The 144,179-nt window shown below is 31.5% G+C and overlaps 2 protein-coding genes across 6 annotated transcripts in view; both read left to right on the top strand.

Moving 5' to 3' along the window:
* Positions 1–21,453, top strand: part of LOC143245097 (cytosolic carboxypeptidase 6-like) — a 367,230-nt gene extending 345,777 nt beyond the window's left edge. The window contains exons 10-11 of the mRNA XM_076490975.1: positions 6,998–7,113; positions 19,950–21,453. Of these exons, the coding sequence (XP_076347090.1) occupies positions 6,998–7,113; positions 19,950–20,218 (385 nt within the window). The 3' untranslated portion in view covers positions 20,219–21,453. The remainder of the gene's footprint in view (positions 1–6,997; positions 7,114–19,949) is intronic.
* Positions 21,454–54,165: 32,712 nt separating this feature from the next.
* On the top strand, positions 54,166–141,166 carry LOC143245095 (uncharacterized). Of its 5 annotated transcripts, XM_076490973.1 has the most exons (25): positions 54,166–54,264; positions 58,810–58,854; positions 63,068–63,157; positions 68,741–68,884; positions 69,147–69,200; positions 70,750–70,833; positions 78,372–78,413; positions 79,064–79,123; positions 80,852–81,049; positions 83,711–83,880; positions 85,363–85,534; positions 89,189–89,277; positions 93,591–93,762; positions 98,551–98,613; positions 103,220–103,267; positions 104,479–104,628; positions 108,256–108,426; positions 111,612–111,677; positions 116,027–116,117; positions 118,328–118,467; positions 120,606–120,669; positions 122,978–123,039; positions 127,329–127,799; positions 137,238–137,269; positions 139,934–140,049. In XM_076490973.1, exons 1-24 carry the CDS (start codon positions 54,238–54,240, stop codon positions 137,247–137,249), a joined length of 2,685 nt encoding a protein of 894 aa, XP_076347088.1. In that variant the 5' UTR covers positions 54,166–54,237; the 3' UTR covers positions 137,250–137,269; positions 139,934–140,049. The 5 variants fall into 5 exon arrangements, with proteins under 5 accessions (XP_076347088.1, XP_076347086.1, XP_076347085.1 ...); XM_076490971.1 differs by lacking the exon at positions 137,238–137,269 and having other exon boundaries at positions 120,609–120,669; positions 139,934–141,166; XM_076490970.1 differs by lacking the exon at positions 137,238–137,269 and having other exon boundaries at positions 139,934–141,166.
* Positions 141,167–144,179: the final 3,013 nt, after the last annotated feature.

Here is a 144,179-nt window from a genome sequence, read left to right as displayed (position 1 = left end):
GTCTGGAATACAAATCCTTCTGGTTTTTTATTAGATACTGTAAACATATAATTGCAGCAACAATTCTGAATGCTTCCAGAAAGTAGTAGTTTGATAGTAAACAGGAAATATAGAGAAAACCAGTAGTTTCATTGAATTGGTTAAGAAGAGACATTGTGGTATATAATACGGTTTGAACTAAAATAGTTTTCCTTTCCACAATGTCAGTATTTCAGAAATCGTAGGTCTAAATTTGACGGGAACAACCTAATTACTAAGATTCAATACGACAAATTCAGATAACATATACTGATTCACTCATCAATAACCGATGTGAGAAATTTACTTCTGTAAATTATAAATGCTGGAAGACAGGTTTCATCGGAAAATCAAAGAAGAAAGGAAGGCTGAGATGGTGTAACTTTATACCGTGTACGACTTCATGGCTTAGACGTTTTCACTTGCAATTTTAGTTAAAATAATTCAACTTAGAGTTTTGCCCTCAGGTTTGCACAGCTAGGCTAGTGTAATACTATTGTCTTTAACTGCATCAAAATGTCTCAAATACTCGATGTTTGTTTTTGAATTTCGCGCAAAGCTACACAAGAGCTATGTGAGCTAACTGTCCCTAATTTAGCAGTGTAAGATTAGAGGGAAGGCAACTCGTCATCACCACCCACCGCCAACTCTTGAGCTACTCTTTCACCAAAGAATAGTGTGATTGATCGTAACATTATAACGACCCCACGACTGAAAGGGCGAGCATGTTTGGTGCGACCGGGATTCGAACCTACGACCCTCAGATTACGAGTCGAACGCCTTAACACATGCCAGACCCGACTACTCATTCACGTAGTAATGAAAGTAATATTGGTACTTGTTATTATGAGAAAACCATTCTATATAACCATGTTAATAAAGTAGTTGGATTTTATTCTTTTAAATTAAACTGATGGTTTTAAGAATGTATGTGTGTTTTTCTTATGGCAAAGCCGCATCGGGCTATCTGCTGAGTCTACCGCGGGGAATCGAACCTCTGATTTTAGCGTTATAAATTCGTAAACTTACCGCTGTACCAGCGGGGGACGGTTTTAAGAAATTTGAATGAATTGAATATTGTGTAGCAACGCAGATATACCAAATTTAACAAAGAAAAAAATTATATTGTATTATTGTAAAATAAATGTTTCACTTTCCACGTCTATCAATATTTGAACATCAATAATTATATATTAGTCTCACTGTTTTATAACATTGCTGGTGAAAAATGTTACATTTTCAGAGCTGAAAGACGGCGAAACACTTAAAGTGGACAAGAACCACAAGAATCTGAGCTGGACAAATTAAGAGAAACGTGAAAACAAATACGTGGTCAAACGTGATTTTTTTATTATAAAAATTAGTTCTAATGGCTTAAAATGCTTCACAAGCACTCGGCGTTTATGACCGCATCTTTGAAGTTTCTATTTTACACACATTTCTGTTCGTATATCGTTAAGCCAAAAGCTACACAATGGGTTATCACTGCTGTATCTGGTATCAAAACTCAGATTTTGGCGTTGTAAACCTCAAGGCTCACCGCTGTGACAGTGGGGAGTTCTACATCTACAAATAATGTTTCAAGTAAATATTTCTGTCATCGTTTAGCCAAGGTGGCGAGAGTTTGGTATTGAACGATGGAATGATCTGTAAGAAACAATAAACAGAAATAAAAGTACAAGGAGGAGAAACATGTAAACTAATAATTACGGTTTAACTTAATATTTATCTGTTCACTAGATCTGATTAATTATTCAACTAATTTTTTAAATCTTTATGAAGCGTATGGCTGAAAACTTACTGCACTTAATACTAGGGGTAAAAATATCTAAAAATATCATACTCGTCGATGTTCTGATTCTTCCTGTTTTTCTTTGTATTCGTCAAATATAAATAATTTGTTTACATTCCACCACTTCATGAAACCTACGACCCTACTACATGAGGCCTATCAGCCACAGCATAATACCTTTTAACAACTACATGAGGCCTATCCACCACTGCATGAGGCTTATCAGCCACAGCATAATACCTTTTAACAACTACATGAGGCCTATCAGCCACAGCATAATACCTTTTAACAACTACATAAGGCCTATCAGCCACAGCATAATACCTTTTAACAACTACATGAGGCCTATCAGCCACAGCATAATACCTTTTAACAACTACATAAGGCCTATCAGCCACAGCATAATACCTTTTAACGACTACATGAGGCCTATCAGCCACAGCATAATACCTTTTAACAGCTACATAAGGCCTATCAGCCACAGCATAATACCTTTTAACAACTACATAAGGCCTATCAGCCACAGCATAATACCTTTAACAACTACATGAGGCCTATCAGCCACAGCATAATACCTTTTAACAACTACATAAGGCCTATCAGCCACAGCATAATACCTTTTAACAACTACATGAGGCCTATCAGCCACAGCATAATACCTTTTAACAACTACATGAGGCCTATCAGCCACAGCATAATACCTTTTAACAACTACATGAGGCCTATTAGCCACAGCATAATACCTTTTAACAACTACATGAGGCCTATCAGCCACAGCATAATACCTTTTAACAACTACATGAGGCCTATCAGCCACAGCATAATACCTTTTAACAACTACATGAGGCCTATCAGCCACAGCATAATACCTTTTAACAACTACATGAGGCCTATCAGCCACAGCATAATACCTTTTAACAACTACATAAGGCCTATCCACCACAGCATAATACCTTTTAACAACTACATGAGGCCTATCAGCCACAGCATAATACCTTTTAACAACTACATAAGGCTTATCCACCACTGCATGAGGCTTATCAACTACTACATGAAGCCTATCAAACACTACCTGAGACCTATCCACCACTTCACGAGACCTATTAATCACTACATGAGGCCTAGCCACCACTGTATTAACCTTGTCAACAACTACATGAAGCCTATCAAACACTACCTGAGACCTATCCACCACTTCACGAGACCTATTAATCACTGCATGAGGCCTAGCCACCACTGTATTAACCTTGTCAACAACTACATGAAGCCTATCAAACACTACCTGAGACCTATCCACCACTTTACGAGACCTATTAATCACTGCATGAGGCCTAGCCACCACTGTATTAGCCTTGTCAACAACTACATGAAGCCTATCAAACACTACCTGAGACCTATCCACCACTTCACGAGACCTATTAATCACTGCATGAGGCCTAGCCACCACTGTATTAGCCTTGTCAACAACTACATGAAGCCTATCAAACACTACCTGAGACCTATCCACCACTTCAAGAGACCTGTTAATCACTACATGAGGCTTATCAAACACTACATAATGCCTATCAACCTCTACATAAAACCTACTTTATCTGTTTTCTTCGTGCTTCCATGGAGTTGTGAATTTAAAGAAACTAGTCTGCTGAAGAGGAATTAGCAAATCAGACAACAGATCAGGTTTTTATCCTACTTTGTTCATTCACTGAACTGTAATGTTTTGGTGAAGAAAATAAATTAACACATGAATGCCACGTTATTTATTGATCCAACAGAAGCTTCATTTATGTATTTGATGTACAATACAATTCATCTTGTACCTTGTTAGTGGCGCCCACTAGGTGTTTAGTTGCAAAATCAGGGCCTAGATAACGTTATTCATGCACAGTCTTAGTTGAACTATGAAGTCTTAACGTGAAGAAAGCCTTATTTGGCGAACCGTGTCATTTAGTAGTAACACGTGTGTGACATTACATCACAATAGCACTGTTAATATTTTAAGACGTACTTCGCTTTGACTGAAAACACGTTTTGCAGTAATTATAGTCACACATGGTTCATGTTTTAATACTTACTTATGAGTAAAACCAGATACGTACCACAGTAACATCATCCGTCTAAAACTTCATTCTACACAAGATATGTATTTCTACGTACAATATGTAAACCCCTTAAATGAAATTTATTAAGGAAATATAGTAGTTATAGTCATCTAAATTATTCTATAATTGTGTTACCATGTAAAATAGAATACAGGCTTGATACAGAGCTCGCGCAAATTAGAAAGAAGCATAGGGGTAGGAAACATATTTATAATCACGTGTCTGCCCAACAACAAATTTGGAAACAAATAATCGTTCCTGTAATAATCCAACACAGTTTATGATCTTTTAGAAAACTTTGTTTTGAATTTCGTGTAGAGCTGCACGAAGGGCTAACTGCGATAGCCTAATTTAGCAATATAAGATTAGAGAGAAGACAGATAGGCATCACTACCTACCGCCAACTCTTGGGCTACTCTCCTACCAACGAATAGTGGGATTGGTCGGCATATAATAACGTCACCACAGCTGAAAGGGCGAGCATATTTGGGGTGACACGACCCTCAGATTACGAATCGAGACCTCTTTCCACCTGGCTATGCGGCGTACCTTTAGAAAAAAAAATTGCCAGTAGGCAAGTATTAAATTATATTTTTAATTAACCAGTTGATGTGTTTCAGAAAAATAATTAGGTTGACGTACTGAACTCAAAACAACCGAAAACCTGTGATAGATAACATATTGATGATTCAGTGCATGTATCTATGTTCAAAGTAAACACACCCTGAACTGTACATGCTTTCTTTTACGTAGTTGATACAACTTTGAAACATATGCTCATAGAAATCGAACGACTCAATTTAGCTTGCGGCATCAATCTATGGGAGAATAATAGCAATGTACTATTCTAGGAATTACATCAACTACGAAAGACATATCTAAATTTATATTTGACTTCGCATATCCGCACGCAATATAGACATCAAATATGAAGCTTGTTATTGAATGAATATCTCGTGTGATAACAGCAGCACAAATAGTAGAACTCTTCCCTTTTGTGTATTGTTCAGTAATTGAAGATTGGAAGCCACGATAACTGGACAACGACAAGTGCACGACGTTTATCTTTCATTCAAGCTCGTGTGAATTGTTTCCTCAATCTTTGATCGGCCCACAATAAATCAAAGCAATATTCAGTGCATATTCTGGAGATAATTAGAGCAAATTTAGATTTGAGATAACACGAGGTTAATTACATACGTATATAATTATTCGTATCAGTATATTCAACTGTTAATTATTAATCACAAGGAATTTTTAACTTTGACAGAAATTTCTTTCTTACCAGCGTAATTGCTGCTTCGTTATATTCAAATGTCAGTGATTATTTAACGATTTGAATTCAACAACATTAGCTGACCTTATGTCTCGAAACGTTTCATAACATTAACCAGTTCCTGCATTAAAACCAAAACTTCGAGCATGAAAGTTATTTTTCGTCATTTTTTTCTATACTACAAATTGAGGTTCGATACCCGTGGTGGGCACAGCACAGATAACCTATTATGTTGCTTTGTGCTTGACAGCAAACGCAACTTTCTCGAATAAGCCCTGTGATTCTGAGTGTTGATTGTTTGGAATTTAGCAGAAAGATACACAAAGGGCTGCCTGTGCTCTGCCCATATCGGGTATCGTAGCCCCGTTTCTAGAGGTGTGAGTCCAATGAAAAACAACATTAATTTTAGACACGTGATTTTATTTGTAATCATTCTGTATTAGTCTTTTGAAACTTCTCATGGACGCCCGTAAGAAACTGTGTGTTGTAGGGACGGACATAAGGAACAAATTAAAACAGAACCACACCTGCTACAATGAATGATAGACATCTATCGGCAATTATTTTAATTATCAGACATTCTGTGTGCTCTACAATTGGGAAATAATACACTGATATTACAACCCCTTGAAAGAAAGATCCCTAACTCCAAGGAAACGTAACAATGATACATTTATCACAAGTAATTGTTGTTCCTCTCATTATTTACGAATACTGGCAAGTTGTACCAACAAGTAAAATAAACGTTCGCCATAACAAAACCACAGAAAGATAGCGAATAGCCATAACTTCAACCAAAGAAGAATTGGTATTTTTAGGTAAAGATCGGACGTTTGTCAGCATTTAAGGGCAATAGGTGATTGGACGAGAACGTTCCACAACAACAGCCTATTGGATGAGAGAAACTGACCAGTTTTGTTTTGTCACTCCTTTTGTACTTTATCTTATGTAATCCTTTCTATTGTAGCAGAGTTGAGTTATATCTGTCTGTTCTGACGTTTTCTTCTTTATGTAGACGGAGATGTCGAAGTAAAGTAGATAAACCTTATTTAAAGTTCAAGAAGAAGCAACATGATCGTAGAAAATTTACTTCAACAAGATACTGTTCCTTCCTATTAGGGAACGTAGACCTTCCTATGATTTCAAATCTTAGCAATAAGTTTCTATAGCAAATCTGGTCAAATTTTCTTTAGCGTAACAGCCTGTCACTTATCGTCTAATGAACTATTTATTTCATCCAAAAATTCTACACATTCACCCAAATAAATGTTTACACTTTATAATTATTACATGGTATGTGTGAATCAAAATAATTCAGATAAATATTTTTGTTTATATTTAAAAAAGAGGAGAAGCCCTATGTTTGATAGTTTTCCTCTAGTCACTGAAAAATTTAATAAAGTGTGATGTTTGTCACCTGGGGCAATAGATGTGTACCCTAGAACCAGTGCTTATTTTGTCGCCGAATTCACCGTACAAAGTTCAGTTTAGTTTCGTATTTATGCTTTTTTTTTTAGTTTATAATACATCAGTAGTAACACGAATTATTTTTTTACTGTGAATTGTGACAATGCCCTTTAAATTAGTATATAACTATCGATACATCATTGGTAACTTTCACTAGAAGAGAAATCAATCGTCTGAATTCAAACAGTTTGAGTCCGCTGTACCATTAAATATTTAAGATAGAAATGTTGGACTCCGTATAATGCAAACTGGTCAACAACATGAATGTCTTAGCGTAACAAACTAGCCGATAAGTCCTGTCGAAATTTCTCATGGTAGTATCTTGTTTTCTGGTTTTGTTCCAAGGTCCCTGACATCTCTTCTTCCTGACAAAGTCAACTGCTACACGTTAGAAGTTAGCTTCTACGGATATCCGAAGAACGGAAGTGCTAAGCACATTATACCATACTTAGAAGAAGATTGTATCCTTTTCTGAAGGTCCTATTAAACTAAAAATTGAAATAAAAACATCTCATAAACATTTCTTTGCAAAAACATAAGTGAGTTGAAACACTGCTGAAACTTAAAGAGATTAAGTACTTGGCTTTATTCAATATATATTAATGTCAATAAATGTGACCATAAAAACAACGAAGATTTGTTAGTGAATTATTTTTATGTATTTTAGATTTGTCATACTTTGTACAAATAGAAACAAGACTGAGATTATTATATTAATGTTCTGTCAAAACAAGTACTAATAGATTCCAGAGGTCACGTGTAATTTCTTTGTATGATAAAAATTCGGTAAAATACATTGTCCAACAGTCAGGGTGTGAAGGTGCACATTAGAAGGTTCAAGACGTAATTCTATTAAAGGTGTTTTACATCTGTGAGTATATTATAAAAAATAATAACCAATCCCGGTGTCGGTTTCAGCAGCCTGACAAATCTTTTCTAACAACGAGTACTTCTGACCGCCTTCGTTCACTCCGGTCAATATTCAAAATTAGGGTTATTTGTAATTCGATCCTATGGGTCTCTAATTTGGTTATTTTGCATATGTGCATCTAAGGTGTTGTTTCGGTTGAACAAATAATAATGTCAATAAAACATTAGCTGCTAAAATGCTTTATGAGTGAGAGATATTTGGTTACAATTTGATAACCTAAGACTAGTGAAAAAACTCAAATGGAAGTATCCTTTGAGTGTTCATAATTCTTCATTGTTTTCAAACAGTATTTTACTGTTAAAGTGGGAAAAAATAACAATGGAATTAGATAAAGCTGTTTCAAATACGAGAAAACATTTGGAGCTCGCATTGAGTAAAATTTAACTGAAGCAGAAGTTCCAAGTCCTGAACGGTGCGGACCGAAAAGGAGGCACAGCCACTGTGGGAATGACATAGAAACGTGAGAAGTGTCCCTCAGGACTCACGTGAGATAAGGTCATGCGACCTTCTCATTTTTCTGTGTATTATCTTCGATCGTTTCAGATCATTTTCTTGGGCGTCTACCGGGTTAGATTTAATTCGAAAAAACATTTGAAGAGACAAGATTTTTTATATTATTACTTGTAATGTCTAGCTGAACTAATGAGTTTAGTTTTCTGTGATATACTCAACACTATTCTTCACTGCAAGCCCTCTGGTGCACACAATACGAAACTTTGCTTCTCAGGACTCTGAGAAGTATAATCTGATCACTTAGTCGCGGGTTCGAATCTCCGTCCCACCACCAAATATGCCCGCCCTTTCAGCCGTTGGAGCGTTATAATGTGAAGTTCAATCTCTATTCGTTGGTAAAAGAGTAGCCAAAAGTTGGTGGTGAGTGGTGATGACTAGCTGCCTTCCCTCTAGTCTTACACTGTTAAATTAGATACAGCTTTGCGCGATAGTAAAAAAAAAATATCTACCTTACGATGCTAGGTAAACTTAGCGAAAGGTAGCGTGTGTGTGTGTTTTTTTAAGAATAAAATAAATTTATAAATATTTATATTTACTACTTGTTTTGTCGATAAACAAAATTTTAGTTTTCGCGTTACAAGTACTTTCTTTAATTTAATCTAAGACTTTACGTTTTGGACGAAAAGTAAACCGACCTAGTTTTAGTTTGTCTTTCACCTTTTTAAACTAGTTTTTAATCTTGTATTTTCAAAACTTTGCAGATATAATTGCTCGTTAGTTAGGTGTGTGTATAATTCCATTTCCCCTTTCATGTTTTTTTTATACATTTTAACAATTTTTCCTTTCACATATTTCAATTACACTACGGCTGTAATTATTTCTTATTTAGTTTGCTTTCTAGTTATTAGGTCCAACGCCTATTTTTAGGATTCTGAGGTCTGCTTCCTTAAAATTAGACATGTTCAAAACTAGTAGAGAAAACTAAGGCGTTTCAAAATATTGAGCAATAAGCTTACCTATTCCCTCACGATCCATTACTTTCAGAATATTTCTCGAAACACTGAATCATTGAAAGTTATATTAGGGGCGCTCTTTCTGACTGGTATGAATTTCTAATTATAACATTTATAAACTATCAAGAAAAGATAAACACAACCTTAGAGAGAGATATATTTTATGTAAGGAGCAAGTTTATAATACCTTTAAGTAGAAACGTAAGAACAATATACTTAATTAGCTGTACTCATTTGTTGGTTGCTTTTTAGTTCTAATATGTGCAGGTAATATCAGAAGTTAATACTATAGATTCACCACCTGGTGAAGAAAGAGTTCACTATTCTACCTTGAAGAGAATCTCTTTATGGAAAGGATAACCAGTTGCGTTGTTGTCGCTTGGTAGTGTAGCGTACAGTTTATAAGATAATGGGATGACCTTTTGTTTAAAATAGTGCGAATATATTCACGGTCTCTCCACTTGAAACAAACAACCAATACTTTAAGTTTATTAAGATCAAACAAAAACAATACATTAAGTTTATTAAGATGGAACAAAACCCACTACTTTAAGTTTGTTAAGATATAACAAACAACCAATACGTTAAGTTTGTTAAGATGTAACAAACAACCAATACTTTAAGTTTATTAACATGTAACTCATTTGTAGACATTTAAGCTTCAATGAGCTTCAACTTCAATCATAAACCAGTTTTTTATAAGGTTTTCAGGTTCACATGGAGCTAATAAAATGCTTAGTACAATATTAACAGGGCGTGGCATGGCCAGGTGGTTAAGGCACTCGCCTCGTAACCGAGGGTCGCGGGTTCGAATCCGCGTCACACCAAACATGCTCGCCCTTTCAGCGGTGGGATGGTAATAACGTGATGGTCAATTCAACTATTTGTTGGTAAAAGAGTAGCCCAAGAGTTGACAGTGAGTGGTGATGACTAGCTGCCTTCCCTCTAGTCTTACACTGCTAAATTGGGGACGGCTAGCGCAGGTAGCCCTCGTGTAGCTATGCGCGAAATTTAAAACAAACCAATATTAACAAAATTAATAACGGCCTAACGCATGACAAATTATTCATATTCACAAGTACTCTACAGAAAAGCATAGTAATTATAAAAAAAGTTTGAATGCTTTAGTTTATAGATTTTCTGTCTAAGCATGTCATATATATCTATACTTATAATGCACATTGATGTAAGTTGCAGTCTATATAAAAGTTTCCTTTTCATAAAGCGAAAACATGAAAGTGTTTTTCCGTTAACTGTTTATATTATGTAAACAGATAGTAAGAAAGGTAGGAAATAAATGGATTACGAGGTGACATGAGATGGACTGACGCACTTGAAAGAAAAACTGGACAAATGTCAACCATTCTTTCACAATGAATGAAATGAAATACAGACGAGTGAGAAAAATAATAGACACTTTTGCCTTTCTTTGTAGCCATCAACTGAGTTGATCTCATAAGTTCTATGTTCTGAGTTTCAGATCCAGACTGTTATACACAAAGGTTAACGCCCGTGCAAGAGGTTCTACCTCGGAAAGTTTGCTCGGGTTTTGGAAGCGTTGATTGACATTTAATTCATCAACTAAAACGTTAAACGAAAGAACTAAACAATCTGTTCTCACAATTTATGGGGTTGTGGTTTAGGGGAATATTAAGTAACAATAACTTTTTAAACCAGGGTTTTAGCCAGGGCTCATGAAAAGTATTTCATCAAAAATTAAAAATAAATATTCCAAAATTAAATAAAAGTATCAACAATCTATAGTGAGATTCGTAGGGTTGTGATTTTGGGTAACATTAACAAAATTACTTTTAGAAACAGGATTATGAGAAACCCTCATAATCCGAGGGTCGCGGGGACGAGTCCCCGTCACACCAAACATGCTCGCCTTTTCAGCCGTGGAGGCGTTATAATGTTACGATCAATCACACTATTCGTTGGTAAAAGAGTAGCCCAAGGCTGTGGGTGGTGATGACTAGCTGCCTTCCCCCTAGTCTCGCACTGCTAAATTAGGGACGGCTAGCGCAGATAGCCCTCATGTATCTTTGCGCGATATTCAAAACAAATCATACTTACGCTCGTGCATGCTCCTTATAATCCAATCTAAATGGAAATTCAAAACAAACCAAACTTCCTTCTAATGTATTTAACAGGGATGTGCACAGATAATTCATTGTGTAGCTTAGCTCAAAATATTAAAATAAACATTTGTTTTAAAATCAATACACATTCAACGTGTTTCAGCTACGTACGTACTATGTTTATATAGAGAAGTATGAACCTTAAGCAAACTTTTTACGTCCAAGTGTTTCTAAATAAACATGTGACGTAACATTTCCATTCTATCGAAAGTTGTTAAACGTAGATCCCTCCCTAGCAGCTCAACATTAAAAACCGAGTTACCATAACTGGAATGATCGCAGAATTGATTGCTTATTATGTAGCTTTAGGCTTAATAACAAATAAACACAAAGTTAAATGTAACCCGATGAGTTTCGTTATTATTTTAACTTTCATAGGACATTTAGTTTCATAACAAATTATTTTCAGAACTTCTAATTGTTCATATGTCTAATAACATAAGTTTAAAATATATTTTCTAGGAAATATTATTGACAAAACCGTCAAGTTTAATTAATTTTATATGATTGTTTACACTAATATGTATATATGTGTATGTGTAAATACATGATTCATTTAAATTCTCTTTCAGTCTCAATGGATTTGCACTGTTGTTTTTAAACATCTTTAATTGGCCAAGACCTATGACGGCAATGAGGGGGGGGGGGGGGCTTGCTATGCCTAAAGCTACCTTAAAATGCGTCTTTCAGGAACACACATTCATGCATTTGAAAATAATGAGACCATTTTTACATTTCGACATACAAAACACCACTGTTACAGCGATACAAAGCATATTTTTCGTTACACTTTCATTAGTGACCATTACACTCACATGACACACTATCTATAAGCAATTATTATGTACTTAATTATTTTAAAATGGACAGTAAATAAGTTTCTTAGAAAACAAATCCACGGTATTTTTTATCCATAATCAGTAACCTAAGACCAATAATGATAAATAAATGTTTAGATAGTTCTGTGTTGAAACAGTCACACTATCTATTATTTTACTAGATTTATCCAGGTCAACATTATGGTAATTCACATGTACAATACATGATATAATAATCAAATTTACAAAATCAAATAACTTAAAAGCTCACAATATACATATAATAAATTCATTCTGAAGGCGGAAAGTTTATAATGGAGAACCACTTTAGAAAACCACCGTCCTTCCTAACTCCAGTCTTTTGTTGTTTAACCTATATATATTGCAATATAATTCGTGATTTCAGCCTATTAAAGACAACTGGAACTGAAGGTGCAATAGAATTAGTGATATATCACATAACATAAATAATTTACAATTATTTTTATTCGAATATAAATACCAATAATCATACGACGTACATGAAGACACTTGGTTTTTGCAGGAAATGTTTAATATATTTTTCAAGTGCTGTTGTAGGTGTCTCATTTCTAATACAATCTAACCAGTAACAAGAGTATTATGCGATAAAAAGGTGTTAGGGATATCTTGCTTTAAAATTATCTAAACACGCACGTATGTATGTATATATAAAACTGTACCTCAGAGTTTAAGGGGAAAAAAAGGCGACATCTGGAGACTAATAGATAAAGAGATGTTAAGCTAATCAGTTTATACAACCAGGTGAAACATACGATTTACGTATTATTCTTAACATGCTTGAAAATAATTTTAAAACCGTGTTTAATAAACATTTATTTGCAATACAACTAAAATAAATATTCTAGTTATTGGCCACCATTGTAATGCAATATAGACATAATTCATGGCATAACCATATGATTAGGGTACTTGAATCGCAATCTGAGGGTCACCGGCTTAAATCCCTGTCACACCAAACGTGCTCATCCTTTCAGCCGTGGGGGCGCTATAATGTAACGGTCAATCCCACTATTCGTTAGCAAAACAGTAGCCCAATAGTTGGCATTTGATGGAGATGTGTAGTTCTTTATCCACTGATAAATTAGAGACGGCTAGCGCAGATAGCCTTCGTGTAGCTTTGTGAGAAACAAACAAACTCTTTACCTTAGTTTACTCACTTGGGCTACAGTTTCTTCCAAATGCCATTTATATACAGTAAGGTGACAGTAAGGGATAGCCCTCGTGTAGCTTTTCGCGAAATTCAAAACAAACCAAACCTCTAGTGTGGTTTTAAAAATCTTCAACTTTAGTTCGTGTTAGCGAACAAGTCGGTTTCCATAATGCGCGTTTGAAAAACCGAATCCTAAAAATAGTTCATCATTCAAAGATATAAGATAAAATACACCTTTTCAAAGAAAGCATGCATGGTAAAGAACTGAAGGGGAGAAATCATAGACTATAGTACGTTTCACAAGTACTTATTAACAGTCCTTGTAAAAGCATCAACATGGTAATAAATGAAATAGCTGTGAAACGTATAGCTGTCTTTAGTTTGTTTTTCTTAATTATATGGTTTCCAAACAATTATATAAATATAAGATTTTTTTATTTTCCCTCTGAACCTTTGTTTAAAAAGTTGTACAAAAATATATTGAAAACAATCTATCTCCAATACTTGAAATCTATGTTACATATTGCTACCAAAAATTTGATTAAGAATTGATCTTTTTTTCTTTAGTCATGAAAAGAAAAGATTGAAATCATCCGAAACTGTAATAACAGGCTTACCACATTTATTTTTAATCTCATTCCAATTTCTTCGAATCGTATTACAGAATTTCATAAACTCTCTTCAAACACTGTTATTCTGAGATTCAATAGCGTATAACCTAGTTTATTTTCTATGCGTGTTCTCTAAAAACCAGGCCACAAACTTATGTTTCTTTTTGTTATCATTAAACTTCTTTCCAGAATATAACTCAAATGTGTATCGTGTTTTCAATAACGTTATATTCTCTTTCTCTTCTGCTAATTCCTATATTTATATCGTCATCATAATAAAATGAAATAAGTCTACGATAAACCCAAAGAAGCAGATTTTCTTTTTTTAATTGTAAAAGGAATTTAAAATAAATAAAACAATATTATAGTATCTTTATGGCATTGAAAGAAAGCGCTGGTGATACATAGATATTTTATTATAAAGAATAAAAAATAGAACAACTTTTTTTTAATTTTAACTCTAAAACCAATAAAAACCTTGGTCACGTTGATAATTCCTCCTCATCTGCAAATGAAGTTTCTTGGCCTTAAGAAAGAAACTGTGGATAATTGTACTTTTGTTCTCTACGACGGTATTATGCAGATTAATAAATATTAATTGATAGAATAGAATAGCTTCCTCAATTTCGTGAAAGCATATAAGAATGTTCTTCACTTTCCCAGAAGTGTATGCGAATTTGCAATACAATTTAAAACAGTACAACAGTTAAAAACTGTTCATGAAGTCTATTCAGAGCACAACTAGAAGTGCGGTAGCAGTAATGAAGCATAGAAGAAAATATAAACGTTGTTTAGACTGTGATATAGACTGACAGTTGCAGTTTACTCCGTGCTTGCTCCACGTGCTTACCCTAGTCCTTCTATTCTAAGACTGAATCTTACGTTCATTGTGCACACACAGTGATGTTTCTTTGAATTCAGTTTTTAAAGACTAACTTGATTGAATTACAATAAATAAAGACTTTCATGTAAGTGTTAAAAAAGTACGTCGTTTAAATATAAAACACACACGAGGTAAATTTGAAAACTCAAAATAAAAATAGAATGTAAAATGTATGGTGTTAAGAAAGACGAGACCAGCAGATAAATATTAATAAATGACGTTACTATAAAATAAGCCACAAAACAAGACTTCAAAAGCTAAACATTGGTAATGTAGTAATAAAAATAAACGACCTTATAACACCAAATTTGTTGTTTTTTCCTTAACTGGACTCTCAATGTTTTGCTCTACAGTTTCATCAGGAGGATTCTACTATGATACAGCAAAAATGATTACTGACGGACCGTACAAAGCTCCAAGTAGTCTAAAAAATTTTCATCAGGAGGGTTCTACTGTGATACAACAAAACATTGTTACTGACGGACAATGCAAAGCTCCAAGTAGTCTAAATAATTTTCATCAGGAGGGTTTTACTGTGATACAACAAAAAATATTACTGACGGACAGTACAAAGCTCCAAATAGTCAAAATAATTTTCATCAGGAGGGTTCTACTGTGATACAACAAAAAATATAACTGACTGACAGCAGAAATCTCCAAATAGTTTAAATAATAAAGTAGATTATATCAGAATTTATCATTTTAACCGTCTGAAGATTGGTACTGTTAGTTGGTGTTTGTTTTACTGGAACGTTTCTGGGTGTTCAACTAAAGAAAAATAAAGAATTTGGCGTTATAAGATATTTTATTTCTAGTATTAAAATGTCTTTCATATACTAATATTCAGTATAGAAATTAAATAATTGGTAATTTATTGCTGTAAGATAATATAAAACCAGGTAAATGTCCAGCTAGTTAACTTTTAAATTAGCACCTTAATGGTTTAGATTTTTTTTGTGTGAAACATGGAAAAGAGTATTTGTAATCACTGACCCCCGTAAAATGGTTACACATGCCTGTTACTGTGTATATCAGGTCCAACCACAGGACCATCTGAGAACAAGCACATTTATGCCAGCTGGCTCTTCATCCATGATAAAGATTCAAAAATATTAATACGTCATATAAAAAGAGCAAAAATCATCCTATTGAAAGAAGCATTAAACGTGAACCACAGACAATCGGTTGTGGAAAGATGAATCATGCCACAATAAAATATACAGAGGAAGAAAAACATTACTTTAAACTCAAAACCAAAACCATGAAACTACGTACAAATATTAAATAAGAGTGAATAATGTCAACTTGTTTAAAGATACAAAATTATCGATAAATTCCGTTTCGTTCCCAGTAGAGTGATTTCTGAATTCCAATTGATAAAATAATTCACTTTTTCTACGTAACACCTGTAGTTGTATCACTGACTCAAACGGTTAAAGAATTAAACATTTGCAAAAGCAAAACACGATCTTACAACACAGTTGAGATTGAAATAATTTTAATAAGCATGATGTGGTTAATTATATTCTTTACAATATTAATCTATCGAAACCGTGGATTTGGTTTGGTTTGTTTTGAATTTCGCGCAAAGCTACTCAAGGGCTATCTGCGCTAGCCATCCCTAATTTAGCAGTGTCAATTCTTGGGTTACTCTTTTACCAACCAGTAGTGGAATTGATCGTTACATTATAACGCTTCCACAGCCGAAAGAGCAAGGATGTTTGGTGTGACGAAACAGTGGAAAGAAATAAAAATAATTCATCTATGCGAGAAGTAACTGTTTAGTAGATCTTAATAATTATCATTAATGTATTGTTGGTGCCATTAAAACATTTTTCATGAAACTAATTATCCATTTTAAAGCAATTCTTTATCTTCATTAATAATAAGTGAACAAACATATATTTTTTACAATTTTCATAGAAAGGGTTTAAACTGAAATTTATGCTTTTCAATTATAAATAGTGTATTCAATTCTGTGTTTTGCAAATGGTTTCAAAATAAGGTTCAAAATTTTCGATTTTTTTAAATGATGCCTTTTGCTAATGATTATCTCTTCAATTACTGCCCCTCATGACATCTGTTTTATATCATAATACATCTGTTTTTAGTTTAAACATATTTTCTGTTCTATTTAAAATTTACAATGTATTTTAAGATATATTCTATAGTATAGTTAAAATATTAACTTATGTTATTTGTATTATATAAACAAAGTTAAAAACGATATATTCATGAAATACGTAATGTGATCACATAGGAAAACAGATATTGGCTTTAGCATTTAGTAAGTTTGTATAATTTTACTATAAATATGAATAAAACGTATCAAAGAAACTCTGTTGAAAACTAAAATAAGAGCTATAGTTATATGTTTTTCATTATGAAAGTTAATAAAGAAACAAGTATAGATTTTTCATTAAAAGTTTTAGTTAAGAAACGTGGATAAAATATAGAAACACTTTTTAATGTAAATAATCTAAAAAGAAATAAGAATATATTTAAATTAAAAACTTGAATAAAACAACTGCATGAGAAGTTTTTAAAAAATTAAACAAAAACCTAAATAGAACATACATATATGATCTGGCATTAGTAAGTCAGAAAGAAATAAAACTATATTTTAATTAAAACTCTTAAAGAAATATATATATATATTTGTAATTTTTCTGAACATTACGGCCCTCATGGCCAGATGGGTAGGGTGTTCGACTCACCATGTGAAGGTCGCGGTTCGAATCCCCTTCCCACCAAATAGTCATCACCAACCACCGCCAACTCTCGGGTTACGCTTTACCAACAAATAGTAGGATTGATAGTCACATTATAACGCCCCCACGGCTGAACGGGCAAACATGTTTGGTCCGATTTGAACCCGCGACCCTCAGATTACGAGTCGAACGCCTTAACTCACCTGGCGTTCCGGGCCCCAACGAAAGCGTGTGTGTGTGTTTTCTAAAAGCAAAGCCACAGCAGGTTATCTGATGAGTCCATTGAGGTGGACTGAACCCCTGATTTTAGCATTGTAAATCCGTAGACTTTCCACTGTACCAGCGGGGGACCCAACGAAGGCATACAGGTGTCTAAGATAAGTACTTATAATCCACTTACTATGTGAATGATAATTTTTAATATTGATTTTATTAGTAAAGTCACAAGTGATATCACATCTTGACATTTATTTCAAACGGCGGTTCTTAGAGCAGAATTGCCAATACTTATTGAGGATATGGGCAAACTTGAGCTTGATTCCTAAGCTGAGAAATAACTTTAAAAACAAGTTTAGCTATAAAACGAAAAAGACATCACACTCGATTCAGTAATTAAACAAGAAAACTGCAATTCCAATAATAATCGTAAGTCACGAGCAATAGTAAATTCTCCACGTAACTCATTCTCTCGAAAATGTTTCCTTGTTCGATCAAATCTACAAGATCCCTACCACACTGGCTTGGCTTTGTTGTTTCATTGTTGTTGTTTTTGCGCGCGCATAACAATAAGCTGATTAGAGGTGCTGATTTTCACCTTAAGTGCTGCAAAAGCAATAAGGCTGTTCTAAACCAAATAAGTGGTTCTTCTCACGTTCATGTTGAAGGTCGTTAATAATTGATTTGAAAGTCTTTAAGTCATTGATACGAAACATTAATGTCATCATGAAATAATAATGTGTATCAGTGTATTTATCCTACGATTATATTTAACAAGTTACTGTGCACTCTACTGCAGTAATGCATGGATATGAATTACAAGAGAATATATGAAGTCAAACTAGGAGCAGTAATACTATAATGGTATGAATTAAAAGAGAATATATGAAGTCAAACTAGGACCAGTAATACTATAATGGTATGAATTAAAAGAGAATATATGAAGTCAAACTAGGACCAGTAATACTATAATGGTATGAATTAAAAGAGAATATATGAAGTCAAACTAGGACCAGTAATACTATAATGAGTTTTGAACTGGACATAAAATTGAATTGTTGCACCGTTATCTACATTCAAAATGTGATGAACGTTTCTTTGAATTCTAATATAATCGTTACAGTTCTAAGAAAAATGCTATTTATATTACACCAAACTGTAACCGTTTCTTGGGATCCCTCGTTCTTTACTTATAATAGAATTAACCGATGTAGTCTAGTTTTGTTATAGATCTACGTAACAATATTGATGTGGCCAGTGAAGTCTTCTTTAATTGTTTTTTTTTATTTTTAATCAGGACAGAAAAGTATTGGATTACTATAAACTTGTCACGTGTTCATCTTTAACGACATATATTTATATAAATTACTGCTTCATCGCAAGACATTTCATTATATAAATATAATAAACCTACCGAAGGGAATGTTTACATGTTCTACAATAATTTCTGTACGCTGAATCCGTAAACGTTATCCATTTTTCTCCATTACGCATAGATTGTTCACAAGACACCATAATGCAATACAGAAAAAAAAAGACCTCAACACGGAGTTTTGAGACAAAAGGACGTAGATTTTAAACAAAAAAAAACAAGTTGAGTGAGGACACATATTTGTTTGGTATCAGTGTTCTTCCATTTTGTTCAGTTCGTTTGTATTTTTGTCAACAAACTTAATAATAAAAAATATTCATTATGTTAAATGAAATACTAATTTGATCTAAGTAAGAGTTTTTCTTCTCAATTTATAAAAAGTCTTTAAGTGATAGAAAAATTATTATTTTTGAAATCTACGTAGCTGAATTACAGAATATACGATATTAAAACTAAAACATCTTTTATGAATTTGAAATTCATAGCTGTGTTATTAAAACGTACTTTCTCGTATTATTTTTGAAAACATAGAAATGATCACGAAGCAACATTTACTGATAACTGTTACAGGCTGTTAACTCATTAGTGTTAGAACTGGTACATTGTTTAGATTGAAAGTGATTCAGAACAGTTTAAATATGTTTTCAGAAAGAAACCTCAAACATGTCAACAACATGTGACCTATGACATTTCATGGATCAGAAATAAAACAAGAATCATTGGTTGAATGTGGAATAGATAAAGTCATGGTTTATATGTGTCTTTTGAATATTTTGTTTGTTATTTACTCTGTACTGGTCCGTCATTTTAAACAGAAAAATGAATGTGCACATTCTATATCTGTTGCTGTTTTCCTTTCCCGGTTATTTGTCCTCGGCAAGGTTATTCTGCTAAATAATCGACTTTCATAATTCTTTATCGACATAAAAATTTCTTCCTTATCAAGTATAATACAGATTTGCGTCTAGGCGAGAGCATTTGTCGTGCTATATTAGATTATTATCACGCCACAGGATTCATCCCTTCTTCTGCAATGCCTGCCGGAACAGCAGCAGCAGCGTCATCTCGTGGTGAGAAAAACAAAGGGAAACATGAGAGCAGGTTCGTAACAAGAGCGCCAACTGGAAGTCATTTGTCAAGCAAGAGACTATCCCAAGGAAGAACTAGAATGCCTTTATCGTCTACATCTTCAAGAAGTACCGCGAGAGCAAATTCAAATAATTAATAGACACATTTGTGTTTCTTTTCTTGTTTTTAAAAAAATAGCTTTGATGAATTTCTTTTACATATTTACTGTAAAAATACACACTTTAGCACAACGAAATCTAGGACGAAATTTAAGATATTTTATTATACACTTCTGTATTTGATGTAATTGCTATATTAGGAAATGATACCAGAATCATTAATAATTTTCACATGTTTGTGCATTTTATTTTAAGAAATATAACGATTAGGTTTTACATTGCAATCTTCTGTCTATATTTCACAAGAAGCATCTTGATTCGTACGTGTTAATAAAATATTCAGAATTTGTTTTAACTGTCAGTATATGATAAAAACCAATAAGAATATTGTTCTAAACAATTGAGACGAGCTATTCAATAGGTATTATGTTAGTAAAAAGTATAAAAATACAACGCTCATTAGAAGCCGCAAACTTATTTCGTTAATGTTTTCACATGTACAATTTACATAATAAATAGAGTTGCCACCTCATAGCCAACATTGACATATTGATACAAGAAATTATGAAACGGCATTTCTGTCTTTAACGTTCCTATCTTATATTGATTAATTTTTTAAGCTCCACAATTTCATCAAATAAAAAAAATTGAGTTGTTCTGTAATTTCTCTTTAATCAAATATTAGAATGTTGTTTGTTTGTGTTTGAATTTCGCGCAAAGCTACAGGAGGGCTATCTGCGCTAGCCATCCCTAATTTAGCAATATAAGACTAGAGGAAAAGTAGGTAGTTATCACCACCCAGCACGAACTCTTGGGCTACTCTTTTACCAACGAATAGTTAGATTGACCGTCACGTTATAACGCCCCCACGGCTAAAAGGGCGAGCATGTTTGATGCTCATATTACCCTCATATTACAAGTCGAGCGCTGTAACCATCTGGCCAATTCCTTTACTCTTACACTGCTAAATTAGGGACGACTAGCACAAATTGCCCTCGTGTAGCTTTACGCGAAATTCAAAAATAAACAATCAATCTGTTTAGAGACGACACTATTAAAATTATTTCTAAGTTAATAACTTATTATTGTTCTCTGTGCTTATAAAATATTTTACAAAAAAAATCATGCCAGATTAAATCGTACATTTTCTTCTGTGGTTTGTCTTTGTAGTTACAGATTACGTAAATCAATCTTTCTAAGCAAATTTGTGTTCTTGTTTTGAATTTACAGTTACTGATTGTGGAATAAAATGTACTTGTATGGCAAATTTCTCGCTCATAAATATTAATATATATATATATATATTTATGAAAACTTTATTTCGTCCAAAGCCGGTAATACCTATGTATCACTATTAAATAAAATCATCAAGTTGAAAATGTCTTTCTTTTCTTTATTTTCTTCTCAAATTTGTTGGTGTAAAACACCTAAAGCCTGAACATAATTTGAATATTTTATTTGCCACATTTCTCTTTCTTTTGACGATTTTGAGAAACGATATTGTATGTTTGTTTCTTTTTCTTACAGTAAAGCCACGTTGGACTATCCGCTGAGTCCAACGAGAAACGGTATAACAGCTCTGTTTGTTTAGTTTGTTTGTTATTAATCACAAAACTACGTGATGAGCTATTTATGTTATGTTCATCGGGTTGTCAAAACCCGAATTTTAGTGTTATAAATAAACTGTGAGACTTGGATTTGTTTATAATTGAATTTCAACTCAAACTTCTAAACTTACCATTCTAATGACAAATCCATAATTTTCTTTTCATTAAGAAACGAAAAATATTAGGGAAAACTAATACCTCGTGATTTGTATCTGGTGTCATTCTTTCCGCGTGCTAGTTGGTTTGTGCTATTTAATAAATTTATGTTTGAAAGAACACGGCATATTTTACCGTGCCCACTTCCATTTTGAAAGGTTTAGATACAGAAGCTTATTTCTATGATCTTTGCTAAGCTTCTGACTAATTAAGACGAAGCGAATATTACTTTTTTAATCACTTCTGCATAATTAATTAGTAGGGCGGGTTTGAAAAGCGTGAAAATCGTTTATGTTGTGTTTCCTCTGTACTCATTACGCTGTAGTCTGGATATTGTGCTGGTCTTCAAATGATTTCGAAAAGGGAATTCTGAAAATTACGTAAGTTTGTGTAATTATAATTGCTGCCAGTAGGGTTTATTAACACTTGAACAACTTTCAAAAATTGGGCGTTCTCAAAAATTTTGCGAATTGAAGCTTTACAAACACAAAACAATTTACTACGTAATTCTTATAAATATGTTACTAAAACTGTTATGACATAAGTAATTTAAAATATTTGCCAAGTTACACTAATTTAAACTTCTCCTGCACGAGATTCTTTTGCTCTAATAGTTTGTACCAGGGCTTTAGATAAATTTGTACCAAAGTTTTAGATATTTTTATTGCTTCTGCTACCAGAGATGGAAGGAGGCCATGTTTTCAGTCCTGTGTGTGTTTTTCGGCATGATTTCTCCCGAACGACTAAATGAATTTATAAAAAAGTTGGTATACATTTGAATTACGCCCCATCTTAAAAGTGGTTAATTTTGGATGGTCAAGGTCACAAAAAATCTCTATCTGTTAACATAGGAACCGACTTTCACACTACTTCTGCTCTATAATTCAGTCAAAAGTGATCAGACTTGGTAGACGTATGTAGAATGCTATTCCTCATTGTCCTGCTAAAAATAGTCCGTATGCGTTCATAACGACGAACATATTAACATTTATAATCACTATTGTGTGCAGATATGAGATCTTTAATGAATGCCTCTCTAGTTTTGATATGCGATTGAATTCCATTCACCTGCTTTATAATATTAATGAAGATTCATCAAATACATATATATGTATATGATAATGCATATACATATATATGTATAGATGCTGCTGGCATTGAAAGACTTCCCAGACCCTAAACGCGATCAATTTTTTTTTGTCTGTAATTTTTATTTTATTTTCTGCTTGATTTAGACCATTTAAAAAGTAGCCCTTTCATGTTTGTATATTATAACTTATGTTAGTAAACATAAAACTAGCAAGACGTTTCATATCAATAAATTAGATTCCTTGTATGTTAGATCTGTTATGTATAAATATAAGCGTTAACCAAGATTGCTTGTTTTGAATTTTCGCGCAAAGCTACTCGAGGGCTATCTGCGCTAGCCGTCCCTAATTGAGCAGTGTAAGACTAGAGGAAAGGCAACTAGTCATCACCACCCACCACTAACTCTTGGGCTACCCTTTTACCAACGAATAGTGGGATTGACCATCACATTATAACACCCGCATGACTGAAAGGGCGAGCATGTTTGGCGCGACGGGGATGTGAACCCGCGACCCTCTGATTACGAGTCGCACGCTTTAACACACTTGGCCATGCCGGGCCATACCAAGATTGCATAACTTCAAGTTCGTAGTATTTTGAAAGCGAAAAAAAAAACTCTGAGCTATTTTTTTTAAATTGTGTCAACTTAAACAATGGATGGCCGAAGTTAGTTTACTTGTATTTTTATGGATTTTTTCTATTTTGGTTCTTTGACTTTTCTGCCTTCTAATATCTCTTTCACTTGATATTTTATTGGTGTTATTCAGGGGCCCAAGGCCAGTTTATAAGTTAAAACTGACCCTTTAGTCACTGTACATTAACTTCGCTTACAAATACACCACACGAAGATTATAGGAAAATTGGAAAGTTTGTAACTGTATACATAGTAGCAAATTCTTGGCAAAGTGATGGAAGAGCATGTTTTATTGTCCACAAACAATGTAAAGCTCTCTCTTATGGCTCTAGAAAAGCAAGATAACAAAGCTGTATTCATACGATGCATTCTGCTGGAAGTGACTTTACAATTATCACAGAACTCACCAAGCCAGCAAGGAAACGGTCCTCTTCAATATACTCTACATTTGCTCCCATTAACAACAAAACTACACGTGTTACTGAAACCAAGATCACTTCAGCGTAGGTCTATGGGTGGACCATGGAAGAAGGTAATCTACTTCCAATAATCATGATAACCTCCATGATCTCAAACCATAGCAGAAGATATCTTCTGCACCTGAAAAACAGAATGCAACTGTACTGACCAAGTAACATGTTGTTTTGGCTGCAAAATTCCAAGCTATCCTGCTAAGTACGGTTAAGTTAAATATGTAGTACGGCTTTCTGGTGCTAATGGCTGCAACGGTGACGAAAACGACCGTGTAAAGTTGCCTATGATTAACATACACGGTTTAACTTTAATAAGTAACTTTGATCTAATTATGTGTTGATGTCATGCACTGGTTACTAAGCATGTGTTTCCCCATGTTTGACACGTAACTATAGTAAATTTGCAAGTTACGGTTTCAAGTTACTTACACTTTCTTAATTTATATGTAGAAGCGTATTTGTGAAGATTTCTGCACTGCTTTTACAGGCATAGTGAGGTACAATGGATGTGTTACATCATTTAAAGCCCTAAATACAACAAGAATTTAATTAATCATTAAGTTCTTGTAGCATATGTTTAAGGCTGCACTCCAAAAGCTACTTCATGTAACCCAAACCTATGAATAACAATGCTCAACCTTTAATAGTCTGCTAGGGCAGGTATCTCTACTTGATCCATTTTTTTTTTTTTTTTTACATTTTATTAGTTTGTTTTTTGTTGTGTTTTTTTTTCGTCTACATTTCAAATGTCTGTCGTTTGGTTATTTTTCAATTATTATTGTATAACGTGTTCTTTCAGTTTCTTCTTTCCTATTAAATTATGTTGTGTACCGTTCTACTAACCACACAGGGAAATGCAAGTAATTACGAGAACATGTTTATCAATAAGTGTCGTTTTTTAGCTGGTCAAATGTTTGTATCAAAATACTTAATTTAAAAGCTGATGACCCAAAGTCTTGAAGCAACATCTAGTCGTATTCTTGAAGGCAAATTAAACGTTGTGCCCACTGTTGACAAATTTCTCAATCCTCGTTCCTAAAATCATAAGTAAATAAATGTCATCAGTCTTGGGTGTAATTAGATATGACATTAAAATATATGGGTGCAAACTTTTCTCAGCACTGTGCTTCTCAGACTTCACACATAAGGTTTTCTTATTTTTGTTTCAATAAAATATCTGTAATGTCATGTATCTCTGACGTTGTTCTATTTATAAAACTATCCACGTAACGTTGAATGATGTTTAATACGGAAGATAGCAATTTTACACAATCTATCAGACTAATCCCATTACGTTTAAGTCTTGGCAAATCATTCTGAGAATGTAAATGCATAGGACGCAGTACCTAGCTAAGCCTTGCTGCTCTGCAGGGGGAATGATCCAGCATCGTTATACTAAGGAGATCACTAAAAGCCAAGGCTTAATGCAGATAAGTTGTTAAGTTAAAATGTATTTGTCCATAAGAATGACAGGACGCATTGTTAGTTGTCGTCAACGCTGTCAATCTAAACGATTCAAAACATAACAGGAATATTAGTATGGACAGCACGTGTAGTCTGATCACTAATACGACAATGTCCAGGCTCTAGGTGGCATTATCTTTATCATATTTGATATAAAAAATAGGACTTCTTGACATATGTCAGTATTTGTTACCTTGGTAACTGCATGTATTTCCACTGCTATTCCGGTCACGTAAAACTTTTAGCTTGCGTTTTCTTTTGTTTTCGTTCTAAGTTTCTTCACTTCTAGACGTTCTGCGGCACGGCGTAGCCAAGTGTGTTAAGACGTTTGACTCCCCCGTCCGAGGGTCGCGGGTTCGAAGCTCGGTCGCACCAAGCATGTTCGCCCTTTTAATCGTGGGGACGTTATAATGTTACGGTCAACTCCACTATTTGTTGGCTAAAGAGTAGCCCCCAAGTTAGGGATGATAACGACGCTGCCTTCCTACTAGTCTTACAATGTTAAATGAGGGACGACTAATAGAGATAACCCTGAAGTAGCTTTGCGCGAAATTCGTAAACAAACAAACAAATCAATACCTTCTTATTTATTGTTTTTTTTAAACCTATATCACTGGAAACTTTCGGGGTAATTTATCAGAACAATGAAATTAAGTCTTTTTGAAATTAATCGTTACAACATCTTATCCGAATACATTTTCATTTCACTGCAATGAATTTAATTCGTATATAATTTGAGACAAATGAGTACAGGGTAAATTTGAAATGTTAAGACTATAATAATAAAGTATGAAAATGTGATAGATATGATGTCATTTAATATACGGTAATTTACAGTAATATTATCTTATGATAATAAAGTATGAAAATGTGATAGATGTGATGTCATTTAATATATGGTAATTTACAATAATATTTTCTTATGATAATGAAGTATGAAACTGTGATAAATGTAACGTCATTAAAAATATGATAAATGTCATAGAGTTAAAAATATGACAAATATTATAACGTTAAAAATACAAAGTGACCGAAAAGTTTGAATCTATAGGTGAATAGCAGCTTTCTCTCAGTTTCACATGCATGACTAATTACGCCAGGTTAGATTCAACCTACAAAGACGTCATGTGGAATATACTCTGCAGAATCTCAGATATTTTTAAACACCTGATATGATAAATATGATAACGTTAAAAATATGAATTATGATAAATAAACACCTTCGAGTAAAACAATTTCGCCCATTTCTGAAAAAAAACACAACACTTTCGATAAATGTTGTGTAAAAATCCCAAAATTAGAATCTAGATGCTACTAAAATCTAAATTATATATCCATGAAAACAACTGGTACTACAGAGTTCAGAATGACTTCTGAAGCAACAATTGTCAAGTCAGATCAAAATCCATTTCGTGGAAAGAAATCTCAAACACTTACAGGGATCAGTAGCACATTTTGCAAAACAGACATTGGTTACTACAGAATCGAAATCGTTTCTGAAATATCAAAAGTTAGATACGTTTCGAGGAACTACAAAAGTCAAAATCATCTTTGGGGAAAACGAGTGTTAAGTACTACAGAGATTATCGTTATCTCTGAAGAAACAAGTGTTAGTCTGTGCAGTTTCAGCTTTGACAGTTCATAACCGAGACACAGTTCCGTGATTCCCTAAAAATAAAATAACCTGTCAAAGTTGAAATGAACAGACAACATTTGTTTCTTCAGAGATAACGATAATCTCTGTAGTACTTAACACTCGTTTTCCCCAAAGATGATTTTGACTTTTGTAGTTCCTCGAAACGTATCTAACTTCTGCTAGTCTGTGCAGTTTCTACTTTGACAGTTCATTTCCGAGACACAGTTCTGTGATTCCATACAAATTAAATTAACCTGTCGTAAATTTCAGGCTGAATTGTTTAGGCAGTTTCTGACTAATTTTCTCAAAATTAACAAGGAAATATTCAAATACCTGGAAATTTGAATTTAGAAGTTAATTGATTGTTGATGTACATCAAACGTGTTTTATTTGCCAACAACATTGATATACACAATTTTCTTTCTTAACACAAATATGTTTTAATGCAAAAACAATAATACAATTTATAATAAGGCAAATAGTTGTTACAAATAATGATTTATGTACAAAAGTTTTACAAATTTACAAAGAATACTGAGTCTTCTATCTGACATGACACTGAATATTTTATTGACTGTTAACGATGAGCGAATTAATTAAGAGTTGATATTGTTACACTTCGCTTAAGCTAGCTAGCTCTGTATTCTTGGCTGACTTTACATTGTTTACAAGCTGTCATTTTTTTCTGACTAAGATATCTAATGTTTTTGTAGAAATAATAGTGTTTAAAGTTAATTCTCTGAAGTTAAAAGGTTTGTAATGTTCGAAATCTATAAACGTTTCTGGTCAAATATCTGTAGTTTTCCGATTAATAAGCGCTTATCACAGTTATAGCTTCCGAAGTTTATAGTATATAAAATGTAGCAAACCAACAATATATAAAATTCTCACTCGGCGCGTCAATTTATAACCTTTTGGCGAGATTCTCGAAATTTCAGTTGCAAACAATATTCTACCCACGCACATAGTCATTGTTGATTCTTACACTCGAGAATCTTCTACGAATTTAGAGAATAGGCTGGAATTTCGCAACTCATATTTAATACCATAAGTTACATGCATTTCTAAATATATACTTAACCAAAACAAACATCGATATTACAATAAAAATTTAACAGTGCATCGTAAAGGAAATTTATGATAAGTATTTTCAATCTCTCTTGTTTAACTCAAAGGTCAATCACTTTAAGACATACAGAAACTCTAACCTTATCTTTCAGTTAAAAATATAGTTTCGAGGCTGTAACCCTAAAATGAAAACCAAACACTCCGTCTTAGAAATCCAGTAAGTTCAAGTCTTCACGATCTAAAAAGAAAAGCGTAATTGGTAAAAAAATCTTAAACACTTAATAATAATAAAAACTGCCTTTTGAGACTCAAGCCGAAAATATCTTACAAAGAAGTTTTTCATGTTTTCTACTCTTAATATATTTCAGGTTTTCTCAAAGCACTTTTTTTCTACGTGATCGTTTAATAAAATAAAAAAATCGTTTCAGCTTTTTACAGCAAATTCAGAACTTTCTAGTTGATAACACCACTAAATCCTGATTGAACCAAAATAAAAAATGAAGGACAAAGGATTCTCCAGACATAATCCATCAACAAACGGAAGTTTCTGTTCGCTTCTTGTTGAACGGATATAACAAAGAAGGAAGGGCTTGCGTCGTCAAATCCATAAAACGTCATGAGCTTAAGAAATGAGGTTCATGAAGGATTATCAATCAGTAAAATTGTTGTAACAAAAGATGATGGCAGAACACTACCTGTCCAAGAGCTGTGAAAAGTTTAATTTCGGATCAAAAAGTGTGTTAGCAAGTTATCCTTTTGTTTTAGCTATATTAACGTTTTGTAATTTTTTGTAAAATAAAATATAGACCTAATGAAAGCAGTAAATAGATTCAGTTTCTTATTATGAGAATTTAACTTTTTATTAAATATATAAAATATGTATATTTACACTAAAGAGAAGTGACAATACTTCTACTTCATTCTTCCTTCAAAACTATTTCCAAAGGTATTATTTAAAATGTTTTTTACGTTCCTTGTATTACTTTAAAAATTGGCTCAGGATTTGTAATTACTTTTAAGTCAGGTTACTGGATATCCTGTTTTTTGAATGTCTTCAAACATACCTCTCATTGTAACGTACATCAACTCTTTGTATAAATCTTAAGGGTATAACGTGACGTATGAGACAGCATAAACAATGGTTTGTTTCATCTCCCAGAGTTCTAAGATGACATAACATTAAAAAGACTCAGCTATTCATTGTACTACGTTTACAAAAGAAACAAAATATGTTTACTACATTAATCTGTCTGAATAACACAAAATAGAAACCTTAAATAACAAAGAATAAAGTATCTATTGTAACAGGTATTTGATATGGTACTGTTTTTTCCACAGAATAATGAGATTAACTTTATGTTGTAATATCATATTTTGTACGTAAGAGGCTAATGGTGGAAAAAATGCTTTGTCGAGGAGAAAAATACGTTAAATGTTTATTGTATGTGCTATATGTTCATCCTCTCATAGAAGCCCTGCGTAAATACAAAGTTAATACGTTATAGCTCTTCAAATGTAGGAAACAAACACTTAATATTCATTTCTATATAATACAACAAGCCACCCAAGAATTTCAGTGTGATCATCTGTAGACTTGATAAATGTTGTCCAATGGCTTGATTCACTCCTTCTTTGAGCATCAAATGAGACCTCAAACTTGGCTGGTCATTTGTTGTGTGAGAGTGGCTGAGCATATACAATATGTCAATAAAGTATTACACACTTTTTTCATCGCTTCTCATCACTCACTTACTTTTGCCGCCTACATCCTCTGTTTGGATTGTACATCGTTGATGACACGTGCGACAATGAAGCCCCGTACTCCTGCCGCCTACATCCTCTGTTTGGATTGTACATCGTTGATGACACGTGCGACAATGAAGCCCTGTACTCTTTTTTCCTTTCTTTCTTTTCTCTCATACAACCCTCCTTCATTGTTCTTGGTTGACGTGTCATCAAGTATGTTCTCTGTTATTCTACCAGAAAAGTTCACCACCGAATACCAAACTTTCAGTGTGGAAGCGCGTGACATTCATGTCAAATGGCTTGTGAAACCTGATGAGCAACACAACGCTGTAATAGAAATGGGCCTTCACGCACACTGCTTTATAAGATCTGTTTCCCTGCACAAGGTGACCGCATACGGTAAAGCCGTCCACAATAGGCAATTTCACACGTCATTACGTGCACAGAATCTGCCAAGAAGTGCCATTTCTCGTCGAAATATGAACGCGTGGTTATGTGCTATGATATTTTATACCATAGTATATGCAGGTTTATATAAAAAAAAAGGTATTTTATTTCACACTTCTCTCACAGGTTTCCAAAGGCGCTGAAATAGGCCACAAAAATGATTCTCAATTTACTACATCACATGCAACACAGCTTGTTTCCTGCTAAAGTCGATGGAAGACAGAATAACGCTTAAGTCAGCGGGCACTCCTACTCCATTTTACAGGCATTAAGTTCTTGCTAGATAAATGGAACTTTAATGTATCTCAAAACTATCGTTTATCAACACTTTATTTTTCTCAATCGGAAATTTCTCTAACGGGAAGTATAACATTTCACAAACAAACAACTAGAAATGTCACAATGTTTGATAGAACGTATCAGAGGACTCGGTCCAATATAGTAGCATTTACGTTTCCTTGAAAGACTCCAAAGGAAAAGTGTTGTTTTGGATTAATACATTTACTCTGGCAAATTTAACTGTAAGAAGTTTATGTTTAAAACATTAAAATTGAGTTATCATCAATTAGTATTTCCTCCTTTACTCTTAGTCATATTATAGCATTGGTCAAGCATTAGATGAATTACCAGTTTTTTTCTTTCTTAATCATGTTATAGCATTGGTCAAGCATTAGATGAATTACCAGTTTTTCTTTGTTAATCATGTTATAGCATTGGTCAAGCATTAGATGAATTACCAGTTTTTCTTTGTTAATCATGTTATAGCATTGGTCAAGCATTAGATGAATTACCAGTTTTTCTTTGTTAATCATGTTATAGCGTTGGTCAAGCATTAGATGAATTACCAGTTATTCTTTCTACTTTTTATATAAATCTCTCAGAGTGTTGTAGATTAGTTGTCTTTTGATGCCACAAACGTTCAGTAAGATTAACAGTGATACTTTGGTCTGATCAGTTAATAACTCTTAAACGATAACTCTTCCCTTCTTCTACAAATGTGGCCCGGCATAACCAAGCATGTTAAGGCGTTCGGCTCGTAATTCGAGGGTCGCAGGTTCGCATCCCGGTCGCACCAAACATGCTCGCCCTTTCAGCCGTGGGGGCGTTATAAAGTGCGATCAATCCCACTATTCATTGGTAAAAGAGTAGCTTAAGAGTTGGCGGTGGACGGTGATGACTAGCTGCCTTCCCTCTAGTCTTACACTACTAAATTAGGGACGGCTAGCGCAGATAGCCCTCGTGTAGCTTTGCGCGAAATACAAAACAAATATTCTACAATTACATCTCATTCAACATGGCGCTACGTTCTGGATCATAATTCTGTTGAAAATCAAACTGAAAGCCAAATAAACGTTACTCTCAGCGTGAAGAACAAAGATGCTCTTGTATCGTTCCTCCTTCATAATACCATCATTTTGGACAGTGTCACCTTTTCCTACTACACAGAAACATTCCAATACCATTGCAGACCCACAATCATGTTTCACTGTTTTATTTACATAGCTGCATGGCTCAGTCACTGATTTGTTAGCCCACAGTGTGTTGTCCACTTCGTTCTTCAAGATTTTCAAATAATCTGCATAGTGTAAAAGCTTCACCGTATACAAACTTAAAGTATTCTTCTTTTTTTTTACTGCAACATTTATATGTGAACTAGTTTCTTGTAAACAACTTAGGATAGTTCGATTACTGATTCTCCACGTATTTCAGGATATTGTAAAATCCTTCTTTTTATGACGCTGTTTTTGAAATGACACTTTCTGTCTGGTTGTTGTTATTATTGTTGTTGTTTGTTATTAAGCACAACACTACACAAAGTGCTAGCTGTGTTTTGCCTACAACGGTTACTGAAACTCGTTTTCAAGTCTCTCCGTCTAGGATGTCCTTCCTAGACGTCCTTTCCTCCCAGGTATACTGAGAAATTTTCAAGTGTTCTAAATCGTGTTTTCGAAACTACAACTCGCCTCCCAGTAGCACTCTGGTATTTATGTGGACTTACAATGCTAGAAACCTGGTTTCGATACCGGTGATACCGATAGTGGGCAGAGAACAGATAGCCCATTGTGTAGCTGTATGCTTAGTACAAATAAACATAAATGGAAACTCTAAATATTATTTATTAAATACAAATTGTGAAATTAAAGGTGAGTGTAGTCATATGTCAATACACTGATCCTAAACTCCTTATAAGATTAGTTTTTATTTTTTTCTATTTTTAATAAATCTGTAATTTTCCCAGCATAGATAGCCTATTGTGTTTAACTACATACAAGTTGAAGTTATTTACAGTAGTGAATTAAGTGTCATATATGTGTTATAAATCCGCATACATACCGCTGAGCTACTGCAGGGACGGACAATTCACATAAAAGATTCACGCTGAGATTTTCACTGCCTAATTAACATACAAACTATTTGAGCACTATAAAAACAGTTATTTATAACGTAATTCAAGTTAAACTCAAGTTTTATAGACTACCAGAATAAAGTGCCATACGTGATAACTTAATTTTAGTAATACTAAAAGTGCACTGTATATCCTTAAAAGTTGTATGTGCTGTTGCACTTTATTAATAGATATCACCTCTTAGATTTGAAAGACAGCTTGAAAAATCTAACAGTTTCCTCTCCTTTAAACCACAAAAGACGCAAGTTAACGATAGCAGCATATTGCATATAGAATTTGTATTTTTTAAGTTTGTTTATCGTGGGATGTTTTTGCAAAAAAATTTCACACTGTTCAGTAGATCATTTCTGAGTCTCATGCTAGCTTTTAAATAGCGTCAATTTGAAACTGATGTGCTAAACCTGCTGTTTCAACATATCTTTTTCCTTTAAAACATCTTCTTCTATTAGTAAGCACGTAATAAATAAAGTATTATCTCCAAGTATTTAATTCACAATTATTTCATGTTCTATAATTTACATAACTACAATATCTAATTGCTTAGTGTCGATAAAAACACGTGATTTATAGCTTTTAACGCTGTCTGTACAACACGCTTTAAAACCTTAACCTCAGGCCTAGAAGATGACGCTTGGCATTCAAATGCATAACGTTCGTTTCTACGAAGAAATAATTAGAACTAAACGTTAACAGTTTATCAGAGAATAATAGATAATACAAATAGTACGCATGTGGTCAAAACAAGGCTATCATATCGGAAGTCAGGGATATGCAACTTCTGCTCTATATCTGCCGTACAATAAAATAAGGTTAGTCTATTTCTAATTAATCGATATCATAAAGCATGTTTCAGTAGTGGATAGATAGTAGTTGAGTAATGCATATACTACTTACTACTGTTCCACGAGTCTAGAAAACCTTTGATCGTGCCTCAATACAAGTAAAGCGTGTTCTCCTGATAATGCTTTCCGGACATTTGTTTCTTCGTAATCTGAAGCAACATACTCTGAACAGAGACAACCTTTCCTTAGAGAAACTCATTCTAAGGCTTAAAAATAACGAACCTCAGCCAATTCATTTATGACTGCGGATATGGCAGCTGTTATTTAATAGGCTAATTTGCGAATTGATTAAACTCACAGAGCATGTAAGCCTAATTAATGAAATAACAAAGTGACAATATTTCAAGATTCTATATTTAAAGTTATAGACGTAATACGTATGTGTTTGTGATTGGGTTTATGCTATCAGTTACCATTCGTTTGTTGAACAACAACAACAAAAAGGCACGAAGACTGACATATCATGTCAGTATCTGATAAAACAGTATATTTTCTAACTGTAAGCTGCTCTTTTTTTTAGAGTTGCCTATCTCAGGATTCATGGTTGCCACAATAATGCACTGTGCACTTTAGGTCCATCGATGCGATAAAAGAGCAATGGTATAAATTCTACTAATCAATCAGTGAAGAGTGGCACAGTAATTGGTTATAAACAATGTTCAGCTCAGGATTACGGGCAGATTATGCGCGAATCGATTTTGTATAGTATTGCACGAAATACCGAAATAACTGTATAATGTTGCATTACATTGTCAAGCATATTCCGGAAATTAACAGATATCTTCTCATAAAATAAATTTTCACTCTGTGAAAATAATTTCACAAAATGTTTAATCTTCTCGGAACCGTATCTTTAAGGTAAGTTGATTGGTTAACATGGTTTAGGCATAATAAATTGCACAAAATTTCAGTTTTTACAAAAACTTTGAAGTGGTTCTAAAAATTAAATTAATATTATTTTTTCAGACTTTATACAGCTGCACTGTGTGGTTCAAACAAAACATTAGATTTTATATTATATTGTATAAACGTACATATAACATTCGCTGCTCAACTTTGTTTGTTTCTTATATTAGCGAAAAACTACAAAATAAAAATTGCTTCAAACAAGGCCCAGCCTGACCAGGTGGTTAAGACGCTCGACTCCTAATATGAGGGTCGCGGGTTCGAATCCCCGTCACACCAAAAATACTCGTCCTTTCAGCTGTGGGGTCGTTATGATGTAACGACCAATCCAACTGTTCGTTGGTAAAAGAGTAGTACAACAGTTGGCAGTGGGTGGTGATGGCTAGCTGCATTCCCTCTAGTCTTACACTGTTAAATAATGGACAGCTAGCGCAGATAGCCCTCGTGTAGCTTCTCGCGAAATTCAAAAGCAAACAAACAAACTTCCAATAAGCGTATCGGAAGAAGATGTTTAGCGTACCTGACCCTCCTGACTATGCAAATTTATATACCCAAACAACTAGAGAGAGAGAGAGAGAACGAACGATGACAGGCCCTGAAAAGGGCCGGAGTACTGTGGGATACTCTGGCCCAAAAGCACTACAACAACAACAAATTCTTACTAGTAGCCGACATGAAGCTAGGGATGGAGGAAGAGGTCCTGTGCACCTGACCCTCCTGGGTATTTAAGAAATAAACATACCCAAATACCCTCAAAGAAGCGAGCGAGCGATGAATAAGCATATCGGAAATCAGTTATCTTTTATTATAAATAAGTTAAAAACTGCTACATCGATATTTGCATTTTTTTATTTTAAATAAGAATTTCTCGTCTGAAACCTAACTGGCATTCATCGATTAAAAATCTATCAACTGCAGTTTCACATCAAGTCAGTGGAGGAAAAAATTGATTTCACGTCTTGATGTGACGTGCTCGAGTGCACATATCCTTAAAAATATTTATGAATTTTCAGAAGAGATGCTACTTAGTAAGTCTTTCAGGTATTGGTACCTTCGCTAAACAAACAACAAAAACTGTACTGAAAAAGTACATTTAAATAACACACAAGCTAAAATAAAATGTGTAACAAAATCGCCTTGGAAAGTAACTTTACCCTTAACTTAAAATACTTTCGGTAATAAATCCACAGGAAGAAACACCCTTAACTAAACACACTTTCGGTAACAATCCCACATAAAAATTCCCTTAATTAACAATTATTTCAAAATACTGCTAAGAAAATATACAGTTAACTAAAAGTATTTTCGATGGCAAACCAGCATGAAAAAAATACCTTTAACTAAATATATTTTCGGTAACGAACCTATATAAAAAATACCCTTAACTCGGTAAAAAATCCATATGAAATAATGCCCTTAACTAAACACACTTTCTCTAACAAACTTATATAACTAATATATTTAACTAAAAATTAATTCGGTAAAAATCGACATGAAATAATGCTCTTAACTAAACACATTTTCTGTAGCAAACCCACATGAAATAATGCTCTTAACTAAACACATTTTCTGTAGCAAACCCACATGAAATAATGCTCTTAACTAAACACACTTTCTGTAACAAATCCACATGAAATAATGCTCTTAACTAAACACATTTTCTGTAACAAACCAACATCAAATAATGCTCTTAACTAAACACACTTTCTATAACAAATCCACATGAAATAATGCTCTTAACTAAACACATTTTCTGTAGCAAGCCCACATGAAATAATGCTCTTAACTAAACACATTTTCTGTATCAAACCAACATGAAATAATGCTCTTAACTAAACACATTTTCTGTAACAAACCCACATGAAATAATGCTCTTAACTAAATACATTTTCTGTAACAAACCAACATGAAATAATGCTCTTAACTAAACACATTTTCTGTAACAAACCAACATCAAATAATGCTCTTAACTAAACACACTTTCTGTAACAAATCCACATGAAATAATGCTCTTAACTAAACACATTTTCTGTAGCAAATCCACATGAAATAATGCTCTTAACTAAACACATTTTCTGTAACAAACCAACATCAAATAATGCTCTTAACTAAACACACTTTCTGTGACAAATCCACATGAAATAATGCTCTTAACTAAACACATTTTCTGTAACAAACCAACATCAAATAATGCTCTTAACTAAACACACTTTCTGTAACAAATCCACATGAAATAATGCTCTTAACTAAACACACTTTCTGTAACAAATCCACATGAAATAATGCTCTTAACTAAACACACTTTCTGTAACAAATCCACATGAAATAATGCTCTTAACTAAACACATTTTCTGTAACAAACCAACATCAAATAATGCTCTTAACTAAACACACTTTCTGTAACAAATCCACATGAAATAATGCTCTTAACTAAACACATTTTCTGTAGCAAGCCCACATGAAATAATGCTCTTAACTAAACACATTTTCTGTAACAAACCAACATGAAATAATGCTCTTAACTAAACACATTTTCTGTAACAAACCCACATGAAATAATGCTCTTAACTAAATACATTTTCTGTAACAAACCAACATGAAAAAATGCTCTTAACTAAACACATTTTCTGTAACAAACCAACATCAAATAATGCTCTTAACTAAACACACTTTCTGTAACAAATCCACATGAAATAATGCTCTTAACTAAACACATTTTCTGTAGCAAATCCACATGAAATAATGCTCTTAACTAAACACATTTTCTGTAACAAACCAACATCAAATAATGCTCTTAACTAAACACACTTTCTGTAACAAATCCACATGAAATAATGCTCTTAACTAAACACATTTTCTGTAACAAACCAACATCAAATAATGCTCTTAACTAAACACACTTTCTGTAACAAATCCACATGAAATAATGCTCTTAACTAAACACATTTTCTGTAGCAAGCCCACATGAAATAATGCTCTTAACTAAACACATTTTCTGTAACAAACCAACATGAAATAATGCTCTTAACTAAACACATTTTCTGTAACAAACCCACATGAAATAATGCTCTTAACTAAATACATTTTCTGTAACAAACCAACATGAAATAATGCTCTTAACTAAACACACTTTCTGTAACAAATCCACATGAAATAATGCTCTTAACTAAACACACTTTCTGTAACAAATCCACATAATAAGCAATACATTTAACTAAAAATTAATTCGGTAAAAAATCCACATGAAATAACGCCCTCAACTAAAAACACTTTCTGTAACAAGCCCACATAAACAATACATTTAACTATAGATTATTTCGGTTACAAACACACGGGAAAACTAAAAATATTTTCAGTGGCAAACTCTTGAGAAAAATTAGCTTTTATCCCTAACGAAACTAAAACCACCTTTGGTAACACATTATCATAAAAATTAGGAATGTGCGTGTGTGTTTTCTTATAGCAAAGCCACATCGGGCTATCTGTTGAACCCTCCGAGGGGAATCGAATCCCTGATTTTAGCGTTTAAATCCAGAGACATACCGCTGTACTAGCAGGAGGCAAAAATTAGAATCATCCTTAAGTAAAAACAAATTCAGGTGACAGAAAATTGAAAAATAACGTTGTATATATCTAAAGACACCGTCAGTAACAAATTATCGGAAAAATTACATTATTCTTAGTTAAAATTAAATAAGAAAATGAATTCATGGAAAAAAATTAGTGTTCATTTAGTTAAAAAACACATTTGGTAATGAACACAAGGCTTAAATGAACCGTAAAAAGCACATTAAAATTGTGTTGTTATTATGCTTAAATATCTCGGCAAACTTACTGTTGAAATCAAAATCTAAAAAAACTGAACACAAACAAAAGGATAATGAACTTCTATTTTCACTACGTGTATGAAGGGATTAGATATATATATATATATGCAATAACAATATTCAAATACACGGTTTCTCTTTGTCTAAACAACAGCGCTATACTTCAATATTTTTTCCTTTTAGTAGTAACGTTTTATATGCATTAGGGATTTCCCATAAAGAGTTGCCCGTGCACGTGACATTGTGTTTACTTAAAGCTGTGCATTGGCGTAGATAAAAATAAAAATCGACGAACGAAATAAGCATTTTTCAAATATTTATAATAATGTTGCGCGTTTCGTGTACGTGTGTGTGTGAAATATACATGGAACTGTACCGAAATGTAATGTAAACGTTTCTCTCCGTTACACTTGTTGATTTTATAGCAAAGATAAAGGAATCAAGTTTGAAATGTCTTTTTGGTTTTACACTTGACATTCTCACTAGAAACTGAAATAGCTTCATCAAAGTGTACGTAGGTAGATTGACTGGCATCATTTCTTCGTGTTTATTTTAGTCATTAAGATTCTTAGTTACACCCGAGCGGACACGGCGCACTATGTAGCTTTGCGTTTAAAACACAAAAAGAAGAAAGTAGATCCGTAGATACCATCCTCCATGCTAACAAATAATTCATCCACGTAAACAGGATATATCGAGATATAATATTCGTTCATTCAAACCCGCCATTTCTTTCCCAAAAATGAATGCTACGCCTGTGACCTTTGACCTTTTCCCTTAAAATAATTATTTACCTCCAGTAACAACAAGTTGCACAAGCCCACCACCACCACCACCACCATCATCACTAGTGGCACAGCAGCACGTCAGCGGTCTCCCACCACGAGAAATCGGGTCTCGATAACCGTGGTGGGCAGGTTACAGACAGCCCATTGTGTAGCTTTGTACACAATTCGAAAGTTTTGGTTCTAAAACCATGTGAGAACTAACGCGCTAGTAAGAACCCAGCCACTTAGAAAAGGTTCAGTTCGTTCAACCAATCCCATAAACGATCTGTTTAGTTAACAAACAAACCACACTTTAATATTCAACAAGTTTTCTCTCCTGTATTTCGTGAAAGAATTAAACTAAATAAAGTACTTTTTCAGGATAATTAATTATTTATCTTCTGAATAAACTTGGTTTTTAAGTCACCTTAAGAACTAACATCCAAAGACACTTTTTTTTTAAACGAAATGTTTCAGTGTTTGTACATTAACACCAATTGTCGAGAAAGCCTGTGTGTTTGTTTGGAATTATGCACAAAGTCACACAATGACCTATCTGTAACCTGTCCGCCACATTTATCGAAACCCAGTTTTTCGTGGTGGAAGACCGCCGACGTGCTGCTGTGCCACTGAGAGGATGGAGGGTGGGGTAACTCGAGTAACTTATTGTTAGGTAAATAATTATTTTAAGGTGAAAGGTCAAGGTCACTGCAATAGTATTCACTTTTGGGAAAAAAAAAATTGTGGTAAGTTCATTTCCACCTTTGTCGCATATGGCGGGTTTGAATAAATGAATATTGCATCTGGATACATCCTGTTTACGTGGATAAATTATTTGTTAACATGGAGGATAGTATCTACGAATCTACTTTTTTCTTTTCATGTTTTAAACGCAAAACTACATAAAAATAAGAGTGAGAAATTCTCACATATTCTAAATTGTTGAGAAATGTTTATTTTATCGTATTTCTGCATTGTATGTTTGTTTGTTTTGAATTTCGCGCAAAGCTACTCGAGGGCTATCTACGCTAGCCGTCCCTAATTTAGCAGTGTAAGACTAGAGGGAAGGCAACTAGTCATCACCACCTACTGCCAACTCTTAGGCTACTCTTTTACCAACGAATAGTGGGATTGAACGTCACATTATAATGCCCCAAGGCTGAAGGGGGCGAGCATGCTTGGTGCGACGAGGATTCGAACCCGCGACTCTCGGATTACGAGTCGAACGCCTTAACACACTTGGTCATGCCGGGCCATTTCTGCATTAAAGCGGTTGTTCAAATAGAAGATTGCAAAGTTAATGTATTTATTATAAAATTGTAATTCACGTATAGTAAGTTCAGCAGAAGCGATTAACAAATACATTACGAGATTAAATTGATAAATGTAACATAAAAGGCAATTACTTGCAACCATTGTAGGATGTTACACGATCAAGTTGTTTCATATAACAGTTAAACAGCAAATATATATTACATACAGACTTTTTGGCAAGTAATACTTTCTGCTATAAGTTCCCTCTGGTGGGAGCCCGGCATGACCAGGTGGTTAAGGCGCTCGACTCGTAATTCGAGGGTCGCAGGTTCGAATATCTGTCACACCAAACATGCTCGCACGTTCAGCCCTGGGGGCGTTATAATGTGACGGTCAATCCCACTATTCGTTGGTAAAAGAGTAGCTCCAGAGTTGGCGGTAGGTAGTGATGAGTAGCTCCCTTCCCTCTTAGTCTTACACTACTAGATTAGAGACGGCTAGGCAAGATAGCCCTCGAGTAACTTTGCGCGAAATTCTAAACAAACAAACAAACTTTTCAGGTGGGACAGCAGTAAATTTAGGGACTTAAAATACTAAAACCTGGGGTAGCACAAAAGACGTATCAATATAACTTTGAACTAAAACGAATAATTTTATTACAAATTAAAGACTAAAAATTCGAAGCTTGATTAAAGTTGGAATTTTAAGAAATACATTGAGCACATTGTAATAAAAATATCCATAGCACTTTATTAGCATTTTAAATGCTCGTTTATATGTGGCATATCTCATATGAATAAGCTTCCTTGGAACCAGCAGCAACCTTTTCTCCAAACGTTGCTTAAAGCATTTCTTAATCAACGATGTGTTCGCTTTTACGCTACTTATGGCTGGATAAACGAAGAACAGTCGCGGATTATTTATCACAAAACTATTTCTTAAAAGGGCACATCTTTGGGTGGTTTCAGCTGGTGACTTTTTCCCCTTTTAGCTCGAAACGTACATCGATAGGTTGACACGCCCCCTCTTTCACGCAACACATTCATTTCGACCCTTCTATGTGAACTTAGAGAGTGCGACACTTTGCTATCTACAGAAGTTCTATCTTTATTCTTTTACCCGCCACTGAGTTAACACATTGAAATGTGCAACCGCTTGTCGTGCTGTAAAAGATGTCGATTTCTCACAATGGAAACCGTTTACATACTCTGTTTTTAGGTATTTATATGTATTTATACATACAGTTGTAGGAAACTTTAAAAGTCTGTTATATAGTGCCGCTTTACCATACGGTAAAGGTGGTTGGACATATAACATTAAGTAGAAATGTATTTCAATACATCACGCAAAGCCGCACATAGCCGTCCCTAATCTTTAACTAATAGAGCAAAGAGAAAGTAACTGGTTACCATTGCTCGCCGCCAACTGTTGGGCTACTATAGTCGGAGCAAATATGATGGATTTTTGATTGCCATTTTTTTGTTGGGAACCACATGTCCTATGATAAAGCAATTCCTTTATTAACTCACACCTGTCCGCTAGGTATCAAATAGTGTATCATTTTAGTGCCAGTGATAATGATTCATTTACATCCAGTTAAGGCGTTCGATTCGTAATCTGAGGGTCGTGGGTTTGAATACCCGTCACACCAAACATGCTCGCCCTTTCAGCCGTTGGGACATTATAATGTGACTATCAATCCCACTATTAGTTGGTAAAGGGGTAACTCGAGAGTTGGCGGTGGGTGGCGATAAGTAGCTGCTTTCCCTCTAGTCTTACACTGCTAAAGTAGGGACGGCTGGTACAGACAGTCCTCGTGTAGCTTTGCGCGATATTCAAAACAAACCAAACCAAACATCCAAACTACGCAATTGTTTTTAATGTTTATATTTATTTCAGTCATGTAGAAACAGGAAAGCTTTGATATAAATAGATTGAAACATTAAACGTGAAATTGTATTCTTGGATAATACTTCGTCGACGTACATGCACAAGCGGAAAAAAGGAAGACTATGAGGTCTCTACTTTTCTGTGTAAACTTCCTCTTTACACAGTTAATGACTGTTCATTTTCTTCGCATTTTTACATAAATCGTCCTCCCCCAATGCTCCAACGGTATGTTTGTGGAATCTGGGTTTCGATTGTTTGTTTGTTTGTTTGTTTTGAATTTCGCACAAAGCTACTCGAGGGCTATCTGTGCTAGCCGTCCCTAATTTTGCAGTGTAAGACTAGAGGGAAGGCAGCTAGTCATCACCACCCACCGCCAACTCTTGGGCTACTCTTTTACCAACGAATAGTGGGATTGACCGTAACATTATACGCCCCCACGGCTGGGAGGGCGAGCATGTTTGACGCGACTCGGGCGCGAACCCGCGACCCTTGGATTACGAAGCGCACGCCTTAATGCGCTAGGCCATGCCAGGCCCCTGGGTTTCGATACCCCGGTTGGGTAAAGCACAGAAAGCTCATTGTGTAGCTTTGTGCTTAATTCCAAAAAACAAACGACATAAATTGAGGTACTATGATCATTTTGAAACCATATTATAGTCACTGTATAAAAAAGCTGTATGTCCAAGAATGTCTCATCAGTAAATCAGTTGGTTTAGATACTTGCAGTTGGCAGAACATAGCTAGCCCATTATGGAACTTTGTTGTTTACAACAAATAGACGAAAAGTATGCATGATTGTTATCATTAATAATTCTCATATTCAGTTTAATCGGAAAATAAGTCTTTTAGTTTATATATTTATAAGTTATTCAAATTCTTATAACAAATTCTTGAACACTAAAACTTCAGCTCACAGTAAATTATGACATTTAATAGAAATAAATCCAAATTAAATAAAACGAAAAAATCTTTATCACGCCAGTGATGAGTACATAAAACAATAAACTGTAAAATTGTACTATTTATCAGGAAAGAACACAAGATGCACCTTTTTGAAGGAGAGTTTCTGCAGCAATAGCTTCCATAAGAGTAAGAGATATCCTGGTAACCAGATATAGTCCAAATAATGCATATAATGAACAAAATAACTAGCAAGGAAAATCAAATGAGGGCTAGGTTTTTGGAGTCCTATAACACACAACGTTAAAAACTACCTCTCCTGTCTGCAGCCGGTTGTAGATGTTGTAGTTACAGCTAACAAATCATTCAATTTAGTATTATATTTGAGTTTTTTTGTTCGTTCTTTTTCTTTAAAAAAATTCACGCTTCATTTCTACTTTTGTGAAACACCCAAACTCCACATGTAGACTGTTATTACAAAAACGTATATCTATATAAACATAATAGTACTGTCAGTTGTATGTTCATATAGCTACTTCATAGGATGTGGATAGGTCTTCACTAAAATTTGTAGGAGGGCTTATTAAGTCCGTGTGGGGATACAGCTTTGTGGTTTGGATTGGCTTGTTTACATGTTTTACTCTTTCCTTGCCCACGGTAGATGGATCTTCACCAAATTTAGTTTAGAGGTTTAATATGGAGATACATACAAATATTCAGTTTTGTATTTTGCGGTTTTTGTTAGCGTATTTTATTTTTCGTATTTTTTACCTCTACATCACTTCTTCTGGTTTGATCTTCACCAAATTTTATATGGAGGTTCACTGGGTCATTGAAAAGATATGTACAAATTTCCAGTTTTATATTTTGCAGTTTTATATACGTTTTTGTGTGTGTGTGTGTGTGTGTGTGTTTTTACAATTACGTATAATGAAAACAATTTTTTCATGTTCTAAGATAACCTTTATTAATGATGAAGTTACATAACTTCCGTTCACGGAAAGGGTACTCCAGCTAGTACATTCATATATACATGTATATTGTCGAATAGGTTAATGTGTATGTATGTTTTCTTATGGCAAAGCCACATCGAGCTTTCTGCTGAGCCCACCGAGAGGAATCGAGTCCCTGATTTTAGCGTTGTAAATCCGTAAACTTATCGCTCTACTAGCGGGGTACTGAATAGGTTAAAGCAGTTTAGATCTATTTTCAGTTTTGCAGTCATGCTTATTGAAATTTAGAGTTTTATCTATGGATATTGTGGAATTATATTACTTGTTATCGAATTAAACAGGAGGTCAGTGTAGCATGATATATCATTGCAATATTCATATTTATATTTTCTCGCTGGATGATGGTTGTATAAATTATTTAATTTAAACTATAAAGACAAATAAGTCTTTAAATATATAATAATTTTCTTTTCTTTTTTGAATTTCTCAGTTTGATAGTTGCTATTGCAGAGTTATAACCAATCACGAATGGTAAAGATAAGATGAATTTATAGGTTGTGGGTGTTTGTGTGTGTGTATCTGTTTTTAGTAAAGCCACATCAGGCTATATGCTGTGTCCACCGAGGATGATCAAAGTGAATGTTAGTACTTGTTATTTATTATTTTCGGGTTGCTTACATAAGGATTATAATCTGAATCTTGGAAGTTAGCCGAAGCAGTGAGACATCTCTAACTGTTTAGGGGCACTATTTCTCCAGTCAGTTTTCTCCAGATTTTTATTTCGCACTGCCATTCATTTTCATTTTTGCTTTAATCGGGTTGAACGCAGTGTTCAATTAATTTATCGTTTTTTATTATGCTGATATTTTGCTAACACATTTATAGTTATTTTTTATTTTTATTTTTAGTTATTTTTTATTTTTATTTTTAGTTATTTTTTATTTTTATTTTTAGTTATTTTTATTTTTAATTTTAGTTATATTTTATTTATATATGTCATGTATACATGCATTATTAACTTCAAACAAAGTAATTTACTGTTATGCTTAAAACTTTTCAAGTTTCTGAGGTAACTTGATAACAAGGTGGTTTATCCAAAATGATTGCTCTTCACATAGATAATTTCTTTCTTGATTGGTGCAATTTCTTTGAAAACTATCCTGTAATATATATATATGTATATAATATTCAGACAATATTTTAAAATATATTTAGCTATCACGTAGTATTTTATTCAAACACACGTAAAAACACAAAACTATCTGCAAAAAAGAATGGATTATTTTGTTTGTTTCTTTCTTTGTTTAGAATTTTCTCGCAAAGGTATATAAAAGCAGCCTGCGCTAGCAGCCCCTAATTTAGTAGTGCAAGACTAGATAGACGGCAGCAAGTCAACACCAACCTCCGACAACTCTTGGGCTACTAGTTTACCGAAGAATAGTGGGATTGACCATCACATTATATCCCCCACAGCTGAAAGGGCGAGTATGTTTGGTGTGACGAGGGTTCAGATCCGCAACTCAGATTACGAGTGGAGCTCCATAACCAACTGGCCATGCCAGATCGGACAAAAAAAATTGTACGTTTCAAGCAAAAGCGTTAAACCGTTTCGTACCTTGCAGACCGAAGCACAACCCTTCTAGGATAAACTAAAAGGGTAATTACTGTTGTTTGTTATTAAACGCAAAGCTACACGAAGAGCTATCTGCGCTCCCCCTACCATGGACATTGAGATTCGGTTTCCAGCAGTATAAGTCCACAAAGAGAAAGATAACTCACAATGTTTGTAACTCTGAAAAAAAAAAAAAAAAGATGTTATTCATTAAGTATTCGCTTAATTTATATCTTTGATAGTACCTTATATGTATACATACCGGAATATCATTAGCTTAAATTGGACTAGACGTCACTAGAGGGCAGCATGTTCAGCTCGAAGATTGAATTTTCATATTTACTTCCCGTTCATGCAGAAATCTGTTTTGCATTTTGCAGTGGTTGGTACGCCATGAAGGTAATTGTCAAATCCCACTGTTCGCTCAGACAAAATTAAATGCAAGAGGATTAGCGGTGAGTACCGCTGACTCGCTACCTTCTGTTTCTGCTGTCAGTTCAAAATTAGAGATGGTTAGATGCAAATAATCCTCGTGTAACTTTGTGCGAAAACTGTGCATAAAAAAAAAAAAAAAATTCTTAAATTGCTTTCTTGTAAATAAAAATTTATTTGTGAATTTTCCTTGGTTTTATCATATCTGCCAGTTTTCCTTGTGACGTGCTCCCTTTTTGAAGGATATTCTCAGTCCACTTTGATAAATTATTATCACGTTTTGAAACGTGAAAGACACGAGTTGTTCACAAGTTCACTTGATAGTATCAAACTTTAAGCCTTGAGATATAAATGTAATGCTTATGTTTGTAAATTTCACTTTATTTTCAAAATATTCTGAGAATGGTCTCTTTCTACAGCCTCGCATAAATAATGTTGATATTAAACTTTATTTCCAAGCAGAATATTCTACACTAAATTGTTAAGAAATGATTGCATTATCATTCACATTTCAAATTTGTAACGTAACTTAAATAATAAAAACGTAGATTTACTGTATGTTATCGTTCAGTGGCTCTTGGCATGACTGAAATACTCAACAATTACTTTTCGTAGTGGGTGGTATAAGTAGCTTAGAGCTTTGACTCTGAGTGAAACCAAAAGTGGAACATAATCAGTCTTTTTTGAAGTTCGTGAAAATAGTTTAAATTGCCAGATTAACCTCTGATTTTTCTGTTGCTATGGACAAATAATTTTGCTTATTTATAAATAAGTGTAGTATTAAGGAATGTTGTCCCAAGGCAGTAACGAATATTATCAACTTTTGAGGATAACAAACGAACAAACTTCTTATAGCAAGGTGGTTAGGGTGCTCGATTCATGATCAATGGATCGCGGGTTCAAATCTCCCAGCAAACATGCTCGCCCTTTCATTCGGGGAGGAGGGAATTGTAATATAACGTTCAATCCCACTATTCGCGGTAAAAATAGTAACCCAAGATCTGGTGGTGAGTGGTGACGACTATATGCCTTTCACTGCTAAATAAAGGACAGTTAGCGCAAGTAGCGATGTAGCTTTGCGCGAAATTCAAATGCAAACGAACCAACTAATACAAGTTATTGAATTTTATTTCATTCTAACTTGATTTCGATAGGGGAAAAAAAGTATAATTAATGCGTTTTTAAAATAGATAACTTGCTGACATAAAATATAAAGCAATAAATAAAATCGTAACAGAACTTCACAATTTTGTACAAGAAAACCAATTTAATTTAAATAGTTAAGATATAGACCTCAACACAAAAAAAAATCGATGCCTCACATTCGTGGAAGAGATTACCATGGTGATAGACACAACTTAAAGTGTGTTAGCTATTTTGCAATTGATGAAATAAGCTATAACAGCTTTATGTCATCGACATTCATGTTTTTTTGTTGTTTTTTTTCATTTAAACAGTAACCTAAGATCATCTACAGGAACAAAAGGATAAAATATATTGGTATTTTTAATTTACAATCACATTACTACAATTTTAACCCCATAATGTTATTGGATAATCTAACATCCTCTGTGAGCTTGCTTAAACAATATATAATTAAGTTTTTAGTCCATCACTGTGTATAGCGCTTGAATATTTACTAATTCATTCCGCTAGATGACGCAAGTCGCTAAGCGACAGAGAATTGTTTCGATCGGGACGAATTTATGAAATATACAGTAATTGCAAAGAGAAAATAAAATAAAAAAAGATATACATGTATATATGTATATATATAGAGAGAGAAAAAAAGAGAGGAAGAGATCTTGATTAAATGATATTTTTTTAATTTTGTTATGGAAGTGTATTTTCCTTTTTCTTAAGAAGGATCCTTCTTTAAAATGATTTAATCGTGCAATTTTTAAAACATTTGCGTTACGAGTGCTAATTTTATCCCTTGAATCTGGACAGGGGAAAAGGGTAACTTAAATGTAAAACAATCCCGTAAGGTTTTCATGAATATCATCACGGCAGAATCACGCGACAAAACACACAGACAATACTGAGATTTTAAGACAGTTTTCCATAAGTAATTAAAAATTCTTTATTCAGAAAAGGACTGATTCACTACCAAAAGCTAGTCGCAGGATTTAATTTTATTTGCGGCTGCTATGTTTTCTTATAGCAAAGCCTCATGAGGGTATCTGCTCTGTACAACGAGAGTATTCGAACCCCCTGACTTTAGCGTTGCAATTCCTTAAACTTATCGCTGTACCAGCTGGAGGACTTTATGTTCAGCTCAGAAAGTATGGCATTTTTGGAATCTATGTGTGTGTGTGTGGAAATTTTCACTTAGTTTATTTATTTTTGGATTTCGCACAAAGCTGCACGAGGGCTCTCTGCGCTCGCCGTCCCCAATTTAGTCAGTGTCTGATCAGAGAAGGTAGTTAGTCACCACCACCCATCGCCAACTCTTGGGCTACTCTTTTACCAACGAATAGTGGGATTGACCGTCACATTATAACGCTGAAAGGGCAAGCATGTTTGATGTGGCGGGGATTCGAACCCGCGGATTACGAGTCGAGTGCTTTAACCGCCTGGCCATTCTGCTTCATAGAATAACTACCATCAAGAGGAATATGAATTAACAATTGTTTTCACCAGTTGCAACGTATTGAGGTTTAATTGTTCCATATAAGAACAGTGTTCCAAGTCTTGTTCTGCCTTTGAAACTATTTTCTAGATCAGCGATAGTGATCAATCTGGTTTTCTCGATTACGCACCATCTCACTTTTTTTTTGTCACAAACGTCTGCGAAAGACGCCGAAGTCACCCTTAGCCTGCCATCTTGATAAATTTTCCACAAAGTCTCCATATGTGCAAAATCGCATTTAAACGGGCCAAAAAACAGGAACATTTTATTAGTACTGCACCCGGAAACATGTCATATATAATATATATAGTTGGCTGGATTTATTGTGATTCCAGTTTTATCGATTATTTTTTCATGACAAAAGCTGTCAGTTTTAGAATATGGATGAAAGTATGTCAACTTTTATCCTGTGAGCCTTCATCAACGTTAAATCCTTGTTCATGGCATAAAGAAACATACTCACATTTTCTTTTATGTGATGGAGGAGATAAGAGGTTTATTTTTCGTAGCCATAACTTTAACTACGTGCGATGGAGATGATCCATATTGGTTTAAGTCCAATGAGAAGCTCACATTACGAGGTTTTCTTGCAACAATGTACCACGCTGTAGTTTTAATGATTAGCATATTCAAATTTTATTGTTGCTGTGTTTTTATTCATTTTACTTTGGGAAGATGTTGCAGTTGGAATATCTTTTGATTTAATTATACTATATGTGTATTGAAATCCAAGTAAATCTCTAAATTTTTGCACAAATGTTCTGCATGTAATTAGGGATGTCTTTGTAAACTGGATGAAAAAAGGCCATACACTTGTGGTAATCCCATAACTTGACGTAAGTATTCTATAATCGTAGGATGTAAGATTGAGGCTTTGAGTTGACGTTAAAATACGTTGCCATTATGATTTCAATTATTACCTCCGCTTGATCGCAGACGGGTTCTTATTATTATAAATGTATGTTGAATTGTAATTCGAATCAGAATAACCTTAACAATGTTATGAAGAAAAGGGATCTTGGTGTAATAGTCGATAAATCTCTAAAGCCATGCAAACAAAAGGGCAAATAAGGTTTAAGATTGTATTTACAGAAATATTAAATACAGGTCTAAAGGGGTTATAATTTCGTTGTGTAGGTCACTGTTTATGCCACATTTGGAGAAATATTTCAGTCTTGGGTTCCAGACTTTAGGAAAGGCATTGAAACGTTGGAAATGGCTCGGAAGATGGACGGTTTGTTATACGAGGAAAGATTAAATTCTCAAATTGTTTTCTCTTGAAAAAAGAGAAAGTTAGGGGATTTGGTTAGGGTGTTTTAGATTGTAAAGGGAATTAGTATTGTTGGTGCATCATACTCTTCATATTTCACAGTGAGAATAGTAGGACTAGAGGATATATAGATCTTTGCATGGTAAAAGTCATCATCAGCTAAAACAGTTTCATTTTTCTAAAATTATGGTTGGCCTTTGGAATGGGTTGCTTTCGGATGCTGTAGAAGCAAGTGAGTTTAAGAAAAAACTTGATAAGTGAATGAATGATAATGGTTGGCTTTAATTTTTTATCATTTTAATTTAGTTCATAGAGGATGGAACAGCCGCGATGGACCAAAAGGTCCCACGTTGTCCCATAACCTTATGTTATGTTAATGCAGATATGTTTTCTTGTCACAAAAACTAGAAGTTGCACAATCGAAGTTAAAATACTACTATTTTAGCGGTTGAATTTATTTTTCATGATTAAACATTTAGTTTATTTGTTGTCATACAAAGTAATTTTAATGCCAATCATTAAAGTAAAGACTTATGCTGTTTTGAATAAAATTTTTTATCTGCGTGTTAATTATGTCCTAGTTAGTTATTTGCTTTGCATTCGAAATTATCATATGTAAATCATTTATTAAAAGTGATGTTCCCTGAATACTTAAAATAACTTTTGTCTAACCTTGATAGGCCCGGCATGACCAGGTGGTTAAGGCACTCGACTTGTAATCTGAGCGTCGCAGGTTCACATCCCCGTCACACCAAACATGCTCGTCCTTCAGCCGTGGGGAGCGTTATAAAGTTACGCTCAATCCCAATATTCTTTGATAAAAGAGTAGCCCAAGAGTTGATGGTGGGTGGTGATAAACAGCTACCTTTCTTCTAGTCTTACAGTGCTAAATTAGGGACGACTAGAGCAGATTACCATCGTGTAGCTTTGCGCGAAATTCAAAACACACCAATCCTAGCATTAATATATATCTAATTGTCATAGATAATCTTCTATACCTAGAAACAATTTACTGAAATTTTATAAAAGTAATTGCAAATTCAATTATTCGTCTTAACATAATTTTCACAATCTTATTTATAAACTTTGCCCAAAGACAATCGCTCGTTTCCCTTATGATGCAAAAATTTAATTTTTTTTATAAATAAATCTTTGCAGAGTTATTAAAAAGTGTAATATTAATAATGAAAACTTTTCCCTCTGCCTAAAAATTTGTGAAGAAAATTCAACTTTAGAAAAATTCTAAGCTAATAAGTTATAGTATGTAACATAATATTTTGTTTAGTTCTTGCAATTTAACACTTTTCAATTTTATTTCCTTATTGACATGTAAATATATATGTTTGTGTGTGTGTTTTCTTATAACCTAGCCGCATCGGGCTATCTGCTGTGTCCACCGAGGTGAATCGACCTCCTGACTTTAGCGTTGTAACTCCGTAGACTTTCCACTGTCCTAGCAGGGGACCTAAACTTTTGTACTAGTCTACGTACCAATAATAATTCTCCGAGTTAACATTTCTTCACAGTTGAAAACCTGTACACTGCTATATATTGTTATAGGCCTACGTTACAAATGGTATTCAATATTTTCTATTAATATCCGAATAAGTGTAAACTCAACTTGTATGTATTATATAAAGTATCTCAATAAGCGCGATAGAATCATTAATTTAAACACTTCACTGACGAATTCAACTCTATCTCGAAATAACTCTATACACTATCTTGTTGATTATCTTTCAACTACATTTTGAATGGTCCACTGACCTTGTATTTATAATCTATCTCGTTTTAGATCTTTCGATCATAATATTTCTAAATGTTCTAGGACTAACTTGATCTTAATCTGACGCTGTCTCTAACTTTTGTCTACATTACAATATCATAGCTTACAACAACGCATACGTCAATAACATTAAATTATATATGTAAAAAACGGATCGTTTGGGTTGAGAAAATATTTTACGTAGAGGAGCTAACAACGTTTCGACCTTCTTCGTCATCGTCAGGTTCACAAAGAAAGAAAGAGGTAACTGACCGGAAGCTGGCCACATGTTGGAAAGGGGTTGTGTAACTGAGTGTCGGAATGTAGAGGGTGGTGTTAGATGTTTGAATATATAATTTTATATTATTTATTTTATTATTTTGAATATAGGTATAAAGGTGTTCCTTTGTATTGGTTTATTTTTGGTTTATGTTGTTGTATAAGTAAGGCTTCTTTAATTTTGCGTTTGTTTATGTTTGTTTCTTTATTTAATATTTGAGTGTTTTCTATGGTTATGTTGTGTTTTTAGACTTGCAGTGTCCGTAAACGTGTGAAGGTGACTTTTTATGTTCTTTGAATCTGGTTTCCATTTTTCTACTTGTTTCTTCAATGTAGAAGTCGTGGAAGTTATCACATTTTATTTCATAAATAATGTTGGTGTGGTGTTTGTCAGTGCAGTTTTTACGTAGTATAGACCTCAGTTTTGTGCCTGGTTTTTGAATAAATTTAGTATTAACTGGAATATCATATTTTGTTGCTAGTTTTTGCCAATTGTTGGTTATTTTTCTGCTGATATCGGGAATGTATGGTATGCGGCAGTATATGGTTTCGTGATTTTTTGATTCATGAAATATATTTACTTTTATTGTTTGATTTTGCTTTCTGTCTAGGTGTGTACGTGTAATGTTTTTTACGGTTTGTGGAGGAAACTTATTGATGTTGATGAAGTATTGTTTCATTTTGTCTAATTCATCGTTAATTTTATCTGGTGAGCATAGTTTTATGGCTGTGTTTATTTGGTTTCTTAGTATGTTGAGTTTTGTTTTGTTTCACGTGCTGAGTACCAAGGAATGTATTGTCCAGTGTGGGTGATTTTTCGGTGAATTTCTGTTTTAAATTGTGTGTCGGTTCTTATAATTTTGAGGTTAAGAAATGATATTTGATTGCTTTCTTCCTGTTCACATGTGAAGTTAATGTTGGGATGTATAGAGTTAATGTGATGGAAAAAATTAAATGTATGCTCTGTAGATCTGAATCCCGCAACCGTGTCATCTACATATCTGTACCAGTATAGTGGATGTAATGCTGTGATAATTGCTTGTGTTTCAACTTGTGTCATAAAAATATTGGCTAGACTGGTGATACTGGGTTGTCCATGCTTAGGCCATATCTATACCTATATTAAAAATAATAAAATAAATAATATAAAATTATGTATTCAAACATCTAACACTGCCCTCTACATTCCGACACTCAGTTACACAACCCCTTTAAAACATGTGGTCAGCTTCCGGTCAGTTACCTCTTTCTTTCTTTGTGAAACTGACGATGACGAAGAAGGTCGAAACGTTGTTAGTTCCTCTACGTAAAATATTTTTCAACCCAAATGAGCCGTTTTTACATATATATATATTTCTCTACAAGTAGGTTTTCTCTACATAACTGATTAATAACATTAAATTGTTTCTATGTGACATTAAAAACAAAATACATATAGATTATTACACCCACATTTCGTCAGAAAAGACCGTTATATAAAAGGCTCTATTTGTGTTCTCAAATTGTCATCAAACTGAGTAAAATATAAATCATTCACTACAGATACTGAATGGATGTAGTAAATCGTTGGTATAACAAAAGTAGAATGTTTTAGCGCATATTATTATGAGTATACTTTTGCTATACTAACTATCAAGAGATATGCGATTTACATGCAGTTGGGAATAGTTCAGAGTATATTCTTTATCCTTTAATTTATTTTTCAAAGTTAATTTTAACAGTAAAATGCTTGAACATAATTAAGTGTTGAATCATCATTGCTACTATTTATTATTAATTAAACAGCTGTAGCTATAGTCAAGTTTCCAATGCACTTCTTGTCACTATATGATTTACTTAACATTTGTTTCATTCTGTGGGCAACAGTAACGTACAAATCTTTTTAACTCGATATATAAGTAGCTTTACAGATTCCAGTAATTTCCTCAGTGTCATCAGTACCTAGATTGGGTTTGATTTTGACGTTAACTGTAGGGGACGCTGTAAATAATAATCACAAGAATGGCGGGTCTTCCTTCGCCTTCTGAGGTAAATTTGTTGTATTTAAATATTTAAATTTATTCTTATGTGATTATTTTTCAGAAAAACTTTATTTGACAGTAGCCAGTACCCATAATATAGTAAATTGGAGTTAAAATTTTGATGGTGTTCATAATTTTTTAAAGGTCAATAACTGTTTCAATGTTGATTAAAATTTAAATTAATGCCTGATTCTTGAGTAGGTGTACCTATAGTTTTGTATTGACAATAGGCCTAACACTAGTGATGACATAAACTACTTAACAGTACAACACCAATTAATTTATGTTAGCAAATGCATGATAAAGAGTGTAATAAGTATAATTTAGTTATTGTGTATCGTAAATGTTACACATTATATGCCTCAGATTCGGGGGTTGGACCTTTTGCATTTTGTTAATTTAAGTAAATGGCTAATAGTAATATTGTGTTATGGGCATAACTTGTTAAATTAATGAAGTTTTTTGATGACGTTGAACTTGCTCTTCTCTTACGAATTTCTACTGTAGGTATGTTAAGGGGCCAAGTAATGATTTTGATGAATGGCTAAGTTGGATGTTTAGTTGGTAAATGACCTTTAATTTTTAGAAGTTTAATAAATGAATGGGAAACAACTCAGTAGCACAATTGTAGAAAAGGATATTGACAGTAAGTCACTCAAGCTATTGTAGCATTGCTTTGTTGCTACTACTGTACTAGTAAATCTAATGGAATTTTAGTGTTATACTCAAATATAAAAGACATTGATTTAGTGATTAAAGGCTAAAAGTAATTTCTCTGTGCAAGTTGTTAGTTAGGCTTTCCTTGGAATATTTTTTATAGTTTTTGTCTAGGAAATTATACCGACACATTGAAAAGAGGATTGCTACTACTACTAAAATAATACTACAGGTGAAAAGTTGTCTTATGGATATAAGCTAAGATTTCTTAAATTTTGACAAAAAGAAAAAGGTAAACTTAGTGAAGTTTGTAAACTTAGTTGGGGAAATTGATAGAATAAAAGCCTCTGATATCTGTGCTGAACTGACTTTGAAGACATTATGACACTAAGATTTGGATACAGTAGGTTATGCTTCAGTTAATAAAGTGTTATTTTTCTAATGAAGTGGTTAGCTTATGGAATGAGTGGCTAAAAACATTAATGGAAGCCTGCACCTTACAAGAGTTTAAGTGGTGGTCTTTTGAGGTGGTCTTCGTGGACAAGCTTGAAGGACCAAATTGTACCTTGCTGTTGAAATGCTAATTGAGGCTAAGCACATGTTTTTTCATAAGAACTTGATATTGTGACAGATAATTGAATTTAGTTTATATTTGTTTTACTGTAATTAATGATATTATAGTGATATAAAGTTCTGTAAAGGTACACTAGCTTTTAAATTTAAGATTGATATGATAAGTTTTTCCTGGCAAAATTATGCTGTCATTAGACTACAGTTCATGCCAAATTATTGTGCAAGTGTTGTTTTCACAAATATTTCAGAAAGTATATATTTGGTTTAGATGAAATTATACAGATTAAATATCATATTATCATACACAAGTGAGAATGTTATGAGATTTTTTAACAAATTATGAATTACCAATATCAAATTATAAGCAGGTTCCTTACAAATGAGAATACAGCATGAAAATAGTAGCCTTTGTAGATAATAAATAAAACTGAAACATTTAATATTTAACAATGAAAGAAAACCCAGAAACCACTTAATATATAAGAATTGGAAGAAGTAATTTTTTTATTGATATATATAACCACCATATATTGAGATGACTTTGAGCCTGTCATCAATAGAGTAGGTTGGTTTTTGAGTATCTTTTGATTTAGCATCACTTTCTCTGGAACAGCATTCCAGAGATCATTCATTGATGCTAATTGCCTTCCACCAGTATAAATCATACATTTAATGATGCTGTAAAAGCTCTATGGAGTTTTAATCTGAAGAGGAAGCTTGCCATCTATTAGTTGGTTATTTTTGAAACCTAACTTTAAAAGGTAATTCAGTTTACTATGAGCAGCATGAGTTGGTACAGTATCTTGTATAAAAATGGCCTTTATATTGAATTTCAAAGACTTGCTCTTATACCAAGGATATAAAATTGTCCTTAAGAAATGTAATATATGCTTCAGAAGTGTCATTTTTTACACCATCAACTATTCTAAATGGACCCACAATTTTGTTACCAGTGATACCAGCCACAAATGTTACTTCTCTTTCTTCTTGACATTTGTATAAAAATCCAGATTTTCTATATATTTTCATGACACATCCAACTTGCAAATATATCTGTCACTTCATTGGATGAAATTCGTTGACGTATCATAATTTTTGAAACTAAAATCAGAATTAATTCATTATTGATTATGATCAAAGATGGTAAATTGGCAGCCTTTTTTGTATCTTTCTCATTTTCTTCAGGTCAAAGTTCTGCCAAGAGTCTGATTTCCTCTTGAAATTCTTTTATAGAATTTGTTTTTTGTCACTATTGAAGTTAACAAATTTTCTCATAGCGGCTACTACAGTTGCATCTTTTTTGTGTCAATAACACAAATAGTTGGTCCCCAATACCACCTAGAGCTTATTGTATTAAAGCAACAGAAAATTAATGTTAAACTTTCAATGTAAAAGAAAAGAACAAATATGAGTGTATATTTTTCTAAATTAAAACTTTTTTCAAACTAGTTCTGTGGCTGATCTTCATGATGTGACAATGAATGTCTGTTCTTTGGTATGTTATTTAATTAAATAAAAATTTAGTGCACTACTACCAATAATATAAAAAAATAAACATGTCATTGATAGTGGTCAGCAAAAAGAAGTCATAGGTAAGTACTTTATTTTTTGTTTTTCATCTATATTCTTTATCATTATTGTGAAAATAGGAAACTCTTAAGTTAGGTGAAGTAATAATAAAAATATCAATTTGTGGGTAACTTGTGGGCTGTACATTGCACATGCCTGGATTATAAAACAAGGAATGATCAGTCAGTGACTGACTGAATGACTGAAACTCGTTAATGACCATGAAATTAGAGATATTTTCAGAAAATAAAGTTTTTAAGTTGCCATCCCTAACATTGAAGTATATAATCAAGCTATAGGAAAGAAGAGTGAGCAGTTTCTGTAAGTAATTATAACTTAGATTGAAACTACATGACTATTTTGGCAAAATACAAATAATACAATTAAAATGACAGTTTGATTTGTGCATCAAGTGTAACAATATCAAAATTTTTTGCTGAACTGAATAACAGAAGGAAGATTTTGATTCTGTTGGCACAGAAGATAGTAACACTGTAGTCAACAGGACAAAAAAGATGATTGACTGTCCTATCACTCAACCAATCACATTATAGGTGATACGAAAACGTTTTCATAGAATTTACCTGATAGATACTGAGCATTCACATACCTCAGATGATTGTGAACCTAGTGTAAAGAAACTTGAGTGACTGAAATTTACTTATTTTACATCAAAGTTAATTCTGAATGAATAGTTTATACAGGGTGTTTGGAAAGTCACTGCAGAGTGACTTTCTGAACATCTTGTATAACCATATTGCTTGTCACCTGAGACTTATGACTCAGGTAGAGTAAATCTTACTTGAAAAGATCATGAAAAGGTTCTCAAACTAATATAGGTTATTGCAGCAGTCAGAAGTGCTGGGCCTCAACATGGTATAAGGGTGAAAGCCCTTGATAGTGTCCAACTGCAGTGTTACACATCTAATTAGTGGTGATCTACAAACATACAATAGTCACTCTGAAACCAATATGTGGATTTTAAATGGTAAAAAACATAGTTTTGAGTTTTATCTTAACGTTGGACAAAATTATCATCAATAATTTTTCTCTCTGCACACTTCCACTGCCAGCAACCAGGTTTTGATACCCGAGGTGGGCAGATCAGAGATAGCCCCTTGTGTAACTTTGTGCTTAATTCCAAACAATCATAAGCAGTTTTTCACTAGACAGCTTAACCTATAATACATTCTGCAAAATACAACCATCAGCAGATTTCACCAATTATGCTTCTCATTACCTGTGTAATGCTTGAATTTTATTGTAGTTATTAAAACCCATTTATCACAGATTTGTCCTATGTGGCTCCTGTACTATATTGTTCTTAATGATATAAAAAACATTTATTGTAAACAGATGTATAAGTAGTTGCAATAAAATGACCAATATGCAGTGCAACTTGTTATTGTTTGTGGTCATACGCTATAATCAAGTGAATAGATAGCATTGATATTGTACATTCTGACACAAATGTAGCAAATATTTTTCATTTCTATTTTATGTCATCATGTGAAATTTGATCTACTAATACAATTTTGTTTTTATTTTTTTGTTTTAGATTAGTCAGTGTTAACTACTTATACTGTGTTGCCTATAAATAATTATAAAAAACATATCACTGGTATTACTAAACATCAGAATAAGGAAACGCAGAATGGAACATTGTGGTTATGTATATTCATTTATCAAAAGAATATGTTGATTGAATGTGCTTTTGTGATTTTAATATTTTTTTATAATTTATTTCTTTAAGGTTGCTGGAAATCATTTTGCCTTATATGAGAGCTTGTATCAGCAGGTAGGGAAAGAAAAGATATCTGTATATTTATGATTTACATTTTGTAAAGCTGGTTAAACAAACTGAATACAAAACTTGAGAAACTTAGGTGTTGTAAGTTTTCAAAGAGAAACTACTCAATTCCTATTATATCAAAATATTTCATATTCCAAACGCTAAAACTATATCATGAGAACAGAACAAAAACAGTCTTTCAAATAATAGTCTGAAAGAGGAAAAATAAGATTTTATGGTAACTTCTAGTCTCATGCATCATCATTGCATCACAACATTATTTATTAATGAAGTTATCTTAAATAGGCTCTGATAAGAATCATTTTCTACTGCTTTAATGAACCAGTAGTGTCTTTTTCTCTCTTTTTTTTTAATAAGGCATTAGCCAGTTGGCAAAGTGCCAGATAAGGAGAGTTATAATTGTAATAATAATAAAAAAATATCATGCAGTCTTAGCTTTACCATTTATAGGTTTCATAAAGCCTTGATATTTTTTTGTATTTGTAAAGTGAACATGATCAAAAACATAGTTCCTGTAAACATCTAATCAGTGATTACTAGAGGTTACTAAGTTACATTAGTATGAAATACATGCAGAATATTACCAAAGAAAGAAAAAATGGTTAAGAATAACCTGATATTAATGATCTTTCTGAATATACACATTTACTAATCAAAAAGACCTTCTGACTATGAAAATAAGTAAAAACTACCATTACTCTCAGTTGAATCTTGATATGAGCACTTAAGTTGTATATAAAACCACATGCCATTCTGTAGTAACATTTTCTGAAAAATTTATTCAAAACAACTCTTGGTTCATGGCAAAATGAACATTATAAATTATTAACAGTTAATCCAGTTTTAATAATAAAAGCACTTAAGAAAGCCATTTGTTAGTTTGTTGGATTTATACTTCCATTTCAGTTGTTTGGTCTTGCAAGTTTTGTTTTTTGTGTTTTTTTCTCCTAACTGAAGCATATACATAAGTGTCTTCTTTCAAGAATCTTTTATTTATGTAGCTTTATTTAATTTTGGCTAAGCTTATGAACTTCATCATATAAATTGTATATTTCCTGACAAACTGGGCTCTAAATCTTCATGGACATCTATTATCAACCTTATCATTTATTAGAAAGTAAGCCTGGTTTTAGTGTTTTATGTCTGGCAGTGTCCTCCTATTTTTCTACTGTTGCACAATTGCAGTTGGTAATGTTTCAATAGGCAACTATTTAATAAAGTTATAATGTATAGTTTTATTACCAGTGGATTTTAATAGTAACAGGTTTTTACTAGTTAATGATCCCCTACAAGTACATCAGTTATGCAAATAACCTTTTGCATTCTCGTAGCCAATGCTAAAGGTTTAAAGTGACCTGCTAATGTTTGTGCTGCACACACAAATTATTCATGTTTATTAGTCAAACCTAATTCAAACCAAAGCTGTAACTGATTTTAGATCATGCATTGCTTGTGCAGCTCAAAGATGATTCTCGTGAACAAATACCTCTCGTTTTTGAGAAATTCTTGTATGATTTCATTTGATGATCACTTCTAGTCTTTGTCAAGGCAAAAGAATGTTATTATAATACTGATTTGTCCATATATTATTGGTTAAAGCCACAGCCTCCAAAAGCATCAAATGTAACTCTTCAAGTGTATTTGTGAAGGTAAAGTAACATACCCTTCACAATTCCTCTAAAAGAGATTTCATATAAGTAGTTCATTGTGTACAATTAAATTGATAAATGCTTTTCATTTGAAATGGTCAGTTATTTTAAAAACTATTGTTTAGTATAAATTAGCATTATATTCATGTTGACCAGAACCTCAACATATGTTAGTCCATTTAAGCAGTTTTTGTAGTGGGTAAAACAAAACTTATAGAAACCAGTATTTTGTATCACTCTTTGAATGCATATTTCCTCTTAATCTATAACTTATACAATCCATTTTCATTTTATAAAGGTATTTTATTTATTTAAAGTATTTAAAATAAGATTCCATGTAAAGTAAGGTTTGAATCCAAGTTTTCAAGGAATATTAACAATAGACATCATTCATCTACACTAATACAGTATTTCATATTTCTTTTCATGAGACCTTAAGTTGTAGGTTTTGTTATCCTAGTAACTATAGAAAGCAATTCACCATTAAAATTATCAAAAAAACTTCATAAGAATAATGCACATATTACAGTTATCAACAATTCAGATTCATATTGAACAGTTGAAACTGTTTATTCTTTTGTCTTTTATAAAGATGAAATTAGAATAGCAGTAATTATAACAATATTCTATTTCTTGTTTTTCATAAACTTAAAATTGTTATGAAGCTGCTATCTTCAGAGTAATGTGTAGTTAGCTTTGTTCAGAAAATTATGAATAATAAAATTCCAGAATTTGAAACTGCTGTGGCTTTACCACATATCCTTACATAAAGTCATGGCTGTGTTAATCTTTTCTTCAAAATTAAATTTTGCAGAATTATTTTCAGAAATTTCACTGCTGTATCCTGTTGATATTGTAGCAGTATCACATGTTTTATGCTGTAAATAGAGATAACATACACATACGTGAATCACACAAGGTTCTTAAAGTTGAAAAAATGAAATCTGAAAGTATAAAGCAAAAGAGAAAAAAAATTATATTTTCATTGTGTGGTCTGTAACGCTGCACAACAATTATTTTGAAAAGTTTTGCTTCCTGAAAAGGTTTTGCTGATTGTGACAGGTACCTGGTGGGCTTGCACAATATAGTTTTGGTTTTGCTTCATCACCTAAGAACTCTGAGAAATAGACAGTTAACTGTTTACCGGCAATAATGTATTTAATTGTGTTTATGTTTCTAATACGCTATTAAGTTCAACATAATCAAAAGTCTTTTGCTTCCGATTTTCATTTGTATTCAATGTCCGGTGCATCACGTTGCAGTGTCCAACAGTAGTCAGCAAGCATTGACGTATTTCTGTTGCCCTGGTACCATTTTTCCATTGTAGCAATGTCCTGATGAAACGGTACGCGATAGGCAAATTTGGATGATCAACAGCCCAAAATCTATAAGGAAAACCCAACAGTGTTCAAGAAGCAAAAACTTTGTTGTGCAGTGTAATTGATCCATATAACTTGAAGAAAATTCATAGTAAAATGTTTTTAGCTGTTATTAATTGCTGCAATATTTTCAACTTGTTTTATTAAAAAATTTTATTTGACAAATGAAAACAATAGGACTTCAAATTAGCGTTGAAAAGAAAGCCAGTGAATTTTAATGTTCAGCCAGTAGCAATTGCAGGATGGGACACACTGTCTTTTTTGCAGTTTGTGATATCGATGTAATTGTGGAGATTCAGGTCAATTATAACTGGTAGTCAAAGTTATAAAAACATAATATTAAAAAACAAAACTGTCTGCAAGTATGACCTGTATGGAGAACTCATACTTTGATAATACACAGTCTTTTTCTCTCTCTTTCAACATTTTTAACTTTTGTGAGAGAACTTTTAAAAGAACTGTGAGAACCCAGTGATGAAGAAAAGTTGGTTGACAGCTCTAAAATAGCATGTAATAAATTGAACTTCATTATAATTTGAAGAATAATTGTGTAGAAGGCTTAAATTACATTATATTTATATATTAAACTATACAAGTGGCTTACCTTTGAATATTTATTATTGGTCAGTTTGGCATAGGCTAGGAGATTAATGATTACATTGTACTGTAGCAAAATATTTAGGTATTCCTGGTGAACTTTGTGTTATGTTAACAGCAAAAGTGTATCATAGCATCTACACAGTTTTAGTATAACTTATGTTTTAGAGATGCATGGACATAATACTGAACAAAAAGAAATGATGCAAAAAAAAACATTATAGGTGGAACTGAAAAATGTAGATTTCACCCATGTCACTTTTTATCTTAGTTTATAAAAGCTGCTTAGCTGAAGTTGTGTGTGGTGTTTATTTCAGTAACATCATATATATGATGTTAAATATTTAATGATGTTTTTATACATTTGTTATTACTTATTAACACATCATTTTAATTTTTAATAACTAACATTATTTTTTATAAGGTATGCTAAAATTATAACTATTTCCTTCAATTCAATATCATATAAGGCAGCTTCATTTGTCATACACATACTAGTTTACAATAAAAGTATAATTAAGCACTCACATTTCTGTGTAATATCACGCCTTATAACTGTTGTGTTTGACACAGGTTGATCCAGCAGGAACAGGTTGCATTGGAGCCAAAGAAGCTGCTGCTTTCTTAAAGAAATCTGGTTTACCTGATGCTATATTAGGAAAGGTTTGTTTATCACATTAGTGTAAACTAATCATATGTATTTTTACCAGTTGAACTAAGTATGTCTTATGTCTTACACACACATGAAAAAAAAAAAATTAACCCTATTGCTACTGGTATCCTTTACTGAGCATAACAAAGTTTTATAAAAAAAATTCTTATGTTATACCAGTTATTATAGCATAATATCTTAGTTAATAATCCATATTTTAATAGTATACAAACTTTTAAGTTCTTAATTCTATAAGGCAATATATAAAAAAATCCTAAATTTCCCCTAGACAACACATTTTCTCTAGGCATCTTTTCTATTTAATCAACCACTTCTCCAAAAAGTACAATATTAAATGTAAATTACTCACTATAAGGTTATCACTGATCAGACAAACAATTTTTGTAACATTCTATTTTTTATCATTACAGAGCTATCAAATAGAAAATCAGACCCCTCCTACCACACCCATCTGTCATATTCTCTTTTTGTGATTTTTTAAAATAATTCTCTCTTATGTTTAATTGTATATTACCTATAACCAATTGAAAGTGAAGGTTTTCATCTATCTAATGACAGTTTTGTATAATGTGTTCTGAGCAGTAAGCATCAGTTTAACACTGAGTACTAGAACTTTTTTTTTTTCTCACGGGAAAGTTATTGACTGTCTTGAATAAATTTATGGCTCTTGTTGCATAGTTAGAAAGCCAGAAAAATTTTCAGAGTTAAGAGAAATTGTTTACTTTTTGCATGTTATTAGTCTATGTTCTTTGATGCATTATTTAATTAAATAAAATTTATTTAGTGTATTATTACCATTAATATAAAAACAAGTAAGATTAAGTGTTATTGACAGTTGAAAGCAAGAAAACAAGATTAGGTAGGTTCTGTATTTGTTCTTCATGTTTGTTTTTTATTTATTATTATAAAAGTAATTCAAGTGAAAAACAGGGGTCATTCAGGTTAGCTAAGGTTATATTGTAAAATAAATATAAACAGTAATAATAATAATAAATTTTTTACAAAGCACAAGGAACTCATGGTATGTATTTGATATTTTAACATGGGCTGCACATTTCCCATGTGGTTCACAACTTGATGGCACAAGTAATAATTAGACAAGGTTCAAAGGGCAACAAAATAATAAAATGTTATTATAAATAGATGTATACTGTTACAAATTTAAAGCTACTAAGGATAAATTAACATAGTTTCATGTTACAGTTTGAAGTCATTTCAGAAAGCAAGGAAAGTGTGATTTAATGGTGTTTTTTGGTGAAGTTACAATCACATGCAGAGATAGGGAAGAGAAAGTAACTGATAAAGTGTAAAGTTTTACTGAAAAAAGACGTTTGAAGTGTAATTAGTAGGTTGTAGAGATTATTGAAAGGAAATTTGAGATTTTTGAGATGAAGGAAAGTATTTTTAATCTTAACATGAAAATTACTTTGCACCCAGACTATTCAAAACAAATACTCAGTATGTTTATAATTTTTTACTGAAGTATATTTAATAAATCTTTATTTTGGTTTATTAAAAATACTTCAGAAAAAAAAGTATTTTTCTTTGTGAAATATTATAATGTTGACTGTAAGACTGCCAAAGTTTGTAAAGTATTAAAAGTTAGAAGTATTAAATCTATAAAGACTTCAAACAAGTACAAAGAGGTCATGTGGTCAGTCAAACTGACTGCACTATTGTTGAGAGAATTAATTTTATTGTTCTAATATTACTGACTTTAGAGTAATTGTTAGCATCAAAGACATTTTCAGGTCTGTGTTAGGTACATGTTCTTAGTACATGTTACAAATTTGCTTGAATCATATAAACAGTAGCTTATCTTATGGACATCATGTGGTTTCTTACGTATGTACAATTCAGTCACCTGTAAATAAAATGAGTGTTATCAGATTGATTTATGTATTTGTGGATGAGCTGTTTAGTGATGTCATCAAGAAGCAGAATCCAGTAATTTTCCACCACTTATCATGTGGAATGTTATCAGAAAGAAATAGGATAAATTAAACTCTGTTGTTATCAAATAATTACGTATCTTGCCATATGTTAATTCTTACATGTGGAAATATTATCCCTGCTATGTTGTTTGCATTGTTTTTGAAGGACTGATACTAGTTGTTCTTATGTTTACTTTTTTTTTAAAGATTTCTTGTTTTATTTTTTTAATGTGGTGTTTCAGTAGACATTGGAAAAGTTATATTTATAACCAAGTTTGAAAGTATGTCACCTAAGTGAAATTGGTTTGGCTTTCGAGTTACCATGTAAAAAAGAAAACAAAAAATTCAAAATATTTGCTATAATATTTGCAAGCATTCTCAGAACTTGTGACTTAATCATTACATATATAGATAGCTATATAAGTAAACACTTTATAATATCATAAAGTTCTGATGACATACTGGGGAGATACCTAAAATACCATTTTATTGAACAGTCTGAGTCATCTCTTTATCGGCATTATTTACACTTGCTTGATGAGTAATCCTCACCAAATTTTATCAATACTGAATAAAACTGTGGGGCTGCTCAAGATAGCTGACATTTTACCTCATATATCATGTTATATATACATATATCTTCTGAATGTCATAAATAATTCTGGAATGTTGTAGATTATTTTGGTGTTTTAGAACTTGGCTAAATACATTCTCTGAAGACTATATGAAGCTTTTTCATGGTCCAGATATTGCTGTTTTCAATCAGTTTCAGTAATCTTGGAAATACATGAGCTAGTCCAGTTAAGAAATTACAGTTGACTATGATGAAGTAACAAAAACCATAGAGTAAGTTAAGGACAGTGTCATTTAGTTTACTGTGGGACAACTTCAAGTTAACTAACCTATTAATGATTGTTGAGAGTTCCATGAACTAACCATGAAACCTTTCTTGGTGGCATCCTTTCTCTTGGAGTGTGATTTATAGCACTTGTAGAACTGTCTCATGTACAACTGATGGCCAAAGTATTTTATTCCCACAATGTCTGAATGTTTGCAGAATAGTTTCAGCTCTCTGGCTGTGAGAACTTTAGAATTTTTAAGTTGAACTTTTTACATGCAAATAAGGACCACTATTGTACAGCTTCCTTTAATCACTATTGTGATATTTGTGTTTCTTATATTTTAAGAAGCCTTTGTTTGTTTTTAGGGTTTAGTTTTATGTAATACTGCTTGTGACAGTTGAAGAATAGCAGTTCTTATGGTGTAGGTACAGTAATTCATTTAATTTATGTAGTGTGTATTGATGAACAGAAAACATTCTAAAAATAAACAACCTTATAACAACATAATTTTGTTTTTATTTAATTAGACACTGAGTGTTTCACTTTAAAGCTTTGTCAGGAGCATTTACTAAAACATAAACTGAAACTAGGTACAGCACTTTGTTGATTTGCAGTATTGAACTTTCTTTTTTGATGAACAAAGTCATTAGTCTTAGCAGTAATAAAATTTTATTAACATACAAATGGCTAAGTTAGAAAGTCAGATAGATTATGCTTATTTTGGAACATCCAGTTTCAGTGACTGGTATATATCTGTGTTCTAAAATTCATATTTAAAAGCTACAGGAAATCTTTTGGACAACCAACTTACCAGTAACTGAGATCTTGGTAGCTACATCTACATGTGCAAAGATTGTTTGTAGGTGCACCATACTAACTGTTTACAGGGAGCAAGTAATGGAGTTTATGGTGGCTTATTGCTTTATCACAAAGTTTGCTTTTTCCTTTTGTACAAATTCCTTCAATAAAACCATAAAATTAAAATAAAACAGATGTTGACAGTTAAGATTGTGGAGATAAGTATTTGGTGACAAATGATAGATTCAAAGCAAGAAAAAAAGACCTTTCATTTTGTTTCTTATTTTTCAGGTTTTCACTATACATTGGTGATTTTATTACAGTTAGTGTTTGAGTAGAAAAAAATTAGAGAAAATTTAAAGTTTTTCCCTTCCCCCTCCAGAAACAACAAATGATTTAATATTCATATAAGAAGTTCTAGAAATTATATTAATGGAATATGGAAGCTATATATAAGATGAAAATAAGTATTTTTATTCCTAACATGAAAATAACCTTATACACAGACAAATTAATAGTAAAAATTCTTATTTTTTTGTGTGCAACAGATATTCTAACCTTCATTAACCTTTTGGCACTGAATAACAACTTTTAATGTTTGGCATGGTGCTAAATATATATGTTTGATACTTCAATTAATTACGGTATCAGTACTAAAAGCATGATATCTCGGCAATAACTCAACAAAAGTCCCTGAAATATTCAGTGATTGTACCCAATACTATATATGTTAAATTTGATACATGAGAATAACAGGAATAAAGGAAGGTCGCCTGCAGCGCTAAGCCTTCAAGTCGACTGCGGTCACCAACCATGCCGAAAGGGATAAAAGTGTTCAAAATTTTATGAAGATACAGTTGGAACATTCAGAGTTATAAAATGATTATTTTGTGGTTGCAGGGTATATAAAATTGAGTGAACTCGAGTATATATAGCCCATTAAAAGGAGAAGGATCTAATAAACCAAAACCACTTTACCTGTACACTTAAATAATAATAATAAAAAAAAAAGTCAACACACACATGCCTGAACATTCCCATGATAACCTCATGTTAATTATATAAACACTCCCTTACAAAAGAAAATTAAAACAAAAATAAAAGAATATATTTGGATAGGAATTATAATAATACTATCAGACCATCTTTACTAAGCTACAAAGTTTAAAATAACTATATATTTCATGTTTTTCTTATTTCCATTAACATATATATATTAATAATTTCATGATTTTATATTATTCCAGTATTTTAATAGGTTAATCCAAACTTGGTAGTTTTTCAACTATTTTAATTTATTTTCATTATTTTTTTTATAGTTTCACTTCTGACACTATTTCTTCTTTAGTTTCTCAAAAAAATGTGCCTTACCACCACATGTTTGGAAAATGTTATTACACGATTTTTCCCATCACCTTTTGCTGTTGTTTATTATCATGATTGTTTTTGTGCATAAACAAACAAAATGGAATTAAAAGTATTTTTATAAAAATGTTTTCATAGTTTTTGCTTTGAGAAAATGTATTTTTTATTATAAAATTGTTGAAAATAGAGTTAATTTTGTTTTAATATTATAACTGTGCACAGAAACTCCTTTTCTAAAAAATCCAAAACTAGCAATGTTAAATAGTTTTTACTTTAAAACTAGTTTTAAGTAGTTTATAATTGAATCTTGAAATTGTGTATAAATTTATTTTCCACAGGATTTTGTCCTAATGCTACATGTCTTCCTTTAGTAAAGCATTTAACTATTTGTGTATTCAGTTACTTCATAAAATATTTGTTCTAAAAGGTCAGTTATACACTATACCTAGCTATAAAACAAGAATGACAAATATATTTTTATTGTTCCTAATATAACTTTGTAAATATCACACTTGTAATGAAGATATAAAGGGCATTTAGAAAAATATAAGGCTATTCATGAAAATTTTCAATTAAAACCTTATTAATTTTAATAAAGATGAAATGTTTGAACTTAATTTTTATTGATTTTTAGATATGGGACCTCTCTGATCCAAATGGAAAAGGTTTTCTTGACAAGAATGGAATGTTTGTAGGTCTGAAACTAATAGCTCTTGCTCAAAATGGACAGAATGTTGATATGATAAATATAAATCAACAAGTGCCTCCTCCTAATATGGTAGGGATATATTGAGTATTTTTAGGGTTAAAATATCCTTGTGTACCACCTAAGTATTATAATTATTTTTAAATCGTTATGGACAAGTCTTTTTACTAAATTGTGCTCAGTTTTGAATTTTAAAATCTTAACTCCATATCAGAATTTAATTTTTTTTTAAATATTACACTTTTTGTTTATGTATCTTTCTAAAGATACTTTATTTGTTAGATATCCATAGTAACTGGATATCATTCATTTATCTATTTGTTTTTTAACATAGGGTCCTACAACTTCAAGTAAAAAAATGTCCACAGTTATTGATTGGTCTATAAAGGTAAACTAATGTTTTTATTTTATAACTCTGAGTTAAAGCAGTCCATGTGAAAATTACTTATACTCTTTAAAATACATTGTTCAGTCTGATAAAAGTAATAGTTTATTTTTTCATTGTTACTGATAATTAAAAATATATTGCTGACATTAAAACATGAATATACGAGTTTATAAAATTTGCCCAAAGGGTTTGAGATCCATTTCCATTAACAAATGGGTTACTCTCTCTATCTCTGTGTGTGTGCAGGAACTTATATGATTTGATTATTTGATTGTCTGGTTCAGTTTTTTGTTTAGGGAAATACTTTGGTGAAAATAAAGTTGTTGGATATTATTTAATAACTAACCTCATTTTGTAGTGTAGAAGTTTCTTAGATAATTTTAGCTTCTTCCAGTATTTGCCAAAACATAATGAACACACAATTTTAAAAAATGAAATTGAAGAAAGTGTTTTTTTTCAACATAAGTTGTACACAATGTATTGTATAATTTCTAAATACATTAAACAACTATTGATGAATTAAACATTTTTTTTGGAAATTGTTCGTTGAAAAGTTTATACACTAAGCTAGTCATTCATCTTCTCATAAATTTTCGTCATCACTAGCATTGTTGCTATGATCATATTCATCAGATTTGCTTCCTTGAACCTTTGCTTCATTCTCTTCCGATTACCACAACAGGTTATCATTTGCCCCATCCATTGTATTGGTTATACAACCTTTCTTGAAACTTTTAATGATACTTTAGTGATTTTGGGGGCTAGCTCTTTGGTAAAATACCTAACTCACTTGAATGAGCATGAATATAATGTGCAGTCAGTTTTTTGAGAGATATTTGAATAAAAAAAAGTGTGTATTATATCTGAGCAAATAGAGTAACTAAGATTTTAATTTAATCTGTTTATGTTAATGAATTAAAATACATATATTATTTATTTGTCTTTTTTAATAATAAATGTATTTAACATGTGTATACTTCATGAGAATTTGGCTCAATGTACAAAGTAAAATAGTCACAATATTTATTTATGCTTATATTATTTTATCTATAGGTTTTTTGTTTTTCAATGTGTAGGATTACAAACATTGAATTAAAGATTATTCTTTCAACATAATTTCACACTTACTAAGACTTGCCCTGGCGTGGCCAATTGTGTTAAAGCGTTTGACTCGTAATCCGAGGGTCGTGGGTTTGAATCCTGGTCGCACCAAACATGCTTGCCCTTTCAGCTGTGGGGGCATTATAATGTTATGGTCAATCCCAGTATTCATTGGTGAAAGAGTAGCCCTAGAGTTGGTGGTGGGTGGTGATGACTAGCTGCCTTCTCTCTAGTCTTACACTGCTAAATTAGGGACGGCTAGAGCAGATAGCCCTCGAGTAGCTTTACGCAAAATTAAAAAACAAACAATACTAAGACTTATACTATATGCAAGGTACATGATGTAGTAAATGCAAGTAAGTGTTTGAAGAGGAAATAACTTTACAGATAAATATAGTTTGTACTTCTTTAAAATTACATTTTGAAAACTAATGGGATTTTCTTGTAGCCAGCAGAACGTAATAAATATGAAGAACTGTTTAATTCTCTGAATCCAACCAATGAGAAGTTGCCTGGGAGTACAGTTAAACCTGTAAGTTGTTTTTACCTGTTAAACTCTGGTGTTCATCTGTCTGTACTATACAGTGGAGCGCCATTAAGCTGCGGTATTTGGGGGGTCAACCTGCTTAACCGCGGCTTAAGTGGTCCGTGGCTTAAACCTTTGTGACTGAAAAGCCTAAGTCGCCAACAGCTCCGCCGAGGAGCCTCATCCGGGCCATTGCATGATCATTATAATATTAATGCATAGACTATTCAGATACAATTGACAAGTGCCGTTTTAACACTTTTTAGTTTTAGTTTCTCTGCTTGTGCTTGAATAACTGGTCCAGATATGGGAATTCCATTGTTTCTGGCTTCACAAAATGCATTGAACGTTACCTTGTCTAACTCAGAATCTTGTGCTGCTCTAGCTCTCTTGCGTTTCAAACCACCTTCATCAAGTTCATCAAGAAATGCTCTTAATTTATTCTCATCTTTAATCCACCCATGCAATGTAGACTCAGGTATGCCTAACTCTCTACTAACTTTAGCGCAAGTTTCGCCATTTCGTATTCTTTCTGTGACATTCAGCTTTTGCTGAACGTCATACGATGCATGTTTACGTTTGGTACTCATGGGGTGGGAATTTGTCAATATGATATGCTCACTATTAATTCAGAAACTGAAGTGATTTCTATTGGGTTTGTGGCCAATATTTATACAATTCCATAAAAATATCGGATTATCAAATTAAAAATAATACTTTAATTATTGATCACTTTTTTCACGGATTTACCACAGATTAACTTTAATGTTTGGAGAGGTGTGATTCGGTAACAATGGCGGCCTCCATAAAGCTGACATAGAGAGCAGATAAGGTAGATTAACGGTCGATTTCTATTGTAATATATTTTATTTATTTCCCAAATTAAAGCAAATCCTTTTTAAATATCCCCTTCAAGTTATAAAGCCAGGATTAAATTCGTAAGTCGCGTTTTTACATGTTCTTAAATTAACTGTGAGCCATAATAATCCTTGCTCACATCGCTCACAAGACTTGCTACAGAGGCTTAAGCGATTTTGCGGTTTACTGGTCCGCGGCTTAATGGCGCTCCACTGTATGTTGTACACTGAGGAATTAAAGATAATGTATCGTTTAGTAAACAACTTTCTATTTATTATTTTTTTAAAGAACTTTTTACTTAATACTCTGTATGTGGGTGTGTGACTTGGTTCATTTACCTGTGCAGAAACCAAAAGAAACCTGTTTAGATAGATAAGCATGACCCACTGTGTTTAAAAAAGAAACATTACCAAAACACATGAGCAGCAAAATTGTACACACACAATTTGTATGAATATGTAAGGTACCATTAACAGTGTAAATATTTTAACTTCATGTTTTATATCAGAATTTGGTACAAAGTTATTTTTTCAATAGTTTTATATCTGTGAAAAGAATTTTTGTGAAAAAGGAGAGTTTTGAACTTCCAAGATTTGTTATTTATACTTGTTTTTATGTTGTTAACTCTCAACACAAGCTTGATTGATTTAACTTATTCCAACCTCTTTGTACTTGTTTAAAATCTTTATAGTTTTGATGCTATTAAATTTTAATATAGTGTGTATATTTTTACAAAATTTGGTAGACTTTCAGTAAACATAAGTGTTTCACTTACAAAATATCATGTGTTTTAGTGAAGTATTTTTAATAAACTAAAGATTTGGGGTCATTCCATGTCAAATCATCTAGGAGGCTGCATGTGACCCCACAGAATGCCTTGAAAAAATTCACATGTGCTCATCTACCCATATTATGAAAAATTGCCAAAGATTAGATCAATATCTCTAATAGTTTCTGATTTACAGCCCTGTAATTTTTTTTTTTTTTGGCAAATTCATTTTGGGCAACTTTGGCTGCTTAAAGCTGCAAGAGTAATTGTGGTAGAAGTATGAAATTTGCTACACTGACTGAATTAATTTCACAGAATTCAAAAATGATTATCTCTCTTAGGATTTTCATAGTGAGGCTGTAAAATCACCTGAAAACCCAAAATTGTAAGAAACATTGGTTTATTTAATAAGCCATAGCTCTAAGACTTAATATGATTTAAAGCTGAATTTTGTTTTCAAATTTCCTATAACATATCAGTTGATAAATCAGCAATTGTTGTAATTAAAAGTCTATTAGATCTTCTGTAAAAAAATTTAGTTGCATGCAACTTTTTATGATTTAGCTAAAAACAGCCCTACTTCAGGCCACAGTTTGACCATGTTGCCAGTTATTCAGCCTTTTCAGATTTTTACCACATATTCTTACATCTCTGAATATGATCTACAAAAAAAAAATCAAGATGGTGTTCAACCTACTTTTGAGTTATAAATTTTTAAAGTACCCTCTGACCATACATGTTTTATTTGTAAAAAATTCAGTTCAGGTGTGTTACTGTGTGCAAATATATCCATACAATTTTGAAAAATACCTGTCAGACTTTTATGAATCCCACTGAAATATTCTAACCAGCCTTTCACAATGTTAAATAAAGAAGTTGTAAGAAACAAAAAAGAATTAATTCATTTCTGAACAAGTTTATTGGCATAACTAGTTAGATCATATGGCAATGCAAATATATTGTGTATGCATTACAGTTATGCAGGTGTGGCTGTGTTTAAGATTCATAATATAATAAATAAAGATAAATTGGACACAAAAAGCATAGTGCTACAACAGGAATAACTGAGAAAGATTATAGTCACACCAAACTGCAATAATCATGACAATGAAATGTTTCAAAAACTGCTTTGGCAATAAATTAGTCTCAACATCATCAAATAAGCATTGCGTTGTTCAGACAGCTTGAACAAATTTCTGAAATTCGAGTTTGATTATGTTGAGATCACTTTGACTTAGAACATGGTGGCAAGCACTACTGCCTTGCACAGTAGGTGCACTTATCAGACAAATATGTTGGAAAGGAATCCAGTTTTCATCTTTACGTGACCTTGCAGGCCATGAGAACAGTTCATTTCTTGATTTCTTCATAAATGACACCAACACATCTGAATGTTCATCTGATCTATCTTTTGTGTTTCCCAGATACCATTCTTGATCGTATATGCATGCCACATATTTCCCTGGCTGATAATTGTCATTGCTATCATTAGACCCTATTTGAGCTGCTGCGGCATCACTTTCACTGTTACTACCAACAGTTACAACTGTGTACACATCATCATCTGATAACCTTCTCATATAGAATGTGTTGGTAGAATAAAGCTATGATGTGACCTAATACCTGACACAGTTTTGTGGTTTTCATAGGACTCAAGTAGATCAAACTTTACACAATTCTGCAGGACTGATTCCTGATTGACAAGAAAGAACTGAATGCTCTGAATGTGGTCCTTTGCCCAATGGCACATATCAGAGAAACTTAAAATTTGATTATTTGTAGGCAACTGAAGGCTTGCACAAACCACCAGCCTCTTCACTGTACTCCCAACTCCATTGCTTGGACTTTTCCCATGACTGGTGGCAAAAAAATTCCATTCAGTGGACAACAGATAATCTTCAAAATGGTAGCATAGATTTGCAAGATTTTTAAAATTCTTGTATTGTGAAGCTGCACCATCGCTGAAATAAATGATCTTTCCTGTGTTTGGATATTTCTGTTTAACATGGCTTAGTACTGTGGTAATGAAAGCATGAACAGCTACTGTGTCATGTTTCAGACAATCTGACAGAACACACATGCTAACAACACTGATATCTTCTGAATTCCGATTCTAAGTACATTACAAAGAGTGTAGTGCTGCCTGAGAATTATCCCAGTGGTGCCCCTGCACAGCATCCTGAACTATAAAGCTATAGTTTTCAGCATAGTCTAATAACATTATAGCTGTATTAGGACTGAGGTCATTTTTCATTGAATCTAAAGCTTTGGACTAACACTTAGCAATGAAGTGATGTTGAGTGAGATTGTTACAGGATTCATACACAATGTTCAAAAAATCTTTGGCAGTTGCTTCAAGGGACACAAGATCTGTATGGACTCATTGGTTATAAGAAATAGTATCATCCAGACTGCATTCATTTGCATTCAAATGCTCAGCCAGGTAATCATACAGACACTCTTTACCTGGACATCCATTGCAAGCATGCAACATGCAATTTCTGTTTTCTACATTGCATACAATCTTTGTTAAAGCATCATGACATGTAACATCAAAGGGCAAGGCAGCTAAAAGGAGCTTACTGTTCTGGTGGTTTTGGCACTTACACACAGAATGAGTTCCTTTGGACCCTACTGGGACAACCCATTTTGTTCTCAACTCGCAAAATTTTTAAAAGCCAAATTTATCTATGTTTCTTTCCTAAACTCAGCATACAACTAATTTAAATTATCTAAAAGTAATCTTTTCATCTTTGGTTCTAATCGAAACAAAATCTTTTTTCCTAGGACAAAGCCTGGAAAATTCATTTGACTCGTAGAAATTTAATACTTTAACACTGGTGTCCTGACCTAATTGTCTACCCACTTTCTTGTCTGGGTCTGCAAGTATCCCCTTCTCTCTTTTGATGTCACAGGCACAGCTAGCTACATATTTGCTAACCTCAACCTTTTTTGTGTGTTTTTTTTCAAGTAAAAAACGTATGGTTAGAGGATACTTTAAAAAATTATAACTCAAAAAGTAAGTTGAACACTATCTTGATTTGTTTTGTAGATCATATTCAGGGATGTAAGAATATATGGTAAAGATCTGAGAAGGCTGAATAACTTGTGACATGGTCAAACTGTGGCCTGAAGTAGGGCTATTTTTAGCTAAATCATAAGTTGCATGCAACTAAATTTTTTTACAGGAGATCTAATGGACTTTTAATTACAACAATTGCTAACTTATCAACTGATATGTTATAGGAAATTTGAAAAAAAAATCAGCTTTGTATCATATTAAGTCTTAGAGCTATGGCTTATTAAATAAACCAATGTTTTTTTACGATTTTGAGTTTTCAGGTGATTTTACAGCCTCACTATGAAAATCCTAAGAGAGATAATCATTTTTGAATTCTGTAAAATTAATTCAAATTTCAGCCTTCTACCACCATTACTCTTGCAGCTTTAAGCAGCCAAAGTTGCCTGAAAATGAATTTGCCAAAAATAAAAATAAAAATTAATTAAATTTTACAGGGCTGTAAATCAGAAACTATTAGAGATATTGATCTAATCTTTGGCAATTTTTCATTATATGGGTAGATGAGCACATGTGAATTTTTTCAAGACATTCTGAGGGGGTAACCTGGAAATTTTTCCAATATCTGGATAATTTGACATGGAATGACCCAAGAATGTATCCAGTTTTTGTTTGTTTTACTTGTCCACGTACAAAGTAATTTTCATGTTAAGATTAAAAATACTTTTCTTCATCTCATCAGTCTCTAATTTCATTTAACTTATTTCTAAAACTGCCTAAATACATTTCAAATGTTTGTTTACAGTAACACTTAATTTAACTAACCTTGTAGCCACCAAAAAAACAAATTAAATGTAGGTTACCCTTTTTTTATCTTTCTAGAATGATTTCAAATGTAACATGAAACTACATTCATTTATCCTAAATAGCTTTGAACTTGGTATTCATCAACTTATAAGTAAATTTTATTGTTTGATTGACCTTTGAACTATGTCTAACTACTATTATTCATATCATTATAAGTTGTAAGTCATTTAGGGAATGTGGAGCTCTCATTCAAATCACGTTACCCATAAGCTAGTCTGAACTGCTCACATGCATGCATTGTGACACATTTTTATTGTATTATGATTATTTATTTTATGAAATCTAATTCTTAACTAACCTAAAGATATACCTACTTTTACATTTTAGTTACTTATATAATAATAAATAAAGAATGAACATGAAAACAAAAAATAAAATACTTATCCAGGTCTTCTTTTCTTTTTATTTAGCTGTTAATGACACTTAACCTGCTTTTGTTATACCAATGGTAATAATGCACTAAATAATTTTCATATAATTAAATAATGTACACAAAGAACATAGAGCAGTAGCATGCAAAAAACAGACAATTTCTTTGAACTATCACAGTTTTTCTGGCTTTCTAACAACGTGACAAGAGCTGTTACAAATTCATCAAAGCTAGTTGTTATCTCTCCTGTGGGATTGAAGCTTATACTAATTGAGAAAATAACAATTCTCTCATCAGAAAATCACATAGGTTATTTGATAGATGAAAACTTTGTCTTTCTATTGGTTATACATAATATTAGTGTTAAGAGTAAGAACTATTAACAAATCATAAATGAAAAGGTGTGACAGATGGATGTAGCATCCATTTAATGTCCAATTTTCTGTTTGATGGATTTGTAACCAAACAAGATTGAAGGCTATAATGAATATGGTTTGTCTGTGTGATGATGATTTTATATTTAGTAATTTGTTAAATTTTCCTAATTATTTGAGGGGTGATTAAATAAAAGAGAAGGGCTGTCTTGAAAATGTTACATTTCTTACACTAAGAACTTAAAATTTATATACTATTAAAATATAGATTATTATTTATGATTTTATGCAATACAAATTGGCATAACGTAACTAAAACCTTGTAACGTGAGCAGTAAAGGATGCCCATAACGATACAGTTAAAACATAAATAATCCCTAATATCCTTCCTCATCAATATATTGTTGTTTTAATTTTTCCACTCAAAATATTAATCAACTTTAAGAACAGATTTTATTAGTGTACAAACTCAAATTGTAACTAGGTTGGCAGTCTTAATAAAGATTTTGAAGTGTAGCAATTTTTCTTTATAATAAAACTAATTATATTTTTTATGAAGAAACAAATACAAAACTAGCGTATAGTTTCCTACACTAGATAATCTGTGAAAACAATAATCAGTCCATTTTGACAAAGCTTACTGAGCCAAATGCCAGAGACAACTTCTTTTTGGAAATTCTGGCAATCTGAAATTGTTTTCCAGAGTTTACGTCTGTAAAAGAAAGATATGTCAAATAGTTGTTGTTTTTTTACATATATCATAAATCCTAAAGAAAGGCATTCACTTTTCAATTGGAACTTCTTGGTTTTTTTAAGGACTAGAAGTTTCATATTTTTCAGTTTAAAGATTAGCTGCAAAAAACTAGAAACAAATGCAATTAATGTGAAGTAATGTGGATTATTAAATAGGAGTTTGTTTTTATTACTGTTCCAGCATATTCATATTTACTGATATGATAACTTTTTATTAAAATACTTAAAATTTTAAAACAGAAGTTAGAGTAACTATTTTTATACATGCTTAAACATTGAGGTAACATTATCTTTATTATTTTCTTAGGTATTACAGCTTTTTTTTTTCATTGTAAAAATCAACAACCATGTGAACTTATAAGAACTAGCATACTTATAAAGTATTCCTATGCCACTGAACATGACTTTTATACATAAAAGATCTACAGATGATAATTTATAATCTTTGTAGTATACTGTGCTCATAAGTAGTTATGTTGCATGTACTCTGACTTTAAACAAAATGATAACCATATTCTGACATTTTTTCTGTAGGTTATGCTGAATTCCAAACTTCCACTAGAAACACTGGGAAAGGTAAGATTTGAGAGCTGTATCATCATAACTTTAAAAAAGAATCTTTGTACATGTATTACTTCATTATGAAAGAAATTGGCATTTATTTTTATATTTTAAATAATTATGGAGTTTGTATCTTCAGATTTTTGTGGGAATAAGATGTACTTTCTAACTCAGATTTGTATGTTACAACCCATTGAAAATATTAATGTTTTTTATAGTGTAGAGCTTATAAAACACATATCAGATAGCTAAACAAGTAGGATATAGTTGTTTATATGGAATAATAGGGACCAATCATATATTTTGCAAACTCTTATGAATATTAAATAAAAATAGTTATAAAATAGTTTTCCTCTTTTAAAATTGTTACAGAAAAGCTCTTATTGTAAATTAGGTTGTTTAAACTTTAATACACATAGTCTCTTGTCCAGCAAGTTTCAACTTACAACAATGATGAATTTTTCATTGATGCTTTCCTCCAAAATAAAAAATACTAAGTTGTGTATCAGATTAGCATAGAATGGATGAATTTTTTTTTTATTAATGTGAACAACATAATACATGAAATTAATCTAGAAATTGACACCTAAAACCCGATTGCTATTTGTTTTTATAGGTATACATGAAATAAAATTCATGTTATTGTTTCTTTATCATGGTTTCAGATATGGGAACTGAGTGATATTGATAAAGATGGTTATCTGGATAGAGATGAATTCATTCTTGTAAGTATTTTAAAGTGACTGCTTATTTTTCTACTTTAAAGGTTGAAAATTTATGTCATTACAGTTTGCTTAAAAATGTTTTGTGCACATTAGTATGAAATTTAATAACAGCAACTTGAATTATGATAGTAATGTTTTCCATATGACAGAATATACTTCAAAGTAATACTGAGTTACATTGATCATTACCTAACCAAGGTAAGAGATATTATTCAGACATAGAAAGAACTGTAAAAAGATATATTTAACCATTTGTGCTCAGCTAAGCTCATTTGCACAAACCCAAGTATGGTTGAAGCTATATATAACTCTGAATGGGCCAGGTGTGTCCTCACAAAATTTGACAAGCTTTTATTAAACATTATAATATGTTGTACATAAGAAAACATCAAAATCTTTAATACACTTTTTATACCAAAGATTTGTTTATGAATCTTGAAGCCTTTGTTCAGTAAATCTGACTCATTTATAGGTACATGGTAATATTCATGCTAAGACTAAAAATACATTTTTTCATTGAACTGTTTTCATAATCAAATTTTATAACCTCAAAAATCTTTATTTGTTGTTGTTGTTGTTTTTAACTTTGTATTTTATCTGTTACTTTCTCTACCCTAACATAAACTATAAGTCATCAGTGCACATTAAAATGAAAGAGAAAATTATTAACTCTGTAATAAATGACATTTATACTTTCAGCTGTTAACCTTTTAGCAAATATTTCTTTATCATGTTTTTATTGCCTGATTTGTATCATGTAAGCAGCTTATTCATTCATGAACATTTTAGCAGATTCTTGTACACCAGTGTACTGCTTGGCATAAAATAAGTGCTCTCAAACATGTAGCTAAATAGGCCTACTCCCAGAATTGAAGAGAAAAAACAAAGTCAATTGTACATTTCACAAAAATTTCAGTTATTTATGACCATGATTTTGCTAATAAAAGCATCATTGTGTGCAGACTGAAATTATGCTTTTACTGACTAAACCATGGTTATGAATAAATGAAGTTTTCAAAATGTACAGTGGTCTTTGTTTTTCCTTCAGTAGTGTAAATATGGACTTTTACCAAGTTCTAATGTCTTCAAACATCTATTATATAGACTTAGTTTAGTTTCTCGACTCTCTTGTCTAACCAAACATTCATGCACTTTTTAAGTGAGCATTTTATCACACAACAAAATCTATCTGTGACTGGAAAACAATACCCCAGAACTATATTTAACTGGCTTTCTGACTTCACAATGAATACAGTAAACTTTGCTCACACACACATATCAGTTGCTTTCCTTTCAACTAACATCTTTGCATGATTATCAAACTTTTCAAAAGTGTAAGTCTGACTGACTATAGCATTTTACAATTATCATTACTACAGAATATTTATGAACATATCTGACTTTTTTGTATACAACAGACTTGTACTGTTATTTAAACGTTTGCCACAATTCTTGAAGCTATACTTTGTAAAAGTGGAATTATAATCAACAGTAGTTCTCCAATACAGGGTTAATTTGATGGAGTGACCCTATACACATTAAGTTAATTGTATGTTTTATTAGTTTTCATTTCTTAGAAAAGCTACAACTGTATTATAAGATTCTATGCCCAGAAACTGCGATAATTAAAGCTAAGTAGGAGCAGTAACTTTCTTAGGGAAAGAAAACCTTTCAGCACACTTCTGTATTGTTATTTAAATTGTTTTGCTCAAATTAACATTTTTACAGGCAATGCATTTGATATACAAAGCTCTTGAAAATATACCAGTTCCTGCAGCTTTACCTCCAGATCTAATTCCTGTGTCTAAAAGGAAGAAGTCTTTACCTGGTGCAGTTCCAGTATTACCAGACCTCTTACCTGGGATGGATGGTGGTCTTATTGGCCGTAGATCTAGTACACCTACTACTGATATAACTGCAAAAAATGTATGTTGCAATTCGTAGTATTTAGGTTTTATATGAGCAGTTGATTTACATACTTTTGCCCACTATTGTTTTTATTATAAATAAATTAATAGCATAATAGGCAAATTAACTTTAATTTTAGAAATTAAGAAATTTGTATCATGTCTGCTTCTATGTGAATTGTTTCAAGCTTTAACATATTGAAAATGTTAAACACTTAGTGTGAGCATCTTTACATAGGAAAAAAATATTAGCAGTAACTGTTTTTATTTTTGGCCACTAATATCATCAAATTATATAAGTAACAGCTATGCAGTCTTTATTGAAGGAATACAGAACTTAATGTAATATTTTTTCAAGAGGATGCTTATTTTCAATATCATCATTAAATGGTAAAATCCTTAAGAATACATACTTTCATAATTTAACCATATATATATATATATATATATGTGTGTATGTGTGTACATAAACTAATCTTATTTTGGTACTTTCCAGCCTTTGGAACATCTTTTTGAGATTGAGTTTTATGAGTAAATATCCCAGGTTTTTTTGGTTTTTTTTTCAAATTTGTAGAATTAAATTCTCACCTGTAATATTAGTAAAATTATTCTTAATCAGAATTATTAAACTTTGCTACTGGACATTTTACTTGTAAGTTTATACAAAAGTGAACAATTTAATTTGGTTTGGTATTTTGTGGTTCACTGAGAAACCAAGTTTTGAACCAGATTTGTATATGGCCATAGAGCAAACATCTTAACTTTTTAAATGGATCTTAAGCTGTTTAAGTGCTTATATTTTGTTTCATCCTATATTTTGCTCCAAGTAGCATAGATGACCCTACCATAGCTTTACATGACTATCCAAAACAAAAATGTCAAATCCTGTAAAGCTACAAGAAATATTTGTGTTTATTTACTACCTGAACTTGCTGTATCATCTAGTTAAAATGTGTTATTTATCTGAAGGTTATTAGACTTCTTAATTTAATTAATAAAACTAGAAAGTCATTGAAATATTGCAGCCCTGTTTTTGGTTTTTGCTGTTATCACCCTAAAATATACACCAAACAATTCCTGATCCTCACAGATGTGGGTCTAAATGCCAGGATTCTCTTTCTTTCTCAGTATGCTTTCCAGTTTTGACCATTTTTCAAAATCTCAATTTTTTACTATTAAAAGAAACTCGTTGAACTTTGGTTCAACTTTGACTTTTGAGCTACATTCATCAAAATGTGATCAGTTGGTCCTTGTGTACACTTACTTTCCGTTGGATTTAATCAAAATTATATGAAAACTTTTAAGAGTAGCTCTGTTCACACACACAGCAGTGAAAACAATATTGCTATTACAGACAAGGGTAATAAAAAAACAAACATTTTAACCCATTTGTTGCATCTGAGATATATATTTCCCACTGTACTGGGAGAAATATGTTCAGTTGCATTGAAGGGTTAAAACAGTATGTATATATATATAGTGACTTGATTGCTTGAATAGAAATATGTAACAAAGGAAAAAAAGGATCAAATTATTTATTTTAACATGAAAATATTGAATATATTTTGTTTTAAGTTATTGATTAAGTCAATTACTGTAGAAATTGTAATTTGTTCATACATTAGAATGAAAAAAAATTAAAATGAACCTTTAAAACATCTGACATCCTAATAAATGGCTAAAACCTCAAATTTTACAAGAACAGACTACTCTCAGAGTAAATTTAGTTTCAGAATTGTTTTTTGTAAACCATTTAATAGTTTCCCCAAGCAATGATTTTAGCAGTATTTTATGAACCAGCATGGGGTTGCTTTTTTATAACTTTAAAAGTTCTATTATTTCAGATGTGAGGTAAATTCTTTAATTATTTTAGCTATTTAAAAGGAAAACGTTTTTCAGATTTAATTAAATTTAAAAATGATTTTGTCAAATTATAAACTGATTTATTGTAAAGCATGCAGTGCTGGTTAGTTAATGGAACTTGCTAATTGATTGTCAGGCCTATTAATTGATTATACTTACTACTATTCCTGTTTTCAATATTTTTCTTAAAACATTTTCAAATACAAAAATTTAATATTAAAATTATTTTTTAATCCTAAAATGTAAATAAAAACTTGTATGCAACCACACTATTGTTTCAACCAGAGTAAGTACAAGTATAAGGCAGCATTTTGGTTAGTTATTTAGCCAATGACCACTAGTCACCTTCATATATTACAATCATAACTCAGGAATACCTTCCTAATTAGTCGTGCCAGTAGAGACAGTACTAGCTACTATTTTGTGTGTGATTTTAATTAGTATGTATCTGAGACTACACAAGTTTGGGTTATGGCAAAGCTAATAATACTATCTGCTATTATCCCTCTATTTGAACTGCTGAACAGAAAAAAAACAGACAGCACACCCACCACCAACTCTTGGTCTACACTTTACCAACAAATATGGTCAACCATCACATAAAAATAACTCTGGATCAGCATGGTCCAGTGATTGTTTTGTGAATTGAGGAACATGGATAGAATACCATAAATCATTTAATTGATAAGTTTATGTGATACTAATTTAAGCTTGTAAGTAACTGGGTTAACCTCCTTACTCTAAAACTGTGTGTAGATATGAGTTTATCTTGTTAATTCAGAGAATTGGAGAATAATCCTGAAGTTTAATTTCACAGATTCACAATAAGACAGCAGTACCATGGGTAGTGAATGCCACAGAAAAAGCTAAGTATGATGAAATTTTTCGAAAAATGGACCAAGACCAGGATGCTTTTGTGACAGGATCAGATGTAAAAGACATATTTATACAATCTGGTCTTTCTCAAAGTGTTTTAGCACATATCTGGTATGTTTGAATATTTGATTACTTTAAAAGTAATGGAAAGTTAATATAAAGATGTTAGTTTTAAATGTGTGAAAAAAAAAGCATAAAAACTATATTTTTATAACTGAATATTTAACACACTGTTTGGTGATGTTTTTAATGCAGCTGTTATGTTTTTCTACTTTAAAAGTTCTATTGTTTTTCAAAGATAAACAGAACTACTCCATTTAAAGTTGTGATTGAATATCAGAAGCTGGCATGATTAGTAATTAGGATTACATGAACAAGTGGACTATAACCATGGTGGTGTTGTTAATGTGTGAACATGTGCAAAAGTATTATTACTGATAATGTTTTACTTTGCTGTTTCTAGAACAGCAGGGAGTTTTTAAGTTGTTTTTTCAAGCATGTAAATCCATCATTCAGATATACATTTTAAGAAAACTGGTTCTGACATTAGCTTAATTATATATATATATAATATGCATGTGAGTTATTAATTTTGAAGATATGATATTGCTTCATTCAAAAGTTTTAATTAGGTTACCATTTGAAACATTAGTCACACAATCATTTAGTTTGTGCCCTTGATTTAAAAATTTGAGAAATGTCAAATCTAAAGAAATAGGAAAAACAAAATGTGGGTGTTTCATATAAATTCTAAACTTTATTGCTTTTCACAAAGGTGTTTAATGTCTGAATTTTATAGTTCTTGTGATATTTTAAAACATTAAATAAAGCAGAGTTTGGTAAAAAGAAAGATTTTTATACATACTGATCTTGAAGTGGAACCGCCTTGAATTATAGTTTTCATACGTATATACAAGTACATACAATTAATCTTATATCAGTGCAAGTTTTTATACTTTTGTTTTCCTTGTTGTTATTTCCTTCTCTGGTAATTTTTTTTTTTTTGTTATAACTTTCAAAGCTGTACTTCTTGATTTCTGTAGTTTTGTTTTATTGAAATGTTATTTTAATGAGATATAAATTAGTAGCTCTTGAGAGAGAAGATAAATAAGGCAGTGAAGCTACAGGTGCACTATAAAACATTTTATAAATTAACCAGTGTACATTAGATTTGTTACATTAACATGTAAAATAAAGTAGTACAAGGTAAATAATCAAACTTTATCTCCTGAAATGTTGTATATAAAAAGCAGTTTTAATAAAATGAAATCTTATATTTTATTACAGTACTATCACTGATACTATTAGTCATTTTTGTTTATTAATGAAATTAAAGCAGTCAAGTCTTGTAAGTAATGAAAACCTTCTTGAAGTTTTTGAATAACAAACTATTTTAAAATTTAATAGCTTTTCAGTGAATATGATAATTATGTTATTGTATATGAGTATATATTTACATACACATGTAAAACATTTGTAGTAAGTTTGACTCCTTTGCTTGAATTTTCTTTATTCTGTCATGTTGTTAATGTTTTTGAAACTTAATAACATCAGCTACAAAGTATAAAGAATATAATTTTACATTTGTTGCAGGAGTTTATGTGATGTGAAAGAAAATGGAAAATTGAATTCTGAACAGTTTGCCCTGGCAATGTACTTGATTAACTTAAAACTTCATGGTGGTGACATGCCTCCTGTACTTCCCCCAGAGATGATACCTCCAACATTAAGGCCAAAACCTAGCAGTGAGTCATTTAGTTTAAAGGTTAGTTTGTGTGGATCATGGTAAATATTTTATGTCTGAAAAGTAATATGTTCTTTAACTCTCTCATTATGGGCTAGGCTGAGTTTGTAACCCCAAATTAGCCTTCGTAGTTACTATACTGTAACTTTAATATATTCTATATATCTTGTCAAAATTTCACAAACTTTCAGTAATCATTAAAAATCATTTGTACACAAAAATACCAGAATTTTTAATGAAGTATTTATACTAAAAATTTCACCATGAATGTATGGAGACAAAGGGTTTATGCTCTGGGTACAAAGTGATATTAATGTTGAAATTAAAAGTACTTTTATTCATCTGAAATTTTCTCTTGTGTAATCTCAAAATTTGTTAAATATATTTCAATTTATTTATTCCTTTGTTTTTCAGTAAAACTGTATCTGTTTTCTCTACCCTATGTCTATACAAGGTCAGTCAAATTGAATAACCTTATAACTACCAAATGGAAAATTCAAAATCTAAATTATCTCCCCCCCCCTAGAATGACTTCAAATTGTAACATGAAATTACATTTGTTCATCCTAAATAGCTTTAAATAGTGTACATCTGTTTCTGCTTAAATTTTGTTGTTTTATTGACCTTTGAACTTTGTCTAACTAGTAGTTTTGCTGCAGAAATTGTAAGTCACTTGGTGAGGGTATAGCTCATGTTATCTTATAAAGTTATATATGTAGGGGCTACTTGTAAATTGTTGGTGAGTGTGCACCTGAAAATTTTATTGTTCTTTGGTTTACCTAGTCTAACCTAAAAAGTTTTTAATTTTTACATTTTATATACGTTTATAACAATAAATAAACATTACACAGGAAGAAAAAGTGCTTACATGAGTTTCTTTTTGTCATCTGTAAATTAAACATATCTCTACCTTTTTGTATTAATAGTACTACTGCAGTAACTAAATTTTTTATATATGTAAATGATGCACCAAAGAAGGCAAAAAAAACATTGTCCAATTTATACCTATAACAATTTTTCTGGCTTTTTTAATGTGTAACAAAAGCAGTTAAAAATTCAGCTAAGCTCATTGGTCTGTTTCTTGTGAGAGTAAAGTTTGAACTAGAAGTGGAATAGATAATTCTCTGTATGGAAAACAATGTAATATAACAGGTCATTGGATAGATTAAAACCTTGGCTTTCTGTTGGTTGTAAATAGAAGTGTTGTATATGTACAACAAAGACAAGTTTGGCTAAATATAAAATTTCAACAATATTAAACCACTTACCTACCCAGGATCATTAAGTTCTAAATATCAGTTATGCAGCAGTTCCTCTGAGGCACAGTGTAGAGTAAAAGTTGTTTTACTAGTAAATTTTTTGGTAACGTTTATAATATCCCTTTTTTTTGTCTTCACTAATTGCCACATTGCTTGTATACTGATCAGAACATATAACATGTTATTCAAAACTAGCTACTACTATACGCTGCATGATTGATTGGTATAAACCTCATCTGGAGCACACATTTATGTCGAATGTTAGTGACTGTCCCTGATATTAAACATGTCTAGTGGATCTGTTGTGTTTCTGTTTGCCTTTAAAGATAACAAAGAATTTTGTGACACCAATACCAGCTTTAGTTGCTGTCCTTTCTGTTTTTTTATCCAATCTTTATTTTTGAAGGAGTTGATGCTAAAAAACAAAACCTGGGAGGTTTGGATTATTAACTAGTTTTTATGGTAAATTTATTCATATATCATGATAAGCAAGTAATATAATTAATTTTGAATGTAACTCAGTAAAACCTTGTGGTGTTAAAAAAAAAAAGGATGTCCATGTGGAAAGAGTTAGTACTTATTTTTTGTTGTAACATATTTGTTTATTTTCAGTAAAGTTATCTTAACCCTATCTGCCCAGGCATCATTTACTGCGCATCACGAGGTCTTACTGGCTTACATTTAATATTTTACTAAACTACTTTTTAGTGTAGCATAAAATTGTAGCCATTAATCCATCTTTGAAAAGTATGTAAGTTTTAAGTTTTTATAAGGCAATGCTTAGAAAAATCCTGAATTTCTCCTGGTGTGAGACAGGTGACAAATTTTCTGTAGGTATCCCATTTTATCCACCACCTCTCCAATAAATATGAAATTCAATGCAAATTATTCACTATAAAATTCTTACAAACCATAATTTCTATACCTTTTAATTTTTTTATGTTAACGAGTCATTAAATAAAAAATAAGATCCTTCTTGTCATGTCTTCTCTTTAAGAATTTTTGAATAGTTCTCTCTTGTGTTTAATTCTATATTTAGTAGAACCAACAGGAAGCCAAGGTTTTCATTTATCAAATAATGTATTATATTTATTACATTGTATTCTGAACAAAGAATTGTCAATTTCTCTTTTAGTACAAACTTTTTTCCCATGGGAAAGATAACAGTTAACTTGGGTGAATTTTTAATAGCTCTTATTGCAAAGTTAGAAAGCTAGAAAAATTGTGATAGAGGAAATTCTCTGCATTTTTTGTGTTGTTCTGTTTTTTTGGTGCATTGTACAATTTTTAAAAGAAATTGTGCATTACCACCAGTACTATATTGAAAAAAGTAGGGTTAATTGTCATTGACAGTGAAAGAAAAGAAGAACTGAATGATACGTTATTTCTTGTTTTCCATGTTTATTCTTTATTCAGGTTAGATTAAATGAAATAAATAATAATGTAACAAATATATTTCACAAATCATGTATGCGAGCAACTCGCGATAGCTCATGGGAATGTAATCCAATGACGTAATGTGAGCTGCATGTTCATCAAGTTAGTTACAACTTATCGTCAATAGTAGTTAGACAAAGTTCAAAGAGCAATAAAGCAACAATATTTAGTTATAGATATATGTTTACTGTTATAGTTTAAAGCTACTTAAGATAAATGAATGTAGTTTTATGTTAAATTTGAAGTCATTCTAAAAAGAAAGTAATTTAGATTTATTTCAGTTTCATTTTTGTTGGTGGTGGTGGTGGTGCTGGTCACGAGTTTGATCAACCTTATATAGAGTTAGGGTAGAGAAAGTAACAGAAAAATATAAAGATTTACTGAAAACAAACATTTGAAATTTATTTAAGAAATCTGAGAGATTACATGAATGAAATATGAGATTTTTGAGATGAGAAAAGTATTTTCAATCCTAATATGAAAATCACTACACATACCGACTATTAACAATATATATATTCATGAACAAATCTTTTTCCAGTTTGTTAAAAGTATTTTACAATAAAATATGATTTTTGGTATGTGAAAGATGAAAAATTTTGTAAAGATTTTCACACTGTATTATTTAATAGTATCAAACTTTAGAGACTTTGAATGTGTACAAATATGTGTTCAACCAGATTCACCAAGCCCATACTGAGAGCATTAATACACTTTTAAAAAATATTTCTCCAAATGTCATATTCTTAGGGTTTAATCATTGCTGATAGCATTTAAGAAAAATTGTGGTAACAAAACTTTGACAATTTTAATCATTAGTCAAGAAGTTAAATGCAATCACTAATCATTTTCTTAAAGAGCAAAAATTTAACATAATTTGAAAGATTCCATGTTTGCATTAATACTGTATAAATGTTTTAAAGAAACAGTGTAGTTTTGTTACTTATTCAGGAAATGCTAATTCATATCTATTTTTCAGGAAGGGGTTAGCCATGTTGGGGATGATCTGTTGAATGTTGGTAATAAAGAACTGGACATAATGAATTCTGAAGTCAAAGAGTTGCAAAAGTAAGCATGCACTTTTAATAAATTTTAAAAAAGGTGCTCAAGTTTTTTTTTTGAACTGTTATTTTGTATATTGAAAATAAGGTTATTTTTACAATATACATGATGTGGATATACTCAGCTACAATATTTTAAAGTGTTGAGTATCTGTATACTTTTGTAATTAGAATGATAAATAGGTGAACAATTTCTACTTAATGGAAAATCATGAGTAATGTTATGCTTTCAATAATGATTGGTGTATGATTGCACATTAAGAGAAATATTCCCACAAATTTTGTGTAGTCATACAGACTAGCAGAAATTCTGCCAAATGGGTGGCTGTTTGTGCTAGTATTTACTAGTTGTAGTATTCGTATCTCATTGAAAAAAATTAGAAAAGTTAACATTTTCTAAAAGATTTTTCTGGACTGCATTGGAAAAGTTTTGAGATTGTGCTTAGTCATACACAACTCACTACATGAAAATGATTCAATGTACAGAAATCAATATTGTAACAAATTTTACTGATATAAACTGTAATGTTTCTTGTATATTAAAATTGGTACCATTTATTGAAAAAATGTTTTTAAAAACCCCAGTTTCTCAGCACAAGTAACTCTTATACATGGGTGATGTGTTACAGAGAAATGTTTCATGTGTTGAAAACTCATTAAACAGGAGGCCTGTAACATGTAATGCATAATAGAAGTTGCATTTTTAAACACACAAATTTTTCCTTTCAAGTTAATTTCTAATCATTTAATTTTTCTTATTCATTGAAACACAAAAACAAATAAAATATACTTTTAAAATATTGCTTTAATTTCAAAATTAATGTGTACATAGATTCATGCATAAATCTTGCCTTATGACAAACATGATTTCCTACTCAATTTGAAATATTGGAAGAAAAGGAAGGTGTAGCAGAAGCTGAAGGCTATTTCTCCAAGAACTTCTTGATTGAAACTTCACTTGAATTTTTCAGTTTCTGATCATAAACCTCCTTATAACATTAAAGGGAATTTTCAACTTCCCTCTGCACATAAGAACTTTTTGTGAGGTCTGAGTCGTGTGACTGTGGTGCTGTCAATCAGCTTGAAAGCCTGAGGCACATCCTTTGTTGTAATGGTCCTCACAAGCTGAACCTTCTCAGGACTTGACTCAACTTCCTCTCTCATCTGCTCCTCCATAGCCATAAGATCTTCATTTTTCAGGTCCTTCAAATGCAATTCTAGCATCTCATTCACATAATCTTTGTCAACTCCTTCAATTTCAATCTGCTGGACCATGTCAGCAATGACTTTCTTTAATTTGTAATTTCAATCTCCATCCTAGGACCCAACATTCTATTAAAAGTTATATTGTAAATACTTAACATGTGCAAATGTTCATATGAACTAATGTATATTTTATCAAGCCTATTGTGAAAAGAATAATTAACCTTTTCAGCACAAGCCTGGCCCATGTGACTGACCTCGTAACCACTTTGTCCTTGTTACAATTTTCATGTTATTGCTTTTAAGTTAGTGTATGTTTATGAAATTTAGCAGATTATCAGTAAAACTTGCAAGGCTTTCACAAACAAAATATCATATATTTTCATCGAGTCTTAAGCAATGTTTTTATCATGACTTTCTTTTTTGACATATTGCCTGTTCAACATGCAAAATAATTTTCATTTTAAGCTTAAAAATAAAGTTATACATCAGAAACTTTTCACATTTCACAAGCACATCTATATAATGTCCAGAAAGTTTTATGAAACTTTTCTTAAGAAAGCAATATGTTACTTTCACTAACAAATCTCTGTATGAGGTCAGTCCATTTGACCAATTCCTTAACCACTATATAAAACTGGGAAATTAATATAAGTTATGCTTTTTTATTTTATTGATTAGAGTAAATACTTAACTCTCATAACCTAATACATTTATTATTTTTATGATACTGACCTTTTAGCCATGGGTGGCTAATAATACAAAAGTTAGAATGATGGAGCACATGTGTACTCATGTTACCATATCCAGTAATCTAAAACTGACCTTTAGTTTTTACAAAATTACCTGTGGTTTAATGGATTAGTAAATATAGGAATAATGCCAACAGTTATCTTTTCTAGTTACAACCTTCATACTCAGTTGTTTGTCATAGCTTCCTAAACCTCAAGAGATTTCACATGTGTAGGATGTGAAATGAAATAATGTGTTCAGGTTTTATATGTATAAATATATATTTATACATATGAATAATCAATAAATCATAAATTACTTTGTTCATACCATAGAATTCTATAATAAGTTAACGAGTTTAATAAATAAGCTGTATTTTGGTGTAAAAAACAACATGAAATCTTAAATAGCTAAAGACTCAACATCATGAAGGTTTGTCTCAAAAGAATGAAAGGATGCTTTTATATTTAAAAATGGCTGAGAAAATCACTAAGCTGAGCTTCTGGTTTATTATTTACACCCTTGTGCAAATTAATTGAAACAAGACGGAAAATTACGATTTTTTCAATTTTTTGCATTTTATTTCTGAGAATCCAAAAATTACTCAAATTAATACATGATATGACTACCTTTATTTTTCAGAAGATCATTAATCCGCTTTGGTATCGAGTCCACGAGTTGACTGTAATCTTTACTAATTTTTGGATTGTGGTACCACACCTCAATTAGCTTATCTTTTGTAGTACAGTCTTTTCCCCGAAGTCTTTCTTTACGAATCGCCCAAAATTTTCAATAGGATTTAAGCCTAGAGAGTTTCCAAGCCAGTCCAGCACCTTTATTTGCATTGTAGTCATAAAATTCTTCACTAGTTTCGATTTGTGGCATGGAGCCAGACCTTGCTGAAAAATGCCAGATCCATCTGGAAATCTCCTTTTCAATTCTGGAATGACTCTTCTCTGCAAACTTTGATACTGTTGTCCTCGCTTCATACCTTCTATGATATGTAAGCCTCCGACGCCATAGTAGCTGAAAAAGCCCCAAAACATTTTCTTCGAGGGATGTTTTATGAACTAATTGATGTGAGATTCTCGAAGTGTTTCACCTGGAGATCTGCGAACATGCAGACTTCTTTGACCCTGTTCAAAGAAATGAGTCTCATCACTGAATAACACCTTTTTCCATTGTTCTTGCATCCAGTTCTTGTATTTCAAACCCCATTGATACCGTTTTTACTTCATTGAGTTGGTAGGAAGTTGTTTTTTGACTGGTATCCTTGCCCTTCTAATGCAATTTTGAATGACGTAATATTCCTCAAAATTTTGTCATATATCCCATAAATAGATCGACCGTACTGCAAAACACAGCTAATGACACCGTCTGTGTGAAAAAATGACTAATAAAGGAAATCAGCGGGTCCAGCGAGCCTACACCAGCCGCCATGCTGAAAGTATTGTAAAATGACCATTTGTTTCAATTAATTTGCACAAGGGTGTACATGTGACATATAGAAGTAAGTGTATATATAAGAGACTGTTTTCAGAAATGGAAAGAGGTGAACAGCCCCTGTATTTGATTCACTAAGTATAGTAATAGCTCAGCAACTAGAAAAAGTAAAAGGTTCTTATTTTATATTCTAGCTTATCAGTGCATTGGTAATTTGTATCCTAATTCACTCAAAACTATAGACTTTGTATTTTGACATAGCAAACATCTAATTTGATGTAAAATTGATGTTTAGATGTCTTTGTTTAATATTTATTTTTAAGTTAAGAAATTAAATGATATATAATATGGAAACTTGAATTCTAATTTAGTTTGATACCAGTAGTAGTTCAGTAAAATTTTGAATGCAAGTCAATAAATGCAGTTACATGGCCTTGGACCTGTGACTTGTCACAATGGGATTAAGATGTAATACGTTTTGATAGTCATGTAATTTGATTACATAGATGTATCTGTAATTGGTTGCTGAAACAAAGTTTACAAGAGAGGAGTGCAGGTAGCCATCATGTAACTTTGTGCAAAATTCGAAAAACAAAAAATACAACCGAGAAATTGGTTAAAATTACACCTTTCAAGTAGTTTGAATAATTACCAAATTACAAAATCACCCAAAGTAGGAATGGGTAGAATGGTGGCCACACTCACTGTGAGGATGCACAGTGTCAAAAACACCAATGTTTGTAATGTTATCCCACCCATTATTGCCCTGTTTCCTTACTTTTACATGCTCCATTTCCTAGAGTAGTAGCCTTGATGGTCATACCTTGACTGTTAATGTAGTTCTTGTGTTATTGAGTTTACGTGCAAGATTGTTTAAATTAGTAATGATTTGCAGGAAATTGAAATATGTTCTAACATATGTTCTTTTGGTTTTTTTTAAAGAGAGAAAATACAGTTAGAACAAGATATAGCACAAAAAGAAGCTGACATGAAAATCCGAAGTGGAGAACTAAAAACCCTTCAAAATGAAGCAGAGGCTCTTCTTACAATGTTAAAACAACTAGAAGTTCAAAAAAGTGAGGCCCAGAAACGGTTGGATCAGTTAGATAGTCAGGTAAGTGATATGTTTTTACAAATGTCTGTGTGTACTCAGTATGTTTAAATTACCAGGGAAAATTATTTTTTCTGTACTTTTCTCCTTATTTTTTGTCAAATAGAATAATAATGATATTAAATTCATGTATTTATTTTTGAAATAAGAAATGGTAATTGCGAAGTGAAAATTATCATTATTTTATTTTTGTTATCTTTGCTTGAGTAATTATAGAAAGATAAAAATTATCACATCTTCTGGTAGGACAGATGTAATTCTTTGAATTTACAATACTAAAATCAAGAGTTTGATTCCCATTGGTGAACACAAAAGATAGCCTGATGTGTTATAAGAAAACACACAAATTATCATTGTTTAGTTCATGTGTAGTCTTTCTAAACTTTTTTGAGTTTTATATTATTCTACATGTGGAAATTTAAGGCTGCTAGGAAAATAATTCAGGATATGTGTTTTAAAAATATATCGGTATAGAAGAAATGTTTGGCTTGATTTCAGCGTAATACAGTATGTTATTTTTATTTCTGTAATTGTCATTAAGTGTGGCTGTTCTTGATATCATGGATATACAAGAACTACAGTTAGAGATAACATGGTATTATTGTATGTTACAAAGTTTGTGTATTAGTATTTGGTTATTCTCCAGCCACAATAGGAAAGATGTTAAAAATAAATTGTGAAAGGAATTAAATGTGAAATGGTTTATAAGATATCTGGAGTATTTCTGTAAGTCTGTTAATTGTTTTGTTAATTATGCCTCTTTGTATTACTATATTTAAGTCACTTTGAAATAGCCTACCTCCATAACAGGATTGGCTGAGCCTCCATAGTGAACACTTAGTACAAGCATAGAAATGCAAATGTACAAGAACTGTATTGTTCTTAGTCTAAAATTTTATTGGATGATGAACAGAAGTCATATGTACAGTACTGTGCAAAAGTGTTACAAGAGAATATTCTGTCATTCTTTCCATTTTGAGGTGCTAATTCTTTCATGCCATTAGATAATGTAATTTTATACACTGTGCTTCACTGTTGAAAACTGAATAAGTCAGGATGATAATTCTTATCATTCTTTAGGATTCACATATAAATGTATAAAGGGCATGCCATAAGACTTCATGAATGAACATACTGATCAAATTTAAGGTCTCAAATAACTGTCATGGTACCCCCCTGCAGAGTCTTAACTATTTGGAAAGAAGTTAACAAGGAGTTAGCATGTGATACCAATATATATGATAGAAAAAATCAATTCAGTAGAACTCCACAAATAAACTTTGAAAAAAATCAATGTTTAACAATATATATTAAGTTTTGTTAATGTGAAGTAATTTGTAAGCTCTAAAATCTCAAAATCGTGAATAAAATACAAAATAAGGATGTAAGTTCATCTTCAAACCTACCAGTTCTGACTAAATAAGCCACACCCCAAAAAGCATAGAGAATTTTCAGTAGAGCGGAGATTTTGTGTAAGAAATCTTTGCATGACATTGGTTGTACTCCCAATAAATTGTTGCAGATTTGAAATACTCCCCAAACACTGTCAAGAACACCCTGGATCATGAGACAGAAGAAGGTGAGTTTGAAAATAGGAAAGGAAGAAGCAGAACATCTGAACTCAGTGACACTGATGTGAAGTATCTTTGTTTATAGAGCCTTTGGGGCAGAAGGAAGACTGCCACTGATCTCAAGTATGAGTTAAACAACCATGTACTAAATGACAGAAAAGTGTCGAGATCTCCAGTATCATGAAGACTCAATGAGAATAGAATATTTGGTTATTTAGCAGTTACAAAACTCCAAATTCAATCTCCAAATATTGTGAATATATTGAAATTTACTAAAAAGTACAAATGATGAACATTTGATGACTGGAAAAGTGTGTTATGGATAGATGAGTCCTCTTTTGAAATATTTGGTTCAAAACATAGGTTGTACATCTAATGGAAGAAAGGTGAAAGTTACTTACCTCATTGCATATCACCTACCATGCAACATGGAGAAGGCAAAGTGATAGTTTGAGGGTATTTTTTTGTTGAGGCAGCAGGAGATATTTGCAAAATAAATAGAATAATGGACCAGTGCAAGTACCATTACATACTGTTCCATCATGGTATATCCAGTGGTTTGCTTATTATTGACAAAGGATTCTACTACAAAGAAGATAATGACCCTAAACACTCATCCAGCCTATGCATATAAAGAAGCAAGTGATGCAGTTGTTCCCACAAATCCCAATCTGAACCCAGTTAAGGAGATCTGGGATTTTGATAGACGAGAAACTTGACAAATCAAAAGTTACTTCCAAAGAAACTTTGATAGTGTATTAGAGACAGTTGGAGTAAAATCCCAAAGGACAGTTTGATTAAATGTGTTGCATAAATGGAAACAAAATATTAACTGTTTGTTGAATACATACACTTCCAGTGAGTTTGTTATACCAAATATGAAGATTAATAAAATTTTGTTGTTTCACCTGTGATTTACCTTCCAATGTTCTTTAAAAGTAGCCTGAAATCTAATTTTTCACTTTGTCCTAACACTTTTGCACAGTACAGTAAGGAAAATGTCTTTCTTAATAAAATTATTTAGATGAAAATTAATGAGAATTTGTCCATTTTATTCTTTCCAACAAACACTATGTAAATAGGAAACATCAAAATTATTTGTAGTTTGAGTTTTACATTTAGTTTTATAACTGAAATAAAGAATTAATGTTAGTTAATAAACAATATATTTTTTAATAAATATCTGTGTTTTAATTCTGCATCTAGTCTCTGAATGTTTTACCTATTACATCTGTAGTTGGTTTAATGGTGATCACTACTTATTAAAATGTATAACTATTTTAATACCTTGTATATATTTTTGTTCTTAGACTATTGATCGTATGACAATTAAAATGGTTGCTTTTGTTGATATGGCTAATAGCCTGTATTTAGATCATATCATATGACCTGTTAAATTAATATGGTGTGATTGCTTTAACTTAAGATTGTTTTATTATAAAATGTAAGTGGCATTGACAAATGTTTTAAACATGCTTTGTTTTGTAGCATTTATTATGATAATGTAAAATCTGAAAATTTGTTGACCTTTGTAGAGAAAATGAGGTGGAGTTATAGTTGCATATTGAAGACTGTTTCAGTTATAATTATTCATGCTAGTCATTTTATTTATATGTGTAAGCATAAACACTAACCAGTGATTTAGGCTATCAAAACAAAAGAAGCTAAAAGATACCAGAAAAATATTAACCTCTGTATGTTTCTAAAATAGCCAATATTCTCTGATTTGTTTAGCAACAGTTATTTGTAAAACATAAATAACTATTGATAATGCAAGCAGTTGAAATCTTTTTATATATTTGTAAAGACAATATTAGAATGTTATAAGTTGTTGTTGTTTTTTTGCTGATTTCTAAAATGATTAAACTGTCAGAATAAAGTACCATATTTTTCAGCATCAAAGACACACCACCATTTTGATTAGCTAAATTTTGAAAACAAAAGATAGACATAAGAATAAGGTCCCAGCACTTCCACCAATTTTAACAAAACCTTTTTTGGATTGTTTTGTGATTTATGGTATGTAAATTCTCTTGCCCACTTCTCGTTTTTTGTGAGCTATATGCTTATCATATCTACCTTCGAAAGTGTGAACCTCATATTACCACAAGAATACCTATATTATTATCAGTAATAATGTTATTCTAAGTCCGAGGAGATAAGAAGAGTGCTGGTATTACCACACCATATGTATGGTAACCTGTCATTTATTTATTTGTTGCTTTATATTAAGCAACTTACACGTTTCATTCTGGGCCTTATAGATGGGCTTGAATTACTATCTAGTATTGAAACATTCCTGTAGGCTTAGGTTTAGGCCTATGAGCAACATAACCTTCAGCCTGGAAGATGCATGGTAAATTTTTGAGACTTATTCTGGGGGAAAAATGGCATCTTTGATGCTGTGAAATACAGTATATTAATTGGATAACTCCTGTTAGTAAAGCTGAAAAAGTTTATCAAACTCAAGTATATGAAATGTTGTGTAACATCATATGCTACATATTTGTTTTACCATTTTAAAGCTGATATATGAGAAACATGATACTTTTCATTTTTATTTTACTTTTTTATTATTGATTTAGAATTATGCTGTGATATGTTTTAAGAAATCTTGAGCAGAAGTATTTATATTCTACAATTATTTTTAAATTACATCAAAGTTCACTAATCTTGATGCTGTATCTGTGTTGTAATACCTTTCATAGAATGAATGACTTATAACTACCATTAAAAGGTATTAGTTTGTACTCACTTTTACCTAACCATAAAAGAACACTCTTGAAGTTGGCTAATTAATATAGGTCTTATAAGCTTTGTATACTTCTACGGTATACATAAATCCAGATATTCATTTTGAGATATGAATTTTATTATACATATATAAAGGTGGCATGTATATAAGAACATTGAAACTGTATAAAGACTGCAATTAACCTGTATGTGGGGAGATAATTCATTTCAACATTGCTAAAGGAATGTATTCCCCTCCACCATTCCATCTCTGTTAAACTGTCAAGCATTTGACAATAACGAGTGTAATCTTTAGACTCAGTCACAGTAATTCATATTATAATTAAAATACAAGTTACTGTGACTTTAGATTAGAAAGGTCTGGTTATCCTTATTTTATATGTTTTTTGTAATTCAGTTAATACAGTATTTATTTTGTTGTATTCAATTTTAAGTTACTGTTTTGCATGCTTTCAATTTTTGTTAGAAAACATCTGTAGAGAATAGTTTATCAAACCTGAAGCAGCAAGTAGAAGCTGAAGCTGAACAGGTACATGTAGTTGAATTATTAAAAGTAGATTTTTTTTCCCCCCCTTTATGTATCTACATTTTATCATATTTAATAGTTTCAAGATTAAATGAGTTATGTGCATTATTATTTATTTTGGGTTCTACTCTTTCAAGCATCATTTAAAAATCTGTTTATTTATAGCTGTGTTATTATGTTTTATTGTTTTATGTATCATTTTTTATGCACTGAATGAGTTATGTGTTATACGTTTGCTTCTAGTAAAATGATAAAACAAGTATGGCTGGGTAAGTAAGATTTATACTTCTCAGATGTTTTAATAAGAGAGATTAAACCATATAAAACATTCTACATGTTTATGTATATATGTACGTATATATCTCTTCTCACTGAACTGTAATTTTCCACTGTCTGGAACAAGCTAACACTGCCTGTAAAGAAGGAAGCAAATATAAAGTTTGTGATTTGTATAACAAGTTAAGTTAGATTTTATGAAAAGGAATAAAACAATGCAATCAATGTTTTCTCCAGTCCTTTTCTGTAACAAAAGATATGAGTCATTGTTTCAACAGTGATATGATATGTATGTCATTTATTTCATCCATCAGTACTTATCAGCTGTGTAAAAGTTTAATCATTTGGTATTAACAAAGGATTTTTTTTTTTTTTTATTATTTCAGTACTATAACCCCATTACACTATGTAACTCAAATTTTGTTCTTGGATAGTATGTTATTTCTTAATTGCTTATGTCGTAAAAGTACAGAAAATGGCCATTATTCCCTTCAAACTTTGCTTTTGTGACCTGGATAATGAAGTTTAGAAATTAATCTATTTTCTATGTAAAAATGGTCAAATTTGCACATTTTCATGTGCATAAGGTCTGAATAAAACAATGTATGAATCAAGATTAAAAGGTATTTATACTAAAGTTATACAAAAATGTTTAGAAGTGAGTAGCTTATCGAGATTTGTGACTGTAATGTAAATCACTTTCACGTATAAGCTCCCAAATATAGTTTCCCATTATGTTTTTGTTATAAGCTCCTTGGTAGCAGCGTTCAAAATCCAGTATATATTGGTGGAAGCATTTGCCTTGCTCCTTTGAGTATGCTCCAATGTTCTCCTTGAATTTATCAAGATGAGTATCAAGGATATGGGCTTTCAGGGACATCCTGCAGCCCATTTTGCTGTAGTTCTTTACCAGAGCCTCAAACAGTTCCACATAATTTTTGGCTTTGTGATTGCCTAAGAAGCCCCAAACCACTGCAACAACGCTGCTCCAAGCTTTTTTTCTTTCTACTGAGCTTCTTGGGGAATTCTGTGCACTCCATGATCTTCTTTATTTGTGGTCCAACAAAGACACTAGCTTTGACCTTTGCCTCAGACAGTTTAGGGAAGAAGTCTCGAAGGTACTTGAAGGCTCCTTATCAAGGGCTGTGAAAAATTGTTTCTTAAGACCCAATTTTTATGTGTAATGGTGGGAACAACACCTTCTGGAGGTCCACTAGTGGCTGACACTTGACATTGTGCCTCCCCACAGAGAACTATGTCTCTTGTGGCCAGTACTTCCTGTTGTAGTACACTGCAGTGTCCCAAAGGCAAATATAACAGGGAAACTTGACAAAGCCTCCTTGGAGACCCGTCAGGAATGCCACCATTTTGAAGTATCTGATAACCTCCCAGCCATACTCATCATGCTTCATGGCTTCTACCAAGGTTTTGATGCTGTTGTATTGCTCTTTGAGGTGCACCTAATGAGCCAGGGGAAGAGAAGGATACTTATTTCCGTTATGGAACAGCACAGCTTTGAGGATTCTGGAAGTGTTTGGAGAATGCTTGCAGCTTCTTGATGCCATCTCTTATAAATTCAAACAGGTCTATATGTTCACTTAGGTAGCTAGAACTAAACTGAAGTGGTGAGTGGTGAGCCCCTTATATATATATTACTATGGAAAGTTCTAGAAAATTCTAAAAGATTTTTGAAAATTTTCATAAGTTCTGCAACATTCTAGAAAGTTCTTGAAAATTCTCCATAAACTACTCAGCTTTGAAACTACCTGGAATGTTCTGGAAAATAGGTAAATTTGAAAATTTCACTATCCAGGTCACAAAGGCAAAGTTTGAAGAGAAAATAGGTCTTTTTCCATTTATTTTAGGCATAAGCAATTGGGAAATGACACTTTCTGCCCAGGAACAAGAAAAAATAAACATTTTGTTATATAGTGATATCACATATGAAATGTTTAATTATTCATTATGATAAATAATGTTTCCATGTAAAAGACATTACAACTATTTAGAAGATGTACTGGTAACCAATAACATACTCAACATGAAAATTATGAACAACCTTGTTGATTTGAGTTTGTCTTAGAAAAGTGGGTGACATCACATAACTTTTATGAGACTTAATTTTACATTTTCTTTAAAAGCCATATTCCACTATATTAAAGCAGAAGTTTAATATTGTAAAGTTAATCAGATTTGAACTTCACTGCTTTAATGTTCAAATATGTTGGGTTTATTATGATAAAACATTCCACATACAAAGTTTGAAAAATAGTTTTTAAAAAAATGTGGGCATGTAAAACTATAATAGTACATTATTTAGAGGTTAAAGTAGGTATATTTAAAGGTAAAAGTACCGTGTTTCTCCGATAATAAGACCTACCCATAAAATAAGACCTAGTGTGATTTTTGGGGATAGTTTTAATATAAGCCCTACCCTTAAAATAAGCCCTAGTTAAGAGTGGCAGGAAGAGGAAAGAAATAAAAAAAAAATTAATTTATTAATTAGTTTAAGAGTTAGTTAATTAGTTTGTTTAAGTATCAATCAGTTAGTTTAATAGTTTAATAATAGTTTATTTTAAATGGTTAGTTTAATAGTTTTACTTTGTAACTTCATTTTTTTAATATATCAAAATAAGACATCCCCCGAAAATAAGCCCTAGTGTCATATTTTGGAGTGAAAATTAATATAAGCCCTGTCTTATTTTCGGAGAAACACGATAGGTACTGTAACTGATATAAAGATCACAATAGCAACAAGAGAATTTTTTTATCTTTTGCTTGTAAACTTAATTCTAAAAAAAAGAACAAGAGGTTTTTGTGAATACAGGTGTACATAATATGGCTTGTAAAGCATTTGTGTACAGTAATACATTATTCACAATATATCTGCTACATCCAATACCAGTAAGGCATTTAGTCCAATTCCAGGATGCTTTAGGCTGACATGGTAAAGGTTGAAATAAGATACTATTTATGTTATCAAATTACTTGAAGAATAACTGTTAGAGGGTGAACTGGTTTAAATTGAAATGTAGTTTTATTATCAAATGTACTACACATCAGAATTAAGGTAAGGAGTTTTTAATACTATATATATGTTTTTTTAGCAATATATATATATATATATATATATATATTGTAGATTATTACTTTGTAGCATTTAACCTGCTCACTATTCAGAACTGGTGAACAAACAAAATAGATTTATATGAAATTTCTTGGTTTTGTTAGATAAATGCTTCAATATAGATGATTTTGAAAATGAAACTCAAAATTACTGCAAGTGTAGTGCATAAGAAACATAATCAGTCATTGAGCTCTATATCTTTAACATCTACTTCCATTTTCAACTGAATTCAGCTAAAAATAAACTTTCAAGGATTTTGAAAAGTTGTACTTTCTTGATGTAATTAATACACTTACCATATTGTTATATTTAGACACAGAAAACAATGAAACTATGGTAGCTTGACTACCATAGCATGGTTGACATACTGTCATATATTTGCTTTTGCTTTCATTCATGAATTTTTTTTCAAATATCCATGTGGTTTTCTTACATCAACACTGGTTGCCATGAACTTGCTTGTTGGTTTGACAGTTTTTGTAAATAATAATAGTTAATCCAAAATAAAAAAATAATAATAAATAAATGAAAGTAACAGTGTCAAAATAGATAGTTATTAATTTTTACATAAAACAACTGATAAAATATCCTAACCAAAAATTGATAGTTTATAATTCACTTGCTTTATTTGGTTCACTCTCCTCCAGTTTTTGTTTAAAAAAGATTATATACAGCAGTTACTCCACTGTTATGTCTGTCATTCTAGCTAGCTCAGAGAGTCATGGCATTGGGCAAAAGGCCTTGTCAACACTAGATATATCTATCACATGCAATTTGGTTGAATTCTATAACACCTTTTCCTTTGTTTTCAATAATGGATTATTGGAGTATACCAGTGGACTGTAGTCACTAAACTGTATATAACTACTGTTCCCATAGAAACCTATTAAATCAGAGTTTGTAAATTGGAATTGCTTTCACTACTGTTTTTGGAATATCCCAATTAAATATTTATATATCATATTTATTCTGGGTGTGTTTCTTGTGCATATGTTTTAGTGTTCAATACATGTATTACAAAAATGATACAGTAAGTATACCTTTCTTATTAACAAGTTTTCTGGATTTCCAATATACATAAAGTTCTGCTATTAGTTATTATCATAAAATCTACAGGTGCATGTATTTGAATGTATAAAAACTATCAACTTTATATGCAGTTCATTTTTCTTGGCTTTTTTTAATTCATTATATTTTCTGTACAAGGTGGGAAGTTTGAAAACCCAAGTAGAAGATCAGAAGAAATCTTTACAGGTTTGATTTTTACTGTCTTTTAAATAAATAATATTGTAATTACTGACAAAAGCTAAAATTCATTTTTGTATACTTTGTCATTTTGTTTTAGGTAAAGTTGAATTTGTTGTTCTGTGACTGTTGTAAAATTACGTGTCAATATAAATGTACAATTTTAATACATCAATAATGTTTTGATGTAAAACTAGTTTGAAAAACTTATCTGTTGACATTGACATATTCTGTATTGCTGTGATGTTTGGTCAGACCTGTAAATCATTATACTAATGTTGCATATTAATTCTGATGTTTTTTTTTCTTTTAATTATTGAACTAGAGATATAAATAATCCTTTTTAATACTAGAACATTTATTCCTAAACTGTAAACTTACCTTCTACCAATCAACATGTAGGTGTACTTTATAACCCAACAGTTTGTTCATGAATTTTCTTTCAAGATAGAAGCTATCTTTGTTTATTAATTAAAATATATTTGTACTGGTATGAAAAAAATATGTTTATGACTTGAGTTTAAGTTTTAAAAGAAGATACAATGTAAACTTGAGTGCTTATTGACAATAAAATATTGGAGTTTTAATTTATGTGTATTATAAAACAAACACAATGTTAATAGTGTTTGGTTATGCAGATGGTTAAAATATTAAACTGTTGAAGCTGTATCATTGTCTTAGTCTACAGTCATGACTAATAACATCTGGAAAAGAGTTTTAAGATAATATGATTATTATTTCTGTGAACAAAATAAACATATTGTTAAAATAGCAATAATAAAAATATTATTTTAATTTGCCCAAAAGTATTTGAGTATTCAGATCTTCCCTATTTTTACTCCCAACTTTGCAGTTGCCCCTAATCAAATGACAAGTTGGCTAATTAGATATAATTGTTTGCAAATACATTCATACATATATATATCAATAATAGCTTGAGACTGCAAAATAAGAGTACCTGTTATAAATATTAACTTTTAAAAATCATTATTGGCTAAAGGGGGGGGTATGAGTTTTACCTTATTTAATTCTCATTAAGCCTTTTCTTATTGTGTAAAAGATTATTAAAATTCTGATTTTGTCATATAATCATTTACATTTTTTGTATAAAATTCTGATATACATGAAAGGATGTAATTTCATTTGACAGCTTTGAATAAGACTTTAACCTGTATTGTGTAGAATAAATATTAGTGCATCTTATCAACTTGCATGTACAGGAGCAAGAGGAAGCACTCAACAAGAAAAGATACGAGTTAAATGATTTGAGACAAGAAGAAGCCCAGTTAGAACAACAAGTAGAGTTGGGAAGAAGTAAACTTGAGAGTTTTGCCAACACATTACAAGAAGTACAGACACAAGTTTCTCAGGTATGTACATTAATGTTTTATTATAGTTTCCTCTTCACTGTTTTATTATAAATGAAAAATTATTGTAAGATTTTTTTTTATAGGAATAAATAAATTTTATATCAAATTAAAAGAGGTAGTTCCATATACCTTATTGTACAATATCACAGACAAAAAAAAAAATCCTTCAATGTTTCTTTGTATTACAACTTTCATTAAGGGTTTAGTTTATCCTGACTGAACAATACTTTTTTTTTTTAACAAGACATAAATTCTATTGTTCTTTAATCACTTTCACATTTTAAGATAATTTTACAATTATTTTTTCAGTCCTGAAAGTAAAACAGTTGAGTGTACTAACGTACTAACATCCTTCGACTTTCAACTGGTAAACATATTTCAAGAAAAAAAATTTGTTGATGAAAAATCAGTGTATATATAAATCCACTCTTTATTTACAGTAACTGTATCCATTGTTTTTCTTGGCCATAGTAGAAAAATCAGTATTGTAAAAAAATTGTGAAAGCCATTCCACTAAGGTGTTTAACTTTAGTTCATAATTAATTTATTCTAATTTGAGGTTTATAAAAAGAAACAAGATGATGACAAGTTTTCTTATATTTTAACCTGTGTTCTGTTATGTAAATCATAAATACCAAGCACTAACCCATTTAACCTTAACTTTTGATGTCTGTGATCCTTTAGAACAGTGTTTCTCTGTCACACAACCACTGTATCCAGGCTTTGGTCATTTCAACCCTTCCTTATCTTTACAAGGATAAAAAGCAGTTTATCATAATTTATAACAAAGATGATATGTGCACCTCTCAGGCACCTTAAGGAATACAAAAATGGTTGACTCAGTGCAAACAGCTCATGACGATCCCCCCCATGGAAACCTGATTGTGATCCACCATTTGAGAAACCTGCTTTGAAACAAAGTGTTAAAATAAAACACATCAGCATGCAGACAATATGTTTACAAGTTAACCATTCTAATGAAGGAATCATTTTACCTAAAGCAAACAGTTCTAGTTTCCATTTCTAATGTTGTCTGTTTTTGCTTACAAGTGTAGTGCATACAAATTTTGAATAGTAACCTGTTTTCTTTTGGGAAGAAAGTTTACTATAATTTACATTGTCAGTCAAGTTTGTACTTCATATCAGGCTTCTTCCATTATGTCTTGGCCATATTAATAACTAAATCAAGGATCTTTGACTTTTATTTGAGTGCTTGTAGTGTCTGGAACATAATTTATTAAATATTTAAATAAAATAATTTGTTTCACACAATATGATGATGGTGAAGATATGATAGTAAAATTGTTTGTTTTTATTTATGTTTAGACATATACTTAAGGTTTATTATGAAGAAAAAATTTAGAGGTATAGTATATGATTTACTGGTTCTTCCTTCATCAAATACTGTTTTATACAATCCAATCCACTCTTAAAAACATTGCAACAAAAATTCTTTTTCAAGTCTAAAAATAGAAAGTTGTATTGTTTCCAGAATGTTTGGTATTCTTTTTGTGAGAATTCAAATGTGTAACACTCACAAATAAGTTTGATCATAGGAAAAAAAACAAATTTTTTACCAATTTACTCAGATTTTCATATAGTGTTAGGTTCCAGAAAATGTTATATAATAAGGATTGAATATTTGATTTGGATTTTTTAGTACATTTTACTTTAGGGTTTCATTTCCCTGTGCTTGTTTCTTTATATGTAAATATATATACATTTTAGTTATTTCATGGGAACATGTCAAAGTACATTATGTCTTTCTTGAACTAGCTTTTATCTCTTAGGCCTGGCATAGTCAGGTGGGTTAAAGAGTTCGACTCGTAATCTGAGGGAGGCGGATTCAAATCCCCATCACAACAAACATGCCCGCCCTTTCAGCTGTGTGGGCAATATAATGTGATGGTCAATCCCACTATTCATTGATAAAAGAGTAGCCCAAGAGTTGGTGGTGGGTAGTGATGACTAGCTGTGTTCCCTCTAGTCATACACTGCTAAATTAGGGACAGCTAGCACAGACAGCCCTTGTGTAGGTTGCGTAAAATTCAAAAACAAACAAACAAGCTTTTATCTTAGTTGTATTAGAAATAATGAATAGGCACAAGGGAAATTATTGCTTTGTTTTAAGCTTACTTTTTTTAGTTAAATACAAATTGTTAATCTACTAACTATGAAGTGGTGAATTTTGCAATAGATCATAGAGAGCTATAGATGCTGCTCCACTGTAACATGTGGAAATTAGCTGTATTAAACTAACTGTCCTCTGTTCTAGTATAATAAATAAGTCCAAGCATGACTACTGTCCTGCTAACTACAGTAATCATAACATGCTCCTTGTACGAGTTGAACTCCAAATATTTAATTGGAATATTTTATACTTGTAAAATTCTTGCATCAGACACACATTTAAAAAAAATAAATAGAATAAAATTATATTTAATCAGTTTTTAATTAAATTACTAGAATATCTATAAAAAAGGAATTCAGTTTTGCACTTGCTATAAAATAACAGATTTCTTCCCATAATTTCTTTTGTGCGTGTGTATACACAAAGTAAATTACACTTACTTTTGGTTACTAATCACAACTATCTGTACACCTTGAACAAACCCACCGAGAGAATAGGGTGGCCAGAGGTATTTCTAAGTAACCCACTCCCCACCAGAAGTTCCATGAGAAAAATAAAAAAATGTATGTTAGTAAATCATTATGGAACATCACAGGCTCTGGGAAAAATTGTTGTATGCTTCCTTTTCCCCACATAATTTTTGGAATAATGTCATGTACGTGCATAACTGGTTGAAGACATAGATGATGCTCTCAGCAACTGTATTTGTGAAATAGTGTGTTCATTAATTAAATTCTGCATATTTAATTGTAAATTTTCCTTCATACTTAGCAGATGCTGGTTATTCTTCTGTTTATAAACTTTACTGTAGAGATATTTTAAGTTTCTGCAATTACATTTATGATTGAACATTATTATATACAAGGTTTGAAATATATTTCTCAGCAGTCCAGTTAACCTATGTTTTTTTGTTTCAATTCAATACCATAGGCACATTAGTGATGTCGAGAAAACCCACTTGTAGAGAAAAATACATATGTAAAAATGGCTCATTTGGGTTGAGGAACTTTTTTTACATAGAGGAGCGAACAGTGTTTCAACCTTCTTTGATGACCGAAGAAGGTCGAAATGTTGTTTGCTCCTTTACTTAAAAAAATTTTCTCAACCCAAATGAGCTGTTTTTACACATATATTATTCATAGGCACATTATTAGGTTGCAGAATGTGGCTGCTACAAAAAAATGATTATTATTTCTGGGACAGTATAAAGAACTTATAAGATTAGCATTTGACAGTGACTGAAGAAACTGGCTATCATAGAGAAATGTTTTCTATGTAGTGGTTGTCATTAATACAAGGTTAAGATCTGGTTAGTCCACTAAACTTGCCTTGTCATCTTTATATGTATATATTGTGTGAATTTTTTAAAGTACCAATAACATTTAACTGTGGTCAGTAACCAATAAAACCATAATGTGTAAAACTACTTAGTTGATATTTTTATATGTGTTATTAATAGATATTTCTTTTGTTAATAACATCCATCTTTCTTTTAGACAAAAGGAAAAATTGCTCAGCTTAAAGATCAGCAAATGATGATGAAAGAAACATTGGGACAGTTTGATTCAGCTATTAGTAGTGGTAATGTAGCCACCATCAGTGACCATTCTTTACGAGCATTTACTCCAGCTAGCTGTGAACCGGAGTATCAGAAACTGTCAACCACAGTTAGTAATTTAGTGATTCTTTATTTACAGTTAGTTGGTGTGTGTGTTTTGTTGTTGTTCTTTTGCTGAGGCTTTAATTTGTCAAAAACAAAATGTGGTTATAAGTAAATTTTTAATAAGAAAAAGATTTATCTTTATTATTGTATAACTGTATGATTTATTTAATAGCAATTTAGCTTCTTTTAGGATTTTAAAATAGTAACTATAACTCTAAGACCCATTTTCCACATTGTACTAGTATTCCTCTCCTTTATTGTACAGATTTTCATTTGCTTATTTATTCCAATGCATCTCATAAAAGTTCTTCTTATCTGGTAAAATTTTCTTCAAAAAACTGTATGTTTTTTTTCACCAATTCTTATCATCATTTCCACACATCTTTTGAGTCTTCCTAGCTGTATTTTACAGTCATTTTGCTGTCTTCTCTATCTTCTCTATTAGCGTGATAACTAATTAACCCTTTCCAAACTGGCAGGTTCACCTTTGTTTGATCTCACACTTAAATTGCTTAGCCTAATCACATAAATTTCAGTATATACTCTTTAAATAACATCTAGCTTAAAACCTTGTTAAAATGTAGTTTTATATTTGTATAACATTTTACGTTGAGAATTTTCAGAAACTTCCTCATTAAACACTATTTTTTAAAAAAACATTAAAAAATGCTGGTTTTCCTCTTATAGTTCTCTTGTTGTGCCTGAAAATAATGTAACTTAACCAACAAAGTTATTTTTACAATTTTACAATAAGATTATAATTTTGTATGTGTGATATTCTAGTACTGTCGTAGTCCCTTTTTATCTTTTTCCAAGCAAGCTCTTGTGCACAAAGGAAGTACATTTAAGAAACAGAATGAAAGAAAACTGAAAGTTATGTAGCTGCAAAACTAGTATAAAACAGTAAAAGTGTTGACTAGTAGAAACACAATATGCACTCCTAACCTCGGCAGTCTGGCATGGCCGGGTAGTTAGGGCACTTGATTCACAATTTATAGGTTCCAGGATCAAATCTCTATCCTATCAAACATGCTTGCCCTTTCAGCTTTGGGTGTTATCTTACTATTTGTTTGTAAAAGAGTAACTCATGTGTTGGTGGTGATAACTTGATGCCTTCCCTGTAGTCTTACCTGTTAAATTAAAGATGGCTAGCACAGATGGCCCTCATGTAGCTTTGCACAAAATTCAAAAACAAACAAACAAACCTATGTAAGCAGTATTCCCCAATTTTATTTTTGGTCAATTTCACTCAAGTAATTAAGGTTTCAATAACTGAGGAGTTCCTGTATTTCATAAATTTGCTTAAATAGGCACAAGTAGTTTTTCTGACATCTGAGTAGTTTGCTGTCACAAATCTCCAAGCTTACCATACCTGTCTAACCCTAAATATACTTTGATGTTTTCTGTTAAGAATATTTCTGTAATTTATTTAAAACAGAAATAGCACAAAAATATTATCACAAATAAAAACCTTATCAAAAGAAATTATAAAAACAAATACCTAACCAATGTTTGTGACTTGCTCTGTAAGTTTTGAAGGCTTTATATTAGAATAATTTGCTTCCTCTATAAGAGGTTTCGCTGGTCACATTCCCAGAAACCGTTCATTACTGCTTACTTCAGTGTAATTACTTTACAGTAGCATAGACATAGATCTTTCCTATCCAGGCATGTTTCGCTGCTGGTTCTATCTTGTTTCAAAGCTAAGATTTATTAGTTACTTTCCAAGCAACTTTCTTGGCACCATAAAAGTGTTTCAACATAATGTTTTTGAAATAGTCTTTGAGAAAAAAAGGAAAGTCGTGTGGAAAACAAAACCTTAAATAAGTCTTTTATTATTATTATTATTATTATTATTATTATTATTATTATTATTAAGGGATACCAGTGTCTGTGAAGTAAATACAAACCTGTACTTTGAAATAGGTAGAAACATTGTAAAAATGATATTGTTTATAGTCTTGGAACTCCCAGGAATCATAGTTAAAATGTTTGTTTACATTTTTCTTCTCAAATTATGCTAAGTAAATTTTGCAAAGTTACAACACAATTCTTGAATACTTTTGAGTAAAAAACATAACTGAAATAGATTTAGATTTGTTTGTTTGGAATTACACACAAAGCTTCACAAAGAGCTATTCATGCTCTGCCTAACATGGATATCAAAACCCGGAGTCTAGCAGTGTGAGCCTGCAGACACCATTGTGCTACTGGGGGGGCAGTATATTTCAAATTACTGTTTTTACTGCATCTGTGGAGAGCTGCTCAGTAACTCTTATAAGGTTTATATAATAACCATGATTTATGTTATAACTGGTCTGACTTATCACCATATTTGAATATTCGGTAGTTTTAGTTTATTGTCTTCATCTATCTCTCTATTTGTAAACCTTTGTTTAAAGATTGTTTAATTTATATCTTGACTAGTGTCTTGATCACAGGCTTCATATCTTGTCAGTTCTGTGTTATTCAGTGCTACTTAGGCTAATCATTAGCTTACTGTTGTTAACAGTATCTTTGTGTAATACATTTTTATACTATCTTTCATATATATGTGGGTGTTTCAATCTAATCCTAAAGTTACATATGCAGTGCTTTCAAAGAAGACATATTTTTACTTCTCTCAATAGCAACTAATTTGTAAGAACACTGTTAAGTGGTTTACAAAGAAAATTAGTAATACTTATTGTAATATTACAATGGCATAAACTAAAACAAACTTTAAGAATTGGTATGTTTATTAATGTTTGGAACTGATAAAACAATACTTAAGTTCTATTGTACATTTGTTTGGGTGTTAGTCCAACATCTCCATTGAAACTAAGAATATATAAACATGTTTACTCTAGTCAGAAGGAAAAAGTTAACTTACACATTGTATGTAATTCTCATTATTCATAGATAAAATTACTGCATCATTCTTTTAACATTTTAGTTACCATATGTAAACTTGTAAGGTTTATGTGCTCTCAGAAGGTTTTTTTTTAACAACTGTACGTGTTTGTTTTTTTCAAAACATAATTTCTTCTTTAAAAAGGTTTTGTTGAAAAGTTAATTCTGTTTTATTTACTATTGTATTTTTTTTTTATTTTACTCATAGAAATGATTGTTATCATATAAAACATCATTTTATGTTGTGCATTCTGTTTTTATGTTTTACTACACTACAAACATCTTGTACCCTGTTAGGCTGGTAGCAGTCCTGTGAGTAGCCTTAGTGCTTTCAGTATATCAGAAGGACCTGATGATTTCAAGGTATCAGTGAATCAGATGTTTTTTGTGTGTTTAGTATTACCTAAGTTACACGTTTTTATGAGTTTGTTTACAATCAGCACATGTACATTTAGTTATTACTGCCACTAGTATTTTTTGCAGGTTTAATTCTTTTGTGCAGTATTATGTTCTTCTATGAATTAAGTGCTAGAACTGTAACAATTATATTTAAGCTACACACATTGGAACTTCAGAATGTATGTCTAGTCATTTTTGACAATAGTTCAGTATACAATGATCTTCATATGGTAAGCATGACTCAGTGGTCAGTATGATAGACTGTGGATCTGCAGGTCCATCATTAATGTCCTGTTACTGCCAAAAACATTTTTCTAAACAGTTTGTGCCATGGGTGCTCTATGAAGACAACTGTTAAATCCAACTGTTCATTCAGACAAGAATCAACTGTAGATGTTATTGACTAGCTGATTTCACTTTAGTTTATCAGTTTGTTAGTTAATAATTAGGCCTTCTATAGCTTTGAATGAACTTAAAAATTGTAGTGTTTACACCTTATTTTCCATTATTAAGTCATGAAAAATACATAATTATAAATCCAACACTGAAAAAATGGAAGATTTGTGTTCCTCCATTTAAAAAAAGCCCTGCAAAGGTATTTTATCCACATTTATACTGAAATAGTCTATAATTTAGTTTATATTTTATTGTTTTATGTTCATTAATTGTCTATTCTAACTAGATAACTTGATTTAAAGTGTTGATAGTCAGTATGTTTACTAAGAAAATCATAATTTATTGTTCTTTTGACTAAATAAAATCAGGTTTAAAATCATAAATAAAGTAAGGTACAAGGTAAATTGATTTAGTATGACAAACAATGACTGTTACTTTATTACTGTTTGTGATTATTTTATTTCCATTATTATTCTCTGTAGTATCATTGGTTTGTAGTAATCAACATGAACAAAGTTTTTTTCCTTCACTGTTTTCTTGTGTTAAGTTTGGTATTACGAAAGTGCACGTTAGATGAAACATTTTTCAGCTAGAAATGTGAAAAGTGAAAGAACACACATTAATGTTATCAACATTCTGGGCTTGTCCTAAATTAAACAAATCCAAAAAAAAATGTTTAACTTTGGTTAATTGGCAGCTAAAGAGGCTGAGTCTCATCTTAATACCAAAGTAAATAAAGGTTCATGTGCAAAAAATACCATACCTGAGTTGCCCAATACAATTAAAAATTTGGCCTTAGCTTTTTCTCTTTCTTTCTTCTTTTTTTTTAAATTTAGAAGGGAAACCTTTATGTTAATTTTTTTTTATTTTCTGTATATAATGATGTAAAGCTATGTGTTTTTTGGCTTCACTGGCTTTTTATTTAAGTGTCACTTTTGTGATAACTGGTAACATAACAGCCAATTTCCAAAGTCCTTTATTATAGAAGGTTGTTGTCATTGAAAATAATTTTTAAAAGAGATTATTACTCTGTGGATGTAAATGTATCATGATCAGCCATACCTTCAGTCATTCACATGTTTGTAATGTTATTTTAATTGTTAATAAAAAAAATGCAGTAAAATGTAAATGTAATGCAGCGTTGTTATTTATTATTTGTCCTTTATAATTCCCAGTTGTTCTTATCTGGAAACAATTGCCAAGGTCATGGAAGTTTTTGTGATAGAAAGATTATGAACCTGGTTGTTGGGTTAATTGAACTTACCAAGTTTCCTTAATGTGCAGATGACCTCATTGGTTCACTTTTTATACATACATACATATATATATATATATATATACACACACACACACACTCGCACATGTACAGGATGTCCCAGAAGTCTGGGCCCATAGTAAAAAATACACATTTATTTATTTAAATTGCAAATCATTAACAACCATACACATATCAGTTCTTGGTATACTGTGCCAACAAGATATTTTCTTTCCTGGAGTATCTACAACTGACATCAGAAATGTTTGTTTAACCCTTTTGCTGCATTTTGTAACTAAAGTCACCTAAAATTTTTCTTCCCTTTAACTGCACAAGTTGACAAAAGTCTACAAAGAAAATATTTGCCCCTTCACTACGGTAATCTACAACAGCTATTTAATATAAAGCATCTCATATGATACCGGACAAATTTCTTCTTCTTTGTGGATTTTTATCAGTTACACTTCTAAAGGGAAGAAAAATATTAGGAGATTTTGGTCTCAAAATATGGCAAACGGGTTAACTTTAATAAGACTGTAATGTCTCTTTTTCCTATAGGTTCAAATGTCTTGGACTCCCTTTATGTATGGCTCAACAGTTCTGTCAAGTAACTTCTGTAATTTACAACTTAGACATAGTCACTTTTCATTGAGTTGTAGCAGTGATGAAGCACTTTGTTTGTGTTTAATCCTAAAGGAACAATATTTCCAGAGCAGTTGCATGGGACATAACCTGTTACTAGTTACCATTTCATTGTGTTAACATTATATATTATTTATTACACAAATAAGATAAAATTATGGATGACCACAATAAATCTTCATATTTTCAGCATAGTAGTATTCAGTTTGACATTTGGACTGAATCAAAATACTTATTAGACATGTAGAATTGTATCTCAAACTGTTTGAAAGTTTCTAATATTGTAGACATTTGTGTCTATCTCTGTATTTTAATATATTCTTGGAATAAACAGTTGTTACTGATATTTTTAATATTTAATTTTGTTATGGTCCTTATGTATATGAAACGAGATACCCATTCAACCTATCATTTTATTAGCCCTCCAGCTAAATGAATTTTTTTCCTTTTGCTTTTGAACACAGTTTTTAAGAACTTAGTAGAAATTCTGTATACATTTTATTTTTATGATTCAAATATGTAATTTTAAAATTTGAATTTTGTGCAGTTTTCAGTAACTTAGTTGTTTAAGCTTTTAGTCAATATTAAGTTTTTGTGGATTAGGAAATGACCTCATGATCTTGTAAATAATAACTGGATTTTTCCAATTTTTATCCATTTTTTCCTTTTCTAATCCAGCTTTCATCAATTTGTTTCTTGCTCTTAGGCTTTTTGCATCAACAGTTAAAATAAAATTTCAGAATTTAATTTGTTTTCATGTATATCATGTTTTCACTTCTTATGGTATTACAGGCACATATAAATGAGTTTAGCAAGGAGTTTATAACATGTCTGCATACTTTTGTTTTGAACTTGGGTTTTTATGATCATATACTCCAATTCCTTTCTCTGAGAGGAACCTGGTATTATCTGATGAGTTGTAATTTCAGTAATTAGCAAACTTTTGCACGTGCACACATGCACTGTTTAGAAATTTCTGATATTACATAGGTAAAATCTCTTTCACCTTCATAGTCATTTCTAAAAATCTGCATGTTTTAATTTTTTTTCAAGAAGGTAGGTCTGTTTTATCATTCCAGAGTTTTGTTTCTAAAATCAAAGTCAGCATATTCCCTTTTAGCCATTCTGATCAGTTTCAGTTTGGAAATATCTATTAATATTCATCCATACCCGTTCCATATTGTGTGATGTATAAATCTGAGGTTAGGTAAAATTATGATGAACCTTTTTTTCACTCTCTCTTTTTGGTTACACCTCTTACCTCTTTTGGAGACCTTTATTTTGTACATACTTTAGATCCTCCATGGTCATTACCTCATGGCTTTGTATTTGTTCTTGGTCTTGTAAAGCTTATTTCAGTTAACTGAGTCATCTTAGCATGACTTTGTTAAAGCAAAGCTGTTTAAAATCATGTGCTTACCTTCTTTACCAGTAGTTTAATCATTTAGTTTCAGTTTCTAGCTTATGTTTCTGGTATGGTTTTATTGGGTTTTTTGTAAATACTCTTCATGAACCATGGACTAACTTGTAATCATGCCTGAGATTTAATGGAGAAACTTATGGCTCTTGTTTTGTAATCGTACAAATACTTTTCTTCATCTTTCTGTAAGCTTATAAATTATAACCAACACAATTTATTCTATATGTTTCCATTTAATCAAAGAGACACTTAATGGTTTTATCTTCCATATCATGAAGATCATTTTAATTTATTCTTGTTTCATTTATTTGTAAAACGTATTTAATCGTCACACATTTATTATGAGCTCCTGTATCAGACCTACTTATTTTAGTAATAAATCCAATTTTTTAAAGGAATAAATTCCTTTTGTTTTTCTTTTATGTTTTATTTTTCATTAATACTTTTGTCTTTGTCACTTCTAGTTTTTGTATCAATAATTACAGTATTTTATAGAAAAAAAATTAGTTATTTTCTGATAATTCTTTGTACTACTGTTACTTTTGCTAAAGGCAGGCCCAATATTGTTTTTAATTGAAAAATTGTATTTTGAATTCATAGGATGATCCATTTAAGGCTAAAGATCCTTTCAGTGGTGTCAATGGGTATACAGACACTCCAGATCCATTTAGTAATGAAGATCCTTTTAAAGGTATGCAAGTTTAATCAGTAGATCTTTTATTTTATGTTGATTAGAGATAAATATGCCCCAGTCAGATCTGTATGAATATCTCATCAAAGCTTTAACTTGTTAAGTAAATGTTTTGTTTAAGTGGATGTACAGATATTATACTTTTGAGCCATTTATTAATTATGGTCCTTTATAAAGACTTGGCCAGTACCAAAGCCATTAAACATCAAGCGATTCTGTTTTAGTTAAATTAGGTTAAATATTTTGAATTATCTGTGCATGTCATTGTGTCAGATTTTTCAGAAAGAAATATTTCGGAGAATATCTTCAGTAAAGTGGTTAAAACATCACAAGTAAGCTTGAGTTAAGTTTAGCATAATTATTTAAAAGTCAAGAATGCAAATAAAAAATGACCAAACTCTTGATGGAACTATAAAATCTATGGGTAGAGTTATATGTGTGTTTATTGTTATGATATGTATGCCTTTTACAAGCCAGTGAAGAATTATTACAATTTTACTTGTCATAAGACATTAGTATTTAAGTCTATTAAATGTTCTGATCACTACCTTCTCTGTTGTATCCCAGCTGGTCTGAAGAGCTTGGTCTTGAGTGAAACCCATTGTTGACAGCAAATATGACAAGTATGGTATGATTGGAATACTGTTCTGGGGGACTAGAATCACTAAATTACAAATGCAACATTTGAAGGTGAAATAGATCTAATCCTAATGTCTTATGATAAGAGTGTGTTAATCACAAGAGGTTATTGTCTTGGAAGGACATGACCTTACTTGGCACCCTATAAACACAGTATATCAGAGATAGAAGTATTGAAATAAAATTACATTTACCTGAGGGAAGGCTATCAGGAAGATTACATTTCATCATTAATTATTTTCTTCAGTAAGCCATACAATGTGCCCACTTTCATTGGTCATGACTAAATGAATATGGGTGGACCATGCATTTCAGATTGGGAAAGCTAACAGAAAAGATGAAATTCGAAGTTAAGTTTTTCAGGAATGCAGTAATGTAATATTTCAGTACCTGTACATGTGTTAAAATTATTTATGAGGAAACTTATTTCATGTATAATATGATTTTTTTTACAGCATTTTATCCATTTTTTTAATATTAGAACATTCTTCAGTTCCTGCTTAATAGTACAAGCATACAAAACAATAAAATAGCATAGTCATATTGTATGAATAACACACATTTTAATTGATTTTACATGTTTTTAAGTCATGTAATAAAATGTCTTTTTTAATAGTTTTTATATCAATTTTAGTATAAACTGCAAAAATAAAGATCTTGATGGTTAATCACACTTTTTAAGAAGAGTGTTCAGAATCCTCTGCTGTTCTTCCAACCATATCATCCTGTGTCAGCCAGGCTTTCATACTTGCACATTATTTCCAAACGTAGCAGTTTCTCTTTTACCAAGTTTGAGCAAAGGATGTGGACGTCCCTTTTAGATCATACATCTTGATAGGAGCTTTTTACAGATTGTTCACTGCCTGTAAACATTAGCATTCAATACCACAATGAATGAAGCCAATGATTTATTGGAGCAGGTCGAATGTAATTGCTGTGATTTCAGTTTCTGCACTATTCTTCTCAGTGGAACAGATTTTGATTTCACTGTGTTGATGGAAGCACGTAAATATTTGCCCTGTTGCAAGTGTTATGAATTTCAAATGATAGTTTATTATCTTTATGGCATCAGGAGATATACCAAATTTTAGAGCATTCTTTTTCATAATCTTGCCATTCACCTGCAGAGTGGTTTAGGGTATGTTTTTTGAAGATGTTGCTGTTCTAAATGTTCTGTTTTATAAATTTTTCTGTTTTCATTACAAATGGTAAAATCTATCTTCTTCACAATGTTGTATCCTTTATTTCAACATCACTTAGTAATCTTACACAATGAACATTCTTCCTTGGAAGAGGTTGTGACATATAATGCTTTAGCAAATGTCTACTCTTTGCAGCAATGCATCATTAAATGGTTAGAAATTCATTGCAAACTAAATACACAAGTGCTAAACATTTTGCAAATTACACTAATTTATATCTGTGGTGACACCTCACAGCATTAGCATGTTAAAACTGTTTGTGTAAAATAAGATTTAACATTTTGTTTTTTTGTATGTATATATATACTATATATCTGATATCCATGTTTCAACTGCTGTTTTCTTAGATATTGTTTTTCATATTTGTAGGAGATCCTTTTAAATCTGAAGGGGTTGCAAATACTGTGTCTGCTGATCCATTTGGTTGGTATCCATTTAATGATGGATTTGGAAATCCCTCATCTGTGCAGGAACAAAATCCAACTGAAGCTTCTAATCCAGAACAGAAGGTAATTATATAAGGAGGATTCCAAGTACTTTCTATAGTACAAGAAGCTCAAGAAAAATGTATACCTATCTTTTATTAATAGTTTTATTGGTCAAAGATCTATTCATTCTTTGTATTGAAAATGCTAAATAGCAGCATGCTGTGTTGGAGTTATGTCACATAATAGTTTAAACATTATGGAAAACTATAATGTACATATATGAGCTAATGAATAATTTTAAACAACTGTTTAATATATAACTTTGAGTGAAATTACATATCCTTCACAGCAGTCTCATGTATCTTACATGACTCTGTAACCATGGTAGTGTAGATACTGTAACTCAAGTTGTACTTGAGGTACCTTTACGAAATGTGAAAAAATCAGAATTTCTAATTGAGTATTTTTATTAAAACTGTTTGTAATTATATGATGTTGAGTGCTCCAATTGTAAATTTTCTTAAGACTAAAAAAACTTTTATCTATTCAACATATTTCAACTGCATAATCCATAAAACCCCTCTAAATAGATATCAGATGTGTTTGTTTTGAGGGTTTTTTTTGTTTGTTTGTTTGTTTCTTCAGAAAAACTCTGTATTTTACTTGTTATTTTCTATACTATAACTATATGGGGCTGACTGATTTGGCTGGCCTTGTTATCACCATGAAGAAATTAGGAAATAATGTAGCTCAAAACAGCTGGTATAAATATTACCACTTTTACTAATAAAGCAGAAAACAACGTTTTGATATTCCTAGGTCCTTTTCAGGTTAACAAGATGACCTAGGAAGGTTGAAACATTGTTCTCTGCTTTATTAGTAAAAGTGTTAATACCCATACCAGCTGTTTTGAGATACACTCTTACTTAAAATGGGTTTCTCATCATCAAAAGTTATGAAACAATTCTAAAATAACTTTTTCTCTGAAATGACAGCAAATTGTAATGGGAAACCACAATTGATCCTAAATAGCTTGTAACAGTATACATCTGTTCATACACTTTGCCTTTTTAACTGAGACTAACTAATAATTCTACAGCTCAAGTTGTAAATCACTGGTTAATGTCTAACTTACATTATCCTGTTGATTATTGTAACATGTAAGCTGCTTGTGAGTTTATGTCATGAAGAATTTTTAATATAATTACTTCTGTAATCTAACTTTATCCAACCAAATAAATTCCTGTTTTTTATGTTTTAGTTACTTGTATAATAATGAATAAAGAACACATGTGAAAAACAAGAAATATTATACATATCTGAATTTTTTCCATCTTTCAATTGTTGAGGAAACTTAAGCCTACTTTTTATGTACTAAGGTACTACACGCTAAATCATTTTTATTTAATTAAATAATGTACTTAATAACATGGAATACCAATATATAATAAGCAGACAGAATCCTGTAACTGTCATACTTATTCTGGTTTCTAACTATGTAACAAGAGCTATAAAAATTCAATTATGTTCATTGATGTATTTCTCGTGGGAATAAACTTTGAACTGAAAGCAAAATATATGATACTCTATACAGAGAACAACATAATATATGCCATTTTACCAATTAAAACTTTGGCTTTTCATTGGATATAAATAATATAAAATGTCAGATAAATCTGTTGGCAATTTGTGAGAGAGAGGATGTAACAGGTGAGTGTGGCTGTTAGGTTTGCTTTTTTAGCTTATGGCTCTGTAAGCAGATAAGATTAAAAGCTATATAAATATACTGTGTTTGACTAATATCTATTTTAATAAGTAATTTACATTGAATTTCATACTTTTCAGAGGGATGGTAAGTAAATTAGAGAAGAAGGAAGACCTAGAAAACAAATGTCACAGTTATCATATTAGGGGAGATTGAAGATTTTTTTAAATACTTCCTTATAAGTTTAAATAATACAAGAATTTGATTTATTAACTACATTTTGATGCCAAGTGTATTTGTACATATAGATAATAAAGTACTTTTAATTAAAGTTTGAATGTAGCTATAAAAGGTTGTGACAAACACACTTTGACCTTCCTTATGCAAAATGGTTAAAGCTTTGGAAATGGCAAAGTGAATATTATTCCTGTGTACTGTGATATAAAAATTGGTCCTAAAAACTTTGACCTTAATTAAGTAATGTTTATTCATGATGTGAAATACCTTATATCAGCAGGTTGATCCTTTTCAAAGTACTGATCCATTTGGCAGTTTTCCAACAGTTTCTGTTGACTCTGGTAAGTTGTACAAATATTTTATTTCTTTAAATAATCCATATATCTATTTTTTGTTAAATTTCTCTCTTTGGTATATCAGTTACATGTTACAGTTTGCATTCATAAATATTAAATATCTTCAAATGAACCTGTACCTCATATTTCAGATACTGCAAGTATATTCCCCAAACCCTGAACAGTATGCTTCGCTACATCATAGTCTTGTAATGACAGCATGGTTCTTGTTTTTCTGCTATTCTGCTTATGTCAGTTTCTTTAACATATTCACTGCTGAAGATACACATGTGCATGTTTAACAATCATTCCTATGTACTTACAACACACACATGCATCATAAATACATAAATGTAAAGATTATATTTTAGATTTGTTATAATTGCTATTGTTTGAATTGAAAACACAACATAAAACACAAAATGCACTAAAACATATCAACACTTGCCAATGATGACGTTGAGTGTTGCAGCAGTTAACACCTTATATATGTTTAACCAGTACTGTCAGAGTATTATAAAATAATCTCATTTTTTAAAATAATACCACCAATTTAAAAAAAAATTGTCAGATATTAAAAAATAAATTGTAATGAACACGTCATTTTTCTATATCACAAATGCATATATTTTTCTATATTTGCTGTGGGAAATAAACTTGTTATTGTACAATTATGCAAGTTTAATATTGTGTCGTTGCTTCAAATCTTTGTAGCTGTATGTAGTTTCAATAACTATGTACTTTGAAATTAATATAAAGCTGTTTTTTATCAGTTTAATAATAAATTCTTAGAGCCAAAGAAATTTAAGTTAGCAGTTTTTTTTAATAACTATTCCAAATAGGACTTAAGAATTTCTCTTCTGTTTTTTTGTACATCCACTGGTGATAGGTGGATAGTATTCAGATACAGTGATGTCCAACAGGGTAGTTATAAATTACACAGACAATGGGAAGATCAAAATAAAATGTTTTGCAGAAAATAAATCATACATGGACCAAATGAATAAATAAACATTGAGAACATAGTGTGTCGGAAACATTTAACCCAGTTTTTGGGAACACTTTAGCTCAGTGGCCTTCAGAGGTCTTGTGGAGATCAGATCTGAACAGCAACTCCCCCATGACACTCCATTGGGAGCTCAAAGTTTGTTTGAAAATTTGCAAAAACTATAGGTATAAAAGATAAGTACACACGAACAGTGTCTCCCCGGAGGTCTCATAGGGGCTGACTTCCAATGACAGCCCTCAGAGGCTTGTAAAAGTAATGCTAAGTTTGACTTAAATTGGTGGAAGATATTGAGTGACTTGAAGATTGTACTGGCATTAAAAATAAGAGTTTTTCACAGTACCACATTTAGAGCTAACTGAAACGTATAAATTTTGGATAAAAGCATATGTGTCAGCCTCAGAAATTGTGAACTTGGTGATCAAGAAATATAAATCTGATAACAGAAAAGAGTGCAATATATAGACTTCCATGCAATGGTTGTTCCATTTCATACTGTGGTGAAACTTTGCAGGGTGTAGATGTAAGAATTAATGAGCATAAAAATAACAAATGAAACACCATACATCAAACTCATTTGTGTTACACATAGCTGGTCATGGACACTTGGCAAAGTGACAGAACATAGAAACTTTGCATAAGAGTTATGATACGAGACTGAGATGGATCATTGAAGCTGCACACATCACTACAGAGGTCATCTCTAACCTCAGAAAAATTTTGTTTGATTAAGGTCTCTGGGCCACTAGTGATTAATATGGCAAGAAGGGTAGTGGAGATAGAATATATCCACCAATAAGGAGGAAGCATTCCTTGATAACTAATGAAGTATTCCATGAGAGGGTACATAAGATGCTGTCTGTATTTGTTTGTATCATTCTCTCTGAAGAAGGCTTTGTGTCAAAGTGTAAGAGAAGTGAATAAAACGTTTATTTTGTTCTTTGTTTTTCTTTCCAGCATATTTCAATCATATACATACATGTGTGTATACACATTCATAATTTATATTAGGATCTCATTACTAGCCATATGATGTAAAAACAGTGATGTTTAAAGAATATTTTAAATACTGTGTGACATTAATGGTTTTGTATTTATTTACTTGAAAAACGTTTGCCAAATAATTAATAAAATTGTTTTGTTACCTTTGCAATATTCATTATGTTTGTAGGTTATTAAATATAAAACCTAAATGTGGACTTCCTGTTTTAATACTATGACATTATTTCTAGTTTTTAATCAACAAAGTTTAGACAGTTTTAGGTTTTGAATATTTAAATTTTTTCTTTTCTTTTTTGTTATGTAAAGCATCACCTGATCCATTTACTGCTGGAAGTGCCACACACATTGCAACTGGTTCTGATGCAAAGGTAAGATAATTTTTCACATAAATGTTTAACAGTAGTATTTCCATTTTATTTTATTTTTTATCTAAATAGAAAGTACTGATAAGCTGGCCCTACTCAGAATTTTTTTTTTTTTTTTCTTCCTTCTGTAGCAGTCATCTGCTTTCTTAGTAAGACAATCACATATTGACAAGGTAACATACTGTGTTTTTCAAAGTTATAAGAATTGTTGTGGACTTCAGACAACCTAAAAATACCTCTTATATGAAACCTTTGTTAGCATTAGAGTTAGAATGAAACCATTCAGAAATTCCTGCCATGGAAATATTCTTCCTGAGATGTGCACCTTTTTATCTTGAAACTAGTTTTTCTGATAAGTGTTTAACTAGTTTTATATGTTGTTTTTCGTTATGGAACCTGTTTTTTTTAATGTTATGTTGAAGCTTTATTATCTTGGAACTTTGTGGAATGTGTTGAGCTGGGTGACTTAATCTGTTACAAAAGCAATTATAGTAGAAGTAGATGCACATTGAGGGGGTGCTGGTATGGGTATTAACACTTTTACAAATAAAGCAGAGAACAATGTTGTTATTACCCGTGCCAGCCATTGTGAGAGATATTTTTACTTTGAGTGTTTCTCGTCATCACAGACATTGAGGGGGTCTTTCTTTTCTTTTTTCTTTTTTTCTTTCAGAAATTGATATAAAAACAACCAGGCACCCTTATGCTACAATATTAATATTATTAAAAGAACAATGTGTGTGAATCAGTCCATGCATGCTAGCTTACATGGAAACCCAGTATTCGTATTGGCTGATTGTGCAGTGGTACTTGTAAATTTATGAGTGCAAAATTATATTGTTTATAGCATTAACTTTAAAGGCATTTAATACACATATGATAAGACCTTATAATAACATAAACATACTCATAACCAAGGAACACAGTAAATTAATTCTTTAACATTCCATGACTTATAAATAACACAGTGTCATTATATGTTACTAGAAATTTCAAAAGGCACCTAAAAATCAAAAATAAGGCCTAAAATTTAAATATACTCCATGTGTGAAGCATGATCTTCCCTGCTTTACAATCTACAACAATTAACCTCAATAGTCACTACCACAATTTGCTAATTTTTGTTGATGTACAAGTGTGATTTAGGCCCAAAAACAGTTAATTTTTTACACTTCTTGTTACCATAAAATTCACTGTTTGATAACTACAATATATTTCAAACTATCACAGTGTGGATACCTAAATACTTAAAATTTGACATAAAGTGAAATTATGTTTTATATTTGTAGAACGATTTTATCTGCTAGGAAAATAAACAATTACACCATTTCCATCAGTGATGGAATACCATTATATAAGGCAAAAGCAAAATGTGTGAAATAGTGAAAAACAAAGGCAGCTTATTTTTAGTTTTTCACACCAAAGTTTTAGAACTCCATTACTTTATAATACTTTTATCTGTTTCTTTATCAAGAATTCAGTCAAGAAAAATCTCAATCATAGTGAAAGACGGTGATTAGCCACAAAGACAAGGTGTTTATACAAAAAAGAACTGTGTGCAGTTATATTTTGTTTATAATCATCCCATGTTTTTACTCAGCTTTAGACCTAAATGCAAGTACTCTGTATTCTACTTATTAAGTTTTTGTTCATTTATATCCAAGTACACAATACAACAACAGAATTAATTACCTTAAAACCATTTTAGGGATTTTCTGAAATCACATTGTTAGAATTAACAGTAATCCAGGTAATGCTTTAGTTTATAACTAATTATTTCTAAGTTAATAAAGCAATATAAAAGGTAATAAAATATTGTTGTCTTAACTTTTCATGCTTTGGCTTTTTCTATTCCATGAACAATTAGACTTCACAGGCTTGTCTTTGTCAAAATTAGTTTGGGATGCCTTATATCATAGCCCTGAATTAATTTTTCATTGCTTAGAAGTTTAATAGAATTCTCATGACAGAAATGTGTTTCACCTTTTGATTTCCAAAATAAGTGTTATTGGTTAGAAATAATCCAATAGCAAACATCAGAGAAAATAATTCCCATTGTTTAAAGACAGGATATGCTAGGAGCTACGTAGCATGTTGGTTTCATTTTACAGCATATACAACTCATCAAAAAAACAGATAAATAGCTCCTAGAAATTTTAGCTTTAAATCAGAAATACCTAACAGAAAATTGTGTAAGTCCTAAATAATGTAGGGATGTAAATAAATTTTAAAATGGATAATTTGGTAAAAAGAAGTATCATGGCACATAAAAGTGAAAGTTTGAGACTTTGTTTAAGTATTTAAAGTTAAGAAATTTAAACTTGTTATAAAATATGAATTATAAGCTATGTTTTGAGACTGTTTTGTTTGCATACATTGATAATAAAGTATTTTAATAAAATTTTGGATATAACTGTAAAAAGGTTGTTACATGCACACTTCAACCAATCTTTAATAGTGCCTTTATTACTTTGTAACATGATAGTAATTTTGCTTTCTTATTTCTTTCTCTCTTGTCACTTTAAAAAACATTTAAACAGTTTGTAAGGTCATTTTATATGTTAACTCTAGCTATGTTTCAAAACTTTTTAATGCAAAAATTGTTTTAGAATCATTGAGTTGTTACTTTCTGACATTGGTGCAATTTGTGAAAAATTAATTTCATATTTTCATTTCTGCACAGCTGCAGAATGAGCCTGTTAATTAACCAAGCTGCTACTACTACTAATTGGCCAGTTTTAGAAATGTGTATGTGAAACCTGTACTATTTAATAATTTTGTTTGACATCTTCAAAGCTGCTCTTTCTGAAATGCATATGTAATTGTTTACTATCTTGAAACATGATCCTTGTGAAGTGCATTGTTGCTTTATTTCCTTTGAATGATTCTTTCAACAATAACAGGTTTGTCTTCAGTAGCTACACATTTTTGTCTTGTATTGTGAAATTTTTAATTACATGTTTTTAATGAGCAGGTAATAAAATATGATATACATCAAATACTTTTTTTTTCACTTTTCATATAGGATATTTTTAATAAATCATCTTTATTTATCAATACCAAAGGAATTGCCATCAACCGAGTATAGTGGTATTAGGTGTTCAAAATTCTTAAGGGATTAGAGTGCTAAAAATTGAGGTATGATCCTTGTGAAAGGCAAAGTGGAAATATCGTGTTGTTGCAAGTCTGAGCTTGAAAATAGACATTTTTCAACTGGTGGCAGGTCCAATATGACCAGGTGGTTAGGGTGCTTGACTTGTAATCTAAGGGTCGTGGGTTTGAATCCCTGTCACACCATACATGCTTGCCCTTTCAACAATTGGAATGTTATAATATGATGGTCAGCCTCATTAGTCTTTGATAAAAGAGTAGCCCAAAAGTTTTTGGTGGATGGTAATGACTAGCTGCCTTCCCCTGCTAAATTACGGATGGCTAGAACAGATAGCCTTTATGCAGCTTTGCACGAAATTCAGAACAAACCAAATCACTTAAACATGAGTTTTGCATTGTCAAGTGATTCATATGCTAGACTGACAATTACAGAATCTATAGTTCTCATCCTGTTACCACAAAATATAATTTTGAGTGATTCAAGAGTTGGCTACGTGTGCTGTTGACTAGTTGCCCTCCTTGTTGTCTTGTGTAGCTTTTAAAGAATATATGAAACACATTTTAAACATACTCAAACCAAGGAAATGAAAGAGAAAATAATTATCTTTATATCATTGTGTTAATGTTTCTATCAATTATATGTACAGAAGAAAGAATACCAAATTTCACATTAATTTATACATATCATGTTTGAAGTCTTAGCTGTTATAAAAAGGAGTGTGAAAACTATCATATTACTTTTGAAGAAAAAAAAGCAATGTTAACTTTATATAATTTATGGTGGGGTTTACATGGACCACACTGTTTTTTTTTAACACTTACCTAACTATTCACAAAGTCATTTGTAAATACCTGGTTTTATTGTGTGTGGTACAAGGTTCCTATGAATTTATGATTCACCTAAGAAAACATTTAGAATATAAACATACCATTAATATTACAATTAATCCCACTAACAAGTACTGAAATTCCCAATGCATTTTACCTGGAAAGTGAATGATTTCACCCAGTTTATTTTGCTATTTTTTTACACTGAGTATTATAACAGCAAAATAAAATGTAAAAAGTCGTTCATTTATATTTTCAGTAGTATTAAAGTTTACTGTTAGCAGCCATAGTTTTGATTCTTGTTGTACATTATTTGAATACTGTTAGTTTCATTGTTTGTTTTGTTTCTGTAGTTTTCAGCTGCTGCAGACCCATTTGGAGCAGATCCTTTCAGTCCTGCTCGAATTGCTCCTCCGAGACCAGAAAGTCCTACTCCAGCACTTCCACCTAAAAAAAGTAAAGCTCCACCTCCAAGACCTGCTCCACCAAAACATTTAGGTGGAGGAGGGAAGTTGGGGCCAACTCGAGCAGCTCCTGCCCCTCCACCACCACCTTCTGTACATGATCCATTTTCAGTTAACTCGGCAAAACCTTTTATATCAGGATCCACCAAAGTACCAATACAGACTTTTAAAACTGAAGTACCCAATCAAGATTCTTTTGAATATGTGTTTGGAAGCAGTCAAAAATCGGGAAGTTTTATTAGTGTGGAACAAAGAGGCCAGGATCCTTTTGATCCCTTTGGAACAGCAGGAGGAAATGACCCTTTTGCATCTTCAACTGGCACCCACCAGGACTTTGCCAACTTTGCAGATTTTGAGAAGGTAAATTAAAATGATTTGATCTGTACAATTTAAATGGTGGTCTACAAGCAAAGGAAACAGTTGTTCAAAAGAATGAATATATCGCTAGTTATTGTTTTGAAATCTTAGTTGTTCAGTCAAGGTAATTATACTTAAAAGTAGCATGTATGCAACATTTTTCCAAACAGTATGTGTATGGCTGTATTTGAAATTTATCTTTTCAATGTTATGTTATTTGAATGAAAACATTCTCTCCAGTGTAATTTTCAAGTGTAAAATTTAGTGTAATAGATCTGTTTCTCAGTGAATCTTCTGAATTGAGCCACCAATTTTTTAAATGCTTATTTAACAAGCACTAATTTTTTTTACATAATATGATTTAGCTACTTGTTGATCTACATGTGCTAAGACAGTTTGGTAGCTGCATTCACCTTAATTTTTGTTCAGAACAGTATTGACAAGTGTGATGTATTGGAATATAACAATTTTGAGTTTTATTTGTACACAACAAAGTAATAACTTTAAAAGGTCTGTAATTGTAATCAAATTATTATAGTTTCTGTTTCTCTTTCAATTTGTACTTTATTTTCAATGTAAAAAACAGCAAAGGAAAAGAAACATTGTACTAATAGCAGTGAGAGAACTTGCAGTAGTAGATTTTCCTCTTTTCAATCTGAAGAAAAGAAATTTCAGAAACTGTTAATAGTTTTAAAGTGGGTGACATGGGCTTTGTGGAAGGTTTATGTAAGAAAAGCCTTCATTATGAAGAGACATTAAGTACATACAAGGTGTATCAGTCACTTTTTATAGAAAGATGAAAAGTAGGAGACAGTGTTTTGTTGGATTTCAGTTACCACCTTCAGGTAAACTGGCAACAGAAGTCAAGTGATATATGGTACTGGTTCCTCTCAACAACAACAAAAAAAAAAAAAAGTTTTTCAACAGACATCTGCAGTTTGCATCTGTTTTCACCTCATCTAGATTTCATCTGAAGAACCAAGAGCTTTCATATCGATATTTGGTTTGATGAAGGTGTTTGTTTTTTTTTGTTTTTTTTTCTTTCTTTCTGGTAACGCCTGACAAAATAAGAAGTTGACAAGACTTGTAGGGCTGTTTGTCAAGTTAAAATAATGATGAAGTATAGGTGTGTTAAATAGACATATATTAATTTTTTTATGTATGCTACTTTTAGTATTTTAATATCAATATTTTCTGAACAGAAAATAAGTTTTGGTTTAATAAAGACATCCTCACTTGTACCAAAATTTGAAAATCAATCACTCAGTTAAAAATATATGAATGTGTTCATGACTGTTCAAAAAGACACCAAAGTACTGGATACTAAACATAAAAGATATAGTGGTTCAAATAATATCATCAGATCTTGCATCCTGGAAATAAAATTCCAGTGCATCATGCTGTGAAGATTTGGTCTTTGACTGTCAACCACATCCAATGAAACTGTAGATACAGAACTCTCATTTTTTATAATGTGTTTTACCTTTTCTTTTGATGTGTATATTTTTCAAGGTTAACATGTTAATAAGTTTTATTAATAAACAAAAGTGTAGTTTTTTGTGGGTTTTTTTCAATGAGAATTATTAACATTACTAAAAAACGTTTAAAATAACAAGTAAGTGGTATCTGTCAATACATACAGCAACAAAAAATTATACATTGCTTTCTTTCATTACATGCATATGAAAATCGTATGTTTGTAATGTGTATTAGAGAAGCAACTTTGTGTCTGTTAGTCTGCTAGGAATTAGAAGAAACTTAAAAGCATATCACAATTATTTCTTACTTTAAAGACCTGAAATCTCCCTTTCCCCTCTGTAACTCGCAGCTGGCAAGGTGTGAAATGAGACATATTTTAGTATTTTCCAACAATTTTTTATGGCTGAAAAAGGGCACTTATGGGAGCATAAGAATAGGAATAGCAAGTAATATGTTAGTGATAAAGAACTTGATAAGAAAATAATATCCATTAGATGAAATACCTGATGCAGGTTGTTTTTCAGTGTTAATGTTATTGTTATAATCTTTTTCCTTGACATAACTTTAAAAAATTGCTACATTGCAAAATGTATTCATATAAGAATTGTAATGAAATAATTTATTTTATGAACATGAAAATATCATTATAGGCACAGCTTTTAGTATGTGTTTTTATGTGCATTTCTTCATAATAACAAAATATTGCTGTGAGTCTGATCTAGCCCAATTTTACAACCCTGCTTTCTGTCAATCAGTTTTAACTTTGAGTTTGTTTTTTGTTGTTGTTTTTTATAGAATTATTCAAAATTTAAAATGTTTTGGTCACATCTTGACATTGGTAAACTGAAAGGCCATCATGTGAGTTTTTAATATTTTTTAATTCATGATTTCTTAGCATAACTGAACGTGAGCTGTTTTGTATTGTTCCTGCAATCAACATATCATCCAAGGATTTTGTAAATTGATGTATAATGACTATTTAAAAACATGATCACATAAACACATACAGAGGGGAAAAAAATTGTATTATTAGTTATTGTAACTGCAGATATCAATAAAAATGAGTATTTGTGAGGTGACAAATGAAATTAAGTGTCGTATGTATAGTTATGCATAAGGTGTTATCTTAACCTTTTCTGGTTTAACTTCCACAGTTGAACTGCACTAATGTAAGGTACTACTTTACATAAAGACTGCCATCTCTTGATTTAAATGTCTTGTGATGTATACTATTAAATATGCATGTTACTGATGCCCGTGCATGGTGTAATTATTCACCATCATGTAATAATGGAATGTTGGCTATGTAAAACAGTACTACTACATGTTGAACCTCTTGCTATAACCAATTTCTTGACTCTGAATTAGTAATGAACAAAGTAATCCTTGTTCTTTCTACCATTGTGGTTCAAAATGTATATCATCTTGGGACCTGGATGTGTATGATGATGTTTGTAAAATTAATCATTTGTTAGAAATCTGAATAAAAATAAAGAAACTAAAGTATATAATAAACTACTTGAGTTAAATAAGTAGAAAGCTGTTAAGTTAAGCTAAACAGTATTCAGCATCATTTTATGTGCTATAACAGTTATGAACTTAATTTAATGAAAAGGTTTTTTTTGTAATGTAGCATTGGAAGTCTTCAGAAAATCTCGTAGCTTCTCAGAGACCATAATTTCACTTTTTATATCTCAAAACTTTATACCTGTTGATCCTTTTAGTTGTGTTATGTTTCTGATAGAAACTATATAAAAAAACTTTAAAATAGTTTTAATGTTTGAAAATTGGCTTGTTTGTTTTTCACACATCTATATTGTGTGGAAAAGGTTTTATTTCTTATTACACATTCCAAGTATATATACAGTATTTTTAACTTTAGTTTTGTTGGTTTCTTGTGTGTAAAATGAAAGCTCACTTACCATTTGATCTTTTAAAATTTTGCATTTCATGCTATTGTTCATATTTATATGTTTCGATGACTGTACGGTAGTTACTTTGGAGCCAAAACAGAAATTCTATGAGAGAAAGATTGCATGATTCAACCAGCATATCAAATTATTTGTCAATCTGCTTTTTATTTGATGTTTTGAATGTCTCATTTTTAGAAGGAAAATATTCTTAACATAATTACATTGTGAAAACAGATTTGGACAAAATCCTAACTTGTCTATTTAATGTATTAAAGTCTGCTCTCCTGAACACCAATGAAATGGCTCTTTTAAATGATTGGACAAACAGAAAAATATGAGAAATTGTAAAAGTATGAAACAGCTCCTCTTTCCTTTTCTCAAGATGTCCAAAAATATCTACCATTTCTCCCAAGTACATTTATATATGTATATATACACAGGTATTTTTAAATATGTGTATATAGATATGTACTTGGCAGGTTGATTGTGTTACTATTATAAAATACAGCTTTCATAAAAACTTGACATATTAGAATTTAGAAAGGTAAAAACAAAATTCTTACTTTATACTGCTTCATGTTGAAAAGTGTTGCCTGTACTTCAGTGCTAATTACATTCTCTTTTGTTATTCAGTTATTTGTTTTCAGTTGTTAGGTGTGCTGCACCTATTTCAATGTATTAATTGTGTACATATTAAAAAATTAATTTACGATATCATATATATGAATGTCTGTTAATTGTGCGAGAAGTTTGGAAACATTTTTAAAATGGTACTTTGTTTTAAGTATATGGTTTATCAGTATAAACTACTTTACACAAGTGCAATAATTACAAATATGTTTTCAGTTTTTAAATTAAAGCAGTTGTTAATCAAATACAAATCCAGTTATAGTAGACAGAGTAATAGTTTACTTGTGTTTTCTAAAAAAAGTTGTCTTAGTATTTTAACACAGTATGCATTAATTGCATTCCATAATAATGCGTATTCCATTTCACTGTGTTTCAACTGCATTCCATAGTAATACAAGTTTTTTTTGTAGACTGTGCATTGATACTTAGCTAAAGGAGTAAAGTTTTACCTTGGTATTGTATTGTACTTTGCACATTGTGATAAGACATATTTGTCTCACATTTCTGTTTGCTGTGATTTGATTGCCAGTTGTAGTTTATTCAATGTTTTTTCTTGATAGTTGATAGTTGATTTTGTACTGTGCATTGATTGTTCATTACAATAATCCAAGTTATGTCTGGAGATCATATTGACTTAATACACAATAATAATTGTCAGTTACAGTTGCACTTATATAACGTGTACTTTGTCCCTAAATTGGGTCACCTTAGTTTAGTTTATTTTGAATTTTGTGCAAAACTACATGAGGAATATCTACATGGGCTTCCTTGGGAGGATTTCTTTGTGGAATAGGCCACACTGTCTTTCAGAATAATTGTTCAAAAATGTCAATCTTAAAGCTCATTCTCCTGAATAACACTGTAATCTCTCAGGTATGTTTTGATTCAGTTAGTGTGTGTCTTTGTTCTTTCAGTCTTATCAATTACTGTATTTTGTACACTTGTACTAATGCCTTTTTTGTTTTAGTTTTGTATTTTACTGTGCTTTGATTGTGTTGTACAGCAATATGTGTTCTCTCTTGGCATTAGTTTGTATTGTGCTTTGATTACTCAATACAATAATCCAAGTTCTGTTTTGGTATTGTTATTCTGCATGATTACCTCTGTGTAGATCTCTATTCCGCATAGTTTGTTATGGTGAGAATCAGGAACCCGTTTGTTTCACATTCATATCACTGTATACAAGTCTTAAAAGTGTAACTAAAAAAAAAAATTGTCTTTTACTTACCTGTATGTTTATTGGATATTAAGAATATATAGATTTGATTTTATTAACTTATTATTGTGAACTGTTTAGCATATAAGCTGTTCAAAACACTAAACTAATAATTGTAATGTAAAGTCCAGACTTTTATTTGATTATCCACGTGTAACTGAGTTTTATTTTTCAAGTTCCCTTGTCCAAGGTTCTGATATTTCCATAGTTCAGTGACAGGTGATTAATCAAGTAATAGAGTGATCTTCAAATTTATTATTTAGTAACTTGAAAGAATACGAAGTTGTATGAGCCTGTGTAGCACCTGCTTATTAGAAGTGTGTTTGAATGCTTGTATGATATTTTCGTTTTCTATAACAGTAAATCACCTGTTATGGTTCTTAATTATTTTACTTGGTATGTCTCTTATGCAGTTTTTGTGTTAATATTTTAAAAAGTGGTATTTGGTTTTTAGTAGATACTTAGCTTCATTAATAAAGCAATACTTATGTTTGCTAAAATGCACATTTCTTGTATGGAATATATAAAAAATTGCATGAAATGAAAGTGTACCATGTACAGAATATGAAATAATACTTTTTTATTAGTAAAGCTTATGTGATGTGTCTTATTTTTTAATCATCGTTATAATCAATATTACATTTGTAGCATTTAACATCTCAGGAAATATGTCTCTGAGATTCAACATCGTGTTAGAATAAAATGTTTGCTAAACCTTAGCAAAAGACCATTTGTTAATTTGTTTAGAAAAAGAGAAAGACCACAAGTAAAAGTAGCTTGAAGTTACTTTTTTGAAAAAAGACTGAAAGTAAAAAGTAGTTTGAAGTACATGCTTTGAAGAAAGACCACAAGTAAAAAGTAGCTTGAAGTACTTACTTTGAAGAAGGACTACAATTAAAAAGTAGCTTGAAGTACGTACTTTGAAGAAAGACAATAAGTAAAAAGTAGCTTGAAGTACGTGCTCTGAAGAAAGACTACAAGTAAAAAGTAGTTTGAAGTACGTGCTTTGAAGAAAGACAGGTAAAAAGTAGTTTCAAGTACGTGCTTTGAAGAAAGACAAGTAAAAAGTAGTTTCAAGTACGTGCTTTGAAGAAAGACAAGTAAAAAGTAGTTTGAAGTATGTACTTTGAAAGTTATAAAAAAAATGCAATAAATTAAAAAGTAATACCATGCACAGAATTAGGAGAATTGTGATTTGTTTAATACCTGAGGAATTGCCAAGTCAGATGGCTTATCACACTAAAAATCAGGTTTACAAACTGGGAAAAAACAGAAAAAGGCCATTGTGTAGCTCTGTGCATAGCAATAGAACAAACAGGAAACAGGGTGATATTTCATTCTTGTCATTTGTTTTTTAAGTATACTATTTCAATGAAACATGTAATTGAATTATTACTTAAAATTCTAAAGTGTAATTACAAAAAAACATAACTTTTAACATTTACTTGTTATAAATTAGCTGCAGGTTAAACATCATGCTTTATGAACAAGTCGTTAGAGAATTGAGGAAACATATACGATTGTGTATTTCACAGATATTTTATAATTATATTTGTGTAACACGATTATTTTCTCTCTCTTCCCCCCCCCCTCTGTTCTGTAATTATTTGTGTTTCACCAAGTAGTAAAGGTTTCAAGAATTAATTATATAAAGGTGGCTTGCTAATTTAACTCCTACATAGATACTGACTTCTACTCTTTCTTTCTCTTAAAATGGATAGTGTTTAGACGCTTTTCTTTATTTTTAATAGTTTTAAGCATTTTGTATTTTTCAGATCTTGTAATAAGCATATGTTCACAATACTATATATCAGGACAGGTCATCATGAACTGTTCACAATACTGATTTTAGTTACAATTCTTGATGGGTTTTGTACCAACTCTTATGAACCATGTAGACATGATTAAAACCTGGTGTATTTACCATTATGAACATTACCCTCCTAACTTCAAATCAGAAAAAAAAACCTGCAGAGGGGTCAAAAACCAAGAATCTATGAGAAGCTTACATGTACTGTAGCTAGTATTAATTATTAAATCAGCTAAATTGTCAGTATTTTCTGAATTTTTACATCATGTAGTAAGTGTTTTGTTTTGTACTGATTTTATTATAGCAAATATTTAAATATTCACAAAATTCTTCATTATTATGGTTATTAACATCAGGGGGAGTTAATATTTACATTATTTTCCATATAAAAAAATTTGATTTTCTCTGTCAAAGCATTATGGTTCAAACAAGTTTCTCTGTATTTATTATTAATCAAAATTAAATTTTTTACTACTGCTGATTAAAAGAAATTAAAAGCTTGAAATGTCATAATTCTATCATTAGTTGCACTTTGTTATATATAGTAGTAAAATTCAAGTAGTGTTAGTGATTATTTTAACCAAATAAGTTGAGTAGGAATATAATAAAACCAGTATACTTCAAACTAAATTAAATGCCTGTCTTTTTATAATGTGAACTTAGAAATACCGACTAAATTAGTGTATTTAGCATGCTTGTTTTTCTTTATCATTTGAAATATAAAGAAACTACACTTATTAATTGATGTAACTGTCTAGTATCTAGCATATCACCTGTCTAAGACCAAATTACTTAGTCAACTTAGTTTGATATGACCATTCGTGCCATTTAATTATCCTACCATCTGTAACAAAGTGCAAGTAATAGTATAATTATGAGTTCATAGTATTAAGTTCTTTTAATTCATAATAGCAAAATGGTTATAACAGTTAGGGCAGTTAATTTTATAAATGGACTGGAAATTTATAAAACAATTCCAAAACATTGCTTTCATATAAAGCATGGTATTATATCTGGGCATAATAAAAGCTTTGTGAAAGATGTCAGCTTTACAATTTAAACATCACAGCAGCATCCATACATCATTTTAAGGGCATTTGTTTTTAACTCTACCAATATTGGTCATCATCACACTTGTGTATCATGCCAGGAAAAATGTCATTAAAATATTTTTAAATTTTAATACTGATTCAGTAACAAATTCAGTATTACGGATGTCTACATGATTCTACAAAACATGAGTGTTTCTGACATTAAATATTTTATCATAAAAATAGTAATTAGTTTAGTTCTCTCTGAAACAGTGTCAACCAGAAACTGTTTTAAAAGAGAGTTTCCAAGGAGCCCTTGAAAAGTCTTAAATTGGTTTTATATTTTCAAGGTCAAGAAAAGTCTTTAAATATCTTGATGGAAGTCTTAGAAACTTATTAAATAAGTCACATCAAAATGAAATGTTCATACTCTCATTAGACATATAAGATTAACAAAATCTCTCCTATTAGTAAATGAGAAACATCTTTGGTATTCATTCTAAAAGTATTAAATGTTAAATAACTTATACGATGTATGTGAATGATTCTTTATAATTACTATTTTCATTATTAAGTAGTTAATTTTCTGTGAAAATAGGTCTTGAAATTTTCCAAGGGTTAGTTGTAAAGAGGCCTAAGTATAGTCAGTTGACAACTGCAGGAAATGTGTGGAAGGCCCAGAGTATATTTACAGACCAATCAAATTACAAGTTAAACAGTTTTAAAAATATTTCTCAAGTTTATTTTTAGAATCAGAAGTACTAACATTGTTTAATCATACATTTATGGAAAAATTTCTAAACCTGATATTCAAAGTCAGAAATAGCGTTTCTTCAGAGTGGTTCTAAAGCGTATCAGTTATTCTCTTGGGAGAGGGGGGAGAGATTTCTCTTGACTATGAATTCAATAGATTTTAGAAGCATTTCCTAAAACTGCACAAATTCAGATTATTTGACAAGTGGAAATTATTGCAAACATAAATTGAAAAAATTGTTATTACTGTTCTTATATACATACAATTCAAGTTTTTCTTCATAAAGTATGATAGGAAATTGAAGGAAACTGGTTTTCTTGAGAAATTTACTACAGCTTATCCATTTGCTTAAATTATTTTATGCATGGCTTTAATCCTTAAATGTCTTGAAAATAAAAACCTGCTTTTATTAATAACTTGTTCTTCTCTTCAACATCTCACTTTATGTTTAAGCCATTGATATTTTATTTGAACCATAACAATTTACACTTGGAGTTTCTGTCTTTGCAGTTTTTTACCTGTCTTTCACACACAATTTCTGTCTCCAGCCTCATTCTATTTTCCTTAATAACCAGTTTTATTTGTTGTTCTTGTTTTTCTCAAATTAGTCTGCAATTTGAAAGTGCTCAGGTGATTGAAGGTGAGTAACTGTTAAATCTTCATTTATAAATTTGATGTTTCATGTTTTTATTCTAAAGAAACAACATTTTAATGAACAGATTTTTAATTTTTTTTTATATAATTTGACCATCATGCCTACATTTCTTGCACTTGGATCTGTTCTCTTGGTATTAAATAATAACTGTCTCAAGACACTTCTTTAAACTAATAGTAACAACATGTAAGTATTAACTGTGATGAAGTTATTGCATTTTTATGTAGTTATTTTAAAATTCGTTTTTTGTAAAGAAAATTAAAAGGCTTTTTCACAACTCTTATTTGCAATATTTATTCCAAATATTAGCACTTCCGTAATACTTTTGTTAATAAATAAGTTTCAGTAGTACTGCATTACTACAGAGAACTGAGTCCATTATATTGAAATGATTTTTAAAGCCTCACCACACTCCTACAGTCAGTATTGCTAAATGCAGTCATACTCTTTATAATGACTGTGCATCATGACAATAATAGGCCTGCAGCATAATTTCAGTTGCAAAATGCAACTTCATAAGTCTATCATGACCAAAGCACCCCACTCCTCTCTTCCTGTTTTCCTTTATTCATCAAATGTGTAAGGCTGCTACTTTCCTAGCATTCATTTCCATAATTCATATGCACAGAAATCCATAATTGCTGGATATGTCAACATGACATATATGTACTCATATAAAATATTATGAATCTTCATTTAGTTCTTCTAGCTGCATGAAGTATGCAGCAAGCAGGTGAACAGGAGGTATGGCTGTAAGCTTTATCTTTGTAAATCTGTACAATTTTGATTTAATTTGTGTGGTAAATAGGGCTCAAAATATGAGTTTAATAGTGAAAAAGTTCATCTAGACCTTTGTATTCACTCTCCTGTTCCCTAACTTCTTCCTGAAAAAGAAACAAGCAATGATTATGAATCTCTTTGAAAACATTTTGTGATATGTCATATACCATTTTTGAAAATTGTTTCACCAAATGACTTAGAATTTGACATAAGACTTGTTACAGTTTTCAAAATATACATACTCTTTGTACAAATGTAACTTCATACTGCCATTTTTCCCAGGCTAGATACTATTTATTTGTACATTTTCTTACACTTGGTCATCTCTTCTGGACACATTTTGGAAGCAAAATTTTTTACACTTTTCTGTCATCTAGCTGGTGGAAGATCTTTCATGATGTACTGTTCCACTGGGCATTTGGATGGCTTTTGCCTCTGATCTTTTCTTACCATTGCTGAAATAAGACTTGTTGCAGGTCTACTTTTTGTTATTTCTGGTTCACCAAGTTGATCCATAATCATTTGTTTTCCTGTGCTATTTAGTAAAAAATATATTCCCATCATGAAAATTCCAAATATCTTGGCTAACTACATCTTTATGGTGTAAGTATGTATGAATGTTTTGTATCGGAAGGGGTTGTTACATATCCTTCCCATAAAGCAATCACATTTCAATGAAATCACACTACTTGCAAAATACCAAGCAATACCAAAATATAGTTTTGGTCCATTCCATTACAACTTTCTATTAGCTGTAGTTGTCACCTTACTTGTTGACTTCCATATTCAAAATCATTTTAATGTATTATACTTAACCCTCTGTAACTGACAGTTACAGTGGAAATCTGCCCATTTCTTAATTTTCTAACTTTCCTCATGCATAGTGCACAAATAATGCTTTAAATTATACTGTATAACAACTTTTATATATTTTATATAACATATATGAAGCTTCTAGCTTTCTATACACTGTTTCTGCTTCTGTTTTTTGCTTAATCTCCTATATTAACATTAGCTGATGTTTGAAAGGGAATGATTTAAATGATATGAGTTTTCAGGTTACTGTTCTTGATATCATGTGGATGACCCAGTTTGGTCTCTGAGTTATATTGTTATTGGTCGTTGTATTATACACCTTATTTTATTTTGCATGGGGTTTCAGTTAAGTTTGTGAGGACTGAAAAAATGTACATAGATATGTTACTTACTTTTTTCTTGATATTTTGTGTGTAATTTCAATTGTTTACAATAGTATCCAAAGAGTCCTTGTTATTTTGGTTTCTTTTATTTCAAAGAACCTGTAAAGTCTGTAGTAGATTTAACATCAAAATATATTCTTAAGTTTTAATGAGTAATATTTTGAAGAACCTCTGTATCATAGAATTTAAGATGAGAATGTATTTAACAGACTGTAGGTTACAGTTATGTATATCGTATTTCTCAATTTCTTATTTGATAGGCATTGGTTAGTGAATGCACCACCTACACTGTTCTATACAGTTAATATATTTTAAAATGGTAGTGTATATGTTCGTATATACACACACACACAAATGCTCTACCAAGACTATTTTATACAATTTATATTATATTCTAAAATGGCAGAATATTTTATAATTATCGGCATCAAAATTATTTGTTGATTTTCTAAAACTAAGTGATTGTGAGAACCTCGGTAGTTGTACATTTTAGCATGTGTATAACATTTTTAATTTTCAGTGCAGGTTTTGTATCACTTTAAACTTGTTGAGAAAAGCCAGTATTTACGAACAATTATTGCTTTACAGTACTGTAACTTAAAAGAATTGTTTAAACATTTTTTTTACATTTTCATTATAGTAATATTCACAAATTTCTTAACCTTTCTAGTTCGTTCCCTTTCTGCATGAGACTCTCGACAAGCCTGTTAAGCACAATTACAAAAATATGAGTGAGCAGGAACAACTGGCATGGGTAACAGAAGAAAGCATAAGACTAGAACAAGAAAGAATGAATGCAGAAGCTCAGGAGCAAGCTGATTTAGAACTTGCTTTAAAACTCAGTAAAGCAGATGTTCATGCCAAATGAAACCAATTTATATTTGAAAAACAGGAAATTATGAAGATGAAAATTAGGTTATCACTGTTTAATCTGATTAAACTCCATTTATTTGAAAGCATTTATTTGAAATTATTAACAAACCATCTGGGTTAGTCACGAAACAAGACACACTCCATCTACCTGTTTTGTACACATCTTTAGTTGAATTTGAATGTTTTTGTATTGAAGTTTTTTAAACGTTTTTAATGGTTTTGTTCAGCTCATAAAGTTGAAGTTGTGTGAAAACATTTCACTGCTGCTACTACTCAGTATTTAAAATTATTGCTCACTGTATTTCCAAATTTTAATTTCATTTCTGAAACTTAGCATAATTCCTTCACACAAACTTCACCTTAAAATTCTGATTATCAGTGTTTGGAATTTTATTGGCCTAGTTCTTTCATATACACCTGAAGATAACATGTTATGGTGTCTCTAATGAAGATATGATGATAAAGCTACCCTGATATATAATGTAGCTTCTAAACTCTTGTTATTTCATAAAAATGCATTTCATAAATACAGAGAATGGAGTGAAAAACAGTATCAGTATTTATGAGTCTACTTCTGAAGTAAGATTGTAACATAATTAAGGAATCCTCCATGTATTATAGCCATAATTCAATATTAGTGCTAAGATGTGCATGTATACTTAACCGTTTCCAATATTTTTTTAATTTTCTTTACAAACTATGCAATATCATGTTTTGTGTGTTGAATTATTTTAGAAATTGAAAATTGGGCCTTATTTATAAGTTTTCTCACACATTTTTATTGCATACTCATTTACAAAATAACATTCTATATCGCAACTGTGAAAACAGTATTGACTATGTAATATAAATTTTAAAACTTCCATTTGACAAGTTTACATGTAGTGTTATGTTTGTAATTTTCATATTTTATGTTCCTGAGATTATTTGTAAATTTTGATCTTATTTTTTTCTGTGTTTTTCTAATTATAATAAGGGCATTTCTTTTGTGTAATATGTTATCAATAAAAATCTTTAAAACAACTTCAAAGTCCTAGCAAGAAATCTTGTATACCCATATATTATTGTGGCTATCATGAAACATCACCTAAGCCTAAGAGGAAACATTTTTATTCAGCAGTTCAAAATAGAAAGTTAAAGCTTCAGGTGTATATTAATCATTAAATAATATCTGTAAATGCACTTTACAGCATGTGTTTTGCCCTTCTTTCAAGTTTACCAATTAGAATCTCTGTCATCCTTACTCAAATTGAGTTATATTCTCAAAGATGTGGATTCAATTTTCTTACATATGTTCAACAGTTTTCTTTATATCTTTGCACATTTGTCTTTCTTTCCCTCCCTCCCTCACCTTCCCCAATGGTATTGTGAGAATTCTGACAGCTTTTTAACATTAAAAATTGGCTTTCAGTACCCATGTTTTACACACACACAGTCCATTGTTCACCTTTGTGCTTCACAACAAACAAAACCTTAATTTTTTGTCTATAACCACATTCCAAATGCTTCCAGCTGTTGTTTTGTTTGAGGGAGTTTCACTCCCCGCATGTAATTCTTAATTAATGTATCAAATTGGTGCTGATTAGTTAAGAAATGTGGAAATGTATAAGGAGCAGATACGTTCACATATTGAGGTTTATTCATATTGAAAATTGACTACCAATGAGCATATACTATTCATAAACGTAAAACTTGGAAGATTTTGCTTAATTCTTTACAGTATCAGTAAATATCTTTCTTTAGAAAATAATGATAAGCATTCATTATTGCTTCATTATGTAGATGGCCTGGCATGACCAGGTGGTTAAGGCACTCGACTCTTAATCTGAGAGTTGCAGGTTTGAATCCCTGTAACACCAAATATGCTTGCCCTTTCAAACATATGGGCATTATAATGTTACAGTCAATCCCACTATTCATTGGTGAAAGAGTAGCCCAAGAGTTGGTAGTGGGTGGTGATGACTAGCTGCCTTTCCTCTAGTCTTACACTGCTAAATTAGGGACAGCTAGCACAGATAGGCCTTATGTAGCTTTGCAGGAAATTCAAACAACAAACAATTATGTAGATACATATATGATCAATGAAGAAAATATTTAAAGGCTAAAAAATTGTACATCAACCACAGTCTAATTCTATTAACCCTCAGACTATATTGTTACCTTGTCATGTGGCCAATGTCTTGAATTATATTGTGTAATTTTGTGTTCTGCTTATTACAACACCCAATTTAAGGTATTGACAAAAATAATAGAGTGAAATTGTTTATTTTTGGTTTTTTTACCTTTTTAAAATACTCTGGAGTAATTTATGGGATTGATTGTAATGTTCATTTTGTGTGGCTCTTGGTTATTATAGGCCTTGTAACCAACAAAGTTAGCAAAATATGTAGCTTATAAAAATATGTTTGAAAAGCCAGAGGACCCCCCAATATATTTCATCAGTAATTCTAGGATAAATGAAATTCTTCAGAACAATAACAGTATCTATATTATATAAATAGTACATACCTGACTTTCATGTAACACATTTCTTGTCTACAACTTTCTTTAAATTTCTTATTTTGATTTTAAAGACATTAAATCTGATAAATTTTACCCAAGGTCTTTCCTTTTGTGGTTTGACCACTCAAGAAATGTAACTTCTGTTTTGTTGATAGTTGCATTGTTTTGGTAATAGTTTCTGATTTATATTGACAATATTCTGGTTTGAGCACCCATTCAGTACTACAGTCGAAAGCCTAGGCATGTTTATTTCAACATACCTAAAGCCATAAAAAAAATCTCGCACATAAATGTATGTTAAGTTTCTGAGACACTTCTATGTGTGTGGTAAATGTACATATTGTACCAATCTTACTAAAATTCAATTAATTGTAAACTGGCCCCACAAAGCCTACATATAAGAAAGAACAATTTTTTCTTGTCATTGTTTCCTTTCATAGATACTTGTGGCCAACTTTTAAACTAAAGCAGCACAAACATTGGCTTTCGTTAAAGTTAAATCCCATTTAGGTTGACTGAAGATTGCAGTATCATTTCAGTCACTAAAACTTGTCCTGGTTAATGCTCCAGTATTAGCTTAAACTAAGGGAGACATTTCATCTTGGATACGGATGACAGCGACAGTAATATTAGAGTATTTCATAAGTAGAAGTTGGTGTAGAAATTTTTATAGCATATATAATCTGTATACTCATGCCAACCAAATGCTGTTTGTAGTAGTAATGTTCATTGAGCATTATTTTTATAGCTGTGTATTTATCATTTATGTAGTCTGGTAGATCATGCATCATTAAAATGGTTGATGGGCCTTAGTATAGCAGCAGCACAATTTTACTGACAGACTGTTATTACTAGCTACAAAACATAATACTACCATGAAATCCAAGGTCTCAGCCATAACAAGGAACCAAACAAATGGCATTGGCCTCACTGCTGAATAAATTCCAAATTTCCCACACGAAAACTGTGAGAATAGTGGTTAGATGATCTGAACTTAACTTTAGGGCTACTTGCTATGCAACAAGGATACCTAAAACCCTCACAGGTGCAATGAACACTGCATAATCCAAGAATCATGGAACACTTTTAAGTATTTTGCACAACAGCCAATTTGCAGAGATTAATTTATTAACAATATCCTTGCAAGAATGTGGAGCTATAGTGGAAACATTTACTTCATGTGCAGCTTCAGTTCAAGGGGCAAATCCATCAGTGAAGTGTCGGTTTCTCATTCCAAAAAATAGTATTGGATGTTGTCAGACTACTCCATGAGACCGGTAATTTAAACATCCGGGTGACAATTATTTAATTAAATGGATTGAAACATATCCACTGACTGATACATAATCTCAAGCAGTTTCTAATGTGTTGGCTGAGTATTGAAAAGTTCATTTCATAGCACTACAGAAGATCCTTATTGATCCAGAAGCAGGTGTTAACAGTCTGGTTTACCGAATTGCATGAGATACTGGGTAGGACGAAAATTTGTACCTCACCTTGTCACCTCTAATCCAATAATTTCCTTGAGTATCTCAGCTTGG

This window comes from Tachypleus tridentatus, chromosome 2, assembly GCF_004210375.1.
Source record: "Tachypleus tridentatus isolate NWPU-2018 chromosome 2, ASM421037v1, whole genome shotgun sequence".
Lineage (NCBI taxonomy): Eukaryota > Metazoa > Arthropoda > Merostomata > Xiphosura > Limulidae > Tachypleus > Tachypleus tridentatus.
Note: the sequence above shows the minus strand (reverse complement) of the source record. Positions and strands in the feature narration are given on the sequence as shown.

Coding starts and splice junctions, on each gene's coding strand:
- LOC143245095 (XM_076490970.1), top strand. CDS start 54,238: ATGGCGGGTCTTCCTTCGCCTTCTGAG. Junction 58,855..63,067: donor ATGAGAGCTTGTATCAGCAG/GTAGGGAAAGAA, acceptor TGTTTGACACAG/GTTGATCCAGCAGGAACAGG. Junction 116,118..118,327: donor TAATGAAGATCCTTTTAAAG/GTATGCAAGTTT, acceptor TCATATTTGTAG/GAGATCCTTTTAAATCTGAA.